This window comes from Juglans regia, chromosome 13 (genome assembly GCF_001411555.2).
Source record: "Juglans regia cultivar Chandler chromosome 13, Walnut 2.0, whole genome shotgun sequence".
NCBI classification, from domain to species: domain Eukaryota; kingdom Viridiplantae; phylum Streptophyta; class Magnoliopsida; order Fagales; family Juglandaceae; genus Juglans; species Juglans regia.
The window spans coordinates 4628242-4768666 of NC_049913.1; the positions used below are offsets into that span (position 1 = coordinate 4628242).

Below are 140425 nucleotides of genomic sequence, written 5' to 3' on the forward strand. Positions count from 1 at the left end.
GCCTCCAACATGATGAAAGGTAGTGTTCTCATGTACCTGCAGCTTGCAACTGTGGCCTTGTTGGCTTTGGCTTGCTCTCTCGCCTTTGCCTCTGACCCTAGTCCTCTTCAAGACTTCTGTGTTGCAGTCGACAAGTACGATTCTGCTGGTATGAACACAGTCTTATTACTACATTCTTTTGGGAATCATTTTAAGCATCTATACTGATTTCCTCATATGTAATTATGCTTGGAGACGATATTAACTGCATAACATGATACTTTCAATTATAATGGAAGTTCAACTGTTCCTTCGTGATAGTAACGAACTTTTTTTTCTACATGCAGTATTTGTGAATGGAAAGTTTTGCAAGGATCCAAAGGATGTCAAAGCTGAAGACTTCTTCCGCCCGGGGTTAAATGTTGCCGGAGACACCTCAGGTCTACAGGGGTCGAATGTCACTGCCGTTACTGTGAATGAATTACCAGGCCTCAACACCCTAGGCATATCCTTGGCTCGCATTGACTTTGCACCATATGGCCAGAATCCTCCACACACACATCCTCGTGGCACTGAAGTTCTATTTGTCTTGGAGGGTACTCTGTACGTTGGTTTTGTCACCTCTAACGGAGATGGAAACCGCCTCTTCACCAAAGTTCTAAATGCTGGAGATGTCTTTGTATTCCCAGTTGGTCTCGTTCACTTCCAGCTCAATATCGGAAAATCCAAAGCCATTGCCTTTGCCGGTCTCAGCAGCCAAAATCCGGGGGTTATCACCATAGCCAATGCAGTCTTCGGATCTGAGCCTCCCATCAATCCTGATGTTCTCACCAAGGCCTTCCAAGTAGACAAGAATCTGGTTGAATATCTTCAGAAACTGTTCTGAAAATAGAAATATATAAAATAATAACCACATTAATGAACCATTAATTAAGTACTTCGAATAAACTGAAATTTTCCATTTATGTTTCCTTTATTGTAATTTCATTTGAATAATTATAATGAAATAAGACGGTTCCTTACATACTCTCTCATTTCCTTAATTTCTCTATTTGAGTTGTGGCATGGTACGCTTGATGTAAAAGGAATGAGTATCGTAGTAATTTTGATCAAGAAATTAATTTACCCGTTATAGTGCATTGATCCGTTACGTTTTAATTTTGTTTGTTTTAGGAAAAACAATGGATAGAGGATATGCATTGGCAAATGCCAGTTCATCTTCAAAATTTGAAGAAATAGAAATTGAATCATCTCCATTGGAGTATTCAAATACAAGTAGTTTCAAATATGAGCTACAATATTTCTAAATGTTTCTTTATGTTTGAAGATGTACTATTCATCTTCAAAAGTAATTTTTTATTCTAAAATATCAAACTCATGGGTATTGTAGTTGCAAAATAGGTTGATGAAATAAATTAGTTGGAAAATAATAATTTAAATAAAAATTAAATTATTAATTAGCATATGGTTAGTGTAGTTACAAAATATAAAAAAAATTATAAATGTTATTATTAACAAAATAATATTATATTATTATTTTGACTAATCCAATGTGGGGTTATGACTTGAATGATTTTGAATTTATGAAAAATATGTACTTTTAGCTAAATTTTGGAAATGACTTTGATGAAGCCAATGCTAAAAGTCATCTCCAAAATAATGCTCTTACTTATTATCTATTAACCGGATTCGCTATTTGTCCTACACTTTCCTTTGAGATAATGCTATTATCATTAATTTCATCAAAGTCATCTCTAAAATTTAGTTAAAAATACATATTTTTCATAAATCTAAAATCATTCAAACCATAACTTCACATTGGATTAGTCAAAATAATAAATATAATATTAATTTTTTTCTTACACTAACCATATGTTAATTAATAATTTTATTTTTTATTTAAATTACTATTTTCCAACTAATTTTTCTTCAACTTAATTATTTAATAAACAAATTTTAGAATAAAACGTGGGGGGAAATATTAAAGTAGTTGGGTATGATATTTTAGAATAAAATATTAATTTTGAAGATGAAGAGTATATCTTTAAATATAAAAAATACTTAGAAATATTGTAGCTCATAGTTGAAGCTACTCGTATTTGACTACTCCATTTCAAATTATTTCATCTTTATTTCTTTAAATTTTAAAGACTGAACTGACATTTGGCTAAGTCCATTGCTCTTACGGCCCCGTTTGTATTCAAAGATGAATAAAGATAAGTTGAGATAATTTTAAATAAGTTGAATAAAATATTATTTTTAATATTATTATTATTTTGAGATTTAAAAAAATTGAATTATTAATTATATTTTATGTAAAAATTTGATAAAATTATAATGATAAAATAATATGAATTGAGATAAATTGTGGTAAATTTCGAATCTAAACGAGGCCTTTTATCAGTTAACCGGATTCGCTATCCGGCAAATATGGGATCCAGTTATTTGCCCTCTAGTAATTAACGTTGGCTCTGAAAAACGTATAGACCCAAGTAGCCAACCACCATTCATCTCAAAGCCCAAAGGAACGTTCTAATTAACAAGACAAAAAAAAAAACAAAATCCAGTGCAACTCTTTCCCCCGTTACGCTCTCTCTCTCTCTCTCTCTCTCTCTCTCTCTCTCTCTCTCCTCAAGCCACATTGTCGAGCTCTGCCCGAAGCGCTCTCTCTCACCCTCAGACTTCAGTGGCTCTCCCTCTCTCTCTCTCTCTCTCTAAGCCATCACTTTCTTGATGGGATTTGCTCTTCTGGCGATCGATTTTTGGGATTCTTGATCTTTAGCACTTTCTTAATTTGTCCATAGACTCGGGTCCAGTGCCAAGAAGCCGGCAGCAACTTGCTCTCTTGCAGGTGATTCTGCATCATTTATATCGAAATACAATGTTATACAACACATGACCTGGGGTTTCTCTTTAGTATGGACAAAAAATTGTTGATGGGCACTTTGCGTTGTGAGAAAACAAACAAAAGCAAACACAAAGTAAATTACTCACACTATACAAAATTAATATAATTTGATATCGTACTTGTGTCTATAAAATTATAGAGAATTTTATTATATTGAATAATCACAAAATATATTCTGAAATAAAATTTTATTGTCTAGAATCATCAGAATTTCTATATTATTCATTAAATACATATTAAAAGTAGTACATGGTGAAAATCATAATTTTTATTTTTTTGTATTATTCGTTCGAGTAAATGTTGACGCACCTTGAGTAAATTCTTTATCTGACATTCGTTTAATCAACCTGTCAAACAAACTCTCCGCTTAAACTTCGCTTGAGCTACTTAGCGCTTTCTATGATTGTAAACAATGCCAAAAAATTAGGCTGCGCTCCATAGTTCAAACCTCATTAAAAATCTATTAAAAAAATCACAACGTATCATTATTGAATTAGGTCATCAAATCAGAGCGTCACACTAACAAATCAAGCTCCACAAATCCAAGACTATATTTATCTATGTCTACATCAATGCCTGTACCTGTACGTGTGCAATGTGCATGTGTATTTTGTGTATTGACTACAGAAGTAATCCGAGGCTAATATAGATTAGGAACAAGAATCTCGTCTCCTTCTCCCTCTTGAATCTTCAAAGGAAGAATTTTCTTTATTTTTCTTAGATTGTTTTTTTTTGTTTTGTTTTGTTGTGATTTTATGTTATTAGGCAACACAAAAAGATATCCTAAAAATGTTGGGAATTATGAGCCAAACCAAACTGTTTTAGAAATTTGAGTACGGACAATTGCCTCCTCAAGACCTCACCGCTGGTGCTGTGCCACAACCATTCTTTCACTAGTCTGCAGTTACTTGACAAATCATTTTTAGTTAGCAGGAAACACTGGAGCACAAGAGCTAAAAAGAAGGTTATCGTAATGATTCAAGAAATATGAGTTAAATAGGGTTCCGGTCTTGAGAGAGAGAGAGAGAGAGAGAGAGAGAGGGGTGGTGGGGGTGCTTCAGGAGAAAGAAGAGTGACTGGAGGGGAGATGGCTTCTTGCGGGAGGATGATTTCCTCAAATCGGTTCTCCGTGTTCCGCATAAATCACTTACGTGTCAGATTTCTATTGAAGAGGGTAAAATCAAACTTCACGCCGCATCCTGTTTGAAGGTGACTCTTTCTCAATAATAAATTGTCAGAGCTCAAACATCTCTGACTCTCTTCCCAGACTTCACTCTCTCTTTTCGTTCCATTCTCTCGAAGTGTTACCCTCTCCTTCCCCCTTTCCCGTCCCTCTAAATCGAGACGATTGTGCCTTCTTGATAGGGTGATCCTCCAATTCACTTTCATGGTTTCACCTGCTCCTTGATCCATTTTCTACTTTCAGATTCTCTTGGGCTTTCGCCAGTCCAAAAGCACATTTTATTCCGTCTCCCAAAACAAACGCTATTCTGCAAATTGATTTTTGCATCAAGTTCATAAGCACCCCATAAAGGTGAGATCTCTTTATCCCCACATATACGTGCTCTGTGTATAAATATGTGTGTGTGTACATATATATATGTCTTGGCGAAGATTGTGAGATTCTATGGTTTTGAAACTCTTGCTGCTTCTGACAGGACATGTGGACTGCAAACTTCAGTTCGATTTCTTTTGGCACTGGATGCTCTGGGAAGGTTTGTCCTCCCCCCCCCCGGAAAAAAAAAATTGTAGTTGAAGAAAGGAGAGTTATAGTTTTGTATTTTTCGAAGTACAATGAAGTGGGCCTGATGCAAGCACATCGGTTATATGAGCTAATTTTAATTTTCAGAGACGAGAACAAGAAAAGAAATTGAGAATTTCTTCGCTTTTCTTTTGTCCATTTTCTTAGCTACCAAGCTGGGAAATTGTAAATTTCAGTTTTTATTTTCTGGGTTTTAGCCTTTTTATTTGGAAAAAACATAACATGGAGAGATCATGGAGTTTGAAAGTTGGGACTTAAGTGTTTTATGAGTTATGTGATCGAAATGCAGGACGGAGCAATTATTACAAAGGTTAATAAGCGAAAGGAAGGGAAGATATTTGTCAAATGTGCTGTGAATACCAAAACCCAGAAACCCGACAAGGCAGTTCGGATTGGTGTTCTTGGAGCTAGTGGTTACACTGGTTCTGAGGTATGGTGCTTCATGTCCAACCCCTTCTAAACATATTTATGCTGGTTCTTTTGATCCTCTCTGGGTCTATGTTGTGTTCGTTTTGGTGTGAGTTGGTGGATAGAAGCTATTTGAAGCTAAAACCATGATAAATTATTCATGGGGCCAACTTGCTTTTGATTTTTTTGGCTCAGATATGCTGATAATTGAATATTAACTCTAAGATTAATGCCATTGCATTAGATATATGGATTTCCTTTCTCTTTTCCCCCCCTATCTTTCTATTATTTTTCCTGAGTTATTATGGGTGGGGGTCATTGACTTTAATGGGCTAAATGTCCATGATTTTCTATTCTTGGTTGTAAACTCTAGTTAGGTACCTCTCATGTATACATTCTGTATACTTGGGCTATACCTTCTTTTCTTATGAACAAAACTTCTTGATTACCTCTCAAAAAAATATTATTTTTCCTGAGGAATTGTCATTATTATAAATGAAGTAGGCATCCATTTTGTCCAGAAATAATAAGGAAAAGGCATTGAAAGAAGACATTAATTTCTGTCAATGTAAAATTTTAAAACATAATCTGTTGTGCATACATAAATAGTTACCAAGAGGGCCTTATGAATTCCTTTAGAAAGATGTTACAAAAGTTGGAGATTTTTTTTTTTTTTTTAATTTGATAACTTTACCTTGGCGCTTGGATGTCTACATGTTGGTGACAGGTTAGACAATTTACTACTGCTAAGCCATTTCCAACTTATTTTCCCTTTAAAATGTAAAAATGTGGGTGATCATTTCTGGCAGATTGTTCGGTTGCTGGCAAACCATCCACACTTTGGCATTAGTCTGATGACTGCTGATAGAAAGGCTGGTCAATCGATTGGATCAGTGTTCCCTCATCTGGTCTCACAAGTATGACTCTTTCCATAACTGAATAAAATGTGTCTGTGGTATATTTCATTTGGTTGCACTTTTACTTCCAAGGGTGTTAGTTGAATAGGGGAGGTTCAACATAATTTGATGATGGTGCTTCTTTTATGTCTTGGTTTTCAATACTTTATTATGAAAATACAATGGTTGAATTCCTCCATGTTTTCAGGATTTGCCGGATATGGTTGCCATCAAGGATGCCGACTTTTCTGATGTTGATGCTGTGTTTTGTTGTTTGCCGCATGGGACCACTCAGGTTTTTCTTAGTCCCTTACATTGGTTGCTCCATAGGCCAGAAGTTCCGAGGCCTAATGAATGTTTCTAAAGTGGAAATTAATTTCTTAGTGTTTCTCTCCTTTTACTAATTATTTGTAGGATTATCTGTTAATCACAGGAAATCATCAAAGGCCTTCCTAAGGGTTTGAAGATTGTTGATCTTTCTGCAGTAAGCTTTGCATTACCACTATTTAAGTCTGGCATTGTTACAGTTTTGTTTTGATGCATCCCATATTAAATCCAAAACTGGCTGTTTTGCCTATGTCAAAGTTTGATGATTTGATTTCACAGGACTTCCGGCTGCGAGATATATCTGAATATGAAGAATGGTACGGTCAGGCACACAGAGCACCAGATTTGCAGGTGGGTTACTCTGTTATTCTTTGTTCTTAAAAGTGTCACTCAAACTCGGTGTCAAGAATTTATCCCAAAATTTTTTTCTTGGGGGGGGGGAGGGGCTGGGGTGCTAAAACATTGAACATACCCATCCTTGGCATTATGTACTCTCTTATTTTTCATCTAAATGAGTATTTCATCACCTGGATGCAGAAAGAAGCTGTATATGGTTTGACAGAGATTTTGAGAGAGGAGATTAAAAGTGCACGTCTAGTTGCTAATCCTGGTTGTTATCCAACATCCATTCAGCTTCCTCTTGTTCCATTGATAAAGGTTTGTGTTCACCATTCTGTGTTGTCATTGATTTCTCTCGAGATGGTTGGGTAAATTAATTTTGCATGTCTTGATTGGTTGACTACTACATCTTCAAAAGCAACTTGTGAAAGTTGTGCTTGAGATTGGTTGAATAGGAATTAAGACTTGAAAATATACATCAATAAGTTCAATAGATGCGCGCGTGTGTATATATATATATATATATATTTTTTTTTTGATAAATAAGAGAGAAATATTATTGATATGAATGAAATAGATATAGCCCTTATACACATGAAGTATACAGAAGAACACCTAAATACATTCTAAGAGTGATAAATTAAAGACAAGAAATCATGAACATTGTCCCCATTTAGTACATATATATATATATATATATATATGCTGAGATCTTTCAAAGATAACAAGGGGAGAGGAAACATATATGCTTAGAAGCTTCTCAAGAAAACAAAGGAAGAACTAAACACTTAATGTTCAAAATAGAGTTTGAATTGAATAACCTTGATACAGTTTAAAATTTAGAAAAGGCATTTGGTGATAATTAAGTTATCGATTTATTGGACTAATTAATGTTGGAACCTTAGCTGCTGTAATCATTCTATAATTCTAATATGAAATCAGTTTTCTGAGTTGAACATATTTAGGGCTTATTTGGGGAGTGAGATGAGATGAGAATTTTGTGAATAGTAGTAAGATAGTTTGTGAATAATAGTGAGATAGTTTGAGTTGAGTATTTTTTGGGTTTTGGGAAATGAGAGAGAAAAAGTTGAATAAAAAATATTATAAAGTTAAAATATTGTTAGAATATAGTTTTATAATATTATTTTTGTTTGGAGATTTGAAAAAGTTGAATTATTTTTTATTTTTTGTTTGAAAATTTTATATTTGAATTATTTTTATAAGATCTTTATTAATAAGCCCAAAGCTGCAACCCAAGCACATATGTATTATACAAGAGAGACACCTAACTAGTAGAACCAAACTTTGATAATACAGGTGCTTGAAGTACTTTAACTGCACACCGTTTGATTTTCTTTTTTCGAATTTGGAGGTGCATGGTTTGTGAGTTGCATGGTCACACTAACCTGATGCTGGCTAGGGCTCCCATTGCTAACTTCTATGCTTTACAGTTTTGATGGTTTTCTGCGTACTTTTTGGCTTGCAGGCTAATCTCATTCAATATAGAAATATTATTATCGACTCAAAATCTGGTGTGAGTGGAGCAGGTTAGGGTTTGTTCACCTTCAGAAAATTGACAATTCTTAGCTAAATGTTCTCGATGCATGCTTTCATGACATATGCTAACTAGTTTACCATGTAGGGCGCGGTGCTAAGGAGGCAAATTTGTACACTGAAATTTCTGAAGGCATTTATTCTTATGGGATGACCAGGCATCGCCATGGTAATATTTTGCACTTCAATTTTGAATATGCATATGGAGTACTATTATTATTATTTTTTTGATAAGTAATAATATTATATATATATATAAATATCAATAGGAGTAACCAAGTACACTGGTTGTATACAAGAAAACACCTAGCCCATACAAGAGAGCCCCTAATGACCCAAAAGCCCATGAGAAACCCAAAATAAACCAATACCCAAAATACAACATTGTCCTCCCCAACCCCAGCCCCAAGATTCTGTAAAAACCTCTACCCGAAAGCCCTCCCTTTAGCCTTCCCTCAACTTGAACTAGCTCCCTTAGCATCATAGTTGATTGCCCATGAAAGATTTTTTAACTCCCTGCTTTTTTTAAACTTAGATTTGGTTTCAAGCGCGTGGCTCCCTTCAATTGCAGTGAGTAGTGTTTTAAATTGATCTTCATATTCTCCATGTTCTCCATTATTCATGGATCATCGTGCCTTTGCATGTGTACTAGGACCACTTGTTTAGATGTTCATCAATTATTCTTAAAGTTCAAATAAAAAAAGAGAAATGATATTTGTAGTCATAGAGTACACAAGCGCCGCGCACTCCTTTTGAAAAAAGAGTTTCAAAAGGAGTGCGCGGTGCTTGCAGAACTTATGATTGTATCTAGCATTACTCATAAAAAATTGAATTGGAGGCATCTACTTGCCCTAAAAAAGAGAATTGGAAGGCTTTGCACCTTTTTCAAGAAGTTGAATGGAAAGATCAATTATTGATTGAAAATAATGGTATTACTGGTCTACAAATAACAATCTGAGTGTACATTGTTAAACATTAAAGAGATGTTATCTGGTTGATCTAGAAGACATTCATGATTTTCTAGGAGAAAGTGGCCTGTGTTTGACCATGATATTTAATGACAAGTTGAAGTTTTAGGGCATGATGTTCAATGACCAATCGATGACTGAGAAAATGCCCTCTTCGATCTTTTAGTTTACTGCTCAGCTATGCAAGAAGAATATCCTGATAAACTGCACCAGTATTGTTTGTCAGCATCCAGTTCTGTTACAGATATGGAAACTTCCCAATCAGAGAAAAGTCTAGTGCTTATTCCATTTTGAAGCAAATGTTTGTTGGCCGATGAAATAAGCTTTAGGTGGCCACGTAATGGGACATAATTGGTGGAACTTGTTTGTTGATTACAAGCTTCCGTTTGATGCTTTATGTTTTTGAATTGGTTTATCTTCATGTACTGTTTCTTTCTATTTGACAAAATTAGAATCAATTAATTTTTTAAAGTTCTCATGATTTTTCAAGGTCTAGAGTGAGTGCATTCTCTTTTATTAGATAAAACGAAGCAATAACCTTTATATGGCTTTCAGTTCCGGAAATTGAACAGGGACTCTCCGATGCTGCGCATTCAAAAATAACAATCAGTTTCACTCCACACCTAATGCCAATGGTAATGGTTACACCTGATTTAATTGTGTTTCTCTGTCCTTTGTAACTCTTTTTGCTCAGAAAGGAATTGTGTTAATCCTCGTGTTCTAGAACCGCGGAATGCAATCAACTATATATGTGGAAATGGCTGCTGGTGTAACAATTGAGGATTTATACCAACAATTGAAGATATCTTATCAGGTATGCCATTTGGACTATTGTTAAACTAGCTGGCTACTTGAATTTTGAAGGATCAACTATGGATATCCTGCATTTCCTTGGGCATTTTTTTGGACTGGGTTCCAACCAAGCATTTCACACAAATTTTTTTTTTTGGTTTGGGGGGGGTTTGAACTCCAGACCTCCATTTTGGAGGCTTGGGGTTATGCCAACCAGGCCACAGGCCTTTGACAAGCATTTCACACACATGGTTTGATGTATATACTGCCTATTTCTTGTCTGCTTGCTTTGGTAATCTATGGGATTCTGAAATTCATTTAATTTTTTATTGCAGGATGAAGAATTTGTTATTTTGTTGGAGAGAGGAGTTGTCCCTCACACTCATAATGTTCGAGGATCCAATTATAATTTAATAAATGTCTTTGCTGATCGAATACCGGGAAGGGCAATAATTACTTCAGTTGTATGTTTGTGTTCATCCATCTCTATGTTAAAATTACTCCTTATGTACAGTCATTGTTATCCTAGGGATGATCATTGGCTAAGCCTTTAGAACATATATGCAGATTGATAATCTTGTAAAGGGAGCATCAGGTCAAGCTTTACAGAATCTCAACATCATGTTGGGATATCCAGAAAATACCGGGCTTCTTTACCAGCCCCTGTTTCCTTGAGAACTCGTTATTTCCATATTCGGAAGAGTCCAAGCATGTAAGTCTCAATTCATGCATAAACTATTGTGTAGGCTCAATGGAAAGAGTGGATTTATTTGTAAAACCATGATGTGTGGAAGCTTTTGCACTTAAACATGGAGTTTGTAATGCAACCCACTTGTTTGAGAGGCTAACAGGTGGCATTTCATTGATTTTGTGGCAGGAAATTATGTGCGGAGCATCTCTGGGCAGTTCCTCACTGTTTCCGAGTTTTGCAGTGCATATAAGAATAATGATGAAAGATCAAAGACTATTGTTATCTCATATTAGAAATAATGTGTGTTTATTCGATGAACGAAGGAAATAATGTGCATTTTTTGGGATTAGAACACTCCTTTGAACGTAGGATGCGCCGATTTAATGCAAGGTAGTTTGCTACTTGAGGGTGAACATACTCTAATGAATGCATGAGCGTGCATGATGAGCCACATGATATTATTGTTTGGATACCAAGTCTTTTACCCTACGAGACTGATGGATGATAATCAGCACATGATAATTACCATCTGAATCATTGACTTTGCAACTCGAGCATGCATACATATACATAATTAGATCGATGATATATTGAGTAAGAAGAAAATGAGCGGATTGACAGACACAAGTGGACAATGGGGCACTTTGGAGATTGGATTCGATCAATGTTAAGGCAGAAAAAGAGAACTTCTATTTACTCCACATTGTTGACATGATAGAATTTAACTTGTAAAAGGGTCCATATCAACTTACAAGTAGGATTACTTCTTGATTACATCTTTTTATTTATAAATTTATTTGAAAACTATGGGATAATTTTGAACTGCCAATTTGAAAATATGAGATAAAAAAGTTCTCTAATTCGGATTATAATCCAATTCCAACCTACGCCAGAGGTGGGAGGGAGTCCAGGGTGGGGACGGTACTTTCCGAGTAAGGTGCAGGTGCACGTGTATTTAGCCAATGATGCCGGTACCGAATCAAGGCTCCACTCCTTAAACCCTCCGAGTCCAAAGTCCAAACGCTTTCCCTCGAACACTTGGAGATCTAAAAGGGTTTCAAGAGCTTATCCTCGCTCCCAACGCTCAAACATGGCTCTTTAGTGCGAGCCCATCACCCAAATTCCTTTAAAGCTCCCCAAAAAAGAGAAGGATTCATACTTATCACAATTCAGAAATGACAACCCCATATCCCTCTCACTTGTTGTCTGCTTCCAATCATCTCCATGCTTCCACTAAAATGCTCATCAGAAGTCACTCTCCTCGGCTTCAGGGGTTCAAGGTAACGCTTTTTTCTATAATTATCTGATGGAATGAACTTTATTCCAATTCATGCGTCGATTTTTGCATTAAAATTTACCTGGTTGTTTAAGTTTTGAAGGTTTATTTCTTCATATTTTTTCCAATGGATGCGTTTGGTTACCTGAAAAGGTGGGTTTAAGAACCGGGTTAAATAGCAAAGTAAAGTGGGTATTTGATTGTTTATTGGTCTGTGTTTTATTGGTTCTACGAGCGAGCGAGCGAGAGGGGGAAAGGGAGGTTACGTTAGAAGTGGGTACAACTCGGGTCTCCGTAAAGTAATGAGTTTAAAAACTTGCACAAGTGATATGTAATTCGAACGAGTCTGGGTTTCATTGAAGCTGAATTTGCTAGTCTTGGGTTCAACTTTCAATAAATCAGCTGCATTTGTGATGGCGTGGATAAGTATGTCCATGTTGGCTGAGGAAATAAATTTATAGAGTCCGCATCTTGCATTGATACTTCATGAAATTTGTAAGTTTTATTTTCTGCCATGTAGCTCTTTCAAAAACAGCTGAACTAGTTCAGACTGAATGCTTTAATGGGTTGAGTTGGGTTTACATTCGTTCTTGTATTATTTTATTTTATTTTAATTTTTGTAGCAGGGGTCATTGCGGAATGTTAAAGAGAAAAGCTGCAAGTTGAGTGTTAAACAATTTAGGGCATTTCAGAATACTAGGTCCTCGATATCGTGTGCAATAAATATGTCTGCAGGCCAGTCAGACGATCCTGGGAAATTAAACTTGGAACATCTTATTGACAAGGCAAGAAAATTGTGGGACGGTTGTCCTCAACCAGTCAAGAGATTCCCTTGGAACAGAGCACTGGATAATTTCATTCAACTCATCCTTGACCTCATCTTGGCAGTTGTCAAATACTTATGCGTTCCCTTACTGGCAGTTTCCTCTCTTAGTGAGATGTCATACTGTGCACATGAAAGAAAGCTTTTTCTTTTACCTGTTCCAGTTCTCATTGGGATTGCTGTTGCTGGGGTATTCCGAGAGACAGCCCTAGATATATCTCCACTTCTCAAGGTAAAATTGTTATCTAGCATCAATAGGCTCATTAGATTATCTTGCATCAGTTGGTAGAACGTGGGAATGTCCAATTGAAACATCTTCTTATGCTTATACACATGGTGAAAAATGGCACCATTTGTTGCTTATGCTGTTGTGATTAATTGGCTACATTTGTTCTGGAAAACTGCATTTTTGCCACATTTGCAGCATTTTCTGACATGAATGGAGGAAAATGTTTCTTGCGGAGTATTTGTTTTGGTTCCATCCAATAGATCGTGCATAGATTTTTGGAGACAGTCCAATGAGCTCTAGCTCAAATGGCACTTCTTCTCCCTAATAAGGTGTAGCATGAGATTAGGACTGTAATCAAGCCGAGCCGAGCCGGTCTTTCGCTTGCCGAGCTCGGCTCGACTCAAGCTCAAGATTTTTATTTATTCTTTGTTCGAACTTGACTCAGTAAGCTAAATTCCCAACTCAAGCTTGACTCGAATTGTTTATTTTTTTTATTTTTTAAATAAGATTTAATAATTAATAAATTAGATAGATAAAAAATAAAAATCTAATATTAAATTTGTACAACTAACAAGTAGAACCTCTATTGAATTATAAGATTTTAAAAATTTATAAATAAATAATATCTAACTAGTTGATATTTATCCATAATAACAATATATTATATGCCTACATAAATTAATGCATACACATAATATGATAGCATATATCTATTTCATATATGGTTCACACATACTAGTATATAAAATTATTAAATCTTATCAATTAATTATTGTACAAATTAAAAAATATAGCTATGAAGTATATTCAATATATAGACATAAGTAATTAGGTTACATATTATATATTTAATTATAAAAGTATTGTGCTTATATTATTAGCTAATACATATATATATATACATAGGTGTATGTATATATTTATTAATATATGAATGAGCTTTAATCAAATCGAGCTAATGAGAGGACTCGGACATAAACGATCAAGCCTTAACGAGCCTTAGCTGAGTCGAGTCGAGTTTTGTCGGGTATGTGTCATTTACTAATCAAGTGGGTATCTACTTTTACGGGTGAGTTTTTTTTTTTTTTTTCACGAGTCAAGTTCGATTTGAATTCAACCGGATGAGTACCGAGCGGGCTATCAAACAGACTGGTTCATTTGCAGCCCTACGAGAGATTATTGGTTTACAAACCACAAGATGCATGTGTGACTTTACATCAAAAAAAAAAAGGAAAAAAAGAAAAGACCATTGAAATCTGATTGATGACAGTGACTTCAACAAGTTCTCTCTTTCTAATTTCTACTTTTTTTTCTTTTGTTACCACCAATATAAACTTCTCATATCTTTTAATGTCATTGAAAGCCAGATACCTTATGGTGCAAAAGTTGCACAGTTTATCAGTAGCCGATTTCGGTAGGATGAGCCTCATTTTTTGCGATTTCAGACTAGAGAACTTTTTTCCAATTGGAAGTTCTGGTTGGTTGTTTTCTTGTTATAGTTAACGTTTTGTTTGATTTTCAGGATGCAGAAGTTCCCTGGCATCTGATTGCCATTGCAACTTTCTTCACATTTCTCAAATTGCTGGGACCTTATTACCCCTATTGGGGGCGAATTTTTATTCCACACTTTGCAAATGGGGGGTTATGGAGGACTCTGTGGTTTGCACTTTTGTGGTATAGAAGACCCCAAAAGGAATCAACAAAGACATTGCAGGAGAACTCTGGAAACGGAACCCACTCCGAACTAAATAAGCTTTAATTCTAGCAGACAGAATATTTGGATCAGGTAATTGTTACTTGGACAGGCAAAAATGCGAGTGGTACATTTATGGTGTTTAGGCATACCTTGCGATCTCACTTTATACAGTGGGTTCTGCTCCCCAAGTGTGCCATGTGGTAAAACCCCGATGCCCACATCTGAGAGGGGAATATATACCAGCTGGCTAAAAAGTCGATTGGTTTTATATTTGTCATAGGAATGTTGACTTGTGATGAAACTAGCTGCTTACACGAGCACATAGTTGAACTTTGAATCCTGCCGGAGTAAGGCTTCTTTACACTTGCATTTTGGGTAGCTCATTGGTATGGCAGTGTGCCATAAAATCCATTCCCCCTTCTACCTGGGTCATTTTTTTGTACTCTTTATGAAAGTTTTGTTGCTTCTGCTGCTGCTGCTCTCTCTCTCTCTCTCCAAGTTTCAGGTTCTGATGATGAAATAATTATAGACCTCACTTTTGATCTGATACAGGTGTCCTTCATCTTCATCAATGAAGATTATATGTGATAGGATTATAAAAGCCATTCATCGAGAAGATAAAAGTAGGAAGCAGCTTCTGTCAGAAGATTGGTTAAGTTGGTGCTTAGGCTGTGTTTGCTGATTGCTAGACGTGTTTGCTAAACTAACAGGGTCTCTGAGTGTGTTCCTGTATGTGTGAACGGATGCTTGCAGGAAGCTTTGTTGCTGACTATTATAAGCAAATCTCGTTTTGGGTCTGGTATAGCATCTTAAAATATATGTTGTAATGCAAACAATATAAACATACCAGATTTTCATTAATCATAATGTAGTCATTTGAAGTAGATTTTATGTATTAATTCTGAGGATATGCTATTTTTATTTTTTCCTTATTTGGCACCCACCTGAACCCATATTTGGCTAAAGCATGATGATTATAATCTATCGAGGCTGCTAAAGACACAAATGGATCCCACAAACTAATATGACATAGTGTCCGTGTGCCATTTTTTTTTTTTCATTTTCCCCCTGCAGTGCCCCTCCCCTCCTCCCCCCTTTCCCAAACCCCTCCAGACCTTCCATCCATGCAGCCCAGCGCCGCAGCAGCCCCACTCTAGAGCTTAAAGTCACTAGGCACCTCCTTGAAAAATCATGAGAACTTTAAACAATTAATTGATTCTAATTTTTTCAAATAGAAAGAAACATTAGACGAAGATAACCAATTAAAAAACATAAAGCATCAAACTGAAGCTTGTAATCAACAAACAAGTTCCACCAATTATGTCTCATTACGTGGCCACCTAAAGCTTATTTCATCGACTAACAAATATTTGCTTCAAAATCGAATAAGCCCTAGACTTTTCTCTGATTGGGGATTTTCCATATACATTCTCTTCCAGGAATTTGTTTCAGAATCAGTTAGCCTCGATTGGGAGCATTCGCATCTGGCTTGGCATAAGCATCAGTTTGCCAAAATACGAGGAAAAGTGAATAGCTCTGGCCATAAACCATTCCACATCCGATTGTGTAAAATAGGGAATGATTTTAAGTTTGCAACACTAACTCCCTAAAATTACTCAGTAACCGCAGCTCCTCAAACCCAATTTTATTAATATTTTATTAACCCTCAACAAAAACATTTTTTATTTATCTTTTGATTGGTACAAAACCATTTTATTAATCCTCAATATATTTATATGAATAAAAATAAACTAAATTGTGATTAGAAGAGCAAGTCCACTCATAAATTTTTCACCAGTAAAAACAGACAAAAATTGTTAGGGTTGAAAACATGAATGTTAGAAAATGAAAAAAGAAATCTCATTATTAAAAAATATCCGATTTTGCTACAATTAGAATTTGATAAAAAAAAAAAAATGTTACTTATGAGGCCAACCTTTTTTTTTTTTTTAAACATGCTCATTTGGAAAAATAAGATTTTTTTTAAATATTATTATTACAAAATTACATTTTTGAAAACATTACCGTTTAAAGATAAATAGTTTAAATTCTTTTTTTTTTTTTAAATCTCATTAGAGATGAATTGTGGAAAATACAATGAAGACAAATAATTGAGTAGTTAAAAAAATATGACAATAAATGAGTTAAAAAATAATAATGAAAGATTATTTTAATAGAGTAGAGAAAGAATTGAGAGTGAGATGTAGGAAGTTTGGGAATGAGTGTAGTTAAAATGAGTTTTGTTATGTACAAGCAAGTTTGCGTATCAATCTGCGTACTAATATTATTGCCTTCATATTCTAAATTCAAATTAGCATTGTTTTTAATAAAATCTATTTTCTGACCAATCATATTGAATGGGTACGCGTATTAGTGCACAGAATTGTTTACAATTAAGTTTTTTCAGTTAAAATAGGGAAAGATGGATTTTGAGTAAAATTTGGCAAAAGTTTTAGGGAGCTCAATGCTCTAACACTTCGCTTCATTAAGGAAAGAAAATGATTGACCCATCTATGTTATAGAATTGGATGCTGACAGAAACAATATGGTACAGTTTATCAACATATTCTTCTTGCATAGCTAAGCAGTAAACTAAAAGATCAAAGAGGGCATTTTCTCAGTCATTGACTGTTCATTGAACATCATACCCCAAAACATTAATCAAGACTCATTTTATCAATGAACGAAAAATAGAAAGAATTGGTACAATCAATTCTCATATGCTAGAGGGTTGAAAAATCCAACTGCAAAGCTGACGCCAGACATAATTGTGATTATTCTGTAGGCTGATTTCAATAGATAATTTATATGGAAGGAAGACAAGAGAATCATCCAAAACACATAAAACAACTCTAATGTTCAATTCAAATTGTCAAAATCCAAGAATGACAAAATCAACCCACAAGCCAGACTGTAATAGTTGAAAATCGATCATATCAAAATTTTACCAAAAATAGCAAAATCTCAATAATCACAATAAAATTAAATAAGTAATAAAAGAAGTAATCTGCTAAAAATCTGGCCCAAATCGAGTTTAGAATCATTTCCTAAACGATAAAGGAAACATTACAATAAAAGGCAAAAATAGAAAAAAAAAATAGGGATTCAGTCTTATTCAGAGGTAAAAATAGTGGATTTTGACCTCGACAATGATGCACATCGAGCATGCCTAATGACAATGACGTGCGCGCCAAAAAGAGCTTTCCGAATTGGGGTCATATGCACGATTCTGATACCCGTAGCCAAAGTTATAGCCAAAGTACATAAACGTGCCCAAAAGTGCACCAATCAAGGACAGATCACGATTTCTTGCCATCTTTGCACTGATCTGCCACCTCAAGGTATTTCAGCACAATCAACATGCAATCTAACAACTCAGCATCATCTGACTTGGATCCACTCACATCAAAAGCTCTCAGATCATGACCCAGAGAATCCAATGCTATCAGACCATGTTGCAGTTTTGTGGAAGGTTTTTTGTGCTTTATTAACTTCATAATGAAGTTTGATGGTAGTGCTAAGGGAAATAAGAGGGCCAGCGCATGCAATTCTTTTCCATTCTTGAGTAAGTACTTCGTGAGTTCTAATTCATTTTCCCCATCAGATAAAACCTCCATAGTTACTCATTTCAGTTGATGAATACACGTAAGGTTTTGAGATTCCCAATATTTCATCTTAAATGGAAGCTCGTCTGAAGGCAACAAGTTTGTCACCTGTTAAAAAAGAAACAAGATTGAGCATGAAATCGATTCGGTGAAAAAGATGGAGAAGTACTAACGATAGTCTGAGAAAGAAAATTGCTATTTTACTTACATCAATCAAGGAAAAGTACAAGGGTCCAAGAATGATGAGGTGCTTCAGATTAGTTGTTCCTTTGAGCAGGGAGGATAATGCTTAGACATGGTTTCCACCAAAGTAGTCCTACTTTCACCGTTAAGTGCTTTTGTTGTCAAATAAGAAAGCAAGCAACCGTGCTTAAGCAAAGCCTGCCAACATTTACAAGGCACATCTTAAAAAAGTTGATCCACCAAATGCCAACTAAAAGCCCCAGATAGTTTAGAGAAGGCGCTAAAATTTTGTTGAAGATATATATATATTCAGAACTTGACATAAAAAGGTTTAACTTAAAGAAAACAAAAGACGAACAATCAAGGCCGAATTTGTGACATGAAGTAATAGTTTATGCTTGTTGTTCATGGAATGATTACTGTTCATTTAACAAGATCTCTAAGGAAGGGCTCTTTAGGGTGGATAGGGGATGGTCAAGGTATAATATCCCACTTGGAATTGTCCAAGTCTTAATCAATACTTAAGTCAAGGTTAAATCTGGAGTATCGAATTTGACTTGAACAAAAGCTCAATTGATTCAATATTGGCCAAGATACTAAACCGCAGTACCACATAGTTGAACGAAAGAACGTAGAGCCCCTCCAAGACAAAGGTCAAATTCACTCAAATCAAATGGTTTAGTTGTTGGGGCAAGGTCCAAAGAAAAACATGCAATCATTGTTACCATTAAATCTAGCCTAGTATATATAGATATGTGAAAAATCCACCTGGAGCTCAAGGACAAATACAAGAGAACAAGACGAAACAAAAAAGAATACAAGAATGAGATGTGGCCGCAACAGACAGTGAAATCCTGTCTTGAAGAACATGAGATCGACCTAATCACCAAAGGGGGTAAACACTTTTTCTTGCCACCTTGTGTTCTTGATTGTGGATCCCTGAGGTCCCTCTTACTGAGATACAACGAAAACATCCTCAGATTTGCCTGTACATTATCTCATAGTCATGTTGCTGCTTTAAAGCTTTAGACACAACGTTTTTCACTTGTTCGAATCGAAAACGACCACATGGGAGAATTGTTTTCATCTTTCAAGTCCCTCAAGGTATTGGATCTTTCACACACAAGAGGGATACAAAGTCTGACCATAATCTATTGAACAGTTACAAATTCGAAGTCTCCATAACCTTTATGATATTAATATTCATCTAGAAAAACTCAATCAACTTCAGATAGTCTGGCTTGCAACATCTCATTCTTCTTGCAAATCATTGAAAATCTATGCTCCTAATCTCCAAGACTTTTGTTGGATGGGACATGCTGTGGATTTTTTTCACGGTAAGTGGGATCTTTTGAGTCATGAGTTAAAGGTCTCAATTTGTCTTCTACTATCCCCTCAATACAGGAAGAATAAAGTTCAAACCTTCCATAAGGTTCTTTCCAGAATACGAAGTGCCATATCACTCAAGCTACGTATGGATTTCGTTGAGGTACAAAGTTACACTAATTCTCTCCTTTCCCATATTGATTCTTGAAAGTTAATCAGGTTCAGAATTTTGAGCATCATATTATAATAATCTGACAATATTGAAAGACAAGATGATCGATCGGAAGATGGATGAATTGCAGCTCGAAATTGTCTTAAGCTAGGGCTATGGGGAATTGAGATGTTTTGCTTGTTTGTTTTATAGTCTTGTTCTCTTATATTTGTCATGAGCTCTTGGTGGATTTTCACAGATCTATATATATTAGACCAAATTTAATGGTAACAATGATTGCATGTGGTTTTCCTTTGGATCTTGCACCCCAACAACTTCAAAACACCATTTGAGGTGTGAGTGAATTTGACCTTTGTCTTGGGGGGCACCTGCGATTTTTTCCTTACACTAAATGGTGCACAAACTTTGATATCACCCTCATGCCAATATTGGAATCCAATTAGGTTTTTATCGAGAGTCAAATTCAGGATACTCAAGATTTAACCATGACTTTAGTATTGATTAAGTCAGACTTGGACAATTCAAGTGGGATGTTATACCTTTGGTCATCACCCCGTCCACACCCCAAGAAGCCCTTCCTCAGAGATTTTGTTAAATGAACAATCAATCATTCCATAAATTAACAAGCATGGACTATTATTCCCTATGTAAATTCAGCACATGACTTTTCAATCTTTTGTTTTCCTGTTCTGAATATACGAGTCTAAACTTTTTTGTCAACAAATTTTCTTTTCTTCTTCTCTAAACTATCTCAAAATTTTAGTTGGCATTTGGGGTGGATCAAATTTTATGCTAAGATGTGCCTTGTAAATGTTGTAGGCTTTGCTTAAGCATGGTTGCTTGTATTTCTTATTTGATAACTTAGAGTACTTAACAGTAGAATGTAGGATTGCTTTAAGTGGAAACCAGGTCCAAACATTATTCTCCTTGCTCAAAGGAACAACTAATCTGAAGCACCTCATCATACTTGGACCCTACTACTTTTCCTTGATTGACGTAAGTAAAACTACAATTTGCTTTCTCAGACTATCGTTAGTACTTCTCCATCTTTTTAATCGAATCGATTTCATGTTCAACCTTGTTTCTTTTTTAACAGGTGACAGAATTGATGCCTTCAGACAAGCTTCCATTTAAGATGAAATATCGGGAATCTCAAAACTTTACGTGTATTAATCAATTGAAACAAGTAACTATGGAGGTTTTATCTGATGGGGAAAATGAATTAGAACTCATGAAGTACTTACTCAAGAATTGAAAAGAATTGCATGCGCTTGCACTCTTATATCCCTTAGCACTGCCATCAAACTTCATTACCAATTTAATAAAGCATAAAAAACCTTCCACAAAATTGTAAGATGGTCCGATGACATTGGATTCTCTGGGTCATGATCTAAGAGCTTTTGATGCAGGAGGATCTAAGTCAGAGGATGCTGAGTTGTTAGATTGCACATTGATTGCGCTGAAATACCTTGAGGTGGCAGATCAGTGAAAAGATGGCGAGAAATCATGATCTTTCCTTGATTGGTGCAGTTTTGGGTATGTTTCTGTATTTTGGCCACAACGTTTTTCACTTGTTCGATTCGAAAACGACCACATGGGAGAATGGTTTTCATCTTTCAAGTCCCTCAAGGTATTGGATCTTTGACACATAAGAGGGATACAAAGTTTGACCATCATCTATTGTACAGTTACGAATTCGAAGTCTCCATAACCTCTATGATATTAATATTCATCTGGAAAAACACAATCAACTTTAGATAGTCTGGCTTGCAACATCTCCCTCTTCTGGCAAATCATTAAAAATATATGCTCTTAATCTCCAAGACTTTTGTTGGATGGGACATGCTGTGGATTTTTTTCACGGTAAGTACGATCTTTTGAGTCATGAGTTAAGGGTCTCAATTTGTCTTCTGATATCCCCTCAATATAGGAAGAATAAAGTTCAAACCTTCCATAAGGTTCTTTCCAGAATATGAAGTGCCATATCGCTCAAGCTACGTTTGGATTTCGTTGTGGTACAAAGTTACACTAATTCTCTCCTTTCCAATATTGATTCTTGAAAGTTAATTAGGTTCAGAATTTTGAGCATCATATTATAATAATCTGACAATATTGAAAGACAAGATGATCGATCGGAAGATGGATGAATTGCAGCTCGAAATTGTCTTACGCTGGGGCTATGGGAAATTGAGATGTTTTGCTTTTTTGTTTTATAGTCTTGTTCTCTTGTATTTGTCATGAGCTCCAGGTGGATTTTCACATATCTATATATACTAGGCTAGATTTAATGGTAACAATGATTGCATGTGGTTTTCCTTTGGACCTTGCACCCCAACAACTTCAAAACACCATTTGAGATTTGAGTGAATTTGACCTTTGTCTTGGAGGGCTCCTGCAATTCTTTCGTTCAACTATGTGGTGCACAAAGTTTGATATCACCTTCATGCCAATATTGGAATCCAATTAGGCTTTTGTTCAGAGTCAAATTCTCGATACTCCAGATTTAACCTTGACTTAAGTATTGATTAAATCAGACTTGGACAATTCAAGTGGGATATTATACCCTTGACCATCCCCCTATCCACACCCTAGGAAGCCCTTCCTTAGAGATCTTGTTAAATGAACAATCAATCATTCCATGAATTAACAAGCATAAACTATTATTCCTTGTCTAAATTCAGCACATGATTGTTCAATCTTTTGTTTTCCTTTAAAGTTAAACCTTTTATGTCAAGTTCTGAATATACCACTCTATATCTTCAACAAATTTGCTTTTCTTCTTCTCTAAACTATCTCAAAATTTTAGTTGGCATTTAGGGTGGATCAACTTTTTTGCTAAGATGTGCCTTGTAAATGTTGTAGGCTTTGCTTAAGCACGGTTGCTTGCCTTTCTTATTTGACAACTTAAAGCACTTAACAGTAGAAAGTAGGACTACTTTAAGTGGAAACCATGTCTAAGCATTATCCTCCCTGCTCAAAGGAACAACTAATCTGAAGCACCTCATCATTCTTGGACCCTTGTACTTTTCCTTGATTGATGTAAGTAAAATAGCAATTTTCTTTCTCAGACTATCGTTAGTACTTCTCCATCTTTTTCACCGAATCGATTTCATGCTCAATCTTGTTTCTTTTTTAACAGGTGACAAACTTGTTGCCTTCAGACGAGCTTCCATTTAAGATGAAATATTGGGAATCTCAAAACCTTACGTGTATTCATCAACTGAAACGAGTAACTATGGAGGTTTTATCTGATGGGGAAAATGAATTAGAACTCACGAAGTACTTACTCAAGAATGGAAAAGAATTGCATGCGCTGGCCCTCTTATTTCCCTTAGCACTACCATCAAACTTCATTATGAAGTTAATAAAGCACAAAAAACCTTCCACAAAACTGCAACATGGTCTGATAGCATTGGATTCTCTGGGTCATGATCTGAGAGCTTTTGATGTGAGTGGATCCAAGTCAGATGATGCTGAGTTGTTAGATTGCATGTTGATTGTGCTGAAATACCTTGAGGTGGCAGATCAGTGCAAAGATGGCAAGAAATCGTGATCTGTCCTTGATTGGTGCACTTTTGGGCAGGTTTATGTACTTTGGCTATAACTTTGGCTACGGGTATCAGAATCGTGCATATGACCCAAATTCGGAAAGCTCTTTTTGGTGCGCACGTCATTGTCATTAGGCATGCTCGATGTGCATTATTGTCAAGGTCAAAATCCACTATTTTTACCTCTGAATAAGACTGAATCCCTATTTTTTTTTTCTATTTTTGCCTTTTATTGTAATGTTTCCTTTATCGTTTAGGAAATGATTCTAAACTCGATTTGGGCCAGATTTTTAGCAGATTACTTCTTTTATTACTTATTTAATTTTATTGTGATTATTGAGATTTTGCTATTTTTGGTAAAATTTTGATATGATCGATTTTCAACTATTACAGTCTGGCTTGTGGGTTGATTTTGTCATTCTTGGATTTTGACAATTTGAATTGAACATTAGAGTTGTTTTATGTGTTTTGGATGATTCTCTTGTCTTCCTTCCATATAAATTATCTATTGAAATCAGCCTACAGAATAATCACAATTATGTCTGGCGTCAGCTTTGCAGTTGGATTTTTCAACCCTCTAGCATATGAGAATTGATTGTACCAATTCTTTCTATTTTTCGTTCATTGATAAAATGAGTCTTGATTAATGTTTTGGGGTATGATGTTCAATGAACAGTCAATGACTGAGAAAATGCCCTCTTTGATCTTTTAGTTTACTGCTTAGCTATGCAAGAAGAATATGTTGATAAACTGTACCATATTGTTTCTGTCAGCATCCAATTCTATAACATAGATGGGTCAATCATTTTCTTTCCTTAATGAAGCGAAGTGTTAGAGCATTGAGCTCCCTAAAACTTTTGCCAAATTTTACTCAAAATCCATCTTTCCCTATTTTAACTGAAAAAACTTAATTGTAAACGATTCTGTGCACTAATACGCGCACCCATTCAATATGATTGGTCAGAAAATAGATTTTATTGAAAACAATGCTAATTTGAATTTAGAATATGAAGGCAATAATATTAGTACGCAGATTGATACGCAAACTTGCTTGTACATAACAAAACTCATTTTAACTACACTCATTCCCAAACTTCCTACATCTCACTCTCAATTCTTTCTCTACTCTATTAAAATAATCTTTCATTATTATTTTTTAACTCATTTATTGTCATATATTTTTAACTACTCAATTATTTGTCTTCATTGTATTTTCCACAATTCATCTCTAATGAGATTTAAAAAAAAAAAAAAGAATTTAAACTATTTATCTTTAAACGGTAATGTTTTCAAAAATGTAATTTTGTAATAATAATATTTAAAAAAAATCTTATTTTTCCAAATGAGCTTGTTTAAAAAAAAAAAAAAGGTTGGCCTCATAAGTAACATTTTTTTTTTTTTTATCAAATTCTAATTGTAGCAAAATCGGATATTTTTTAATAATGAGATTTCTTTTTTCATTTTCTAACATTCATGTTTTCAACCCTAACAATTTTTGTCTGTTTTTACCGGTGAAAAATTTATGAGTGGACTTGCTCTTCTAATCACAATTTAGTTTATTTGTATTCATATAAATATATTGAGGATTAATAAAATGGTTTTGTACCAATCAAAAGATAAATAAAAAATGTTTTTGTTGAGGGTTAATAAAATATTAATAAAATTGGGTTTGAGGAGCTGCGGTTGCTGAGTAATTTTAGGGAGTTAGTGTTGCAAACTTAAAATCATTCCCTATTTTACACAATCGGATGTGGAATGGTTTATGGCCAGAGCTATTCACTTTTCCTCGTATTTTGGCAAACTGATGCTTATGCCAAGCCAGATGCGAATGCTCCCAATCGAGGCTAACTGATTCTGAAACAAATTCCTGGAAGAGAATGTATATGGAAAGTCCCCAATCAGAGAAAAGTCTAGGGCTTATTCGATTTTGAAGCAAATATTTGTTAGTCGATGAAATAAGCTTTAGGTGGCCACGTAATGAGACATAATTGGTGGAACTTGTTTGTTGATTACAAGCTTCAGTTTGATGCTTTATGTTTTTTAATTGGTTATCTTCGTCTATTGTTTCTTTCTATTTGAAAAAATTAGAATCAATTAATTGTTTAAAGTTCTCATGATTTTTCAAGGAGGTGCCTAGTGACTTTAAGCTCTAGAGTGGGGCTGCTGCGGCGCTGGGCTGCATGGATGGAAGGTCTGGAGGGGTTTGGGAAAGGGGGGAGGAGGGGAGGGGCACTGCAGGGGGAAAATGAAAAAAAAAAATGGCACACGGACACTATGTCATATTAGTTTGTGAGATCCATTTGTGTCTTTAGCAGCCTCGATAGATTATAATCATCATGCTTTAGCCAAATATGGGTTCAGGTGGGTGCCAAATAAGGAAAAAATAAAAATAGCATATCCTCAGAATTAATACATAAAATCTACTTCAAATGACTACATTATGATTAATGAAAATCTGGTATGTTTATATTGTTTGCATTACAACATATATTTTAAGATGCTATACCAGACCCAAAACGAGATTTGCTTATAATAGTCAGCAACAAAGCTTCCTGCAAGCATCCGTTCACACATACAGGAACACACTCAGAGACCCTGTTAGTTTAGCAAACACGTCTAGCAATCAGCAAACACAGCCTAAGCACCAACTTAACCAATCTTCTGACAGAAGCTGCTTCCTACTTTTATCTTCTCGATGAATGGCTTTTATAATCCTATCACATATAATCTTCATTGATGAAGATGAAGGACACCTGTATCAGATCAAAAGTGAGGTCTATAATTATTTCATCATCAGAACCTGAAACTTGGAGAGAGAGAGAGAGAGCAGCAGCAGCAGAAGCAACAAAACTTTCATAAAGAGTACAAAAAAATGACCCAGGTAGAAGGGGGAATGGATTTTATGGCACACTGCCATACCAATGAGCTACCCAAAATGCAAGTGTAAAGAAGCCTTACTCCGGCAGGATTCAAAGTTCAACTATGTGCTCGTGTAAGCAGCTAGTTTCATCACAAGTCAACATTCCTATGACAAATATAAAACCAATCGACTTTTTAGCCAGCTGGTATATATTCCCCTCTCAGATGTGGGCATCGGGGTTTTACCACATGGCACACTTGGGGAGCAGAACCCACTGTATAAAGTGAGATCGCAAGGTATGCCTAAACACCATAAATGTACCACTCGCATTTTTGCCTGTCCAAGTAACAATTACCTGATCCAAATATTCTGTCTGCTAGAATTAAAGCTTATTTAGTTCGGAGTGGGTTCCGTTTCCAGAGTTCTCCTGCAATGTCTTTGTTGATTCCTTTTGGGGTCTTCTATACCACAAAAGTGCAAACCACAGAGTCCTCCATAACCCCCCATTTGCAAAGTGTGGAATAAAAATTCGCCCCCAATAGGGGTAATAAGGTCCCAGCAATTTGAGAAATGTGAAGAAAGTTGCAATGGCAATCAGATGCCAGGGAACTTCTGCATCCTGAAAATCAAACAAAACGTTAACTATAACAAGAAAACAACCAACCAGAACTTCCAATTGGAAAAAAGTTCTCTAGTCTGAAATCGCAAAAAATGAGGCTCATCCTACCGAAATCGGCTACTGATAAACTGTTCAACTTTTGCACCATAAGGTATCTGGCTTTCAATGACATTAAAAGATATGAGAAGTTTATATTGGTGGTAACAAAAGAAAAAAAAGTAGAAATTAGACAGAGAGAACTTGTTGAAGTCACTGTCATCAATCAGATTTCAATGGTCTTTTCTTTTTTTCCTTTTTTTTTTTTGATGTAAAGTCACACATGCATCTTGTGGTTTGTAAACCAATAATCTCTCGTAGGGCTGCAAATGAACCAGTCTGTTTGATAGCCCGCTCGGTACTCATCCGGTTGAATTCAAATCGAACTTGACTCGTGAAAAAAAAAAAAAAAACTCACCCGTAAAAGTAGATACCCACTTGATTAGTAAATGACACATACCCGACAAAACTCGACTCGACTCAGCTAAGGCTCGTTAAGGCTTGATCGTTTATGTCCGAGTCCTCTCATTAGCTCGATTTGATTAAAGCTCATTCATATATTAATAAATATATACATACACCTATGTATATATATATATGTATTAGCTAATAATATAAGCACAATACTTTTATAATTAAATATATAATATGTAACCTAATTACTTATGTCTATATATTGAATATACTTCATAGCTATATTTTTTAATTTGTACAATAATTAATTGATAAGATTTAATAATTTTATATACTAGTATGTGTGAACCATATATGAAATAGATATATGCTATCATATTATGTGTATGCATTAATTTATGTAGGCATATAATATATTGTTATTATGGATAAATATCAACTAGTTAGATATTATTTATTTATAAATTTTTAAAATCTTATAATTCAATAGAGGTTCTACTTGTTAGTTGTACAAATTTAATATTAGATTTTTATTTTTTATCTATCTAATTTATTAATTATTAAATCTTATTTAAAAAATAAAAAAAATAAACAATTCGAGTCAAGCTTGAGTTGGGAATTTAGCTTACTGAGTCAAGTTCGAACAAAGAATAAATAAAAATCTTGAGCTTGAGTCGAGCCGAGCTCGGCAAGCGAAAGACCGGCTCGGCTCGGCTTGATTACAGTCCTAATCTCATGCTACACCTTATTAGGGAGAAGAAGTGCCATTTGAGCTAGAGCTCATTGGACTGTCTCCAAAAATCTATGCACGATCTATTGGATGGAACCAAAACAAATACTCCGCAAGAAACATTTTCCTCCATTCATGTCAGAAAATGCTGCAAATGTGGCAAAAATGCAGTTTTCCAGAACAAATGTAGCCAATTAATCACAACAGCATAAGCAACAAATGGTGCCATTTTTCACCATGTGTATAAGCATAAGAAGATGTTTCAATTGGACATTCCCACGTTCTACCAACTGATGCAAGATAATCTAATGAGCCTATTGATGCTAGATAACAATTTTACCTTGAGAAGTGGAGATATATCTAGGGCTGTCTCTCGGAATACCCCAGCAACAGCAATCCCAATGAGAACTGGAACAGGTAAAAGAAAAAGCTTTCTTTCATGTGCACAGTATGACATCTCACTAAGAGAGGAAACTGCCAGTAAGGGAACGCATAAGTATTTGACAACTGCCAAGATGAGGTCAAGGATGAGTTGAATGAAATTATCCAGTGCTCTGTTCCAAGGGAATCTCTTGACTGGTTGAGGACAACCGTCCCACAATTTTCTTGCCTTGTCAATAAGATGTTCCAAGTTTAATTTCCCAGGATCGTCTGACTGGCCTGCAGACATATTTATTGCACACGATATCGAGGACCTAGTATTCTGAAATGCCCTAAATTGTTTAACACTCAACTTGCAGCTTTTCTCTTTAACATTCCGCAATGACCCCTGCTACAAAAATTAAAATAAAATAAAATAATACAAGAACGAATGTAAACCCAACTCAACCCATTAAAGCATTCAGTCTGAACTAGTTCAGCTGTTTTTGAAAGAGCTACATGGCAGAAAATAAAACTTACAAATTTCATGAAGTATCAATGCAAGATGCGGACTCTATAAATTTATTTCCTCAGCCAACATGGACATACTTATCCACGCCATCACAAATGCAGCTGATTTATTGAAAGTTGAACCCAAGACTAGCAAATTCAGCTTCAATGAAACCCAGACTCGTTCGAATTACATATCACTTGTGCAAGTTTTTAAACTCATTACTTTACGGAGACCCGAGTTGTACCCACTTCTAACGTAACCTCCCTTTCCCCCTCTCGCTCGCTCGCTCGTAGAACCAATAAAACACAGACCAATAAACAATCAAATACCCACTTTACTTTGCTATTTAACCCGGTTCTTAAACCCACCTTTTCAGGTAACCAAACGCATCCATTGGAAAAAATATGAAGAAATAAACCTTCAAAACTTAAACAACCAGGTAAATTTTAATGCAAAAATCGACGCATGAATTGGAATAAAGTTCATTCCATCAGATAATTATAGAAAAAAGCGTTACCTTGAACCCCTGAAGCCGAGGAGAGTGACTTCTGATGAGCATTTTAGTGGAAGCATGGAGATGATTGGAAGCAGACAACAAGTGAGAGGGATATGGGGTTGTCATTTCTGAATTGTGATAAGTATGAATCCTTCTCTTTTTTGGGGAGCTTTAAAGGAATTTGGGTGATGGGCTCGCACTAAAGAGCCATGTTTGAGCGTTGGGAGCGAGGATAAGCTCTTGAAACCCTTTTAGATCTCCAAGTGTTCGAGGGAAAGCGTTTGGACTTTGGACTCGGAGGGTTTAAGGAGTGGAGCCTTGATTCGGTACCGGCATCATTGGCTAAATACACGTGCACCTGCACCTTACTCGGAAAGTACCGTCCCCACCCTGGACTCCCTCCCACCTCTGGCGTAGGTTGGAATTGGATTATAATCCGAATTAGAGAACTTTTTTATCTCATATTTTCAAATTGGCAGTTCAAAATTATCCCATAGTTTTCAAATAAATTTATAAATAAAAAGATGTAATCAAGAAGTAATCCTACTTGTAAGTTGATATGGACCCTTTTACAAGTTAAATTCTATCATGTCAACAATGTGGAGTAAATAGAAGTTCTCTTTTTCTGCCTTAACATTGATCGAATCCAATCTCCAAAGTGCCCCATTGTCCACTTGTGTCTGTCAATCCGCTCATTTTCTTCTTACTCAATATATCATCGATCTAATTATGTATATGTATGCATGCTCGAGTTGCAAAGTCAATGATTCAGATGGTAATTATCATGTGCTGATTATCATCCATCAGTCTCGTAGGGTAAAAGACTTGGTATCCAAACAATAATATCATGTGGCTCATCATGCACGCTCATGCATTCATTAGAGTATGTTCACCCTCAAGTAGCAAACTACCTTGCATTAAATCGGCGCATCCTACGTTCAAAGGAGTGTTCTAATCCCAAAAAATGCACATTATTTCCTTCGTTCATCGAATAAACACACATTATTTCTAATATGAGATAACAATAGTCTTTGATCTTTCATCATTATTCTTATATGCACTGCAAAACTCGGAAACAGTGAGGAACTGCCCAGAGATGCTCCGCACATAATTTCCTGCCACAAAATCAATGAAATGCCACCTGTTAGCCTCTCAAACAAGTGGGTTGCATTACAAACTCCATGTTTAAGTGCAAAAGCTTCCACACATCATGGTTTTACAAATAAATCCACTCTTTCCATTGAGCCTACACAATAGTTTATGCATGAATTGAGACTTACATGCTTGGACTCTTCCGAATATGGAAATAACGAGTTCTCAAGGAAACAGGGGCTGGTAAAGAAGCCCGGTATTTTCTGGATATCCCAACATGATGTTGAGATTCTGTAAAGCTTGACCTGATGCTCCCTTTACAAGATTATCAATCTGCATATATGTTCTAAAGGCTTAGCCAATGATCATCCCTAGGATAACAATGACTGTACATAAGGAGTAATTTTAACATAGAGATGGATGAACACAAACATACAACTGAAGTAATTATTGCCCTTCCCGGTATTCGATCAGCAAAGACATTTATTAAATTATAATTGGATCCTCGAACATTATGAGTGTGAGGGACAACTCCTCTCTCCAACAAAATAACAAATTCTTCATCCTGCAATAAAAAATTAAATGAATTTCAGAATCCCATAGATTACCAAAGCAAGCAGACAAGAAATAGGCAGTATATACATCAAACCATGTGTGTGAAATGCTTGTCAAAGGCCTGTGGCCTGGTTGGCATAACCCCAAGCCTCCAAAATGGAGGTCTGGAGTTCAAACCCCCCCCCCCCCCAAACCAAAAAAAAAAATTTGTGTGAAATGCTTGGTTGGAACCCAGTCCAAAAAAATGCCCAAGGAAATGCAGGATATCCATAGTTGATCCTTCAAAATTCAAGTAGCCAGCTAGTTTAACAATAGTCCAAATGGCATACCTGATAAGATATCTTCAATTGTTGGTATAAATCCTCAATTGTTACACCAGCAGCCATTTCCACATATATAGTTGATTGCATTCCGCGGTTCTAGAACACGAGGATTAACACAATTCCTTTCTGAGCAAAAAGAGTTACAAAGGACAGAGAAACACAATTAAATCAGGTGTAACCATTACCATTGGCATTAGGTGTGGAGTGAAACTGATTGTTATTTTTGAATGCGCAGCATCGGAGAGTCCCTGTTCAATTTCCGGAACTGAAAGCCATATAAAGGTTATTGCTTCGTTTTATCTAATAAAAGAGAATGCACTCACTCTAGACCTTGAAAAATCATGAGAACTTTAAAAAATTAATTGATTCTAATTTTGTCAAATAGAAAGAAACAGTACATGAAGATAAACCAATTCAAAAACATAAAGCATCAAACGGAAGCTTGTAATCAACAAACAAGTTCCACCAATTATGTCCCATTACGTGGCCACCTAAAGCTTATTTCATCGGCCAACAAACATTTGCTTCAAAATGGAATAAGCACTAGACTTTTCTCTGATTGGGAAGTTTCCATATCTGTAACAGAACTGGATGCTGACAAACAATACTGGTGCAGTTTATCAGGATATTCTTCTTGCATAGCTGAGCAGTAAACTAAAAGATCGAAGAGGGCATTTTCTCAGTCATCGATTGGTCATTGAACATCATGCCCTAAAACTTCAACTTGTCATTAAATATCATGGTCAAACACAGGCCACTTTCTCCTAGAAAATCATGAATGTCTTCTAGATCAACCAGATAACATCTCTTTAATGTTTAACAATGTACACTCAGATTGTTATTTGTAGACCAGTAATACCATTATTTTCAATCAATAATTGATCTTTCCATTCAACTTCTTGAAAAAGGTGCAAAGCCTTCCAATTCTCTTTTTTAGGGCAAGTAGATGCCTCCAATTCAATTTTTTATGAGTAATGCTAGATACAATCATAAGTTCTGCAAGCACCGCGCACTCCTTTTGAAACTCTTTTTTCAAAAGGAGTGCGCGGCGCTTGTGTACTCTATGACTACAAATATCATTTCTCTTTTTTTATTTGAACTTTAAGAATAATTGATGAACATCTAAACAAGTGGTCCTAGTACACATGCAAAGGCACGATGATCCATGAATAATGGAGAACATGGAGAATATGAAGATCAATTTAAAACACTACTCACTGCAATTGAAGGGAGCCACGCGCTTGAAACCAAATCTAAGTTTAAAAAAAGCAGGGAGTTAAAAAATCTTTCATGGGCAATCAACTATGATGCTAAGGGAGCTAGTTCAAGTTGAGGGAAGGCTAAAGGGAGGGCTTTCGGGTAGAGGTTTTTACAGAATCTTGGGGCTGGGGTTGGGGAGGACAATGTTGTATTTTGGGTATTGGTTTATTTTGGGTTTCTCATGGGCTTTTGGGTCATTAGGGGCTCTCTTGTATGGGCTAGGTGTTTTCTTGTATACAACCAGTGTACTTGGTTACTCCTATTGATATTTATATATATATATAATATTATTACTTATCAAAAAAATAATAATAATAGTACTCCATATGCATATTCAAAATTGAAGTGCAAAATATTACCATGGCGATGCCTGGTCATCCCATAAGAATAAATGCCTTCAGAAATTTCAGTGTACAAATTTGCCTCCTTAGCACCGCGCCCTACATGGTAAACTAGTTAGCATATGTCATGAAAGCATGCATCGAGAACATTTAGCTAAGAATTGTCAATTTTCTGAAGGTGAACAAACCCTAACCTGCTCCACTCACACCAGATTTTGAGTCGATAATAATATTTCTATATTGAATGAGATTAGCCTGCAAGCCAAAAAGTACGCAGAAAACCATCAAAACTGTAAAGCATAGAAGTTAGCAATGGGAGCCCTAGCCAGCATCAGGTTAGTGTGACCATGCAACTCACAAACCATGCACCTCCAAATTCGAAAAAAGAAAATCAAACGGTGTGCAGTTAAAGTACTTCAAGCACCTGTATTATCAAAGTTTGGTTCTACTAGTTAGGTGTCTCTCTTGTATAATACATATGTGCTTGGGTTGCAGCTTTGGGCTTATTAATAAAGATCTTATAAAAATAATTCAAATATAAAATTTTCAAACAAAAAATAAAAAATAATTTTTTTTTGATAAGTAATAAGTTATTTCATTAATAAAAGTAGGCATAGCCCAAGTACACTAGAAGTATACATGTGATTACACCTATTTAAGCACTAGGAACAGTTACAAGGAAATCATGGAAGCTGCGACCATTCCAATCAATAGCAATGGCCCACAAAAACAAAGTCTTCCAGAAAAAATTCCTAAACTCTTCCAAGGAACGTTCATGGTCCTCAAAGAGTCTCTCGTTTCTTTCATTCCAAATACACCAGAAAATACATATAGGAACCATCTTCCACACGGCTGCAATCTGTAGTGTCCCTGTGATCCCTCTCCAGCTTGCTAACAAATCAACCACCCTACCCGGCATCACCCATGCTATACCCATTCTACTAAGAAAATAAGTCCAAATATCTTGGGCAAACTCACAATGTAGTAGTAAATGGTCCACCGATTCACCACTATTTCTGCACAAACAACACCAGTTCGTAATAATAAGGCCGCGTCTTCTAAGATTCTCAATGGTCAAGATCTTCCCTAGAGCTGCCGTCCAGACAAAAAATGCAGCCTTTGTAGGTGCTTTAGTCCTCCATATATTCTTCCAAGGAAAATTGTGCCTTTGATGCATAGTAATAGAGTCATAAAAAGAGCATACTGAGAATTTCCCTTTTCTAGAATGTCGCCATTCCATCATATCTTCCATTGTGACAGCAACAGGGATGTTGTACAGCAAATTCAGAAATTCCATCAGCACCGTCACTTCCCAGTCATGTGCATCTCGAGTAAGGCTGATGTTCCACTCCTGTGAACCTTGATTAATAACCCGCAAATCTGCCACCATAGCTTCCTTTTCCCGTGCAATTCTAAAAATCATAGGATAAGCATCCTTCAAGGCCGTGTCTCTCAACCACACATCTTGCCAGAAATTAATCCTACTACCATCTCCCAAACGTAGCCGAGTATTACTAACAAAGGAGCACCAACCTTTTCGTATATACTTCCATAGCCCCACACCATACGTCCCCCTCCCTTCTTTAGAGCACCAACCCCCCCTTTCCCTACCATACTTCATATCAACCACCCCTTTCCATAAAGTTCCCCTCTCATGGTTGTAACGCCACAACCATTTACCTAATAGTGCCTTATTGAACGCCCTCACATTTCGAACCCCCAATCCACCATCTCTCAAAGGAGAGCATACCTGATCCCATCCTACTAAGTGAAACTTAAACTCCTCTCCTAGCCCACTCCACAAAAAATCACGTTGGATCTTCTCTATTCTAGAAGCAATACTAGCGGGTAGGGGAAATAAAGATAAGTAATATGTGGGGAGATTGGATAAGGTACTCTTGATGAGTGTGATTTTCCCCCCTTTAGAAAGATACAGCCTAACAATATTTTAACTTTATAATATTTTTTATTCAACTTTTTCTCTCTCATTTTCCAAAACCCAAAAAATACTCAACTCAAACTATCTCACTATTATTCACAAACTATCTTACTACTATTCACAAAATTCTCATCTCATCTCACTCCCCAAATAAGCCCTAAATATGTTCAACTCAGAAAACTGATTTCATATTAGAATTATAGAATGATTACAGCAGCTAAGGTTCCAACATTAATTAGTCCAATAAATCGATAACTTAATTATCACCAAATGCCTTTTCTAAATTTTAAACTGTATCAAGGTTATTCAATTCAAACTCTATTTTGAACATTAAGTGTTTAGTTCTTCCTTTGTTTTCTTGAGAAGCTTCTAAGCATATATGTTTCCTCTCCCCTTGTTATCTTTGAAAGATCTCAGCATATATATATATATATATATATATATATGTACTAAATGGGGACAATGTTCATGATTTCTTGTCTTTAATTTATCACTCTTAGAATGTATTTAGGTGTTCTTCTGTATACTTCATGTGTATAAGGGCTATATCTATTTCATTCATATCAATAATATTTCTCTCTTATTTATCAAAAAAAAAATATATATATATATATATATACACACGCGCGCATCTATTGAACTTATTGATGTATATTTTCAAGTCTTAATTCCTATTCAACCAATCTCAAGCACAACTTTCACAAGTTGCTTTTGAAGATGTAGTAGTCAACCAATCAAGACATGCAAAATTAATTTACCCAACCATCTCGAGAGAAATCAATGACAACACAGAATGGTGAACACAAACCTTTATCAATGGAACAAGAGGAAGCTGAATGGATGTTGGATAACAACCAGGATTAGCAACTAGACGTGCACTTTTAATCTCCTCTCTCAAAATCTCTGTCAAACCATATACAGCTTCTTTCTGCATCCAGGTGATGAAATACTCATTTAGATGAAAAATAAGAGAGTACATAATGCCAAGGATGGGTATGTTCAATGTTTTAGCACCCCAGCCCCTCCCCCCCCCCAAGAAAAAAATTTTGGGATAAATTCTTGACACCGAGTTTGAGTGACACTTTTAAGAACAAAGAATAACAGAGTAACCCACCTGCAAATCTGGTGCTCTGTGTGCCTGACCGTACCATTCTTCATATTCAGATATATCTCGCAGCCGGAAGTCCTGTGAAATCAAATCATCAAACTTTGACATAGGCAAAACAGCCAGTTTTGGATTTAATATGGGATGCATCAAAACAAAACTGTAACAATGCCAGACTTAAATAGTGGTAATGCAAAGCTTACTGCAGAAAGATCAACAATCTTCAAACCCTTAGGAAGGCCTTTGATGATTTCCTGTGATTAACAGATAATCCTACAAATAATTAGTAAAAGGAGAGAAACACTAAGAAATTAATTTCCACTTTAGAAACATTCATTAGGCCTCGGAACTTCTGGCCTATGGAGCAACCAATGTAAGGGACTAAGAAAAACCTGAGTGGTCCCATGCGGCAAACAACAAAACACAGCATCAACATCAGAAAAGTCGGCATCCTTGATGGCAACCATATCCGGCAAATCCTGAAAACATGGAGGAATTCAACCATTGTATTTTCATAATAAAGTATTGAAAACCAAGACATAAAAGAAGCACCATCATCAAATTATGTTGAACCTCCCCTATTCAACTAACACCCTTGGAAGTAAAAGTGCAACCAAATGAAATATACCACAGACACATTTTATTCAGTTATGGAAAGAGTCATACTTGTGAGACCAGATGAGGGAACACTGATCCAATCGATTGACCAGCCTTTCTATCAGCAGTCATCAGACTAATGCCAAAGTGTGGATGGTTTGCCAGCAACCGAACAATCTGCCAGAAATGATCACCCACATTTTTACATTTTAAAGGGAAAATAAGTTGGAAATGGCTTAGCAGTAGTAAATTGTCTAACCTGTCACCAACATGTAGACATCCAAGCGCCAAGGTAAAGTTATCAAATTAAAAAAAAAAAAAAAATCTCCAACTTTTGTAACATCTTTCTAAAGGAATTCATAAGGCCCTCTTGGTAACTATTTATGTATGCACAACAGATTATGTTTTAAAATTTTACATTGACAGAAATTAATGTCTTCTTTCAATGCCTTTTCCTTATTATTTCTGGACAAAATGGATGCCTACTTCATTTATAATAATGACAATTCCTCAGGAAAAATAATATTTTTTTGAGAGGTAATCAAGAAGTTTTGTTCATAAGAAAAGAAGGTATAGCCCAAGTATACAGAATGTATACATGAGAGGTACCTAACTAGAGTTTACAACCAAGAATAGAAAATCATGGACATTTAGCCCATTAAAGTCAATGACCCCCACCCATAATAACTCAGGAAAAATAATAGAAAGATAGGGGGGGAAAAGAGAAAGGAAATCCATATATCTAATGCAATGGCATTAATCTTAGAGTTAATATTCAATTATCAGCATATCTGAGCCAAAAAAATCAAAAGCAAGTTGGCCCCATGAATAATTTATCATGGTTTTAGCTTCAAATAGCTTCTATCCACCAACTCACACCAAAACGAACACAACATAGACCCAGAGAGGATCAAAAGAACCAGCATAAATATGTTTAGAAGGGGTTGGACATGAAGCACCATACCTCAGAACCAGTGTAACCACTAGCTCCAAGAACACCAATCCGAACTGCCTTGTCGGGTTTCTGGGTTTTGGTATTCACAGCACATTTGACAAATATCTTCCCTTCCTTTCGCTTATTAACCTTTGTAATAATTGCTCCGTCCTGCATTTCGATCACATAACTCATAAAACACTTAAGTCCCAACTTTCAAACTCCATGATCTCTCCATGTTATGTTTTTTCCAAATAAAAAGGCTAAAACCCAGAAAATAAAAACTGAAATTTACAATTTCCCAGCTTGGTAGCTAAGAAAATGGACAAAAGAAAAGCGAAGAAATTCTCAATTTCTTTTCTTGTTCTCGTCTCTGAAAATTAAAATTAGCTCATATAACCGATGTGCTTGCATCAGGCCCACTTCATTGTACTTCGAAAAATACAAAACTATAACTCTCCTTTCTTCAACTACAATTTTTTTTTTCCGGGGGGGGGGAGGACAAACCTTCCCAGAGCATCCAGTGCCAAAAGAAATCGAACTGAAGTTTGCAGTCCACATGTCCTGTCAGAAGCAGCAAGAGTTTCAAAACCATAGAATCTCACAATCTTCGCCAAGACATATATATATGTACACACACACATATTTATACACAGAGCACGTATATGTGGGGATAAAGAGATCTCACCTTTATGGGGTGCTTATGAACTTGATGCAAAAATCAATTTGCAGAATAGCGTTTGTTTTGGGAGACGGAATAAAATGTGCTTTTGGACTGGCGAAAGCCCAAGAGAATCTGAAAGTAGAAAATGGATCAAGGAGCAGGTGAAACCATGAAAGTGAATTGGAGGATCACCCTATCAAGAAGGCACAATCGTCTCGATTTAGAGGGACGGGAAAGGGGGAAGGAGAGGGTAACACTTCGAGAGAATGGAACGAAAAGAGAGAGTGAAGTCTGGGAAGAGAGTCAGAGATGTTTGAGCTCTGACAATTTATTATTGAGAAAGAGTCACCTTCAAACAGGATGCGGCGTGAAGTTTGATTTTGCCCTCTTCAATAGAAATCTGACACGTAAGTGATTTATGCGGAACACGGAGAACCGATTTGAGGAAATCATCCTCCCGCAAGAAGCCATCTCCCCTCCAGTCACTCTTCTTTCTCCTGAAGCACCCCCACCACCCCTCTCTCTCTCTCTCCCTCTCTCTCTCTCTCTCCTCTCAAGACCGGAACCCTATTTAACTCATATTTCTTGAATCATTACGATAACCTTCTTTTTAGCTCTTGTGCTCCAGTGTTTCCTGCTAACTAAAAATGAATTGTCAAGTAACTGCAGACTAGTGAAAGAATGGTTGTGGCACAGCACCAGCGGTGAGGTCTTGAGGAGGCAATTGTCCGTACTCAAATTTCTAAAACAGTTTGGTTTGGCTCATAATTCCCAACATTTTTAGGATATCTTTTTGTGTTGCCTAATAACATAAAATCACAACAAAACAAAAAAAAACAATCTAAGAAAAATAAAGAAAATTCTTCCTTTGAAGATTCAAGAGGGAGAAGGAGACGAGATTCTTGTTCCTAATCTATATTAGCCTCGGATTACTTCTGTAGTCAATACACAAAATACACATGCACATTGCACACGTACAGGTACAGGTACAGGTACAGGCATTGATGTAGACATAGATAAATATAATCTTGGATTTGTGGAGCTTGATTTGTTAGTGTGACGCTCTGATTTGATGACCTAATTCAATAATGATACGTTATGATTTTTTTAATAGATTTTTAATGAGGTTTGAATTATGGAGCGCTGCCTAATTTTTTGGCATTGTTTACAATCATAGAAAGCGCCAAGTAGCTCAAGCGAAGTTTAAGCGGAGAGTTTGCTTGACAGGTTGATTAAACAAATGTCAGATAGAGAATTTACTCAAGGTGCGTCAATATTTACTCGAACGAATAATACAAAAAAATAAAAATTATGATTTTCACCATGTACTACTTTTAATATGTATTTAATGAATAATATAGAAATTCTGATGATTCTAGACAATAAAATTTTATTTCAGAATATATTTTGTGATTATTCAATATAATAAAATTCTCTATAATTTTATAGACACAAGTACGATATCAAATTATATTAATTTTGTATAGTGTGAGTAATTTACTTTGTGTTTGCTTTTGTTTGTTTTCTCACAACGCAAAGTGCCCATCAACAATTTTTTGTCCATACTAAAGAGAAACCCCAGGTCATGTGTTGTATAACATTGTATTTCGATATAAATGATGCAGAATCACCTGCAATAGAGCAAGTTGCTGCCGGCTTCTTAGCACTGGACCCGAGTCTATGGACAAATTAAGAAAGTGCTAAAGATCAAGAATCCCAAAAATCGCCAGAAGAGCAAATCCCATCAAGAAAGTGATGGCTTAGAGAGAGAGAGAGGGAGAGCCACTGAAGTCTGAGGGTGAGAGAGAGCGCTTCGGGCAGAGCTCGACAATGTGGCTTGAGGAGAGAGAGAGAGAGAGAGAGAGAGCATAACGGGGGAAAGAGTTGCACTGGATTTTGTTTTTTTTTTTTTGTCTTGTTAATTAGAACGTTCCTTTGGGCTTTGAGATGAATGGTGGTTGGCTACTTGGGTCTATACGTTTTTCAGAGCCAACGTTAATTACTAGAGGGCAAATAACTGGATCCCATATTTGCCGGATAGCGAATCCCGTTAACTGATAAAAGGCCTCGTTTAGATTCGAAATTCACCACAATTTATTTTAATTCATATTATTTTATCATTATAATTTTATCAAATTTTTATATAAAATATAATTAATAATTTAATTTTTTCAAATATCAAAATAATAATAATAATATTAAAAATAATATTTTATTTAATTCATCTAAAATTATCTCAACTTATCTTTATTCATCTTTGAATACAAACGGGGCCGTAAGAGCAATGGACTTAGCCAAATGTCAGTTCAATCTTTAAAATTTAAAGAAATAAAGATGAAATAATTTGAAATGGAGTAGTCAAATACGAGTAGCTTCAACTATGAGCTACAATATTTCTAAGTATTTTTTATATTTAAAGATATACTCTTCATCTTCAAAATTAATATTTTATTCTAAAATATCAGACCCAACTACTTTAATATTTCCCCCCACGTTTTATTCTAAAATTTGTTTATTGAATAATTAAGTTGAAGAAAAAAATTAGTTGGAAAATAGTAATTTAAATAAAAAATAAAATTATTAATTAACATATGGTTAGTGTAAGAAAAAAATTAATATTATATTTATTATTTTGACTAATCCAATATGAAGTTATGGTTTGAATGATTTTAGATTTATGAAAAATATGTATTTTTAACTAAATTTTAGAGATGACTCTGATGAAATTAATGATAATAGCATTATCTCAAAGGAAAGTGTAGGACAAATAGCGAATCCGGTTAATAGATAATAAGTAAGAGCATTATTTTGGAGATGACTTTTAGCATTGGCTTCATCAAAGTCATTTCCAAAATTTAGCTAAAAGTACATATTTTTCATAAATTCAAAATCATTCAAGTCATAACCCCACGTTGGATTAGTCAAAATAATAATATAATATTATTTTGTTAATAATAACATTTATAATTTTTTTTATATTTTGTAACTACACTAACCATATGCTAATTAATAATTTAATTTTTATTTAAATTATTATTTTCCAACTAATTTATTTCATCAACCTATTTTGCAACTACAATACCCATGAGTTTGATATTTTAGAATAAAAAATTACTTTTGAAGATGAATAGTACATCTTCAAACATAAAGAAACATTTAGAAATATTGTAGCTCATATTTGAAACTACTTGTATTTGAATACTCCAATGGAGATGATTCAATTTCTATTTCTTCAAATTTTGAAGATGAACTGGCATTTGCCAATGCATATCCTCTATCCATTGTTTTTCCTAAAACAAACAAAATTAAAACGTAACGGATCAATGCACTATAACGGGTAAATTAATTTCTTGATCAAAATTACTACGATACTCATTCCTTTTACATCAAGCGTACCATGCCACAACTCAAATAGAGAAATTAAGGAAATGAGAGAGTATGTAAGGAACCGTCTTATTTCATTATAATTATTCAAATGAAATTACAATAAAGGAAACATAAATGGAAAATTTCAGTTTATTCGAAGTACTTAATTAATGGTTCATTAATGTGGTTATTATTTTATATATTTCTATTTTCAGAACAGTTTCTGAAGATATTCAACCAGATTCTTGTCTACTTGGAAGGCCTTGGTGAGAACATCAGGATTGATGGGAGGCTCAGATCCGAAGACTGCATTGGCTATGGTGATAACCCCCGGATTTTGGCTGCTGAGACCGGCAAAGGCAATGGCTTTGGATTTTCCGATATTGAGCTGGAAGTGAACGAGACCAACTGGGAATACAAAGACATCTCCAGCATTTAGAACTTTGGTGAAGAGGCGGTTTCCATCTCCGTTAGAGGTGACAAAACCAACGTACAGAGTACCCTCCAAGACAAATAGAACTTCAGTGCCACGAGGATGTGTGTGTGGAGGATTCTGGCCATATGGTGCAAAGTCAATGCGAGCCAAGGATATGCCTAGGGTGTTGAGGCCTGGTAATTCATTCACAGTAACGGCAGTGACATTCGACCCCTGTAGACCTGAGGTGTCTCCGGCAACATTTAACCCCGGGCGGAAGAAGTCTTCAGCTTTGACATCCTTTGGATCCTTGCAAAACTTTCCATTCACAAATACTGCATGTAGAAAAAAAAGTTCGTTACTATCACGAAGGAACAGTTGAACTTCCATTATAATTGAAAGTATCATGTTATGCAGTTAATATCGTCTCCAAGCATAATTACATATGAGGAAATCAGTATAGATGCTTAAAATGATTCCCAAAAGAATGTAGTAATAAGACTGTGTTCATACCAGCAGAATCGTACTTGTCGACTGCAACACAGAAGTCTTGAAGAGGACTAGGGTCGGAGGCAAAGGCGAGAGAGCAAGCCAAAGCCAACAAGGCCACAGTTGCAAGCTGCAGGTACATGAGAACACTACCTTTCATCATGTTGGAGGCTGTCTCTAACTTTTAGTAAAAATTTTGTGTAGTATTGGTCGGGTGAGGGTTGAGAGATACGTTGCATGGAAACTTGTGATCTATTTATAGAGGGAAAAGCCACTGAACCAGTCTATGTTTTTGCTTGCACGGTAAAGCTTGAGTAGTTATAATTAATCAGGCTTTTATTTTGTTGATCTTTTCTCTAACAACTGCACACATGATGTTGAAAACCGCAACCAAAATTCGACCACTTCCAAATTGATCATGGACTACTGAATGCAGTTCTAATGTGTTGTTTTGGCCAAGTCAAAATAAAATGTATTATGTACATGATGGACGCTATAGTTTTCGCTGGTGGATACTAATCATTACTTAATCGCTTCCCAACAGAACCAACAACTGCGTCCTTATTAGGAATCATTTATACAAATTTTAAATAAATACGTTTCGTACAAATTTTTTATAAAAAAAGTAAATTTTGTATTAAAAAAATAATATTATTTTTTAGTAGAACTTATTTTTTTATAAAAAATTTACATAAAATTTATCTATTTAAAATTTGTATCTAACATTATCCTATTTTAAATCAAAAAATATCTATAGTCATAATAAAGAAATATATTGTGACGGCAAAGGACGTGGATTCGGAATGATCCAGAGTACTCCAACATTGATCGGTTCATAAACTCAATTTCCCTTCTAGAATTGACAGTACGTACTAAATTCTCGCGTTGATCCTTTCCTCCCTTGACCTATCTGCAGACTGCAACATCATATCGATAAAAATAAGTTGCCAGGATTGGCAAGTGGGAAATGGTATTTTTTTTTTGTTTTTTTTTTTGTTTTTTGTTTTTTTTTTTAAGTGGGAAATGGTATTTGCCATTGTTTCTCACCTGCTCTACTTGACCATGTAGCCTCTCAGGACCTCATAACTGGCATTTTCTTAATTTTGTCCCTTTTAATTCTTAATTTAAAATAGTGAGGTGATATGAGATAATATAATTTTAGATAAATTTAATAAAATATTATTAGAATATTTTTTAAAAATTATTATTATTTTAAAATTTAAATAAATTAAATTATTTATTATATTTTAAATAAAAATTTAAAATAACGTACAAATGTACATATATAATGTCTGTCCGATAATTATAATGTACTTAAGTAGGTGGAGAAAGAAATTAGAAGGAATATAAAGTTAGGTTGTCTTGTCGACCTTTTACCAGTTTGGGGAACTTCATCAATCTATATCATAAAGACATCGCCTCGTTGTAAAAATATATTAAAATATTAAAATAATTTAATTTAATTTAAAATATAAATTCTAAAATATAAATTTCATAAATCAAATTTTATTATTTAAATAATATGAATAATATACTTTACAAACTGATTTAAAAATAGAATAACTCACGTAGAAAAATTATGTGAGTTTTTTATTTAAACATGATTTGAGTCTTTTCACATGTCAGGTGTTTTGTTAAATGACATTATTCATCCGGGTTTTGGCTTGGGAACCCATGCTTCAAAACAGGGTCGGAACCCAGACTAAGTTATCCTGGGTCAAACTCGAGCCGAAACCCAGAAGGAAATCGGTTTTTAAATTCCTAGAACCCGAGTTCCGGGTTTCACCTTTTTTTTTTTTTAATCAAAACCTACATGTTATGAATATTTTTTCATGAAAAAAAGATTGATGCAGCATTCAAACTCATTCTATTTAATTTTTTTAAATAAAATTGTTTATAAAATAATATTACATTGTTTATATGAAAACCACATATTACATTGTATGTAGCATTAAAATGATCTTATAAAATAATTACGATTTTCGCTCAACTAATGGTGCTTAATCCTATAGTTCTAATTACAAATCACATTTTGATCTCATTGCGATTCAATAGATCGAACAATAATTAGTTAGAAAATTGCAAGCATTAAGAACATAGAATAAACACTCAATCATGAAAGAGAAATATTACGTACTGTTTCCATTTGGGGACTGCAATGTAAGTTTAGATAATTTTATCTTTAAAATTTTTAAAAATTATAAAAATATCCTTCTTAAAATGATAAGTTTTCTCATTTAATAAAGAACCAACAATATCGATCAAAATAAGTTGCCAGAATTGGAGGGAAATGGTACTCGCCATTATTTCTCACCTGCACTATTTGACCATGTAGCCTCTCAGGAGCGAAATAATTGGCATTTTCTTAATTTTGTCCCTTTCAATTGTTAATAATAAATATCATGTTATGATGTTATCTTTGATAATAATTTTGATAATAATAAGAGAAAAATAATAATAAACCGAGCTAGGTTCATGATATATGTACATTTGTACGTTGAAAAGTAAAAACAAAAAGAAAAAATAATGAACATAAGTAGGTGGAGAAAGAAATTAGAATGAATATCATGTTAGGTTGTCTTGTCAACCTTTTACCAGCTTCTCGAGGAAATTTTTTGTAAAATTAGTGACCAATCCATCTGCTTCTACTACTTGTTTGAATTGTGTTTTATGAAATATGTGTTCTGCTATTCAATCCAACTTTTCATTTTAGTGTGCTATGAATTTGACATGTTTATGCTTTGTTTCACTGTCAGTGACCAACCCATCTGATTCTATTGCTTCTTTGATTTCTGTTTTGTGAAACTTATGTGTTCAGCTATTCAATCCAGTTTTCCATTTTAGTGTGCTACGAATTTGACTTGCTTATGCTTTGTTTCACTGTTAGTGACCAATCCATCTAATTCTACTGCCTGTTTGATTTGTGTTTTGTGAAATATATGCATTCTACTATTCAAGCTAGCTTGCCATTTCATTGTGCTATAAATTTGACATGCTTATGCTTTGTGTCACTATCAATGACCAACCCATCTGATTCTACTACTTCTTTGATTTCTATTTTGTGAAATTTATGCCTAATTTATTCAATCTAGCTTGTCATACCTTTCTATTACGAATTTCACATAATCAAATGGTTTATTTCACTATCAATGACCTTGCCATGTGATTCTACTGTCTTATTTGATTTTTGTTTTGTGTCATTTCTGTGTAATTTATTCAATCTAGCTTGCCATTTGATTCTATAAAAAATTTCACATGCAACTCTAATGTGCTTTGTTTCACTGTCAATTACCTTGCCATGTTGATTGTACTGCTTGTTGATTTCTGTTTTGTGTAATTGTTGTGTAATTTATTCAATTTAGCTTGCCATTTCATTCTATGTATAATTTAAGAAAAATTATGTGCTTTGTAAAATTAGTGAGATTGTTGTTGTGCTGAAAATATCTGCAAGTGCACAAAATCATAATAAGTAGTAAAGTATTTCAAAGAAACAGATGTTGAATCCACATAGATTAATTATTCTATTGAATACTGAAATTTACTAAATTAATTACTATTTAGAAAATTTAAATTTAAATAATAGATTATCTAAATTAAACTGGAGAAAAAGAGCCTTAAAATTAGGATTTTAAATATAATAAGAATAGAACTAGAGCGTTTGATTTCACCTAACGAATCTCACAATTTATTCTTCCTGATTATAGAATTCCAATTATCCCAAATTATTAATAAAATTTCCTTAACTATTCAATATTTTCTCTCGAACAATACTAAAAATATCTCCAGTTAATAACTGAATATCTTTATGTGAATTTAATTAATTGGAGATCCATTAAGTTCTTTGGATTTTTCTTAAAAATCACACTAATCACGATAAAGTATCTCTACTTCTGCTCAACTAATGGTGCTTAATCGTAGAGCTTTAATCACAAATCACATCTCGGTCTCATTACAATTCAATAGATCGAACAATAATTAGTTAAAAATTACAAGCATTAAGAACACGGAATAAACACTCAATCATGGAAATATTAAAAAATAAAATCATTTAGAATATAAATTGTGTGTTCGATGCTAGACTACAACAAAGTTCTAGAAAATAAAATTAGCTCATAATGAAATTGAAAAGAAAAAGAATAAAACTAGTGTTCTTCGTTGGAGTCGATTGATGAAGCATGCGTCTCTCGCCTCTGCCCTTCAGATCCACCTCCTTGAAAGAAACTTAAAAACTAATGTCTGGACTATTGGACTCTAAAATTCAAACTCCTCTCCAATTTCGTTCTAATGATATGCTTATATATGGTAGAAAGAAACCCTAAGGTTTTTCTGATTTTAGCCTAACGTTTAGGACTTATCTTGGCAACCGCGTACGTACTTCATGAGTTTGAATTTTGAAATTCTTATTATGACAAAGTTGTAACTCATTCTGATACCTTTCCAACCCATCAAGAATCGCATCAATAAAAAATGTGAGTAGGAAGTTACGGTCAAAATATTGAAGTATATTCAGGCTGTCCCTAGCGCATTTCGAATTTGAATTTCTTGTGGATTCTTTCAGTGATTTCTTTTCTTCTTTCTTCTTTTTCTTTTTTATTTTTTTTTCTGGAGATTTTTATTTTCAAGACCCTCCTTCCAAATATACAGTTCATCCAATCTATTCAAAATCGATTCTATTTTCAAATTTTAAAACAAAAGATATTCTCCATATTTACTCCTGAAAATTCGGAATTCTTGGCTTTACAACTTCCATCTGGATATAGAGCATTAGAACGACATATTTTAGATTTGGGCTCTTCATAAAAGCTTTAGATCACTTTCTCAAATTGCCAACACACATAAGGTTGCTTAATTCTGACTTCTAGAACTCCAGATACTCGTTGAAAATCAAAATAGGGTCTCGGCTGCAATAAACTTCTAGATAGATTCAGAATTCTCCGTTTTTTCTAAGTTTTGAACTTCAAAATAGAAAAATTGGGTTTTGGACTCTTCATAAAAGTTATATACCTATCTATTAGCTATCCAGCGAGATAAACGACACCTAAAACAGAGGTGTGTAGCTCCAGCTAGAACTCAAAAACTAAATAATGTTTTGTTTTGACTAAATCAGCCCAATTTTAACTTAATCCACTAATTAAATACCTGAAAAATACCAAGAATTCTCAAGAATTAAATTAATATAAAATAAAACTAAAATTCTAGACAAACAAGCTAAGAATCGTGCAAAGTACTTGAATCTTGAACAATTAAGCATAAGAAAATGTGTGAATTAAATTCCCACATCACTTGCCATTTGATTCTACTGCTTGTGAAATTCATGTTTTGTATAATTTCTTGGGTTTATTCAATCTAGCTTGTCATTTGGTACTATGAAGATTTTCTCATGCTTATGTGCTTAGTTTCACTGTCAGTGACCTTGCCATTTCAAAGTACTAGATCTTTGATTTATGTTTGGATAAATGTTTTGTAATTTATTCAAGTGATCTTGCCATTTGATTCTATGAATAATTTCACATGCTTTATGTGCTGAAGATCACTGTCAGTGACTTTGCCATTTCAAAACACTACTAATTTGGTTTTCTTTTTGGATAAATGTTAGGTAATTTATTCAAGCAAGCTTGCCATTTCTACTATGATTAAGTTTTTGTGAATTGTAAACTTTAGTAACTTTTTATAAACTTCAAAGTTAAAATTGAATAAGGAAACAATATTTTTCAATTTTGTGTGATATGCTTCTTTGATTTTTGTTTGGGCAAGCTGACACTTGGTTTTGCTCTCCTATTGATGTGATAGTTGGCTTCACCAGTTGTTGACTTTCTGGTTCTTGTTGTTGATTCCTTATTTGTTTTTTCTCACTGTCATTGCTTTGTTCTTTGCAGCTTTAATTGTTGATATGTAATGGTTGTCGTTGGGACTGTATGTGTAATGTAATTAGGCTATGATGATGGTTAAATTGAATATGATAAATATGTAAAATCACAACTTCTGTGAATGAGGCGAGCTAGAAATGGCAGAGTAACCCGTGTGGTCATTTTTTTTGTGAAAGTTTCACAAAGGCAATCGTTTGGCAGTCATTCGAATTGTGTTATGTGCTTACCTATGCCTGAATTAAAAATCCATTATGAGCCTCTTCTCTCAATTTTTATAATATTGTTTTGTAATTTGTGTTTTTCTGTAATTTTTGTTGTTCTGCTGTGATTTAGGCATGCTATTTAGTTTTGTTGGTTGGATTACTTTGCCATTTTTTATGTTCAGCTATTCAGTTTTGTTGGTTGGATTAGTTTCATCTCTTTGTTATTCAGTTGTGTTTAAAATTTTAGCTTGTTATTCTCAAAGTTATCCGATGACTTATCCTGTTTAACAATTTAGATAAAGGTTGTTTAGCTGATTAAACATGCTACTTTGGTATTTTATTTTTCTTCTTTAGTTTGATTTTGATTGTGTATCCCCCTCGGCTGTGATGATAACAAAGTTGAGTGGGACACGGAAAATTTAGCACATACTCTATGGGAGGGTAACCCGAATGACTAATCACTACTGGTAACTGATTGTTGCAGCCATGGAGGATGTTGTCACTTCTTATGTTTTACCACTCCTTTCTTGAGCCACTTTCTTGGATTAATTGTTTGGATATTTTTGGGGGTTCCCCAAGGGAAACCTAAGTGTAGACAACGGAAATAGGCAAAACTCCATGAAAGGGTAACTCGGATGGCCAATGAATATTGACAATTAATTGTTATAGCCATTGAAGACATTGTCAACCAATCAAAGTTTTGTGAATTATAGTAAAAATCTTTGGAATATAGTTTGTACTAAATATGGTCACTGTTTGTGTACACACTTTAAGCAAAACAAAAGATAACACTATCCAATTCTTGGGTCACGTAGCAGCACTAGGAATATCTCACGCTTAGCAAACTATCGTCAAAATGAGTACCAGTATATTATTATTGTATTAAAGCATGTCGAAGAACTATTCATACAAATAATAATGAGGGGGGCCGATTTTTCGGTTGCCAAAACTATGAAGTACTTTTCATTTATTGGTGGTCTTATTTGCTTATATGTGTTGGTAGTCTTGTTCCACATATTTCAGTACTGGTCAATTTTGTAGGTTGGGCAGCCTTATGAGTTTTTCTGTTGGTATAATCCAGAAATATTAGCATATGACCAAAAGACAATTAACTGATTAAAAATCAAACTTTAAAAAATACAAACATCAATGGATATCCAAATCAGTCGACCTCGACTAGAAATTGTTCAAGAGAGGCATAAGAGAAAACTAGAGAAAACCAGTTTCATTATAGCAATTTCAATGTCATGCTTGTTTGTTTTGACAATTTATTTTAGAAATTTCTTATTAATCTTATGGTGACATGTACTAAACTTTTGGGGTCAGTGTATGGGCAGTTTCAGCACTTGTAATTACAATATAGTTTTATTGTGGGCACATATAATGAGCTTTTGGGGTTGGTGTACGGGCAATAGTAGTACTTGTACATAGAATTGAGAAAATATTATGAATGTACACATTCTCTTTTCATTAACTATTTCAGTTATTGAGAATGAATTTACAGTTCATGAAGTGTGTAATTTATCTTAACGTGTGAAAAAAGCATATTTATCTATTTGTTTCGTTTGGGTGTGCCTAAAGCTTAAATCATTTCGATCACCATTAGATCTGGGCGAAAATCATAATCGTGCTTTTTATTTATCCGTTGCAAATAAAATACCATTCAAAAATTTGAATATTTATTATTTTTAAAACTATAATAATTCCAAAACTATTCTCATGCCCGGGATATAAAAAAAATCAGCTTCGTGTTTAAAATTTACGTACAATGTGATATTGCTTAACATAAGGATAAAGACAAAAGAGTGAGTTGTTAAAATTGTGAATGAAAGTGAGAGAAAAGAATTTTAAAAAAAAAAAAAAAAGATTATTTTAATATAATAGAGAAAGTATGGGGAATAAGATGTAGGAGTTTTTGAAATATTAGTAAAATTTAGGATAAAATTTTAGGAATTGTGGTTTTTTAGCTAAAATTTAGAAAAATTCATAAGAAATGGGATGTGAATGCACTAAGATATATGAAAAATTCTTGGGATACAGGCAATATGTTAAGGAATCAGTCAAAAAATCTTTACTGTTCACGCGAAGAGAATCACATGATTTAGAAACTTGTCAATTTCTTCCATGGTGCAATAACATTTGCTGGTTTGAAGGGATGTATGGATAGCGTTAAGTCTCTGTTCAGAGTTGAGAAGTGTAAAAGTTTTTCCAAAGCGATTTGGGCCGCTACCATTTTAGCCTGCTTTTGATCAATTTCTTCCAGCCATCTGGAAGATGAGCCCAATAAACTTAGGCATGGTAAAGACAACAAAATAACAAAAAACATAATTAAGTATTTGTGAAGTGACTGTTGCCCACCCACGCCTCTCCTCGACGAATTCAATAAGCTGTTTCTTTAGCTTAACCACCTCATGCTCCTGATTGAATGAAGGATTCAATTTGGGATAACAAAAACTGAAATTCAATTCAAGCGACTTCTGGTAATTTCAAAATATGAGATTCTAAACTATGAAGCCTTCTTTCGAGCCCTGCACTTGCTCATTATCCAACGTTGACTGGGATTTGGGTTGGGTAGCGGGTCCTTGCACCCCACCCCCGTCCGCCCCACCTCTGCATGGGCATACCTCCGTCCATTAGATGCGGATGACGGGGCAACCTATCCTGCATCTGGGCCTTCAGCGGGGGCGGGCTGGAGCCAATCCCAGCCTGCACCCCAACATTATATATAAATATATATTTATACAAATTGTATATATTATAATTTATTAGAGTCATATTCACTTCATTACATTGACTTGACCTTCTAGGCCAACTTTTATATAGGAGGTCAAGGCAGTACAACATTTATCTTTTTTTTTGGGTCTTAGAACGTTCCTTTGAGATGAATGGTGGTCGACTACTTGGGTGTATACGTTTTTCAGAGCCAATGTTAATTACTAGGGGCAAATAACCAGATCCGATATGCTCTACACTTGAGCGGATATTAGCGAATCCTAAGTAATATCTCTATCCATTGTTTTTCCTAAAACAAAAAAAAAATTAAAACATAACGGATCAATGCACTATAACAGGTAAATTAATTTCTTGATCAGAATTACTACAATACTCATTCCTTTTACATCGAGCGTACCATGCCACAACTCAAATAGAGAAATTAAGGAAATGAGACAATACGTAAGGAACTGTCTTATTTCGTTATAATTATTCAAATGAAATTACAATAAAGGAAACATATATGGAAAATTTCAGTTTATTCGAATTATTTAATTAATGGTTCATTAATGTGATTATTATTTTATATATTTCTATTTTCAGAACAGTTTTTGAAGATATTCAACCAGATTCTTGTCTACTTGGAAGGCCTTGGAGAGAACATCGGGATTGATGGGAGGCTCAGATCCGAAGACTGCATCAGCTATGGTGATAACCCCCGGATTCTGGCTGCTGAGACCGGCAAAGGCAATGGCATTGGATTTTCCGATATTGAGCTGGAAGTGAACGAGACCAACTGGGAATACAAAGACATCTCCAGCATTTAGAACTTTGGTGAAGAGACGGTTTCCATCTCCGTTAGAGGTGACAAAGCCAACGTACAAAGTACCCTCCAAGACAAATAGAACTTCAGTGCCACGAGGATGTGTGTGTGGAGGATTCTGGCCGTATGGTGCAAAGTCAATGCGAGCCAATGATATGCCTAGGGTGTTGAGGCCTGGTAATTCATTCACAGTAACGGCGGTGACATTCGACCCCTGTCGACCTGAGGTGTCTCCGGCAACATTTAACCCCGGGCGGAAGAAGTCTTCAGCTTTGACATCTTTTGGATCCTTGCAAAACTTTCCATTCACAAATACTGCATATAGAAAAAAAAGTTCGTTACTATCACGAAGGAACAGTAGAACTTCCATTATAATTGAAAGTATCATGTTATATAGTTAATATCGTTTCCAAGCATAGTTACATATGAGGAAATCGGTATAGATGCTTAAAATGATTTCCAAAAGAATGTAGTAATAAGACTCTGTTCATACCGGCAGAATCGTACTTGTCGACTGCAACGCAGAAGTCTTGAAGAGGACTAGGGTCAGAGGCAAAGGCGAGAGAGCAAGCCAAAGCCAACAAGGCCACAGTTGCAAGCTGCAGGTACATGAGAACACTACCTTTCATCATGTTGGAGGCTGTCTCTAACTTTTAGTAAAAATTTTGTGTAGTATTGATCGGGTGAGGGTTGAGAGATACGTTGCATGGAAACTTGTGATCTATTTATAGAGGGAAAAGCCACTGAACCAGTCTATGTTTTTGCTTGCACGGTAAAGCTTGAGTAGTTATAATTAATCAGGCTTTTGTTTTGTTGATCTTTTCTCTAACAACTACACACATGATGTTGAAAACCGCAACCAAAATTCGACCACTTCCAAATTGATCATGGACTACTGAATGCAGTTCTAATGTGTTGTTTTGGCCAAGTCAAAATAAAATGTATTACGTACATGATAGACGCTACTAATCATTACTAATCATTACTTAATCGCTTCATATAAATTTTTTATAAAAAAAAATAGATTTTATATTAAAAGTAGAACTTATTTTTTTTATAAAAAATTTATATAAAATTTATCTATCTAACATTACCCTATTTTAAATTAAAAAATATCTATAGTCATAATAAAAAAATATATAGTGATGGCAAAGGACGTGGATTCGGAATGATCCAAAGTACTCCAACATTGATCGGTTCATAAACTCAATATCCCTTCTAGAATTGACAGTACGTACTAAATTCTCACGTTGATCGTTTCCTCCCTTGACCTATCTGCAGACTGCAACATGATATGGATAAAAATAAGTTGCCAGGATTGGCAAGTGGGAAATGGTATTTGCCATTGTTTCTCACCTGCTCTACTTGACCATGTAGCCTCTCAGGACCTCATAACTGGCATTTTCTTAATTTTGTCCTTTTCACTTCTTAATTTAAAATATCATGTTATGATGTTATCATTGATAATAATAAGGGAAAAATAATAATAAACCGAGCTAGGTTGATGATATACGTACATTTGTACGTTGAAAAGTAAAAACAAAATGAAAAAATAATGTACATAAGTAGGTGGAGAAAGAAATTAGAATGAATATCATGTTAGGTTGTCTTGTCGACCTTTTACCTGCTTCTCGGGGAACTTCAACAATCTAGATTACAAAGACATCGCCTCCTCCTAAAAACATTTTTAAATATTTATTTGATATAATTTCATTTAAAATATAAATTATAGAAATCAAATTTTATTATTTATGTAATGTAAATAGTGTGATCTACAAACTGATTTAAAAATAGAATAACTCACTTAGAAAAATTATGTGAATTTTCTATGTATAAATTATGTATATTAGTATTACTAGTATATTATGTATTTATTAAAATAAATATGATGAGATTTTATTAGGTCATAAAACGTTATTAATATATATTTTTTATGTGTAAAGCATATGATTCAATAAATTTTCATGTTTAATATTAAAATTTTATTTATAAATTGTAATAACATTATCTTATATATAATTAGAATTTATATTTTTATATATAATATAAAAAATATTATATATAATATTAAAAAAATAATTTAAAATATATAATATAGTGAACCGGTCCGGTCTGGTTTTAAAAAGTATAGAACCGGAACCGGACCGGCCGGTTTTGGAATAACGGAAACCGGATCCGGATCGGACCGGTCCAGTCTGGTTTTCCAGTTAAATTTTACACCCCTAAAAGTAGCAGTCATTTAAGAACACAGACATCCGGCTCCCTATACGCTCTTCTTTTCCAAATTTTGAGATGCATTTTGGGGAAAACTTGCATTTCGTCCTCCCATCTGGTTCCCTACTTTAGGTTTTTTGTTTATGCGTGCTAAAGTAGTTCCCGATCTATGGAAAACTAATGTACATCCTTAAACACATTTTTAATTATTTTCGCTTATCCCTCTCTCTTCCCCTCCCGCGTTCACCATGTCTCGCACCCTATTTGCTATCGGCTCTCTCTCACACTCATCCATCGACGACAACCCCTTTGACATTTTTCATGATAGCTAAGTCATTTCATTCTCACACAAACTCACACACACAATCTATGTCTCTCATGCCGTCAACTCTAAGAGAAATGCTCACTCGATTTCGTTTGTAGCTCTACCATTTTGGGTTTCTATAACTCCATTGTCGAATCTTAAGGTAGATCTCGAAAACCCTAGGCAAAACAGGAATATGGTTCCGTGTATGCTTCTCTAGGGTATCTAGAATGACAATTTTTTAACGGGTTTAGGGAGATTTTTTGTAAAATCAGTGACCAACCCATTTGATTCTACTGCTTCTTTGATTTCTGTTTTGTGAAATTTACGCCCAATTTATTCAATCTAGCTTGTCATACCTTTCTATTACAAATTTCACATAATCAAATGGTTTATTTCACTATCAATGACCTTGCCATGTGATTCTACTGCCTTCTTTGATTTATGTTATTATGTCATTTCTGTGTAATTTATTCAATTTAGCTTGCCATTTGATTCTATGAAAAATTTCACATGCAACTCTAATGTGCTTTGTTTCACTGTCAGTTACCTTGCCATGTTGATTGTACTGCTTGTTGATTTTCGTTTTGGGTAATTGTTATGTAATTTATTCAATTTAGCTTGCCATTTCACTCTATGTATAATTTAAGAAAATTATGTGCTTTGTAAAATCAGTGAGCTTGTTGTTGTGCTGAAAGTATCTGCAAGTGCACAGAATCATAATAAGTAGTAAAGTAAAGTGTTTTAAATAAACGGATGTCGAACCCACATAGATTAATAATGCTATTGAGTACTGAAATTTACTAAATTAATTAATATTTAGAAAATCAAAATTTAAATAATAGATTATCTAAATTAAACTGAAGAAAAAGAGCATTAAAATTAAGATTTTAAATATAATAAGAATAGAACTAGAGCGTTTGATTTCACCTAATGAATCTCACACGATTTATTCTTCCTTGTTATAGAATTCCAATTATCCCAAGTTATTAATAAAAATTCATTAATTATTCAATATTTTATCTCGAACAATACTAAAAATATCTTCAGTTAATAACTAAATATCTCTATGTGAATTTAATTAATTGGAGATCCATTAAGTTCTTTGAATTTTTCTTAAAAAGCACACTAATCGCGATAAAGTATTTCTGCTTCCGCTCAACTAATAGTGCTTAATCGTAGAGCTCTAATCACAAATCACATCTCGGTCTCATTGCGATTCAATAGATCGAACAATAATTAGCTAAAACTTGCAAGCATTAAGAACACGGAATAAATACTCAATTATGGAAATATTGAAAATAAAATCATTTAGAATATAAATTGTGTGTTTGATGCTAAACTACATCAAAGTTCTAGAAAATAAAATTAGCTCATAATGAAATTGAAAAGAAAAAGAATAAAACTTGTGTTCTTCGTTAGAGTTGATTGATGAAGCATGCGGCCCACGCCTCTGCCCTTCAGATCCACCTCCTTGAAAGAAACTTAAAAAATAATGTCTGGACTATTGGACACTAAAACTCAAACTCCTCCTCTCCAATTTCGTGCTAATAATATGCTTATATATGGTAGAAAGAAACCTTAAGGTTTTTCTGATTTTTGCCAAACGTTTTGGACTTATCTTGGCAGCCGCGTACGTGCTCCATGAGTTTGAATTTTGAAATTCTTATTATGACAAAGTTGTAGGTCTTTCTGATACATTTCCAACCCATCAAGAATCGCATCAATAAAAAATGTGAATAGGAAGTTACGGTCAAAATATTAAAGTATCTTCAGGCTGTCCCTAGCACATTTTGAATTTGAATTTCATGTGGATTCTTTCAGTGATTTCTTTTCTTCTTTCTTCTTTTTATTTTTATTTTTTTTCTGGAGATTTTTATTTCAAAACCCTCCTTCCATATATACAGTCCATCCAATCTATTCAAAATCGATTCTATTTTCAAATTTTAAAACAAAAGATATTCTCCATATTTACTCCTGAAAATTCAGAATTCTTGGCTTTACAACTTCCATCTGGATTTAGAGCATTAGAATGACATATTTTAGATTTGGGCTCTTCATAAAAGTTTTAGATCACTTTCTCAAATTTCCAACACACATGAGGTTGCGTAATTCTGACTTCTAGAACTCCAGATACTCGTTGAAAACCAAAATAGGGTCTCGGCTGCAATAAACTTCTAGATAGATTCAGAATTCTCCGTTTTTTCTAAGTTTTGAACTTCAAAATGGAAAAACTGGGTTTTGGACTCTTCATAAAAGTTCTATACCTATCTATTAGCTATCCAGCGAGATAAACGACAGCTAAAACAGAGGTGTGTAGCTCCAGCTAGAACTCAAAAACTAAATAATGTTTTGTTTTTACTAAATCAGCCCAATTTCAACTTAATCCACTAATTAAACACCTGAAAAATACCAAGAATTCTCAAGAATTAAATTAATATAAAATAAAACTAAAATTCTAGACAAACAAGCTAAGAATCATGCAAAGTACTTGAATCTTGAACAATTAAGCATAAGAAAATGTGTGAATTAAATTCCCACATCACTTGCCATTTGATTCTACTGCTTGTGAAATTCATGTTTTGTATAATTTCTTGGGTTTATTCAATCTAGCTTGTCATTTGGTACAATGAAGATTTTCTCATGCTTATGTGCTTAGTTTCACTGTCAGTGACCTTGCCATTTCAAAGTACTAGATCTTTGATTTCTGTTTGGATAAATGTTTTGTAATTTATTCAAGTGATCTTGCCATTTGATTCTATGAATAATTTCACATGCTTTATGTGCTGAAGATCACTGTCAGTGACTTTGCCATTTCAAAACACTACTAATTTGGTTTTCTTTTTGGATAAATGTTAGGTAATTTATTCAAGCGAGCTTGCCATTTCTACTATGATTAAGTTTTTGTGAATTGTAAACTTTAGTAACTTTTTATAAATTTCAAAGTTAAAATTGAATAAGGAAACAATATTTTTCAATTTTGTGTGATATGCTTCTTTGATTTTTGTTTGGGCAAGCTGACACTTGGTTTTGCTCTCCTATTGATGTGATAGTTGGCTTCACCAGTTGTTGACTTTCTGGTTTTTGTTGTTGATTCCTTATTTGTTTTTTCTCACTGTCATTGCTTTGTTCTTTGCAGCTTTAATTGTTGATATGTAAAGGTTGTCGTTGGGGTTGTATGTGTAATGTAATTATGCTGTGACGATGGTTAAATTGAATATGATAAATGTATAAAATCGCAACTTCTGTGAATGAGGCAAGCTTGAAATGGCAGAGTAACCCGTGTGGTCATTTTTTTTGTGAAAGTTTCACAAAGGCAACCGTTTTGCAGTCATTTGAATTGTGTTATTTGCTTACCTATGCCTGAATTAAAAATCCATTATGAGCCTCTTCTCTCAATTTTTATAATATTGTTTTGTAATTTGTGTTTTTCTGTAATTTTTATTGTTCTGCTGTGATTTAGGCATGCTATTTAGTTTTATTGGTTGGATTACTTTGCCATTTTTTATGTTCTGCTATCAGTTATATTGGTTGGATTAGTTTCATCTCTTTGTTGTTCAGTTGTGTTTAAAATTTTAGCTTGTTATTCTCAAAGTTATCCTATTACTTATCATGTATAACAATTTAGATAAAGGTTGTTTAGCTGATTAGACATGCTACTTCGGTATTTTTTTCTTCTTTAGTTTGATTTTGATTGTGTGTCCCCCTCGACTGTAATGATAACAAAGTTAAGTAGGGATACAGAAAATTTAGCACATACTCTATGGGAGGGTTACCCGAACGACTAATCACTACTGGTAACTGATTGTTGCAGCCATGGAGGATATTGTCACTTCCTATGTTTTACCACTCCTTTCTTGAGCCACTTTCTTGGGTTAATTGTTTGGGTATTTTTCGGGGTTCGGCAAGTGAAACTTAAGTGTAGACAACGGATACGGGCAAAACTCCATGACAGGGAAACTCGGATGGCCAATGAATATTGACAATCAATTGTTATAGCCATTGAGGACATTGTTGGCCAATCAAAGTTTTGTGAATTATAATAAAAATCTTTGGATTATAGTTTGTACTAATTATGCTCACTGTTTGTGTACACACTTTAAGCAAAACAAAAGATAACACTACTCAATGCCTGGGTCACGTAGCGGCACTAGCAATATCTCACGCTCAGCAAACTATTGTCAAAATGAGTATCCAGTATGTTATTGTTGTATTAAAGCATGTCGAAGAACTATTCATACCAACAATAATGAGGGGGGCCAATTTTTCGGTTGCCAAAACTATGAAGTACTTTTCATTTGTTGGTGGTCTTATTGTTGATAGTCTTGTTCCACATATTTCATTACTGGTCAATTTTACAGTTTGGGCAACCTAATGGGTTTTTCTGTTGGTATGATCCAGAAATATTAGCATATGACCAAAAGACAATTAACTGATTAAAAATCGAACTTCAAAAGAAACAAACATCAATGGATATCCAAACCAGTCAACATCGACTAGAAATTGTTTAAGAGAGGCGTAAGAGAAAACTAGAGAAAATCAGTTTCATTATAGCAATTTCGATGTCATGCTTATTTGTTTTGACAATCTATTTTAGAAATTTCTGATTAATCTTATGGTTACATGTACTAAACTTTTGGGGTCGGTGTATCGGCAGTTTCAGCACTTGTAATTATAATATAGTTTTATTGTGGGCACATATAATGAACTTTTAGGGGTTGGTGTATGGGAAATAGTAGTACTTGTACATATAATTGAGAAAATATTATGAATGTACACATTCTCTTTTCATTAACTATTTCAGTTATTGAGAATGAATTTACAGTTTATGAAGTGTGTAATTTATCTTAACGTGTGAAAAAAGCATATTTATCTATTTGTTTCGTTCGGGTGTGCCTAAAGCTTAAATCATATCGATCACCATTAGATCTGGGCGAAAATCATAATCGTGCTTTTTATTTTTCCATTGCAAATAAAATACCATTGGAAAAGACGAATATTTATTATTTTTAAAACTATAATAATTTCAAAACTAATCTCATACCCAAAAAAAAAAAATCAGCTTCGTGTTTAAAATTTACGTACAAGGTGATATTGCTTAACATGAGGATAAAAACAAAATAGTGAGTAGTTAAAATTGTGAATGAAAGTGAGAGAAAAAAATTTTAAAAAAATAAAAGAAAAAAATTATTTTAATATAATAGAGAAAATATAGGAAATAAGACGTAGGAGTTTTTGAAAGATTAGTAAAATTTAGGATAAAATTTTAGGAATAGTATTGTTTAGCTAGAATTTAGAAAAATTCGTAAGAAATGGGATGTGAATGCTTTGAGATATATGAAAAATTCTTGGGATACAGGCAATATGTTAAGGAATCAGTCAAAAAATCTTTACTATTCACGTGAAGAGAATCACATGATTTAGAAACTTGTCAATTTCTTCCATGGTGCAATTTCCTCCACAGGCAGCTACCATTTTAGCCTGCTTTCGATCAATTTCTTCCAGCCATCTGGAAGATGAGCCCAACAAACTTAGGCATAGTAAAGACAACAAAATGACAAAAAACATAATTAAGTAGTTGTGAAGTGACAATTGCCCACCCACGCCTCTCCTCGACGAATTCATTAAGCTGCTTCTTTAGCTTAACCACCTGCTGCTCCTGATTGAATGAAGGATTCAATTTGGGATAACAAAAACTGAAATTCAATTCAAGCGACTTCTGGTAATTTCAAAATATGAGATTCTAAACTATGAAGCCCTCTTTCAAGCCCTGCACTTGCTCATTATCCAAAATTGACTGGGATTAGGGTTGGGCAATGGGGCCTCACACCCCACCCCTGTCCGCCCCACCGCTGCATGGGCATACCTCCGTCCGTTAGATGCGGGTGACGGGGCAACTTATCCTGCATCTAGGCCTCCAGCGGGGGCAGGCTAGAGCCAATCCCGGCCTGCACCCCAACATTATATATAAATATATATTTATACAAATTGTATATATTATAATTTATTAGAGTCGTATTCACTTCATTACATTGTCTTGACCTTCTAGGTCAATTTTTATATAGGAGGTCAAGGCAGTACAACATTTACCTTCTTTTTTTTTTGGGTCTTAGAACGTTCCTTTGAGATGAATGGTGGTCGACTACTTGGGTGTATACGTTTTTCAGAGCCAATGTTAATTACTAGGGGCAAATAACCGGATCCGATTTGCCCTACACTTGAGCGAATAGCGAATCCTAAGTAATATCTCTATCCATTTTTTTTCCTAAAACAAATAAAATTAAAATGTAACGGATCAATGCACTATAACGGGTAAATTAATTTCTTGATCAGAATTACTACAATACTCATTCCTTTTACATCAAGCGTACGATGCCACAACTCGAATAGAGAAATTAAGGAAATGAGAGAGTACGTAAGGAACCGTCTTATTTCATTATAATTATTCAAATGAAATTACAATAAAGGAAACATAAATGGAAAATTTCAGTTTATTCGAATTATTTAATTAATGGTTCATTAATGTGGTTATTATTTTATATATTTCTATTTTCAGAACAGTTTCTGAAGATATTCAACCAGATTCTTGTCTACTTGGAAGGCCTTGGTGAGAACATCGGGATTGATGGGAGGCTCAGATCCGAAGACTGCATCAGCTATGGTGATAACCCCCGGATTTTGGCTGCTGAGACCGGCAAAGGCAATGGCATTGGATTTTCCGATATTGAGCTGGAAGTGAACGAGACCAACTGGGAATACAAAGACATCTCCAGCATTTAGAACTTTGGTGAAGAGACGGTTTCCATCTCCGTTAGAGGTGACAAAGCCAACGTACAAAGTACCCTCCAAGACAAATAGAACTTCAGTGCCACGAGGATGTGTGTGTGGAGGATTCTGGCCGTATGGTGCAAAGTCAATGCGAGCCAATGATATGCCTAGGGTGTTGAGGCCTGGTAATTCGTTCACAGTAACGGCAGTGACATTCGACCCCTGTCGACCTGAGGTGTCTCCGGCAACATTTAACCCCGGGCGGAAGAAGTCTTCAGCTTTGACATCTTTTGGATCCTTGCAAAACTTTCCATTCACAAATACTGCATGTAGAAAAAAAAGTTCATTACTATCACGAAGGAACAGTAGAACTTCCCTCATAATTGAAAGTATCATGTTATGCAGTTAATATCGTTTCCAAGCATAATTACAGATGAGGAAATCAGTAAAGATGCTTAAAATGATTCCCAAAAGAAGGTAGTAATAAGACTCTGTTCATACCAGCAGAATCGTACTTGTCGACTGCAACACAGAAGTCTTGAAGAGGACTAGGGTCAGAGGCAAAGGCGAGAGAGCAAGCCAAAGCCAACACGGCCACAGTTGCAAGCTGCGGGTACATGAGAACACTACCTTTCATCATGTTGGAGGCTGTCTCTAACTTTTAGTAAAAATTTTGTGTAGTATTGGTCGGGTGAGGGTTGGGAGATACGTTGCAAGGAAACTTGTGATCTATTTATAGAGGGAAAAGCCACTGAACCAGTCTTATGTTTTTGCTTGCACGGTAAGATTGGACTTGGAAAGTCTAGCTTGAGTAGTTTTAATTAATTAATCAGGCTTTTATTTTGTTGATCTTTTCTCTAACCACTAGACACATGATGTTGAAAACCGCAACTGCGTATTTGTTCGATCTCTTCCACGAAAATAAATTTATTACAAATAAAAAAGAAATATATAGTGATGGCAAAGGAGTACGTGGATTCGGAATGAGCCTACCAGCTAGGTAGTTGGGATGATCAAAACTACTCCAACATTGATCGGTTCATAAACAGATAAACTCAATTTTCCTTCTAGAATTGACAGTACGTACTAAATTCTCGCGTTGATCGTTTCCTCCCTTGACCTATCTGCAGACTGCAACATCATATCGATCAAAATAAGTTGCCAGGATTGGCAAGTGGGAAATGGTAGTTACCATTTTTTCTCACCTGCACTACTTGACCATTTAGCCTCTCAGGAGCTCATAACTGCCATTTTCTTAATTTTATCCTTGGGGAGAGAGTTTATTAATCCAGCGAAATTATGGTGTTTGTTTATATTGTCCGTCTAAGATGATGTCTGCATCATGATGATGACTTTAGAGGCTAGGAAAAAAATTAGAGAAAATGAAAGGGAGAAAGTGAGGCTAGCTAGCTGCTCCTCTTTTTCTTTCTTTTTTACGTTTCCACGTGCAATTATCTAGCTCGGTTTATTGTTATTTTTCCCTTTAGAGATCGACCATTAACGTCTAATTTGTTTCTGCTAACGTTGTCCGTCAGATATTTATCCAAAAATAAGAGGTGGAGAAAGAAATTAGAATTAATATGATATATGTTAGGACGTTGTGTTGTCGACCTTTCAATTTACCTGCTCGATCATAAAACATGACATCTGTTGCATTAGAAAGCTGTACAAGACATTATTACATTTGAGCCAGCTTTTACATAAGCCCAATTTTGATCGATTTGAGTCTTTTAAAGCATTTGCAGGCTTGAAGTGTAACTATGTCATTCTAACGTTGATATCCTTTAAATTATTGTAAAATATAACTCGAACAACAATAAAGAATAATTGAGATTCTGACTAAACAAACAAATAATGAAAATGGTAAAACCATATACAGATTTTCATTGTACCATAACTACATGGGAATATTTACCATCTAAAAAGAATAAATATACAATACAAAATTACTCATCCAAAACAAAATTATAGAGTAGAAAATAGTTAGCAAAGAGCTAACCACAGATCCCTTAGGACCCACAAGTTTGCTTATCGATCTAGAGCAGAAAAAAATGCAGCTTGGGATGCCCTTCCTGGAGTTCGACATTTCTCATCTGCTGAGTTTATTGGTGATGATTGTGGCATGAGTTCCGTTAATCGGATTCTTTCATTGGTAAGTCTGTTCTGTAGAAAGAAAAGATATAATGATCAGATGTTTTCACTGGTTCCTGCTCATGCACCAATAGGCTAAGGATGATGAGATACATGTGTATATGTGTGTAAACGGAATGTAAATATTCTGCTTACCTTATACTTCAAATCTTGCAATTCTCTTTCGAGTGCAGTAAATCTATTCTTGAGTTGCTCCAGGGCATCTTCAGCATCGGAGGGACTTACATTGGATACTGGTTTTGTTATTCCAACTGCCTGAAAGTTTAGTCCAATTAAAAAAGAATTTCCAGTAAAGCATGTTGTATTGGCAAATCACTTTACACATACCTTTAGAACACTAGTACATAAACCCAATAACCTCTGTGCTAACTGAACCTTCTCCTCCTCGGTTTCCTGTTGCAAATTCAGTTTTCTGTTTAGCCTTCAACTCTATTTACTGGTATAGCATACCCACATCTCTAGTTACTAGTCTAGCTACTGGTGCGCGTGTTTGTGTTGGTTGCTGCGTTATGTTTACAAACCTTCAGTTTGATATTCAACCGATGTTCCTCATCAAAATCAATATAGGGATTTTTCCCAATGGAAGCACGGAAGCAAGCTAGCTCTTCCTTGACACGTGAAAGAATAACCTCGGTTCGCCGCAGCTTACTGCTGAGTTCTTCATTCTGAGTTTTCAGCATGTTGTTTTCATCCTGTAACATTATTGGACTCCGATGACAAAATTGATTTGGAGATAGAGATGGATGTCCAAAACCATGTGGTTCCACAAAATGGTCAATAAAACTGAAATCAAAGTAATTAGATTGACAGGCCTTGATTTTTGCATGATGATGAATGCGCTGCTGGAGGTTTTGCTGACCAGATAGCTTCTTTACTTCCCCTTCAAGCTCCATCACCTTTTGCTTACGATGTAGATTCTCTATCTACATAGATAAAGTAAGGCAAAAAACCAGAAGAAATTAAAATCCGCACTAAACAATGGCCATTTTGTTTACAAAATAGAGACTATTTCTACCTTCAACATTTCATTCTCAGTTTTGTGTAACTGATCTTGGCGCCATAGTTTTTCCAATGCGATTTGGGCACCTACCATTTCAGCCTGCTTTCGATCAATTTCCTCCAGCCATCTGGAATACGAGCTCAACAAACTTAGGCATGGTAAAGACAACAAAATAACAAAAAACATAATTAAGTAGTTGTGAAGTGACAGTTGCCCACCCTCGCCTCTCCTCGACGAATTCATTAAGCTGCTTCTTTAGCTTAACCACCTCCTGCTCCTGATTGAAAGAAGAATTCAATTTGGGATAACAAAAACTCACAAAAACTGAAATTCAATTCAAGCGACTTTTAGTAATTTCAAAGTTGAGAGTACCTTCTCTTGAGATTCTAAACTATGAAGTCGAGCCTTCTCAGTTATCTTCTGCACTTGCTCATTATCCAACATTGACTGAGATTACAGAATTGGAAGGGTGAGATTAGCATATTTTGAAACTTGAGAAAAAAATTTATCCAGAAGTGATCTGATACTATTGCAACATCACGGACTTAGTAACATCAAATCTACAATTGGGATTGCATAAAGAGGGCAGTGAAATGATAATATTTGATGCTATATATTTTCTGGGATGCAGAATATAATGAAAGACAACTTATGAGAAATGATTCACAAATTTACCGCATAATTGGTCATATCCAATTTAACTCCCAGTAGGTCTCTAATTACATCATGGGTCATGCTCTCAGCAGCAGCTAATCTAGCATTCAATGCGAATATCTGCATTGTCCAGTACAGAAAGTGACTACCATGGGGACATAATGTATGGCCACAAAAGAAGAAAGCAATCTCAAATTTCCGTAGAACTCATAGAATCTAGATTGGGACGGCAAAGGTTACCTCTTTCTGTCGGCTTACTGCCAAAAATTCAAGCTCTTCAATATGAAGCTTTGCAGCAGTAAGCTCCTCATCTTTCTCAGATTTTATTTGATGTGCCAAGCCCAATCCAATGCATTTAAAAGGGGAACCAGAACCCCTAGACTTTGTGGCATACTTCTCTGACTTGTTTGATAAAGAATTCATGAGCTGGGCAGAATGTCCTTCAGGCCTGACTTGTTCAGCCATGGCTTCCAATGCCTTGAACTGTTAATGAATTTCATAGTTTACATCATTGTGAGGTGATTTTAAAAGAAATAACGAACTTGTCCTACGAAACCACATCTATTTGCATCAGAAAAGACATTCATTCTATAAATGCCATGCAACCTCTTTACTGCAGAACAATGAAATAAATCTTATGATTTCTTGCATACCTTTTGCTTATAGTCACTAGCCTGTGCTTCAGCATGCAAATTTAGCTCAGAGAGATGAACTTTTAGTTGGGTAATCTGTTAGATAATGACAAGAGCATAAGTTTCTAATGCTAAATCCCCTTCAAAACAATTGGCTATAAAATTGGTTTAGAAAACTTGGTTTAACTATGGAGGCTCAGAATGAAGTTATAAATAATTGTACTGAAGATGCAACAGAAGACGTCACCTCTGCATCCTTTTCTACTATGTCCCTCTCAAGAATTTGCATATGCTCAAGGGCTTCTTGAAGGTTTTTCTCTTTCTCATCTAAATGCCTATAGTTTAAGCAACAATTCAGCAACCATGCATAACCTAAAAATATCTACACAGTCCAAGTGAATATTTAGAATGATTTCACCTTTTCATGTCTGAATCAGCATTTTTAACATTTTGCATCTGATCTTTTACAGCATGAAGCTCTGATTCCAGCTCTTCTCTTTGCAACCTTTGGCGTTCGGCTTCTCCTTTAAGAATGTTGACCTAGACAGCCGTTATAAGTGAGGCATAATAGAAAAAAGTAATAGCTCATCAAAAGATCATAATAGTTTACACGACTTTCTTGTCTCTTTCTTTAATTCTAGTTGGCTGTTACCCTTGTATACTCCCTGTTTTCTTTAATAATAAAATCTTTCATGACTTATAAAAAATGACCTTTTTATAACTAAACTTACCTTGTTTTCCAATACATTTATTGTACGTTCTAGCTCTTCAACAGATCTCTCTAATAGCTTCACTTCTGTCTCTTTGTCTTCAGCATAGACCTTTCTTGATTCAGCCACCTGATGTTGAGGTAACAAATTAATATTAGGGAACCAAAAAAAAAAAGTGATTCACCAAGTAGAGGTTAGAATGTACCTGTTGAGCTTCCATGGCAATTGTTTCATTTTTGTCAGCAAGTGTCTTTACCCTCTCAAACTTTTCTTTCCAACTATTAACTTCAATCTGGAGAAGATCCCTCTCACTAGCAAGTTCATTCATATTGCTCCCAAGGGATTCGATCGAATTATTCATTAGCCCAAGAGCATTACTCATCTCTGTAAGCTCCATTTCCAAGCTCTCAATTATCTTTTTCTTCTCTGTCAATTCCTCCTCTAAAATACTTTGTGCTGCCAAGGCATCTTCAATACAAGCACCCAGCTCCAGATTTTCTACGGAAAGCATTTCTAGAGACTCGCGTTCTTTTGAGAGATCCAACTCATGCACAGAAATTATGTCAATTTTATCCCGCAACTGATCTTCAAGCATTTGGATTTTAGCAAGCGCCAGATCAAGCTCACCTGTTTTTACTGCAAGCTCATCCTCTAATGCCTCTACAGAAACCACCATTTCCTCAATCTCTTCTTTTTGATCTTTTGTATTAGATGCAGATTCTTGCAACAAGCTCAGATCAAATAAAAGTCCTCTCAAAACATCTTCCTTTCTTAATAGCTCAGCCTGCAGATTCAAATTTTCTGATACTAGCTCTTTAGCATGGCACTCCAAGCGGTCAAACTCTTCCATAAACTTACATGTCCTCTCTATGTTTTCAGATATCTCTTGTGACATTTTATCCACAACTGAAGAGCCTTTTCCATCCAGTACATTAAGTAATCTGCTACCCATGATGTCAAGAGCTTCCACTGTATCAATGCATTTCATGATGTTCAAGCTCGAAATGGAGAAGCTTTCATGCATAGTATTCTTGTGGGAGCAAATTTCATTTCTTAAGAAAGCATTTTGTTCCTCCAAGGATTTTACATTGTTGACATAACTTTGACAGTCCTGTGTTCTCGAACATAACTCCTTGAGAATGACAGATTGAGAATGTTGGAGCTCATTCATTTCAGCGTTTTTCATTTCCAGCTCAGTCTTTAGACTGACAATACCAGGCTCCAACGAGATTATTTCATTTTGCAGCCTCTGATTTTCCTCATGAAAGACACCTATGCGGCTCAAAGATGATTCAAACTCGGAATTTTTCCCCTCTAAGTCTTTAAGTACTTGCCTCTTTTGAGCATTTAACTTCATTATCTCACCTTTCAATGACTCATTCTCATCTGCCAAACAGCTCATTCGGCTTAACTCTGCATTTTTCATGTCCAACTCATTTTGTAGTTCGCACAAAAAAGTTTCCATCTTGCAAATATTCTTCTGCAGATCTTTGTTTCTTTCATCAAGGGCAGACATTTGACTCAGAGAAACTTCTAATGCTCTTTCCTTTGTCTTGAAATCATGCAGTAGATTTTCATAGTCCGCTTCATGTGCTTGAACCTGGTTCAACAGCCTCACCTTTGTTTCGTTGACATCAACAAGTTCAACTTTCAATCTACTATTCAAAAAAGTAACATCCTTTAGCGACTGAATGCCTTGGTCAGTCACTTCCTCCATCTGTGAAATTCTTGAATTACTGACATTCAGCTTTGACAATAGATCCTTTCTTTCCAATGTTGCCTCTTGAATTTGTTTTTCTAGAAGAGAAACCTGGGATTCCTGGTCCTGTAGCAGTTTTGTTTTCAACTCTGCATCGACCTTGGAAAAAATTATTTCTTTCTTCAAATTCTCCAGGACTGAACAACACTTGATATGCTCTTTTTCTGCATCAGCTTTCTGCAAAGCCATCTCTTCTAGTTCTGAAACCAAGATAAGTGACTCAAAGTCTTTAGAGAACCAACCTACCATGAAAAGATCAGCTTGAGATTCAAGAACCATCTCTTTATATTTCAGTATTTTCTCCTGATCCAGAAGGCATGCCAAAACGTTATTGTTACTCAAGTCCAACTCCTTCATTAAAATTGAAAGCTGTGATCCCATATCATTAGACCTTTGCAGCATCAACTCCTCTTGGAGCTGCAGGTCTGATATTTGTTTCTCAAAAGTGGATACCTTGACTCTAAGCTCCCCAGTTTCTTCTTCTTTCCTTGAGATTTTATCAAAACTGTTCTTGATGTCGGCCAGGAGTTTCCCTTTGAGGATTCTACACATCTCAAGCTCTCTTATTGACTTAAAATTGCGTTCCCTCAAATCAGCTATAGCAGAGTTTGATTCACACAGACCGTGTTGAAGCAAACCATTCTCTGTATTCAGCCCTGTGACTGTTTCCAACAAAATTCCCATATGACACAGGTGTAGCACTGACACAGCACTGTCCTTCACAATTATTTGAGACCAGACACCCTCAAGCCATGAATGCACCAACTTTGTGGAGTTTACCAGCAGAGACTTCATGCAGCGGAGGTCACAGCCTAAAGACATTAAGTTTTTGCTTAGTGTAGTCTGGAATTCTGTGATGGCACATTCAATCTCTGAAACCAGATCCCTTGTTTCCGTCAAATGTGAGCCAAGCTGCTTTTCAAGATCTTCAAATTGTTGATTCTTCAGATCATTGATGTTCTGCAAGCTCTGAACCTCATCAGTTAATAGACTCCGGTCATTGATTAATCCGACTTCGGTTTCCTTACGCCTTTCTATATCAAGCTTTAATTTTTCATTTGCTATCACCAGTTTATTGATCATAATATCTGCATCTTTCATAGTATTTTGGGCCTCTTGAAATTTGGCCATGATACAAGAAGCCTCTGCGGCTTTCTGGGCTGCAACCATCTTTGCACCACCGACCTCAAGTTCAAGCAACTGTAACAGGATGTCAGCAAAAAGTATTTGAGTGATGAAAAAAAGACTAATTAACAGATTCTAAATGCATAGTCCAAAAACGTGAAGTTTAAGAGAGAGATACAGATGGACAGGGACAAAGCACAAAACAGGGAACAATATAAATTCAGATTATCACCGTTCATTATCAATATCAACAAGAGAAAATATAAATAGCACTTTACTGTGCATAACAGCCGCTGCACACTAAGTGTATTGGGTGAAAAAAAAAAAAAAAACCACAGCACGGGTGTGCTGCGGCTATGGGCTGATGCCCAGAAGAACTCTATCAACAAAGGTACATTTTCCTCGTTGGAGCCTCCCAACCCCACCCAGACATACAAAAGACAAAAGGCAAAAGAACATTACAAAGTCGGTATTCTCCATAGTAAGTTGGCCCCTAGATGAAGACTAACAGAGCACAGATTAGAGGAGAGTTTTTTGAGACAATAAATGACAAAAATCATGAAGAATTACCTCTTTAGTCTGACACCATTGAGAGCCAGCTTCTTCCACAGTTTGTTCAAACACACTTAGCCTATTACCAAAAGCTTCCGTCTTGAGTATATATTGTTTTTCAAAGTTACTCATAGCTGCTTCCATGGCCAGTACCTGAGTTGTAAGACATTTCATGCTTTCCTGACTGCATTTCTCAGACACCTGCATTTGTTTTTTCTCGTCATGCAGCTTCACCATCTCAGCTTGCACCTCCTTCAGGCTTTCAAGGGCCGATTGTATCTCCTTTTTCAGAAGTATGATGGTAACATCTTTATTACCCATATCCCTACCAATTCTTCTAGACTCCAGATTTTTTTCATCATAGGAAGGGCAGCACACACTCTTCCCAACTCTAGAATATTCAGATGTATCCAGTGTCAGGTCTTCAACACAATTTAAGTCTCTGTCACTGACTTTATTTGTTTCAGCATCTGTCTGCAACAATTCCAGATTAGCAATTATTTATATAAACGTCCTCAAGAGACCAGAACTACCACATAGATGTGAATTAACTTCAAAGTTAAAGCTGCCTACCAGAAAGCAAGAAGCTTACCGGTCCTTCACCTTCACCATCTCCATCAAAAGACGTACATACTTCTTGTGAATCTTTCCTTGCAGGACTTCCACAATGCTCCCCATACGAGCTCATGCATGACTTGAGTGTGGATACACCTGATTGTAGCTCAGCTAGTTTCTCCTTTGTCATCAAAATATCAATCTCTTCAATAGTTTTTAGCTTTTGCTCCATACCACAAGAACGCTCCTGCTCTTCAGAGATTTTTTCTCTAAGCTTACCACAGGTTCCCTCCAAATCTTTTACTTCCCCTCTCAGAGACTGTATCTTCTTATCTGCTTCTTCAATCATCTCAGCTTGATCATTAAGAAGAGCATCTTTCCTCAAGTTCATCTCTACTGATTCACCAAGCTGGAAATCCTTGTGCTTTAATGCATCACGATAACTATTATTCATTTCTGATAATCTATTGACAATCACAAAAGCAACTGTTGCACAACCAGATACTTTTCCAATCTGATCTTCTGCCCATTTATTTCTGTCCTCCAGCTTTGCTACTGTAGATGTCTTTGTAGTCAACTCTGACATCAATTGGAGGATTTCTTTCTCCTTTTCACTGCACTCCTGCTGGTGTGCTTCAGTGATTACCATTGCTGCTCCTCTCAAAGACTTCAGCATGCACTCCACATCACTTCTTTTATTGTTTGCATCCTCTAAACAACTCCTCAGTTCTTCAATCATTAATTCCTTTTCAGAGATTATTTTAATCATCTTGCCAACTTGGTCAGATATCCAAATCCTTCTATGCGGAAAGGAACTTGATATAAGTTCGAGCTGATCAGACGCATTGATGAGTGTGTCGTGCCCATCAGCAAGAATTTCTTCAATCTCACAAGTCAATAGATCCCATTCTTCAGATAATATTAACAGTTCCCTATCTTTCTCTTCTAGCTTTTGATTCAAGCTTTTGTTATCATCAGTTATGATGTACAGTTTTTCCTGAACCTCTTTCAATTCAGTCTCCAGAAGTGTTCCAGCCGTTTTCATCTCCATTTCTTTCAAATGACTATCTTGGACTTGGTGCTGAAGTATCCCAAGTTCTTCCTGCATACAGACAATCACTTCAGCAGTTTCAGCTTCAGCCTGCCTGCGAACTTCATCCATTTCTTCTTCATTTGACACCTGATGTGCACGGTCACCTCGGTACCAATTATTCAGTCTCTTGGCCTTTTCAAGAGAGGCTTGCATCCTCTTCAAGTTTGCTTCTAAGGGGGAATTGTCACGCTCTGTACGGGTTGAAGGTGAGTGAAATTGCAACTCTTTAAAAGCAAGCTGATCCTTCAAAGCCATGATTTCAGGCTCCTGTTTGCTCAAAAGCTGCTGATAATGACTGTTAGTATTCCTCAGTTCCTCCATCTCATTGATCGACAGAATTTGCTGTGATTCAAGAGCTTCAATGATGGACTTTGCCTCTTCCAATTCGCATTTTGCATCTTCATATTTTTTACTTGTTAGTAAAAGTTTTTCCTTCGCCACCTGAAGATCTCTATCATAGCATATTGCCGTTTCCTCCATCTCACGACAAGTTGACCTCTCTTCTTTGATAATGATCTTTAATATATCCAGTTCCAACTGCAAATTGACCATTTCCTCTGCGTGTTTTATCAGCAGAGATTCATGCTTACCTTCTAGGTTCTCACTCTGGACTACCTTGAGCACCTCATCTTCTACAGCTGGACCATTTATTGAATCCTGAAACAAAATTTCATACACTCAATATTTGGAAGACACATTAGCACAATACCTAATCTTCTTGTAAGTTGGCATGACCCAAAGTGCAGGCATATCTATTACAAAGTAATCCTTAAGAAATAACCTTCTCATAATCTCTCTACTCCTGGATTTTCTTTTATTTTTTTCCATAAAGTTAATGCAGCTAAGTTAAAAGACAAGCTAAGAAACATAAGTACCTTTATGGTCTTATTGACGCCATCGTGCTCATAGGGTTCATATCTGATATTCTCTAACATGGTGTGTAGGTCATCTAATTCCCTGCAGAATATGGGAAGAAAAATTTGCATGGAAGATTAAAGAAGTTACTGCAAGCTTAGAGGCTCCAATCGGAAAATACAATGCTAAACAGACTTGAAAATGGATGAAAAATGAACTTGTATAGGAGGATCAAACTTTCTTACCTTCTGAGTTTTGCATTATCTTCTAAGCAAGATTTTAATTGGTCCCTGCATTTCTCTAATTCTCCAAGAGTATTTTTAAACTGAAACCAATGAAGAGGAATTGTGAAATAGATTAGTATGTAGTAAAGAGGAAACGTGTTACATATAGAGACAGAAAGTGCGACCTCCGGCTGGAAATCATTTTTTTTATGCACATAGTTTCCTTTATTAATGAAAACTGACTATGAAGACCAGAAAGAAAAAACAAATGAAGGACATTTTTCACTCGGAATTAACTTTTTTTTTCTAACAAGAATGAGGTAAACCACTTTGTAATGAAAGTAACCAACCTCGGGTTGCATATTAGAATTAAGATCATTATGCTGCTTAGAGCTCCCATCAATAAATTGAAGCAACTGCAAACAGAGGTCTTTTAGTTGATACAGGCTCCAAACATTCCCAACCGGAAGGAAAAAAAAAAAAAAACTCGATAGATACTATTAAACACCTGATCCCGCAGTGCAGATACTTCAGACAAGAGTATCTCTCTCTCCCCTTCTTCATAGAACTCTTGAAACCTAAAAATTTGATGAGAAAAAAGTAATAGAAAAGGTAAAGTGCTAATTACAATAACTTCTTATCCAAAAAATAAAAAACTTTTTTATAAGAAACTTCTCATCCAAAAATGAAAACACAACAACACCACCTAGAATAATGATGGTAATAATGATGATTGCAGCAATAACTACCTTCTAAGTTGATCTAAAAGCCTTATATTCTCCAAAGCAAAGCGAGTTACTTCAGGATTTCTATCAACTTTAGCTTGAAGCAACTGAATCTCCTCGGAGAGTGCTCTGTTCTCTTCCAGTAGATAAGCATCTGCAGGTACAGAACCTCCAAGAAGTGATTCCATTCTCTGAATTTTGTCTTCCCTAAACCTGAGCATCATTTTACTACATCTGGTATCTTCCTCTCTTTGACGAACCTGAGATGTAATTGGTGGTAGCCGTTAGAGCACTTTTGGAAGTGAAACAAACTCCAAAAGGAAAAAAAGGGTCCAAAAAAGAACAATACCAGGCGGTTCAACTGTTCTACTTCAGCCTCAAGTTGCTTAATAGAAGTTTCAGCCATCTGCTCCCTTCTCAAGGAACCAGCAAGTGTTGTCTCCAAAGATTTCAACTGATTCATTGTCAATCAGTTGCATGTTACGATCAGTAAAATAAGGAAAACCAAATGCATGGTAAGGTTCAGATTGACACATCACACTTGAAATAACAAATGCAATGAAAAATAAAAACATAAAAGAATCAAAGATTTACTTTCTATCCATGATGCCTACACATGGGGTACATATAGAGAGCATACTATATCTTGTACTTCATATCAAACTGTCACCATCCACCTTAAGTTTTTTATTATCCTTGTCATAGGCCAAAAACTTTTTGGTCACATATGTACAATGTCAACACTCAACAAAGACTAGTCAGTGTGGTGATTCCCGTGTCCAAATTCATATGTTACACGGCCAATGAAGACATATCACATGAACATAAAACAACTTCAACACAAGATACTCCAATCAAATTCTCAATGTCCTCGTCAAGTTTTGCTTTGCACAAAGCGGTCCCATACCACATGACATTACCAGAGAGGTACACTAGCCACATCCATGTGATCCCCTATAAATAATGGTCACTATTGAGTCTCCCACGTGCCCTGGTATACCCCAATTTAATCTAGAAAGCAACCAATGTGAACATTAAGATATACCAATATAATGACTTCACAATTCAATCCAATCCAATTGGGTATCCAAATAACAATAACAATAATAATGATAGTGAAAATAGGGAATACAATTTAAAAATAAATAAAAATAAAAAAAGGAGTCGGGGTACAAAGGCAAACAAGGACAAAATATAACATTATCCAACCATCGCATATCAATCCTTCTAACTTTTATATGTACAAGTTCCATATCATTTACTAAGTTTTATATGCCAGAAGAAGCAAATACCTGTTTGGTAGATAATCTAACAATGCCCTTGGATGCATACTCAGGCAAATCATCAATCTCCATATTCACATCGTGAATGTCATCAATCTCCATATTCACATCATGAATGTTTTCCATACAGGCATTTTCTTGTGCTGTTGTTGTATCTTCAATAGTTGTCAAACCAAATGACAAAGATCTGGAGACATTCTGACGTTTAAGAATAGAAAGCTCCTCCTGTGCCAAAATTACTACATGATTTCAAACACAAATCATTTGACACATGAGAACTTACAATGAAACAGAAAATTCAATATCACCTTTAGAAGTCGTATCTGGTGTTGTAGTGCAATAACATCTCCTGTAGAATCTTCATTCACAACAGCCTGTACCATGCAGAGGAAAAATAATCAGTCAAGAAATAGATGGATGTCTTTGAGAAATTCCGCCATATAGGACTGATAACAGAAGTTTACATTATTCTGAATAAGTTTTGCTCGTTGGGCAAACTTAAGAGTGTTCAGTGTTTCAGATGCACAGCTGCAAGAAAAATAAAAGAAAAGGTTCATAGCATTGATAATCAACTGTACGAGTTGAAACAAAAGAAAATCAGTTAAAACCATGTGAACTAACCAGATAGAAGGGCTGACATTCGCAATTATCATTGTCTTCGAGTTCCCACCGAGTGAATCCTGCGTTATGTTTTTTTCCATGTCTAGCATTATCGTTGAGGAATATAAAACTAAAGAAGGAAAAGAAAAAGGAGTTGCAAATAACCTGAAGAAGAAAAGTTAGCCTTGAATCTCTGTAAGGAATATGTCTCAACTTCCCATGTGCAACATCCACTAGAACCATTATTACATGACTGCAAAATGCAAATGCATATCCACGTGGAATTTATAAGGTAGGGCTAAATCAGAACAACAATGACAGGCATTGGAGCATTATGGTAATTGTAGTAGTACCCCAGAGTAGACAATGACTTATTAATGTTAGCAGCTTCCTTCAAACGCTCACCCTCAGCACCTGAAGTTTTCTGCCTATTATTGTTGGTAACTAGATTAGCAAGGGGAACATAAAAGAGTTCGAACATATGCCAAATTGTATGTAGTTGAACATGTCGGTTATGATGATTTACCTCTCTGAACCCGCAAGATCAACTAGGTTTAGTCTTGCAAACCGTAGGTTAGTTGCTGAATCTTTTTCCCATCTACTCTCAATTACGCATGTAAATACACTGTGCGACCGACTACTCTCTCTATTCATATTTGTCGCTGCAACTCTCCGATTTGAAGAACCCTATGTGCAAGAAGCCACAAATTACCATGTTTAAGAAAGCACAACACTAAAGCAAGATTGTGGATGTATGCTCCTGTATGCATGCTTGCACACACAGACGCACCCACCCACCACACACCAACAGCACAAAAATTAGCTGCCTCAAACTGAATATTTTAGTTCAAATATGAGTAACCTGAGTTAGAAGCCTTAGAATTTCGCTAACAGTCTGTACTTCAAATTCAGAGAGATTTTCAACATAGACACCCTTCTTAACATCCTCCCGGAGCTATTAAAATACGAAAAACAAAACAAATATTAAAAATGGCACGATGGAAATTGCATAAATGTACACCAAATGTCCTACACTTGGAAAATAAATAGGCTTACCATCAAATTAGCAGATGAGGGATCAAGGAGGTCTGTAATTTGTTCGTTGTATATCTCTAAAAAAGAACACTTGCAGGTGTACTTTAGCTTTTCATCTTTTCGAATTTCCTCTTCCTATCATAGAAAATGATTGAGAAGGATATGCTCACCACAGTATACATGCTTAAACATATGCTAAAAGGTGAAGTAACGAAAAGTGCTAAATTTACCGCCTGGATCCTTGCAAATAAGAATTCAAAAATACGTGGAGTCATTCCACGATGTGGACTGGGCTTGATTTCTAAATCATCAATCTCGCCAAGCATTGTATATGTCTTCCCACTTCCAGTCTGCATGACCAAACTTGCTCAATTCTAACAGCTTTTTTTCTTATAAGCTCAATTCTAACAGATTTTTGAACTTCAAAAGAAGAAAGTGATCCTATGCTTTAGTAGTTTGAAACTAAAAGAAGTTGTATCTTGTTGGCCTAACTTGTTATGGTTAAGCCAAAACAATCACTCTGTTATGAGAAATTTACAGAATACTGAATGTATGTCCCTACATTCATTATGTTCTTCGATTGCAAAAATTGGTTAGACAAGGCAAACTTTTCCTGAATTCTTTCATTAAAAGAAAAGAATGGCTAAGGAAGCTATGGCATTCAGGATTTAAGGCAGATCGCCTTTGTGTATTTTCACAAATCATAAAACTGAAGCAGCTAGAGCAAGTGTAAATTTAGGCACTCCTGGAGTTGACTAATATACATTGGGCTTGTGTAAGTGAGTTACAGGCTACTGTTAGAAATATTAGAGAGCACTAAATTAAGAAGATCAAGCAAGCGAAACGGTAGATATTCAAATCAGTTTGGGATAAAATTTTGGGGCAAATCATTAACACTTAATTACCATGAGAACAAATCCAACACCCATGTTGGTTGATATGAGTGATTTTTACTAAACAATTAATCAAGTAAGCAAATCTCCATCTTAATTGAACAACTCTGGAAGGGATCGAATTCTAACCTACTGGATTCATAGTGCTGCTACCAATCATATATACAAGTTAAATGTCACACGATGTTAGCGGACATCCTATATTTTGGATAATACCTGACCATAGGCGAACATACAGCTATTGTACCCCGACAGGCAATTCTCAACCATCGGTAGACCAACCATCCTAAAAAGTGTTTCCTGCAAAGCCGAGAATAGACAATACAAAACAAATGCATTGAAAACATATATCATTGAAAACATATAAAATATGAGAAAGAAAACATAAATCATTGATCATCTGTCATCTCTGATCAGACCTGTTCCACTGTTTCACATGCGACATGGTCAAATGTAAATCGAGTTTCTGGTTGCCCAATCCAAGCAATGGTTTGAGCACTTTCTTGCTTCAAGCACCTGTTGTAACCGTGTGTACTCTTTTCCATGCTATTGAGAGGACGGACTCGTATAAGAACCTAAAAGACATCAAATCCCACTTAGCATAACTTCCAAACTATAAATTAAAGATTTCAAATTCAACAGACCGAATTGACAGTTCCCCTAAATTATAATCAGAAAATAAGAAAACTCTCACGACTTCAGTAATAAGAAATCCACTGCCTATTTTCTTAATCATTCAAAACAATATGTCCCAAATTTGGGGAACAATGAAAGCTAAATTTGTGATCCAAATGAGGCTTACCTGTACACTGTGTTCCATCCAGAATGAAGGGTCTTCCTTTAGATCAAAGTGAGGCACTTCCATAGTATTAACAGCAGTAGCTGGACTACAAGAAATTGGTAACCCTTTATACAATGCAGCAAAGTTTCCAGTGCGAGTACTGGTATGTCCATCAACCCTACTCCGAATCCCAGAACTCGGAGGCTTACTAACACTCTTAGACGGTGTGCTCTGAGTTGAATTGCTCTCAGAATAACTAGAAGCACCCCTTCCCACCACCCGAGCTGGCCGAGGAGTCATACTAACCAAACCCCCATTTACAGTTCCAGCCACTCCTTTCACTTGGCCCGAATAATTACTTCCATCATCACGGGAATCACCGGTAATCAAACCGGGTTCGTGCTTTTGAGCCCACGCGAATCGATTTTTGGCGGAAAACCCAGCGCCATGCTTGTCCGGAGTGCGTAGAGGCAATGTAGGATCCGAACTTTTGCCTTTGGCCTTAGTTGGAGTCCTCTCAACCTTACTCCTAAACCCCACTTCCTGTTCCTGCCTAGCCATTGGAATCGGCTCTTGGATTGTGTTTAGGGGAGGCCTCGACGAGTCGATTCCGGTTTGAAACACCAAAGAATCCTTGGGGTTTTCGGACACATTCTCAATCTCCTCGTTCTTACCGGAATTCCGGCGCAGGAATTTGAAGTCTCTCAACATCCTAACAAGAAAACGGGAATGCATGTAAAATCATGGGACAGAAATAACGGAATGTGAATGTGAAATGAAAAGCTAGGAAGAGTAGATGTGGACTGTGTGAGGGTGTGCGTACCTGAAAGAAGAAATTGAAAACAGAATCCCAAGATGTCGAATCCGTTGATTTCCTGAAATTTTACTTTGCTAGAAATGGTGGCGATTATGCAGCTGGTTTTCTTTCCAGGGTTTTGGTAAAAACCTAGTAGCAGATGTCGATTCAAGAATACATCTTCGTGATCTCTCTCTCCACTCTCTCTCTCTCTCTCTCTCTCTGAAGTTTCGAAGGTTCTTGGGTGTTTTTTTTTTTTTTTTTCCTTTATGGGCGAGTGGAACAGAGGGGGGGAATTCTCAACGGACGGCTGAGATGTGATCTGGATTTGAAAATGAAGGTAGAGAAACATATCGCCGCGGCATTGAGTTTTGAATTGCAAGGGCTTTTTAGTCAAAAAGAAGATTTTCAGGGCATAATAATGAATCAAATTTGAAATTTCAACGGCTAACTCTGAGCGTGACTTTGGGCTGTGGACCTATAAATCTTTTTCTTTTTTATTTTTATTCATTTATATCCTTATCATTGCTCAATGTATTAATGGTCGGAAGAGTCTGGGATGGGATCAGATGCTTCCGAGACTAGGCCGACTCTGGTCTGAAGTTACCGTTAGAACAATAATAGTAATGACTTAATGTTAACCTTCGCGTAATTATTTTAAAAATTAATAAAATTTATTATTAAAAAATTAATTTTTTTATATAAATTTTATATCTATTTATTTTTTAAAAAAATTATATAATATTTATATATTTTACGACCGTAAATATCAATCTTCAATAACAAAAGAGAAGACAAAATAAAGGGAGAAAAAAATAAAGAGTGGGAGTGTGAGGAAAAAAAAAAAATTGTGCATTGATGAACATGCTAATCCAAATTTGGGTTGGTAATGTAGTGAAAATGAAAATGCATTTATAGGTAAAATACTTAACTAGAATCTTAAACAAAAAAAAAAAAAACTCTAGCCCATTATATAAAAAAAATTTAAGGTCCTATTTGGATGTTAAGCTAAGTTTAGATGAGTTGAATTCTTTATAAATAGTAATTAGTTGAAATGTTGGAGTGAGTTTTATGAGATCCATATAAGATGAGTTTAAATGTGTTTGAATGTTAAGATGAGAGTTTAAATATATTTATGGGAAATTGAAAAAGGTTGTAGGTCTTACGTATAAAGAGGTTTTGAGTTGAGATGGCTTTAGACCCCGTTTGGATTCAGAAAGTATTTCAACTCATTTCATTATTACAATTTTTTCAAATTTTCACACAAAATATAATAAACAATTCAATTTTTTCAAATCTCAAAACAATAATAATATTAAAAAATAATATTTTAACAATATTTTATTCAACTTTTATCTTTCATCTGAAACTATCTCATCTCATTCCTGAATCCAAACCAATCTTTAGTGATTTAAAAATTAGATATTTAAATGTTAGACTCAAATTAAAATTGAACTGAACTCAGTTGAAAAGTTCACAACTTCAAATTTATAATTTTAAAGTGTTCGTATAAAATGTATATTTTTTTTCTCACCAATTCTGCTACAGGTACTTCCCACACGTGTCATCACCTTTATATTATTATTTAAAGGAAAAAAAAAAACTCGATTTCGGAAACCCATCTCATCTAAGCGCCAAACTCATCCCCGTTTTGCATCTCAAAACTTTTCTTCATCATCTTCAATCCTTGGCCATCTAAGCAACGGTCATCAACCATCTCGTCTTCGTGTCGTTGAACCCGCGCTGCTGTGCCGTTAAACCCCCATCCACGCCAGTGGTTTATTTCTAAAAGAGAGTGTCGTGCCCTAGGTATGAGCATTCTCTGTTTTATGCATTTTTTTTTTTATATCTTTAGCCACCCATCAGTAGAGTTTTACCTTTCTGTAACAAAAAGTAGTTTCTTTGTTTTAGCATAAATATTATCTGCAAATTATAAGATTAACTGAAACATACGGTGTCATGGGCAGGAGTTAAAATATGGTTGTTTTAATTCCAATGGAGCTTGATGTTTATATTGGAGTCTAGAAATTGAAGAGCCAAAGTCTTCATATGTCAGTATGTGGGGTTTAGAAATTAAAAAGCCAAAGTCTTTGAAACTTTTTGTGCATGTCAAATTGCAGATGAATAGGGCATGCGAATAAGAAGATAAGATCAAGAAGATGAGAATAACCTATGACTCCTTTTGTATTTCGTCTTCTTGCACGTCGGTGGGGCAGCTTGTTTGAGCGGCAGCTTTTGGCCACCCATCTTACCTCCCTAGGGGAATCATCTTCGTAGCAAGCTTGGGAAGCTTGGAGGTGTGTTCCGTGCGAGGTGAAGATTGGGGTTCGTAGTAGTCTTCCATGAGTGTTTCAGTGCGAGTTTAATCTTGGAGGTAAAGATTGTCTCGTCGTCATGGGGTGGAGTTTGCTTTCAAAAGTAATACTGACTTGGAAATGCACCTTTTAACTAAGGGTGTAAACACACGGTTTAACTAATGCTGATTTAGAATTTCGGATATGCAGAGTGTCCCTCTCTCGAGTGAAAGTAGCTTTTTTATTTTCTCATTTTAACCCCCTCAAATTTAGATAAAGTCTACAAAAAGGTCTTTAAAATATAATATAATAAAGAAGCCTAGATCACATGATTGCTAGTGACAAATTCGAATAAAAAGGTTGAAGATTTCTAGATAGGTTAGATGAGTAAGAAGTTAGAGCAGTGATACAGCGACAGCCCCTCTACCATTCATTTACCATTTATGAATAAAATAATACTTTTATATAATTTAAATACATCAAATCAAAATTAAAATCAAAATATATATGTTAAAAAATATTATTTTATTATAAGATCGTAGAAAAATAGTAAAGTAGTTGTCATTTTATCATTTCTCAAGAAATTATACCAGATATGTTAGATGAGTAATGATTTATACAATATATATTAGATGAGTAATGATTTGCATAAAATCCGAAGCAGGTTTTTTAAAATAAAACGAAATCTCATTTAAAAAAAAAAGTATGGATCCACCTCTCACTTCTCAAGCAAGTGAATTCGAACACCCATCCATAGAAGAAACCTCATCTAATCTACCACTGAGGGTGGTGATTTAGTGGTCCATGAATTTGTTAGTAGACATTAAGATCTCATTTGGTTTCACAAATATTTTTATGACCCGTCTCATCTTATCTAATCATTACAACTTTTTTAAATTTTCACACAATCATTAGCAGCAACATTGAATTTCTGTTAGATTTAATGCTACTAGTAGACGAAATAGGAGATTGAGAAGTTTTGAAAGTTCAAGAGTCTACTTTGATGCAATTATTAGTTTCGGAAGCACATTATGAATTGAGTGAAAGTTCCAGGGGACAAAGTGTAATTAACTCATAAAATAAACAATTAAAATTTTTTAAATCACAAAACAAAAAATAATATTAAAAAAATATTCTAACAATATTTTATTCAACTTTCAACTTTTATCTCAACTCATCTTATTTCATCTCATCTTATATGCGAAAACAAATGAGGCAGTCTTGGGGTTGAATCTCGCAACAGGAAGTGTTCAGGATTATTAGTGACCTATTGGCTCATGGATAATTGATGCTTCGTGGGGCTAGGGTCAGGCTATTACTCAAGTCCCACTTGTAGGGAGCACATGCGATTCTTGCCATCTAGGCCCCTCCCGTCTGGCTCTCCAGCGGATTAGGTGCTACTATGGTCACATCCTGATAGAGAAACCATCTTTAGTTGTCCCCTCCAACCATTTTTACAAGGAAAACAAAAAAAACTCATCTAATCTAAAAATTTTAGGAGATATCCATTCTTTAGAGAGAAATATTTTAGTTTTTTTTTTAAAAAAAAAAAAACTCTTGTAAAGTAAAATCACACACTGATGTAGCTTGATATGAAATATTAGATTGTAAAACTATTTTTATTATAAAATAAATTTAACGTATATACGAATTTATGTTAATTTATGAATTTACTTTTGTAAAACTTATTTGTGATTATAGTATTTCTCTTCCCTAAAACATCAAATTATAAGTTATTGGATGCAGTTGTGACGTTGTTGTGAAGGGATCAACAATTTAACAGCTTTGCTGTTTTCCCATAATTGAGGATAAGTTATAGTTTGCAAAATTAAAGATAAAGTCAAGGGCCATCCCGTGTCTTGTGAACATGAAGAATATGCCATATCTCTGACTCCACCCGGATAACTATATGCTGCGTATTTTCACGAAGTTGGATAATAATCCGATATCCCATATATATTTTCTTGTTTGGCAAGATAGGGACGGAACTTGAGGGTGTGCAAGGCTGTAAGCAGCATACTTTGGGGATAAACGTCTCTTCGAGATACCCAATGGCCAAATTTAGGGTCTGAACCATTCACTTTCTTTCTTCACCTTAAAAATCTATATTTTCATATAGAATTGTGCTACACATAAGCCCACACTCTACACAGCCACTTAAATATATATCGGACTATCTACATTAATTGAGTTCCTTACCCAAACCTTTCATGTTACGAGAAATTACACGAGAGAGAGAGGGGCGTAGGTGCCAAGATCACCCTCCTAAAATGTTTTTTTACGCGCAGTAACCTGATGTACTATAAATAGCTGCGATAGAAATGGATAAAGAGGAGTGACGCGGAGAAGAGACAGATCTAAGAACATCATACCACGATCCTGTCTTTTTTTCTTGTTTTTTTTTTCTTCTTCAAGTAATGGTGATTCAGAGGCTGGAGATGTGCATGGAACTTATTAGAATGGCCATTGATTTCGTGATGGTTGTAGCCGAAGCAGTTGGCATAGTCATCCACCAGAACGGTACCGCCCTCCCCCCACGCCCACCGCCAACACCCTACCCTGTTTATGGAAATCCCATTCCTTTTTTGGGCCTCCTTCCATAGTTCTTTTATCGCTTGCTTCTTCTTGATCTCTTTTTCAGGCACCCTTTTGTATAGTTTCAGCTCTGCTCCCGCTTCTTCTTCTTCGTGTGTCCAATGTGTAGTTACAGGCTGAATTGATGTTTCATAGAGATACCCATTTTCTTCTTATTCTTCTTCTTCTTTTTTTTTTTAGAGGTGTGAATTTGGTGTGGACTTGAGTTGTGTGATTCACACATTTTAGTTCCTGAGTAGCCTTCTTGCTGTAACATCGGAAGTGTAATATTAATGCTCTTTAATTAGATTGCTTTCATGTGTTCTTCATTCACATTACTATTCGGCATGATACCTTAGCAAGTGATTGCATTATCCCTTTTCCCTTGAATGTCATGTAATGACACTAAAATGGCATAATTCTCGCTAAAACTCCAGGGAAAACAGATGAAGTCATTTTCAGCAAGATTTCAAAATGGCCGTTAAAAGACAGACATTGTGAGTATTTATTTACTATTGAAAAATTCTATACACCATACTATCATTTCATTTTTATCCTATTAAATAAAATATGAAACATTTATCGTCATTAAATAATTATTTATTATATATTTTTTTATCATCTAATAGTAACGAATGTCTCTGTCATGCACTATTTACTATTTAGTTGGCATATTTTGCGTAGTTTTGTGATAGGTGTGATCGGTTTTTTTTTTTTTTCCCCCTGTTATTTGTATTTTTTTTTACGTGTATGGACTTGATTGGTCGTGACACGAGAATACTTTTTATAATTCTATGCATGAATTAATTTGTAAATAGGATGCATCTCATGAACCTAGACATCTTAAAATAAATAGAAAAAAAATGTTACAATTATAAAGAGATTACATAAAAATAATTTTATAAATTAATTAATGTGATTTCATATGATCTATAAAATATATTTTATAATTTAAAAAATTATATCAAATTATTTTAATTTATAAAATTATTTTTATAAAATCACTTCATAACTAATGATCTGGCGGTAAAAGTTAAAACCTACCCCAAAATGCTATATATATACAGAGATTCCCTTATGAGCGAAAGGACGTGAAGAATTGACATGTACCAAACCTTAATCAGTTTTGTCCATTAATTGGTGGGTTTATCCATTATTGAAGATTTTAGCTTGAAAATCCCATTGGCAGTCCACGTGCCAAATAATACACCAATCAATCGTTTTCATTCATTCATCAACGTCTTATTTATTTATTTTCTGATCATGAGCAAACTAATTATAATAGTTAATTATTTTGAATTGTTAGAATAATTATGCAAATTACACCACACTGAGAGTGCTCTGCCAACTTGTAATTAATAGAATCTTTTATAAATTATAGATCATTTGTTAAATGTACTTCAAATAATATTATCTCGAGAAGGATTATAAATATCACAAATAGGTTCTGTAATATGAAGCAAATTACTCATTCAGGCTTATTCCATCATATTTATTTACAGCATTACATGAGTCTCATCGATCTCTCAGATCGATGAACGGCATGATCATGTTTCCCAAGTCTCTACGCATGCATATATATATATATATATATATGCATTATATATTACTTACAACAAGAAGCTGAATATTACTGGTAGGGAATGATATGACTAGCTAGCTACCTCCACCCAGTTTACATTTATATCCTGAAATGATAAATTTGGATGTTTTCAACATTGAGTTTCTGGAAGTTACTGCGCTTTCTGTTTGTAATAAACTTTCCCCAGCTGTATGCCCTATACTTGGCAGGGTTTTGCTCATTTGTTAGCTCCTCCAAAGGCTTAACCATGGTGTAGTGTGCCGGGTTGAAGAAAAATGGAATGGAGAACCTTTCCCTCTCTGAGTTCACTATTGCCCTGTGCTCCACGCTCTCATATTCATCATTGCTCCAAACCTGAATCATTTCCGTTAATTCTTAGAGCGAAACTGGCAAAAAAAAAAAAGGACCTCCAAAGGCATGCCACAATTCACATTTATGGATAGTGATCTTGATTGGACCAGTACTTAATAGGATACTTCCAGTTTTGCAGTTTAGACTTCAAGCATGCAACTTGGTTATCCAAGGTGCTCCAAATTGTAATCACCATAGAATTCTTTCGTCGTATAAGCAAGAATATAACAATGAAAACAATGATCTTCTATGGAGATCTGAAAATGATATACCTGGATAATGTCACCAACGTTGATGATATAAGCATTTGGGGTGGGTTTGACCCGAACCCACTCTCCATCTATTTTGCGCTTCACTTCCAATCCTCCAACATCATCTTGAGCAAGGATGGTTAAGGCACCGCCATCCTTGTGTCGACCAACACCAAGGGCTAATTCAGGGGCAGGGCAGGGTGGATAGTGATTGAGTCGGATAAAGCTGGTTTGGTCTTTGAAGAAGCCACGGAAGCTATCTGCCGGCAGGCCTAGGCTCTGGGCCACAAGTTCCATTAATTTGTAAGCTAGTTTTACCATCTCTTGAGCATATTCTTGGCATGCCTCCCTGCTCATTGCTCGAGGGAGTCCCTCCATCAGATCACAGTAATCACAAAACAAACACTGCCGTTTTTCACATAAAATCATTTTTTTTTCCATTTTCCATTAGTTTGCATGTATTAGCAATCTCTATTTCCCCATTTCTCCAAACCGATAAAAAATATATGTCATCAATAAAATATCATATTTCTACTATTCTATTATCCCAATATTTTCTGAACGTGGTATAACATATCCTAAATTACACTTCTAATACCAAGAAGCTGGCGTTTTGTACTACCTCTATGTGCTTGCTATGATCAAGGAACCATTCAAACTGGTAAAGCGCAGATAGAATCAAGAACACTACATAATACTAGGGAAAGGCTTAATTTATAATTATGCAGTTCGGCACGTTAGTCAAGCATCATAATCGGATTATCGTCATGTAAGTGTTTCTCTAAGTCAAAATTTTCAATCTGCAGTAGTTATTATTAGTAGGATTTTAAGGTCAAATTTATAAACGACTTCAGGAGAATGTGGACGGGTGTTAATTAACTTTACCTTATCTCAGGCGGGTATTCAGGCCACTGATTAATCCACTCTGTCACCTCCTTGTCATCAGGCTCATGGGAAGCCGGGATGAAGGTGGGTTCCTCTATAGTAAAATCAAAAACCTCCTTCCAGTCCCTTACGTTCTTGGTGTGCTCAGTTTCGTAGTAACCCAAGACCTCCTTCTCATGCCTTCTGACCTTCCTCTTGTCCTCTAAACTCTGTGCAAAGAACTTCCTCGCTGCAGCCTCAATCCTCTGGCGCTTCTCCAAGGCCACCCCGTGGTTGATCACCTGGAAGAACCCCCATTCCTTGCATGCTTTGCGTATCTCGCTAACAAGGCCTTCAACGACAGAAACATTGCCGGATGAGAGTATAGGAGAAAGATCGATCAACGGGATGCCTTCGGCTTCGGTGAATACGATTCTGGGTCTGTGTTCTGGGTCTTGGAAGAAAGCTGGATCAACCTCTCCCATAGTTGGTGATTTTTGTTCGTGCAAAGACGTGGTTAATTTTCTTTGTTCTTTCTTATCCAGTACCTATAGTGTTGCTGGAATGGTGGGTTTTATGGACGGAGATTGAGTTTGATGTGCAATGAACTTGGACGGGTTTTCGGATCGTGTATGAGGAGATGATTTCCTGGGAAACTTTGTTTTGTATACGTGCTGTTCTTTAAGGTCGCACGTGTGACGTTTGCGCTTGCCTAAGTTTGACACCTCGGATATTTATTTGGTAGCACTCCAAAAAGCAGTAGTTTTTATCTTTTTCTTTTAAATTCTTAGAAGGCACATTTTCCGAAGTTTAAGATTTAGTTTTAAAGATGAGATGAGATAGATTTAAATGAAAGGTAAAATTTGAAAAAAATATTATTTTTTAATATTATTATTATTTTGAGATTTGAAAAAGTTGAATTGAAATTTAAAAAAATTAAATTATTTATTATATTTTGTATAAAAATTTTAAAAAATTATAATAATGAGATAAAATATTTTTTGAATCTAAACAGTACCTAATACTTTTATATAACAAAGCCCTCTCATTGTTTAAACATAAATAAAAAATTGTGTTTTGACAAAAGTTTCTATTCATCTTATTATGTTTAATAATATTGGGACTAATTATTAAAAAAAAATTAAGAGTTATAGTAGGATAACGATGTATATAATATATGTTGTGGGAAATGATTGGCATTAATGATGTGCTGAATACTATGTACAACATATTGACAAAGTGGTAGTGACAACGAGGCTGGTTTTTCATTTTTGTTGGCCGACATACTTTGGTGGGAGACCGACGCAAATGATGACGACTGCAACAAATTAAAATGGAACTCATTGTCTTAATCAGATCGGCAAGAACGGTACAAGACAAAGGTAAAAAAAGAAAAAAAAAATAGTTGTTGCATTTGACGATCGGCGTGACGATTGACGATTGGCGTGACGTGCTTGGATGTTGGGTTGGAGATGGATCTCAATACGGCACTGCGTGCAATGAGGCATGCGTTTTGGGTCACCACCGCCCAATTTGGATGGCCACACTGATCGCCGAAGTTTTCCATGACTTTGTAACTATCATGGTGCTGTTTTCTTTACTATTCTTTCATAAATATTGCCAACAAATTTAACTTACAAACTTCTCATTTCTGGTCTCACGTGCTCAAATTATCGAAAAATTTCATTTGCAAAATTAATTTAGAGTAATATTTTTATGTTTGGATATAAAAATACTCTCAATCCATCTCATCATTACAAATTTTTAAAATTTTCATATAAAATATAATAAACAATTCAACTTTTTTAAATTCGAAAATAATAATAAAATTAAAAAATAATATTCTAACAATATTTTATTCATCTCATATCAAACCATCTCATCTCACTATCCAAATAAACCCTTGTTACTATTGTGTCAATAGTGCGGAGAATGTAACCTTGACCCCGAAAGACGTAGAACTACTTGCTCCAAATCCATGATGAAAGAGAGTATCTTTTGTGTGGGAGGTTGGGCAAGACTACTTCATGTTCATAATTTCAATTACTATTCTCTCAGCCTAGTTTCCACAGGGTTAATTTGTGGAACTAAAATCAACCACTTTCAAGGCATAAATGTACTAATGGGCCTACAGTCAGTTTGTCCGACCCTTTTAACTGGCAACGCTGGCCCAGAATTCACGATCTGACTATGGACATTTTTCTGAAACCAATTACTCATGAAATGGGTCCTCCGAACAGTCTGTTCATATTGGGCTCCGTTTTGGACTTTAGGCCGAGATTTGTTGCAACTCTCTCTCTCTCTCTCTTTCTCTCTCCATCCATAACAGTCGTCCATCCATGACAGTCGTCCTATTACTTCTCTCCTTCTCAATCATGGTGGCAACCATGCATGATATCACGGTGCACTTACTTTACCTGATCCACCACCACACGCGCTATTGAAAAATCATAACCTACATACCTACGTTTTGGTTCTAATTCCAAAACTTCATCATGCAGAATGTCGTAATTAATTCTTACTCAGATGGAAAAACATGAGGGAAAACAAGTGCTTATCTCTTCGTCCACGCACATCAACCATAGTCCATATACGTACGAGTGGGTTCAAGTACAATTGTGGATTCTAAGTTTAATCGTGCACAATGTGCGATGCATGGTGAGTTACATAAATATATAAGCTAAAAGCAACCTGCATTTTATTTCATTAAAATCATATGTATGATGGTACAATAAGTCAAACAATGGAAACTAATTAATTTCATCATCATTGGAAAAATCAAATGGTTATATATTCATCTAATTAATTGTCGTCCCACCAGAACTGTTGTTGAAGGTAGTTAATCACGTTCTTGTCCACTTGGAAGGCCTTGCATGGTGAGAACATCAGCATTGATGGGAGGATTAGATCCAAAGACTGCATTGGCTATGGTGATAACCCTAGGATTATGATTGCTGAGACAGGCAAAGCCAACGACATTGGTATTTACCACGTTTAACTGGAAGTGGATGAGACCAATTAGGAAGACAAAGACGTCTCCCTTGTTCAAAACTGGTGAAGAGGCGGTTACCGTCTACGTTGGATGTAACAAAGCCAACGTGCAAAGTTCCCTCTACGACAACTAGAATCTCAGTGCCACAAGGGTGGGTGTGAGGAGGATTTAGGCCATATGGAGCAAAATCGATGCGAGCCAAGGATATCCCTAGAGTGTTGAGGCTTGAAATTTCATCCACAATTACAGGAGTGACCTTTGAGCTGAGTGGATTCGTGGTGTTTACAGGCATGTGTAGTCCCGAGAAGAATAAATCATTGGCAATGACAAGTTTTGAGTCCCTGCAGAACTCTCCATTCACAAACACTACTGTAGAAAAAGAAGTTTGTTAAATGTTATTACCCCAACAGGTTTACGTTTAGATAGTGAAACTGTTTCATCTCATCATTATAGTTTTCTCAAATTTTCACACAAAATATAATAAACAATTCAACTTTTTCAAATATCAAAACAATAATAATATTAAAAAATAATATTACAATAATATTTTATTCAACTTTTAACTTTCATCTAAAATTATCTCATATCATTTCACTATCCAAACCGCAACATACTTCTCATAATATCGGTAGAAGTTAAACATGTGATGACAAAAGTAAAAGAACCCCGATGCTAATTCAAGCTATTCTCAAAATAGAGATAACTATGTGTACTTACAAGTAGCACTGAAATCGTACTTGATTGCAACACAAAAGTCTTGAAGAGGACTAGGATCATAGGCAGAGGCAGAGAAAGCCAAAGCCAAAGCCAACATGGCCACAGTTACAAGATACTTGGGAATGCTTTTCATTATCTTTGAGTCTATCAATGTTCAAGCATTATGTACACTGCATGCACGCCATGCAGACCACAAGGCATGGCCACCACCCAAAAGCATTACTGCCAAAGTTCCTCATATATTGCATGTAGACCATGCATCACAGAATGCACAACCACCACCTCATGCAGATACTGCCACTGCTACACAACAGCACTCCACGACAACCTTTAGAAGAGTTTCAGTCTGTAGTGCATCATCGACCAATCATCCATTGTAGTTTTCTCCTTTATTTTCTGTACATTTGTTATAGAGTATATTCTCTTTTTATACCTTTTGTACAAGTATATATTGAGAGGCAGTGCCTCATTGTAAATTCGAGATGATAAATACAACGGAAATATTCCCACAAAATTCTTAGTATGGTATCAGAGCATAACAAGGACTAATCGTCCAAATATGTTTGATTCGTCTAGCACACTCTCTTATTCCTCTCCCTTCTTTCTTCCTTCTCTTCCCTTACCCAGCTTTTCTCACATACTTTCTATCAAACTAAACCCAGAACATTATCTGTTATGGAAAGTCCAACTCGTCCCTTACCTTCATGGGCAGAGATTGTACAACCATGTTGATGGGTCTTGCATAGCCCCACCTACTCAACTTCCTGATTCCTCACCAAATCTAGAATACGACACTTGGGTCCAACAAAATCAATTGGTTATGTCAGCTCTCATCTCCTCCCTATTAGAGCCTCTTATTGCCCAAGTAGTTGGTTGTGCCACTACTAGAGAGGTTTGGTTATCACTTGAGTCATCCTATGCTTCCTCCTTCCAAGCTTGTATTGTACAAACCTAGCTCCAATTGCTTCCCTTAACAAAGGCACGACTCCATCTCACTATACTATCATCGTGCCAAGACTCTAGATGATACAATGTCTACTGCAGGCAGACCACTTCCCTCAAGTGAGTTTGTGCCCTACCTGATTACGACCCCTTGGTTTCATCGGTTACTACATGCCTAGACCCCATCTTAACTGATTCACTGTTGGGACACCTTCTAGCCCATGAAGCCCGACTACAACATTATACAACAAGCACTACCATTTTCTCAGAACCTTCAGCAAATTTCTCAGCTTGAAGTCCACCATTTGCTCGAGGTCGTGGACGTCAAAACTTTGGTCGAGGAGGTCGAGGGGGTCATTTCAACAACTGTGGCCGTGGACCATTAGCTTTCTCAGGTATATCTCCAACTGGTTCCTTTATCTCTTCAACTGATTCTTGCCCCGTGTGTCAAGTGTGCAACATAACTGGTCACACTACAATTACATGCATATATCGTTTCAATCAATCCTACACCACAGTTGCCCCTGCCTTAGTTCATTACACTACCTTTTCCTATGCCACGGACAATGCCTAGTATCCTGACATTGCGGCAACCAACCATATAACCAGCGAGATAGCCACCTTAATCTCCACTCAGATGAATATCAAGGATCCAATCCCCTACGTGTTGGTGATGGGTCTATTGTTCATATCACACAAACTGGTTCAACCCTTTTTCCCTAAACTTCATCCCCATTTCTTTTAACAAAAATGTTATGTGTCCCTTCCTTCAACAAAAACCTCATTCATGTTAAGCAATTTTGCACAGACAGCAATGTTTACTTTGAGTTTTTCTCTGATCATTTTTATGTTATGGATTGCAACACATAGACACTTCTACTCCAAGGGACAACAAGTAATGGCCTTTACACCTTCTCCTACCTGTCTCCTCAAGCTCATTCCATTACACTGCACTCCATTTCTCTATGGCATTCATGCTTGGGACATCCCTTACTCAAGATTGTTCGTCAAGTTCTTCTTTGGCATATTTGATGAAATGTCTTCTATGCACTTTTGTAATGCATGTGCAATGGCTAAACACCATCGCATACCAGCACCCAGTAGGAAAACAAAATCTGTTGAACCATTTCAGTTTGTTTTTAGTGATCTATGGGGGCCATCACCACATGTATTTGAGGATGGTTTCAAATCTTATATGTCTTTTGTAGATGACTACTCAAGATACACTTGGTTGTTTCCTCTTCAAAATAAATCCTAAGCTTTGTCCACTTTTGTCAAATTTAAAGCCTATGTTGAGTAGTAATTTCAAACTAAAATAAAACTAATCCAAACCGATTGGGGAGGGGAGTTCAGGTCATTCACTGAGCTACTTTCCACCTCTACCTAAAACAGCATCGTTGAGAGGAAACATAGACATATTGTCGATTCAGGACTAGCCTTACTTGCACATGCCTCGGTCCCATTACACTTTTGGTCATATTCTTTTTCAGCATGTAGTACGCCTAATCAACATAATCCCCTCCTCTTCTCTTAATTTCTCATCACCATTTCCCACTCTTCACAAAAAGGAGCCTGATTTCAAGCAAATGCATGTGTTTTAGTCGGCCTGTTAGCCCCTTACACAGCCCTACAATTAACATAAATTTGACTTTCGTGCCATGTAATGTGTCTACTTCGGTATTAGCCCAGCCCACCGTAGCTCAATTGCTATCACATTGCTTCAAAACGAGTCTACATTTCTAAAGATATTAGACATGATGAGGCTTCCTTCCCATTTGAACAAATTGCCAAAACTCAACCAGAGCCCACAACTGAGCCCACCAATGCCTTCCTTTATTTATTTCCACTCCCAGTCACACCCAACCAGCCCAATCAATATTAGGCCTAGTTCCTACACCTCCTTCTTCCTCATGTCTCCCTAATAATTCACAAACACCTGATGCTCATGAACCGTCTTTGCCACAATCAAGGTCCATAGTTACACGTTCACAAACTGCATCCTCCAGCCTATGTCAATATATTGAAGGCACCATCCAATGGCCACCATTGCCTTAGGCTCATCTTTCAACCTCCTCATCTATCCCCATACCCGAAACCCCCTCGTGTTATACTGTTGTAGAAAAGTTTCCAGATTGGCGAGAGGCTATGTCAAATGAATTCAATACTCTCCTAGCCAACGAAACTTGGACACTGGTCCCTGCCTCCGAAGCTCAAAACATAGTGTCCTGCAAGTGAGTTTTCAGAACAAAGAAATGTGCAAATGACACCATTGAAAGAAGAAAAGCCCACATCGTGGCAAAGGGTTTTCTGTAGCAATCTGGCATCGACTATGATCAAACTTTCAGTCCTGTGGTGAAAGCTACAACTATACAGCTTGTGCTAGCTCTTGCCGTGACAAATGGTTGGATGGTTCAAAAATATGATGTTCAAAACGCATTTCTCCATGGACCTCTATCGGAAACAGTTTTTATGGCACAACCTCAAGGCTTCACTCATCCACAATATCTCACACATGTATGTAAACTTCGAAAGGCAATTTATGGCTTGAAGCAATCACCAAGGGCATGGTATTCTCGCCTCAGCCAAAAGCTTGTGGAACTTGGGTTCACCATCTCACTTGCGGACTCTTCATTATTTATTAGAATTAATGGTGCCTCTGCTCTTTATGTCTTAGTTTACGTTGATGACTTGCTTGTCACTGGTTCTAACATGAGTTATATAACAACTTTTCTTCATGACTTAAGCTTAAATTTTCGAATTACCAGTCTCGGCAAGCTCAACTTATTTCTCGGTATTGAAGCAACCTACAACATTGATGGAATTCTCCTCACTTAGAGCAAATACATTGTTGAATTGCTTTATAGGACAAACATGAAACTTGCCAAACCAGTCAAAACACCAATGGAAACCTCCAAAAAATTGAGCATGCACTTGGGTCACATGTTTGGAGATCCATCTCTCTACCAAAGCACTGTAGGATCTCTTCAATACCTGTCGTTCACAAGGCCAGACTTGGCTTTTGCAGTGAGTAAAGTTTGCCAATACATGCATGCTCCACGGGTCCCTCACTGGAAAACAGTAAAATGGGTATTATGGTATCTCAAACATACTTCTAATCTTGGTTTGTAGTTCTCTAAATCATCATTGATGAACATCACAACCTTTTTGGATGGCGACTAGGCTGGTTGTCTAGACGACATAAAATCTGCAAGTGCCTACTGCTTGTTCTCAGGATCAAACTTGATCTCTTGGTCATCCAAAAAGCAAGCCACCATCGCAAGGTCATTACTGAGGCAGAGTTTAAATCAGTGGCAAATGCCATTGCTGAAGTGATATGGGTAAAAAATCTGTGCAAAGGCCTTGGCATTAACCTCACTGCTACCCCAATTCTCTACTGTAATAATCTAGGAGCAACCTATCTATCTTCCAACCCTGTTTTTCATGCAAGAACGAAACACGTGGAAATAGATTTCCACTTTGTGCGTAATCGGGTGCTTAATAAGTCACTCACAATGGCTTTTATCTCAGGAAGAGACCAACTCGCAGATGTTCTAACAAAGCCACTGTTAGCAACAAGGTTCCAATTACTTTGTTCTAGTCTACGCCTACGTTCACTACAGCTTGACTTGAGGGGGCCTGTTCAAGCATTATGTACACTGCATGCACGCCATGCAGGCCACAAGGCATGGCCACCACCCAAAAGCAATACTGCCAAAGTTCCTCACGTACTGCATGGAGACCATGCAACATATAATGCACAGCCACCACCTCATACGGATACTGCCACTGCTACACGACAACACTACATGACAACCTCTAGAAGAATTTCAGTCTGCAGTGCATCATCGACCAATCATCTATTGTAGTTTTTCTCCTTTATTTTTTGTAAATCTGTTATAGAGTATATTCCCTTTTTATACCTTTTGTACAAGTATATATTGAGAGGCAGTGCCTCATTGTAAATTTGAGATGATAAATACAAAGGAAATATTCCCACAGAATTCTTAGCAATCAGTATTCTGTGTATTCTTGCATGCTTTGGGTGCATGAGGGGTGAGGGGAGTTACTGACTCGGTCTCTGTCTTAACTAGAAGGTAAGACTAATTGGTACTGATTCTTGATCAGCTTTTAATAAATTTGTATATTTTTAAAGGGGAGAACCTTTCTGTAACCACTACAGCTCGCAGATATTGAAAATACCATCCAAATTCGACTCCTTCAATTAATGTAATTTTGCTTCGGTCAATCCAAAAACAAACATCTTAAGTTTACGTGGATGGTAGATTATTATATAGTTTGAATTAAATGGTTCATGATCAAGGACCCTTACGTGTGAATTGACTGTGTCCGCAATATTGATCTTTCGGTAGATATAATATGTGGATGTTGATCAGTAGGTAGTGATCAGGAATATCATAACTATGCGGCCTTTCTTCACACGCAAATTAATTATGCTAATCTGCACCGCGATTGATCGTGATCGATCTAGATGATCATGCATGTTAATTGGGAAATCGATTTATACATTTCAAGTAATTATAAATTTCAGTACTATATCTGATCATGATCTAGAGTTCTACTATTTACGTACGTACGAGTCAGTGCATTAAAAAAGTAATTAACCAATTGCTGCGAGGCTTGATCTTATATATAGTTATAAAAAAACATAAAATAAAATAAAGTATCAATTATAATATTATTTTTATTTAAGTTGATGTTTTCTTTCATTTATTAATGAAAAACTCCAGTTCAATGTATAATTATTCACCAACTTGACCTCAATTAAAAAATAAAAAGAAAAGGACTAGCTTGTTCCGAACGGATTAGTCGATGTTGGACTGTTTTATATCTTATTACCATTGTGATGCATGCAGACAAACTTGGCAATAATATTAACAACTCCTAATTAAAAAAACAGCTAGAAGTACTGAAAAAGAATACCCAAATGCTCGTATACGTATGTTAGAAGAAAATTATCATATAAAGGTCTCTCCCAATCATTCTAATAATTAATTAATTAACTTCATTCTCTTCAACTGATCAGCAAAAAATAAAAAAATAAAAAATTCATTCTCTTCTATATGATCAACACATGATTTTCTCTCAAAATTAATCTCTCTTTCTTTGCAATGATCCAAACGCCAATATTTTGCTGAAATATTAATCGATCCTGATCTTCTATATGTCAAAGCAAAGCATCATAAACAAATATATATATATATATATATATATATATATATATGCCAATTGCCAGCGTCCTCCCGATCGAGAAGGCTGGCCGCTGAACAAAAAAAAGCAAACACCATAGGCATACCAGCAGTAGCACATGTCCATGATTTGCACCACTTTTATTATATAGTTTCATCTTAATAACATGTACATGATTTATTTTGCTGTCGCAGAGGTAAACCGACGAAAGGAGCGAGCTGGCGCACTTTAATTTGGAAGTCCGGAAATTATATATAAAGATTGCGGAAACATAATTTTATTTCAATATAATAATTTCAATATTGACGTTACAAATCACTTAATAATCAATCAGTACTACACCATCTAATGGTTTATTGCTGGTAATATTACAAATATATATATCTTGAAATCTATGATTTTAGTTTAGGCAATTATAACTGCTTCTGAATATGGTTAACTACGTTCTTGTCCACTTGGAAGGCCTTGGTGAGAACATCAGCATTGATGGGAGGATTGGATTTAAAGACTGCATTGGCTATGGTGATGACCCCAGGATTCTGGCTGCTGAGACCAGCAAAGGCAACGGCCTTGGTCTTTCCCAGGTTCAACTGGAAGTGAATGAGACCAATTGGAAACACAAAGACGTCTCCCTTATTTAGAACTTTGGTAAAGAGTTGGTTACCGTCTGCATTATTGGATGTGACAAAGCCAACATGTAGAGTACCCTCTATGACTACAAGAAACTCAGTGCCGCGAGGGTGGGTGTGGGGAGGATTTAAGCCATATGGTGCAAAGTCGATGCGAGCTAAGGATATGCCCAAAGTGTTGAGGCCTGGCAATTGTTCCACTGTCACAGCAGTGACATTCGACCCTACTTTATTTGTGGTGTTTCCGGCAATGTTCAACCCCTTACGGAAGAAATCATTAGCGGTGACAAGCTTTGGATCCTTGCAAAACTTTCCATTCACAAATACTGCAGAAAGAAAAGGTACTTTGTTATCATCGCTAAACACATCATGTTACACAGAATTAAAATGGAATCCAAGCATATTACATGTGTGTGTGTGTATATATATATGTATTCAGATTCCAAATTACAAGAGCTAGAAAACCAGTAACTCCTGAGTATAGCAATAATAATGCGTACGTACCAGCAGAAGCAGGATTGTTGATAGCAACACAAAAGTCCTGCAGGGGACTGGGGTCATAGGCAGAGGCGAAGGAACAAGCGAAAGCCAACAGGGCCACAATTACAAGGGTGTACTTAGGAGCAACCTTCGAGTACTTCATCATATTTCAGGCTATGATCTATCTCTGCGTTTTAGTAGTGATCTGTGTAAATTAATATTGCTTGGGAGCTGGGAATGAGAAATGTTGGATGGTCACATCTCTATTTATAGAGAGGAATTAACTGAACTGGTCCATAGTTTTTCCATAAACGTGTAAGACTTGTCAACTCTTTAATCTGAGTTTATCGATTATTATTATTTTATTAATGCCAATGGGGGAAACATTCTTTAACCACTACCGCACACATACATTGAATTAAATGCAACCAAATTCGACCCCTTCGTGACATAATGGAACGGACGGTGCATGCATGCTGCTCATTATTCTAGCTATAAGTTTTAAATAGATAAATTTTATGCAAATTTTTTATAAAAAAAATAATCTCATTAATAAAAAATAATTTATTTTTATAATTTTTTAAGATAAAATCCATTTTTTTACAACGAATTGCGTAGAATTTATCTACTTAAAATTTATAAAAATAATTTATCTTCCGCAAATGAGTAGCTTTACATTGACCCAGCTAGCTGAGCTGATGGTCGCGAAGTCTCAAACTGACCCTAGCATGTGTAAAATCTTCAACTTATACGTACGTACGTACGTGGTTAATTTTGAAAAATACTTTAAATATTATATAAGATCGCATCGTTTTGTATGTGATTGTGCCATTTGTCAGCTTGTATATATAATACTAGTCCACACACGCGCACACAGAGATATATACCCCTAGCTGCTTTTTGTGATATAAAATTAATTAACAAGTGAATGCGATAACAATGTGAGTTTCCATGGTCTAAATCATGCATGTGCGTCCACATACGCGTTTAATTAAATATTCTGCCTTTCTCACCTCAATATATATATATAGATATATATTATGATTGTAAGTAAGAATGAGGTAGCCTTTCTCACCTAGCTAGCTCAATATTCTTCCATCATTATTGATTTGAATACGATAACATTAATGTGAAGACTACGTATACGTGCTTGGTCTAAATGTGCGTCCTATATACATTACTTGCGGGGGAAAAAAATCACTTTCGATCTGTTCACCTCTCTAATCATATTTCTCAAGTTCATTAACCTACGTCGCATTAATAGATATACTCTAACATGATGAGTACTACGTACTCTGGTTCATTAATTAAACTCATAAAACAGATATCAGCTTAGACAGTCTAATTATCAGTACCAAAGTTTAATTTCCTCGTGAAGTTATCTTTAATTTCATCCGTCGTTGAAGCAAATTATAAGTACGTGATGAATAAAAAATAAATGAATAATGCAGTACGGCAGCGTGCTAGCTCCTCATGATCAGATCAGTACGTGTGGCCGGCGGGCTTTCTTTTAAAATTTCAATCCCAGCAGCCTAATTTGATATTGCTGCAAAAGTGAAGGGAAGAAATTAAAGGTTCAAGGCATCGAAATGCAGGCACTTCTGGAAGGAAAGAAAAAGGATACGTACATGATGATGTTGGCGGACTTCCTCCAACTGGCTTCCCTTATTTTCTCAAAATTTTGTGAATAATAATAAAATAATTTAAGTTAAGAAGTTTAATAGGTTTTAAAAAATGAGAGAAAAATTAAAGTTTAATAAAAATATTATAAAGTTAAAAAAAAATTTTGAATATAATTTTTATTTTGGAGTTTGAAAAATTGTATTGATTTTTTTATTTTGTTTTAGAGTTGGTAAAAATTGTAATGATTAGGATATACGTAATGATTAGGTAAAAAAGTTAAAAGCCTCGTTTGGTTACGCAATTCAGATGAGATAAGATATTTTGTTGAAAGTTGAATAAAATATTGTTAGAATATAATTTTTATTTTGAGATTTGAAAAAATTTAATTGTTTATTATATTTTTTGTGAGAGTTTGAAAAAATTGTAAACTTTTAATGATGAAATGAGATGAGATGATTTTCTGTATCCAAATCAGGCCAAAAGATTTGAAATTGAAAATTATTTTATATTTTAGTGATGTTTGAAAATGAGATCCTGAAAAGTAAACGTACCCTTACTCACATTTTGGGTTGGGGATAATGTCGTTCTTCTGGTTTCTCTTCCTCCGATAAATGATCTAGCGGCCGGGTTCGCCATCGGATTGGGTTCTGAATAAAGTTAACGGGTTTCAGCAAATCTTGGTGCTTTCACATGGAGAATATAAAGAACAATTTAAAGCACTACTCACTGCGATTGAGGCGAGCCACATGCTTGAAACCAAATCAAATTTTAAGAAAAATAGGGAGTTAAAACATCTTTCATGAACAATCAATTATGATGCTAAGAGAGGTAGCTCAAGTCGAGGGAAGACTAAATGGATGACATTGTGAAGACATTCTCGTAGTGGGATTTTTGGGTAGAGGATTAGTTTTACGGGAAACAATGGGCTGGGGTTGGGGAGATGTGCTATATTCCAATTCGGGCTTGGTGTATTTTGGGTAGGTTTCATGAGCTTTTTGGATCATTAGGGGCTTTCTAGTATGGATTAGATATTTTCTTGTATACGTCCAGTGTACTTAATTACTCCTATTGATATATATATATAATATTTTTATTTATAAAAAAAATATTTTGAAACGAAATCTTGAAAGTTATTTTATATTTTATATTTTCAGGATTTCCAATCTCTATCTCATTTACTAAACGTACCCTTACTCACATTTTTACATAAGCAATTTTCACGCGCTATATATCGAGAAAACACACATGCACACAGATATATATATATATATATATATATATATATATATAAAAGCTAAAGCAACCGTTTTATTTTATTTAATTATCACGTTACAATAACGTAGCAAACATATAAACCATCACATTGATCTTATGATTTTTTATTATTATCATCTTTGATCACACTAATTAGTTAACATACAATTGATTTTTCTTTGAAATGATTGACTTCAAAGGTACTTAAAACATGTGGCATCTTTATATTGGTGTGATTGTTGAAGACAAAAGTACCATAGATATATATGAATGGCCGTAGCATTATTCTTACATTTTTTATTTTCATACCGTACGTCTATTAATGCTTCAATGTACGTACGTATAGTTAATATTGCGTATATTTCTCTAGCTAATTGTCTGGCCAGGACTGTTTTTGAAGGAAGTTGACCACGTCCTTTTCCAGTTGGAAGGCTTTGGCGAGAACATCAGGATTGATGAGAGGGTAGGATCCAAAGACAGCATTTGCTACGGTGATAACTCCAGGATTCTGACTGCTTAGACCGGTAAAAGCAATCGCATTGGTCTTTCCCACATTAAATTGGAAGTGAGTGAGACCAATTGGAAACACAAAGACGTCTCCTGGATTTAGAACTTTGGCGAAAAGGCGATTATCATCGGCATTAGACGTGACAAAACCAACATAAAGACCACCCTCTGCGACTGCTAGAATCTCAGTGGCACGAGGGTGTGTGGGGAGGATTCAAACCATATGGAGCAAAGTCAATACGAGCTAAAGATATTCCCAGTGTGTTGAGGCCTGGTATTTGGTTTACTGTCGCAAGAGTGACATTTGAGCCGAGTGGATTCGTGGTGTTTCCAGGAATGTGTAGTCCCGAGAAGAAGAAATCATTGACCGTGGCAAGCCTTGGATCCTTGCAGAACTTTCCATTCGTAGCTACTGAAGAAATTAAGAAGATCAGTTCCTAAATATAATTGATTGTTATAAAAATTAGAAGGGGCCATGCATGCACGCAGTTTCATAATACATATATAATGGATGAAAAAATATTTGTACATACAAAAAACAGGAATGGAACTCTTGATTGCAACGCAAAAATCTTGAAGAGGACTGGGGTCATAGGCAGAGGCGAGGTGGGAGAAAGTGGCCAAAGCCAACATCATGAGGGCCACGGTTACAGGAAGGCCGTACTTCACATGAACACCTTTCATGATCATGAACTTTGAGCTGGTTCTCTCTATCTTTTGGTATTCTGTGGGTTCTGATTATTAATGCTTGGTGTAGGGGTGAGATATGCCCGTATGGGGACCTGTCTATTTATACACGGGAGTGATGATGATCATCACTAGTACTCAACCCTTTAGGTTTTATCATGTGTTTCCTTAGCCGGAAATTAAAAGAGTGCGTTAATTGTGGGTACTGATCGATCGACCACTACGTACTGCTGGCACATGATCATATATTGAAAATATTAATGGACCACTCAATTAATGGTTATTAAGTGCATGCAGTTCTACTAATGTTGCTTTTGTCAATGCAAAATAATAATCTTTACATTACATTGAGAATGCATATATATATATATATAATAGATCATTTGGAATTGAAAAGGCCTAGCTAGCTAAGCTTGCTGAAGCACCATATAATATTTGTGAGATATATATATATAATGCGCGCAGTGCCCTCATCAAGTGGTGGCTTTAAGCATTCATGATCTATATATATATATATATATATGTTCAGCAGTGAAAAATATAATTATTACTTGACGCGCTTCATACAAATATTATTGCAAGCTGATCAACATAATTTGATCTTATCTCACTTGAATAAATCCTTTTTTTATTATAGATATATATATATATATATATATATATATATATATATATATATATATAGTGGGTTAATTAGTGAGTACCTAGCTTATTACCGCTTCATCTGATCCCACAAGTTAATGGAATTAGTCGTGAACCTGGATAATGATCATGCGTACGTACATTCGGATCGAGGAATAACTTTTAAATTTATATATTAAGTTCTAAATGCTAGCTCCATGTTAGCATAGCTAGCTAGCATGTGACAATATTATTCAATAATGACTTATAAAATAATCTAAATCTTGTATTTTGATCTCTAAAAATATCTCGGTTGATCGAGCGATCGAGTACTGACATGCTTTTAGGTAATGAGATGATATGAAAAATTGTGAGAATTTTATGAATATTAGTGAAATGGTTTGAATTAATATGTTTTATTGAATTTTAAAAAAGAGTAATTCTACATACAATCGTAAAGTAATATATAGCCGGGAAAGAAATTTTGAGAATTTCATCTCATCTATGTTGCCAAACAAGGTCTTAATCTTCATTCCCGTACATTGTCTCCTTTCATATATTGTGCTTGACTAAAGAAAGAGATCAACATCTATATATATATATATATATATATATATATATATATATATATATATATAGTGCAACCAAGAGTTATATATAGTAGGCTCGTTTAATTTCTTTTAAAATTCAACAAAATTTGTGAATGCATGCATGCATGCATTGGGTACAAAACTGATAATGCTTAAGTAGAGGAAATAGAAATACGTGCACGTTAGAAAAACTAAAAAGGTACTAACTTTGCATAAATCTGTAATAATTGGATAATTAAATATATTATATATATAATCTACTAATTCTAATTTTATATCTAATTTAATTAATATGTATTATTTTTGTAATGAGTTTAAATTAATGGTACATATATATAAGATAAATAAAATATATAAGATAATTAAGCAACCATTTTTATTTCATTATAATAATTTGTTCCATGACGGCTTAGTACATGATAGGAAACATTAATAATTTTATCCGTACCGTCAGTGGTTCATTAATATGGATATTACATATATTAATTCTCCAATTAATTATTAATTGTTGTCCCGCCAGAACTGTTTCTGAAAATAGTTGACCACATTCTTGTCCACTTGAAAGGCCTTGGCGAGAACATCTGGATTGATGGGAGGCTTTGATCCAAACACTGTGTTGGCTATGGTGATGACTTCCGAGTTTTGGCTGCTCAGCCTCGCAAAGGCAATCGCATTCCTTTTTCCCACATTCAATTGGAAGTGAATGAGACCAATTGGAAAAACAAAGACGTCTCCCGTATTTAGAACTTTGGTGAAGAGATGGTTATTATCTGCATTTGACGTGACAAAACCAATGTACAGAGTACCCTCCAGGACTACGAGAATTTTAGTGCCACGAGAGTGTGTGTGGGGATGATTCATGCCATATGCGGCAAAGTCAATCCGGGCCAAGGATATGCCTAGGGTGTTGAGGCCAGCTAATTCCTCCACAGTCACAGGAGTGAGCTTTGACCCGAGTGGGTTTAAGGTGTTTCCAAGCATGTTTAGCCCTAAGCGGAAGAAATCATTGGCATTGACGAGCTTTGGATCCTTGCAGAACTTTCCATTGACAAATACTCCAAGAAGGAAAAAGTAGAGTGTTATTTTCACATATAGGGGGGTACACTTCATATATAATAATGGTTGATAATATGTGATCACGTGAAGAAACATTCCAGTTGATTCAAATGATTAAAAAGGAACACCATGATCATGTTAATAATAAAAATGATGCGTGCATACCAGCGGAAGCTGAACTGTTGAGTGCAACACAGAAGTCTTGCAGAGGAGCAGGGTCATAGGCAGAGGCAAGGGAGAAACCCAAAGCCAACAGGGTCACAGTTACAAGGCACTTGGGAAAACCTTTTATCATCATATTTTGAGGCTATGATGTATTCCTTTCAGTGTTCTATATGCTCTTGATCAAGTGAGAGAGGTGCGAAATGTTGCAAGGCAAACATGTCTATTTATGGAGAGGAGTACTCACAGAAATGGTCTATGTTAATTTTCACTTTGCAAAGTCATGATATGAATATTTCAATAATTAATTGATATCGATGAACCATTCTCTCTAACCACTACCGAAAGCTTGCACGTACATATTGAGAAAGCAACCATTTTCTAGCCCCATATTAATGAACTTCACAGTGATATTTGAAATCAAAATGTGGCTGAACGGACCTTGTAACGTCTAATTGGCTTTTGTATGAGCAATTTGATCACCCTCATGTCCTCATGATCAGTGAAATCCTTGTCACTGAAATTTTCAGCAGTGAAATCAAGTGGCTGCATATGCAATGCTTATAATTATATGCAATTCTTGATGATCATTATAAGTACTTGAGTACTTTCATTGGATTAGTTAAAAATTAAATCCAATTAATATTTAGCTATTAAAGAGTAAAATATGCTCACATTAGATTAATCAAATTTCAAATATTTAAAATTTAGCTATAGTGACTTTCAAAAGTTTTTTCAAATTTGAAGGTTATTGTACATGCATCAAATACATATTTTATTAATTATTTCTCTCTCCATTTCTTTCTATCACATATTTTATCATAATTAATATATTAATTTGACTTAGTGATATATTAATTTAATAAGAACATTATTATTAATTAACATATAATAAGTAGAATAGTAAAATATGATAAAATTAAATAAATTAATAATTAAATAAATTAATAATTAAAAAAATTAAATATTTTTGAAATTATTAGTTATTCATTACCATATAATGAATAAATGTATAATCTAATGTGGAGATTTAATGTGAATAACCAAAACCAAATTCATCTTATATTATTTTATTATTATATAATGAAAAATAACTATTCCAATGTGGAGATTTATATGAATGAAATAGTCAAAAGTCAAATTTCTTTTACATTTATCATCAAAATTGTCCTTTAACTTTGACTAATCCAATGAGAGTGCTCTTGTAACCCTTTCGAAATGTTAAATTAATTGATGATGATATATATTCTCAGTTAGTCTCATTGTGCTATTATATATATACTAAGTGGTACTTAATTATTAGTATATTTTTCATCGTTAGTTAGATTTAGTGGTTTGGTTGAACTAACCTGCATCCAATTAGGCCTGAATTAATTTCTATTTCTTCTTTAATTGAGATATTAATGTGCAGGTAGCTAGCTAGCTAACTAGTACTTTTCAAAGGAGTACTACGTAGTATTGTTGGTGTATATACATAAATATATATATATATATACATACACACACATACTAGGACGGTAGCAACATGCAAAGCACGTTTGCCTAGTTGGGTCAAACAGTTGTTTTATAAAAATAATATATTTTTATAAAAAATTGATTAATGAATAATTTAATGCATAGGAAAAAAAAAACAAATATTAGCAAATATTTTTGGATAATGATAACTTAGTGAAGTATAATAATTACATGTTTGATAGATTAGAAACCAAAAATGTTAGTTCAAAATATACCATAATTTAATACAAGTTTGGCAAATTGATCATACACAACTGTTAAATGGCGCAAAACATATCTCATATCTATGACCCACCCAGAATGACTTGTTGGCCTAATCAAATCCATAGTTTTACCCTATATATGCGTGCTGAATATAATTTTTTTATGACTAAGATGCAATAAGTAAGTTAGTAACAATACAATGCAAATCTGCTGAACGGAAATATTCTATTGAAAAAAGAGTATATTCTCATTGTCCTAGCTCTGGGATTTCAATCAACACATCCTTCAATTGTTAGTACCTTAGCATGAGATCATAAGAGTTAAGATCCTTTTAAGTTATATGATTGTGGATAATTTCTATCAATACAGATTACAGATTGAGACATTGATAATGCCTAAAAACAAAAATTGTTAATCACCAATTTCTACTATTGCTTGATCTTACTAAATACAACTACATCCAATCTACTAGTACAACTGTTGATAAACCTTATTCTAGGCAGCTATAACTAAAGAAAGAGGTTTAAATTCATATAGAAGAATTTATCAATTCATTTCCAAATTACTCAAAGATTATTATCATTAAAATATAAACAACAGCCGCAAAACCAGCAAAAGTTATACAGAATATACGAAAAAAAATGGCTCATGAACATAGTTTGAACTATCTCATTCGAATCTAACATAATAAGGATAAGGCAGTAGCAATCTTTGCTATCAAAGTAGCTCATACAGATTTCTCAACCACATAATTACTCTGTAAATCCTTATTGTCCACCAGAAAAATTTTCTCGACGTTAACTAGATTTGGCCTAGGATCTAGAACAGTCATCTTAGCTTTCTTTCGAAGAACTGGTCATTTGAAAACTCTTCATTACTTTCAAATCTCGATGCTTTGAAGGAGCAAAACTGTGCATGAAAACAAAAAAGATTGAGCATGCAGTAATAAAGAAAAAGAAGCAATTACCATTACAAGTTCAACAAAAGCAATACGAATGGAATGCTTGTAGTCTCCTAGTAGTCTCACGTGATAAACCTGCATTTAAAAAAAAAAAAACAGGTTATCCCCCCATTAGTGCATTTCTTGAAAATGCTAATCCAACCATCCAGGCGCATCAACAAGAAATAAAATTTTAGAATTATATTAGAGAGATGATCACAGACCTCTCCACAGACTAATTCAAAAAAGAGTTTGACATCGGCCTGAGAAACCTGTGCAAACCATATAAACTCATATAAACTCATTAACTCATTAATATAAACTCATTAATCCAAACAGTATAAATCCATTTAGTGATGTTTCATTGATTCCAACTCATTAATCCAAATAGCATTAATCGGTTTACTCGTTTTAAAAAAACTACACATGAGAGCCCAACAATAGAAAATCCACGAAAATAAAAATCAGAAACTCATTAATCCAAATAGTATAAATCAGTAAACCCATTTTAAAAAACAGCAAATGAGAGCCCAATAATAGAAAAGACAAATGGAACCAAGAAACAGAATCAATAACAAAATATACAAACCCAACAAAATATATAAAACAAAGATACCTATAATTTTTAAAATAAAAAACAGCAACTTATATCAATGAAACAAAAAAAATAATCATAAAATAAAAAAGTAAAAACCATCTTTTTTTCCAAGAAGTTGCAAATCCAAACCAAGAAATCAAATAAATAATAAAATATAAAAATCCAACAAAATATATAAAAGAAAGATACCAACTATTCTTAAAATGAAAAACACAACAACTTCTATTAATGCAAAAATAAAAAATAAAAAGCATCTATTTTTTTTCATACCGAAAAAAATATCTACCATAACATAAAGTAGGACTCAATAGATCAAGACACATCCAACATCATAATAATAAAAAAGACAAACCAAACCATGAAACCCAATTGATTAATGTAAAAAAAATGAGTAAATCAGACAAATGCAAACCTCGAAGCAGCATAAACTTCAAGCCAAACAAAGTAAATTCTCTACAAAAACCAAACCAACAACTTTAAAAACAAAAAAGACCACAAATTTAAAATTCAAACCATAGAAAGTTGCTAAGGAAATCAAAGAGCTAGAGAAACGCCAAAAGACCACGAATTTAAAAACAAAACAGAACAACTTCTATTAATGGAAGGGGAAAAAAAAGTAAAAGCCATCTACCGCAACGTGCTAAAAATAAAAAAACTGATCGAAAGGCATCCATTGTTTTTTAAAAAATACATATCAGCGAAGATGAAGTAAGCATGCACTATCTCTTTTTCACTCCAATAATCTCTCTCTTTGTTATAAAAAAAGTCTCTTTCAATCACTAATTTCCCTTAATTAATGCAATTATTTTTATAATTATTTTAGTGGTTAATGTTTTTTTTTATCTTCTTTTAACTGTCCAAGCTCTAGATATTTCTTTCAAGAGCTGATCTCTAGCATCCATTATTTCCATTACATGATAGCATCCATTTTTACTCTTAAAAGCTGTCTTTTTTCACTTACTTTCTCCCTTATACTTTCTGATCTACCATTAAGAGTATACATTTTGAAGATACTTTTCTTTTTTTTTTTAATCTTTATTTTGCAGCAAATTGATCGAGTACGTAATTACTCTAAATATCGAAGATCTAGAATATTATATATATATATATATATATAGACAGTACTCATAAAAAAAATTAGGAGTTTAAAGCAAAGCATGCAGCTTTAAACGGAACGTTTTATTATATGATCAGGCTTATATAAATTATCATGATCATGTGACCTAGTACGGCCAGCTAGTTAAATTAATTAGAACCGGTGGAACATGTCAAAATCAAACCAAAAAAGACGTACACAATCCTTGGTAAAACAAGATCATATAAAGCCATTTTCAAGGCTCTAACGCCTAATTACCAGCTGCATGCATGCACATTGCCACTGACGATTCATGTGATAACCAAAACCAGATTAATCTTGTCAAGTCATGAATACAAATATTGCAGGACTCCATCCATGGCCAATGATGATCAGTAGTACTACTATTAATAATGCATCCAACATCCGATCTAGCATCTTAATTATAAGATGAAGTGTGGGTACGTACGTACGTAGGTTAATTAACAGATCAGATCCACCCATGCACTCATTTTTTTACCTAGCTAGCTAGCTTGATTCGTACGAGATTTATTTATAATTTGATATGTTATTGCATGCAAGTTCTTACGTACGTACGTACGTGCATGTATTATAATTGAATTGGGACAGTCTTGAGTATTTTCAATCATATATTTGTGCAGTTGTTGGTTTATCTTTCCAGATTTGACAATCCAATATTTCTATATATTATATATATAATTGGAGAAGATCGATCTTAATATATATATATATATATATACACACACACACATACTTGCATTCTAATTTGCAAGTAGTTTTACATATGATCATGATCATGATGCCTTCGCGTGAACAGTAAAGATTTTTTGCTCTTCTATCATGACCGATTCCTTAATATACTGCCCAAGAATATTTCGTATACCTGCAGGCTGCAGCTTAGGACGACTGCTTCTTGTTTTTTGTTTTTTGTTTTCCCCCTTAAAAAGACAGTAACCGGCCTGTTAGAAAATTGGGCTTATGTAAAAGCTGGCTCAAATGTAATAATGTCTTTTACCGCTTTCTAATGCAACAGATGTCATGTTTATGATCATCTAGCTAGATTGTTGAAGTTTCCCCGAGCAGGTAAAAGGTCGACAACACAACCTAACAAATATTATATCAAATTAATTCTAATTTATTTCTCCACATCTTAGTTTTGGATAAATATCGGACCGACAACGTTAGCGAAAACAAATTATATAGACGTTAATGGTCGATCTCTAAAGGGAAAAAGAACAATAAACCGAGCTAGCCTCTAAAGTCATCATGATGCAGACATCATCTTAGACGTACAATATAAACAAACAACAAATTTTGGCTGAATTAATAAACTATATATCCCCAAGGACAAAATTAAGAAAATGCCAGTCATGAGCTCCTGAGAGGCTAGTGCATGCTACATGGTCGAGTGCTGCATGGTGAGAAAAAATGGCAAGTACCGTTCCCACTTGCCAGTCCTGGCAACTTATTTTGATCGATATGATGTTGCAGATAGTAAAGGGAGGAAAGGATCAACGCGAGAAGGTACTGCATGTCAATTCTAGAACGGAAATTGAGTTTATGAACCGATCAATGTTGGAGTACTTTGGATCATTCCGAATCCACGTCCTTTGCCATCACTATATATTTCTTTTTATTTGTAATAAGCTTATTTTCGTGGAAGAGGTCGAATAAATACGCAGTTGCGGTTTTCAACATCATGTGTGTAGTGGTTAGAGAAAGATCAACAAAATAAAAGCCTGATTAATTATAAGTACTGCTCAAGCTAGACTTTACAAGTCTAATCTCACCGTGCAAGCAAAAACATAAGACTGGTTCAGTAGCTTTTCCCTCTATAAATAGATCACATGTTTCCATGCAACGTATCTCTCAACCCTCACCCGACCAATACTAGACAAAATTTTTACTAAAACTTAAGAGACAGCCTCCAACATCATGAAAGGTAGTGTTCTCATGTACCTGCAGCTTGCAACTGTGGCCGTATTGGCTTTGGCTTGCTCTATCGCCTTTGCCTCTGACCCTAGTCCTCTTCAGGACTTCTGTGTTGCATTCGACAAGAACGATTCTGCTGGTATGAACAGAGTCTTATTACTACCTTCTTTTGGGAATCATTTAAAGCATCTTTATTGATTTCCTCATCTGTAATTATGCTTGGAGACGATATTAACTGCATAACATGATATTTCAATTATGATGGAAGTTCTACTGTTCCTTTGTGATAGTAACGGACTTTTTTCTGCATACAGTATTTGTGAATGGGAAGTTCTGCAAGGATCCAAAGGATGTTAAAGCCGAAGACTTCTTCCTCTCAGGGCTAAATGTTGCCGGAGACACCTCAGGTCAACTGGGGTCAAAAGTCACCCCCGTTGCCGTGAATGAATTAGTAGGCCTCAACACCCTAGGTATATCCTTGGCTCGCATTGACTTTGCACCATACGGCCTGAATCCTCCACACACACATCCTCGTGCCAGTGAAGTTCTATTTGTCTTGGAGGGTACTCTGTACGTTGGCTTTGTCACCTCTAACGGAGATGATGGAAACCGCCTTTTCACCAAAGTTCTAAATGCTGGAGATGTCTTTGTATTCCCAGTCGGTCTCATTCACTTCCAGTTCAATACCGAAAAATCCAATGCCATTGCCTTTGCCGGTCTCAGCAGCCAGAATCCAGGAGTTATCACCATAGCCAATGCAACCTTCGGATCTGAGCCTCCCATCAATCCCGATGTTCTCACCAAAGCCTTCCAATTAGACAAGAATCTGGTTGAATATCTTCAGAAACTATTCTGAAAATAAAAATATATTAAATTATAACCACATGAATGAACCATTAACTAAACAATTCGAATAAACTGAAGTTTCCTATATATGTTTCCTTTGTTGTAATGTTATTTGAATAATTATAATGAAATAAGACGGTTCCTTACGTACTCTCTCCTTACCTTAATTTCTCTGCTTGAGTTCATGTAGTAATTCTGAGGGAATTATAAAATTACAGTATGTTTGTAGTAAATAATTACTTGTTCTTGTGGATCTTGCTAACTATACGTATATATATGTGTGTGTGAGTTGATCTACTACGTACAATCAATTTTTTGTATTTTTTGTGCACTTCATTGATGTGATTGATCAAAATAGTTATTTTATATTAAAAAAAATGATTCAAAAAATCACATTAATAGAGTACGCAAGAATGACTGCACATAAAATTTTTGATAACCGGTTATCATAACCGCTCCAAATAAATAAATAAACTATGGAACCAAGGGTGTTCGTTAAACTACGAGTCGGTGGCCCTTCTCGTGGCTAACGTGAACAACTCCAATGTGTTGGAATTCTACTGCAATTACCTAAGAACAATGTAGAAAGAAAGGGTCGAAGCAAGTTAGCAAGAAAAGGTTTATTCAGAAACAGTAGAATTGCACATTAAATGCATGCACAGATCCGTTACATGAATTTGGTTTGTTTTAGTTTGGCTCTTGTATTAGACAAATTTGTTATCATCGAGTGTTTCAAAAACAAGGGTTGGGGGAAAAGTATATATGTCAGCAGCTACAAAAGAAAAAATAAAAAAAATGAAGAGGGTAGTCGTCTGAAGAATCCTCTAACCAATCTGCAGCCATATCTGCAAGATTAAGCAGTTGGTCCACATATTTCTACAGAACAAATTATAAGGCCTTAGAAACATTAATCCATTTTCCTCTAGCTAAACCTGCCCAGTAAGTTTTGAATGGTTAGAGAGTTTCTGAACTAGAGATATATATATTTATTTATTTATTTATTTTTGGAATATAAATAATTAACTGTTAAAGCGAAGTTAAGGAGACGTTTGGATTCGCAAGTCATCTCAGCTCATCTCAACTCATCTCACTATTATTCATTACTATTCAACAACTTTAACTCACAAATCTTATTACTATTTACAACTCATCTTATTACTATTCACAATCTATCTCAAGTCATCTCAAGTCATCTTCGAATCCAAACGTCTCCTAAATTCGATGAAAACACTCGACTAGAAATCAAAGAGATGCAATTTTCAGCTGACTAGATGACAACAATTATTTTCTAGAGAGCTATTATTTATCACAAACAAGATTCAATAAGATAGTTTATCATTGGGCTCTTTTTTCTGTATTTTTTTTTTTTTGTACTAAAAAAAAAAATAAAGAAAACGTTCCGGATAACATATGTTTTCATCTGTAAGGACAATGCTACTCGGCCGCCCAGCTTTTACTGTTGGATTGACTGCTAGTTTTAACATTTTTTAAACATTTAAAAATATATATATATTTATATATATACAAATTCATTAGTGGAGACTTCTTTAAATATTTAAAAATAAAATATAAAATATACTACCGGTCAAACCTAGCTAGGAGGCAAATCCAAGGTGCCAACTAGCATTTTCCGCTCTCTTTCTATCTCCATCCATCTCCAAAAATTAGGTAGAACAGGCAGTGGCCTAATTTTGATGTACAATGTGTAACTAAAAAAACATGGCAAAAAAACAAATAAATTGAACAAAATTCACTTTTTACATGACATGCACAACCAGCATTGAGTTGCCGGCAGCTCACATAAATTCTACATCTTCATGTCGTTCCAGGACAATGGTGGCAAGAGCAAGTCTATACGATGAGGATCTTAGATTCCTAACCAAGACATAGATCTCCTTCCTCCGCTTTGTGGACATGTTCTTCCACTGCTCCTCTCTAAGATGAGCAAGTAAGACTGCCTCGCATAAAGCCTCTGCTGCTGGCTTCTTGCTGCACACAAATTGGACCGGATATTGTTATTACGAAAACATAATACAATGGAAGACAATTACAAGTACACAGTTGTATATTTTGTAGAAAAAGATGCATATACTAACCTCCCTCGAACAAATCCAGTTGTCACAAAGCCGATTGGCCACCGGTGAACTTCCCTTGAAACATCTTCTGGTATGTGGAGTTCCCACTTAGCAGAAGATTGCTCTTTGAAATATGATCTGACAGCAGATTGAGGCATTTGAAGTCCTCCCTTGTCATTCTCCTGCCTGCACAAAACAAAAGTTAAAATACTTTCAAAATAATAATTATGACTGGAACCATACCGGGCAAAATATTATTCGTTTACACATACCGGGTGTATATACACTAAGCGAAGAAAACTTGTCATTAACAAATCATATAAACAAAGTTTGCATTACGGAGATGAGCATTCTGATGGCACAAAGGCATAACTCACCATATCTTTACAACTTTTCAGACAAAATCTTGCCTTAATAATTAGCCAGGCATACGCATTTCATCAAATTGCTCTCCAACCCATGAAGCCTCAAATGTACAAAGGGAGACATAGTCACATGAAAAATTGTTTGAGAACTCTCGCAAAAATTTATCCTTGATTCTCGCATGTCAGAACTTCACTATTTTCTAATTCAAACAATCAAGACAAATTTGAAATTTAAATGACACCTTATTATGGGAATAACTTATTAAACTAAAAAAGAGAAGTTTCAAGAATTAACTACCTTGAAATAAACAATGATACATCCGTAAGTTGAGGTGCACACACAACTGCTCCCTCTTCAAAAACACCTTCCTTGTAAGCATGGAGAAGAACTCTAACAAAACATAGTTTACGATCATAACTAGATTGGGTAACTCCCTTTAGGCTAAGGCCAAACATGCTTTCATCCTTCATTAACTTAAAAATGCTCGTCTTGTGGTCCGGTAGTTGAGGAAATAGAAGCAAATGATCACCTTGGATTTCTCTCAAGAAATCAGTCAGCACAGAGCACGTCCTTGCTACCATTCCATCAAATGAATTGCTATGATGAACAAATACCGAGCTAGCAGACTTTCCAGAATTAGAGATGGCCAATGAATTCCCATCAATGATATCTTCCTCATTATAAGTAACCCTATTTCCAACTCTTCTGAGTCCTTTGTTGAAAGCAAGCCGAATGGTGTCCCATGGGGGTGGAATGGGAACTTTCCAAGGTCTGACATCAGGAGGACAACGTTCTGCTTTTTTAGTAGACGCAACATTTTCCGTTGCCATAAAACATGAGTATGCATTGCAATCAGGAAAATCCAAAGGAAAAAATGGCAACCCCATCTGCAAGAGAAAGAAGATTACTATCAATGATTTATAACCCGGTACTGAACACTATAGTTGAAAGGTTCAAGAAGACTTACTTCACATGCAATCCAGTGCTTCTCTCTCAAACCTATTGCATGAGCCCCCTTGGAGACAAGAGGAGCCCAAAAGGCCTTGACCCAACTCATGGGGAGCACAATGGACCATCTAAAAGAAAATAAAATAAACACATAAGAGGTATTAAATATAGAAAAAAAAAAAAACAGTAGTTAAAATATTTCAAGCACATCAAAAAAATATTTTTTAATCATGTTAGCATGCATTAAACAAATGATACGAATAACAATAAATAACCTTGCATTCAATCTGCTAGTCATAATGCTTTTCGTCATGTAAAAAATTAATGATGGATACAATATCTTTATATTCATAAAATAAGTTGTCACCAGTGAAAGGCTGAGTACATGCTGAATCTGCTGATGAAAAGGCCAATCACAGAAACTAAGGATCTTAAATTTTAATTGCTTTTCATATTGGCCTTTTCCACATTTTAAGTATGGGCACACCAAAATTTTTAATTAAAACAGAACTTTCATAGATAACTGATCATTTTACACTGATGATGCACACAGACCTATTCCATACTTGTAAGTTAACATCCGCAGTTATGCACATATTTTTTTTTTATAAGTGAAGAGAGATTACACACTTATAGAACTAGATATAGGGCCAAAATGGAGCAGACATAAGCTTGGAAAGCAAAATCACATATGAAACGAGTGACACAAAGACGGAGACTTTACTAGGAAAAAGGAATTACCCGATAAACAAACCCTTCTGGTCATTATTTTTCAAAAGCATAATAGGACAGGATCTTGAGCACTGCACCTTGGTTGGAGTGTTCAACATTCCAGAATTTGGAGCATCAAGGCAAAAGTTTTCCATCCGCAACCTATGTTTTTCCATGCACAATATACTCTCTTCCACAGGGGGACTTACTCCACTGCTACTCTCCCATAAATCATTATTATGAATAATGTCATTTTCTTCAGGTTTTGACCAAAATGATAAGAGCAACTCCCCGTTCTTGTCTACTATTCTTGCTGATGCAGCAAGCTCTTTAGCTTCAGCTTCTGGTACACTGGACATACCAGTAGAAAGTGATTTAGGAACATCTGCAGTTCTTGTCTCAGACACTATGCGAGGATCCCAGACTCTAAGTGACAAAATTGCACGAGTACAAAAATCATCCTCATTTTCGGGTACAGAAGACTTTTTAAATTGAGAGTCTCTGTTAGACTCTGCAGCCGAATGTTTCTCCAATTGCCAAGATTTTTCTGAAAAACTGTACAGCAAATCATCCCCATGAGCCATCTCAAACTTCTTAACTTAATGCAAAATGTTTCTATCTTTGAATTACTCACCAAGTAACAGGATGTAATATCTTTTGAAGGAGCTGAAATGCCTTTAATCCTGATACTTCTAATTTTGCAAGTTGACCTTCGAGTGAAATACAATTGATCAAGCAGCCCCTCTCATCCATCTGAAGATTGAACAAATGAAACAAAAATAATATCAATATTACAGGAGTATGTGACCTAACACTAGCCGGTTCTCTATTTGACTATCTATGAATCTGGACAGTTGGAAAATCAACTGCTGGAAGACATAAACATCTTGGTGTGACATAGTACAACAAAGTATGATCTTGTTTGAGCATCTTATGACAAATATTCTGCATGATGACAGAAAAATTTAAATATCAACAGGAATGTGTTCTTGACTGTAATGTAAGGAGCCCTCAAAACACATCATTCACTCACAGGTTAGATGTCTAGAGTACTTCAATCACATCCCAGAGTAACAAGATATATGTAACATGTATACATATATCTTGATATAGCACTGGTACGCATTATAAACCTGTTTATCAGGAGCTATGAACTTGGTATAATGTAGAGGACTTCCCAAGTGACACCTTATTGGAGGTTGGGAACTTCAGCCCACAGAGTTTCGGTAGGCTTGGATTTCAAAAATATTGCAAATATGATACTCTTATAACAAAATTTAGAATGTGTACCTCCTTTTGGCAAGCTAATTTTAGAGCATCAAGTCCTTCACTCACAGCAGAAACATGTATCCACACCCAAATTTGGCGAGAGGAAGAACAATGCCCACTACTCTCTGACCTATTGCCTCCATCACTATTATGATTCATAGCATCACTCTCCTGGCAAACAGATCGCCACATATAGGTCACAGGAGCAATTGACTGAGAAACAGGTGCTCCAACATGACAAAGCTGCAAAGAAAAAGGAGTTCATATATGTTATTCCTCAAGTAATACTTATTCATAAGAGAGCGGTTCAAGAGATTACCTACCATCGCACTTCCATATATGGAGCCAGAAATAACAGCGTGAGAAATAGCTTCCGGAAGAGCTGAAGGGGAAGGCACCATCACCATTTTTAGAATGGACATTAAAGAATCCTAGAAGCATACGCCAAAGATTAGATTATGAATCTCGCAACAGAATATAATTGCCCTGCAGTTTTATTGGGCTCATGGTGTTTGAATGACTCTGATGAGAACTGATCAAAGATGTTGTTTCCTCAATCAAAGAGGTCTATTTTAAACTAACAATTTGAATAGAATGAGGAAATAAAATCTCAACTATAAAATAAAAACTAAAAATTAAATGGAATTAATGTTTACCCCAGGACCCTCCAATTGGACAGCAACATGATAGCTTGCGTCGTGTACAAGGACCCCTTGTTTAAACCACTTCAAGACTGCCCTAGAACCTCTTCCTCTACATGATAATACAATTTAAATCTAAGTGAGCTAGTAAAAGTTAAACACATATTGTCCCTCGTATACAGAAGAGAATTAAAAGAAGCTTAAAACACATACACAAACTGATTTAAAAAAAAAAAAAAACATGTGCGGGCACACATTTTTGTCAATCCATCCGATTCAAGCTCCTCCAGAAAAATTTGATAAACCAAGGAAAAAATTTACATGAAAGTATGAAGTCTCCCAAAATGATAACAGAACAAATTCATGGACTATGAAATATCTCAAAGTCAATTAAACAGAACAAATAATAATAATGCATTACCCGCCCTGCAGACCCAAAGGAAGGTAAAAACCCCAGAGCTTTGACATTATGAACCGCTTCGTATGCCAGACATGTGTTCTCAACCTCTTCGTACCGTCTCCGGAAGTACAAAAACCTGTTTCTGGATTCATTCGGAGCTCCACTCTCCGACGAATGTGCCGAGGGACCTTCTTCTTATTATCTTTCTCCAAAGCACTATCCTTATTAACTTCTCCTCCTCCCTTCTGCCTCCTTCTGCATCTCTTCCTCGCAACTTGATTGTTGAATGAAGTCGTTCTCCGTCTCTTATTCCTCCTAGACCCAAAATTATTATTCAATTGATCCGCTACTATTGAGTGAAGAGCCTCAAGCTCAGGACCTCGAGACTCTGTAAATTTCTTGACGTTGATTTTGCGTGGAATTAGAGCCGATTGAGAGGGTTTGCTTCCTTCAAATGCCATCATCATTCACTAAAACTTAACTTGCCGAAATTCCGAATCCGAAAGGCCTTCATTTCAGAATCAAAAAATCAGAACGTGGTCAAACTGATAAGATTTAGGCGCAAAAGGCAACAACAACAACAAAAAGGCAATCTTTTTCAAACAACCGAATAAACCAAACCAAGCTGTTACTTTCTCCTTCTCTATTCGCCACAAAAGAAAATTAGGGTTTTTCAAAAAATCCCTCTGTGTTTCCTTTTCCAAATCATTTTATAATTGGCGAAAAAATAATGAGACTGCAAACGGTCTGGGTTAGGGTGCGGCCCAAATAATTCGGGGGCTTGAGCTCACCACATTTTAAGCTAAACACGTCCTGTTAAGCTAAACGGATTAGAGTTTTAAGCCCTAACACAACTCATTTAGATATCAGTGACACGACATGATCGGTTTTGACTCGTTTAGCAATTAATTAGAAATTTATCAACGTGACACAACTCACTTCAATCCATTTCATGAAAGATAAAATCTATATTGGATTTCAATTGAATGGGCCAGGCTTAATATATAAATACAAGTTTACTTATCAAAAAAATATATAAATACAAGTAACAATATTGGTTCGATTTGGTCCAGATGAATCAGTCTTCTGGTTGTGAATTGGCACCGACACCAAGAACAGAGCACCATAATATCATATGTTTTAAGCTTTACGTGAGTAAAATAATCATAGAAAATAAAAAAATGCACAAAAAGCCTGTGCTTCAGAATCAAAGCTGCGCATTATATTGCAGGGTTCAACAACTTACCCTTGGGCCTTGGCAGAGAGGGGCAACCGGCAGAGCAAGGAGACGTAGCGACGGCAGACAGAGAGAGAGACGGAGAGAGAGAGAGATAGGCAGACGACGGAGAGAGAGGGCGACCGACGACAGACAAAGACTTGAGAGGGAGAGAGGGAGACCGTGAGAGACAGTGAGAAGCCGGAAATAGGGAGGCCGTGAGAGGTGGGAGTGGGGGCGGCGACACGGCGTGAGAGTGAGATTTGAGAGAGAAGGAGACCGAGAGAGATGGTGAGTGAGAACTGAGAAGCGGGACAGGGATACTGATGCCTCGTTTCACATCTGCTGTCTAACTCATTTAATTATTTTAAATTCTCACATTAAATTAAATAAATAATTTAATTTTTTAAAATATTAAAATAAATATAAATTATAATTTTTTTAATTTTAATCTCAATTCTTCTCAATTTATCTCATTTTAAAATGAGATGGAGGGAGAGCGACTTTAATAAATATGTTACAATTGTAAGATTTTTTAATGTTAAAAATGAGATAATCGTAATTTTGAGTTAAAATTAAAATGAATTTTGATTTTAAATTAAACGGGTTGTTTTTTTTATTAAGCGGTTCTTAATGGATAACTTATTAGAGTATTGGTAATGGATTAACCAAATATTAATGTAAGTCTAAATTTTAGCTAGATGTGAGAAAAAGTTTTCACATTAGACTAGCCAAAAGTCTAAAATTTAAAACTTGAGCTACAGTAAATCTTAAATCCTCTCCAAACATGACTAGTTACTATTCACAATGAAAATCAATATTTTATTATTTCATCACTTCTCTCTCTTTGAATGGTAAAACATGCAAGGTATGCACATTATTTATTCTACTGATTGCAAATATTGATAGAGTAGATACATTATTTTTACAAAGCATGAAGATTTAAGAAATATATAAATTGTATTTATAAAAAAAAATTAAAAAAAATATATAATATTATATTATTATTTTAACTTTAAGATAGCTAGTCTAATGTAGACTCATTTAGTCAAAAATGAATACTATAGTCAAAAGTTAAGATTATAGCTAAATTTTAGACTAGCCATTACCAATGCTCTTAGGACTCGAACATATTGTATATTTACATCAAATCTAAATGTTCAAGTTGGATTCAATATCACATGTTACCTTACACCTTTATAAATTTCACAATATCTCTAAATAAAATTTTAAAAAAATATTTTTTAGAATATCAAAATATAAAGAATAATGCTAATATGTCATTTTATTTTGACCGCTCATCTATTTTATTTTTTTATTTTTTTTACTTACTAATTAAGAAAATAATTATTAATGTATTGATTTTTTTAAAAATATTTAAAGATGTTAAAAAATTAGAAAAGAAAAAAGAAAAAAATAAAAAAGAAGAGTTTTACCTAAACAGCACGCCCAGCGATCACTGCTGGGCAGTAGCCGAGCATCGCTCAAATATAAAAGGGTTAATTACACTTTATCCCTCCGAACTTTCACTCAATTTACAATGTGTCTCCGAAACTAATAATTGCATCAAACTGTATCCTTAAACTTTCAAAACTTCACAGTCCCCCTTTCTGTCTATCAGAAACGTTAAATCTAACGGAAATTCATTGCACGTGCTGCGCAGGTGCATAACATTCACTACAAAGATATTATTTTTATCTAATTTATTATTATTAATCATATAAAATATAAAATAATATATGCTATCAATTAATAATAAATTATAAATCATTAAATAATTTTTTTATTTAATCATTAAATAAATCATTATAAATTATTTTTATATATGTTTAATGAATATCAAATAATTTCATTGTGTACATAGATTATTCATACTTACTTGCAACTTAGGTATAAATAATTTTATATATGGTTAATGATTAATGATTAATGATTAATGATTAATGATTAATTATTAATCAATAGTATATATTATTTTATATTTTATATGGTCAGTGATAATAAATTATATGAAAATTACATCTTTGTAGATAATTTTCGTTAAATTTGACGCTGCTAGTAGACGAAATGGGGGGATTGGAAATATTTAAAAATTCGAGGGTCCACTTTAACACAATTATTAGTTTCAAAAGTACATTATAAATTAAGTGAAAATTCAAGAGATAAAATGTAATTAAACCAATATAAAATGGGAAGATTAGAGGGAGATGAGTATTTGTTTTAATATATTTGTGCAATTTGATATTAGAGTTTCGTTTGTTTTTACAGATGATATGAGATGTAATGAGTTGAGATCAAAATTAAAAATTAAATAATATATTGTTAGAATATATTATTTTTATTTTAATATTTAAAAAAATTAGATTATTTATTTTATTTGTTAACAAGTGGGATGAAAAAGTTAATTCACATCCCACTTCTTTTAAAGTTTTGTTGTCAGATTTGCACGGAAAATACAAGATCTTGATTATTTCTCCACCTAAAACAGAGACTCAGGTTACGTTTAGATGTTGAATTGAGTTAAATTGAATTGAGATGATAAAATATTATTAAAATATTATTTTTTAATATTATTATTATTTTAAGATTTAAAAAAGTTAAATTATTTATTATATTTTATATTGAGATTTAAAAAAATTATAATAATGAATTGAGATGAGTTGAAAGATATTTAGAGCAAGTATTTGATTGATCATTCTATTCTTCAAATTTTAACTAATATGTAGCTTTTTCACCTTTAGCTAATCATTCAAAACTTGAAGTCTATATTGTATTAGTCATCACACTCTCTATAATAATAAAATATTATTATTTTTTATTATTTATATTTTTTTAATTAAATTTTATTTTATTTTCATAATCTTCAATAACCTCTAACAAATTATATTTATTTTTATTTTCACAATCTAACAATCTATAATATAATAATCTCATATGTATATTGATGGTAAAATTTCAAATGAATAAAAATCTCATATTTATAATATAATAATCTCAAAAAATATTTTTAGACTTGTTATAGTTCTTTTCATATTTGAAAAGAAAAATAGATTTACTGTAACTTATAATTTAAATGAAAATAATTTAACTAATTTAATGTAGAGTAAATATAGATGATATTTATTAAATTTAAAGATAAAAAAATATTTAACTAATCCAATATTAATGTTCTTAATAACCAAACGAAGCCCAGCGGCTGAAGAGTTTTCCCGGAACGGATAGATTGCCCAGAACATTCCATGGACAGTTGGACTTGTACTGTTGAAGACATATGCTCTCTATTTGAGAAGAACGGGACGGTCCTACACGTCAAGGTTCTATAACCTTAAAATTTACTAATTTTAAAAATAAAACATAATCCAAGAAGATAAATTATATTTATAATTATAGAGTATGTAAATATCACATATTATTATTTTAAAAAAGTGAATAAATATGAAATTCATATGAAAAATTAAATTTTTATTAATAAATTTTATTATTTTTCAAAATGAGTGTGTGGCTCTTATACAATTCATAATTGTATCAAGCATTGTTTATCCAAAAATTTGTAATTAGATACTAGGCTTCCACAATTGTTCATTTGGATCAAAAAATTTTGTTCAATCCGATCTAAATTTTATTCGGGTTGATAATTAGATTACCCACCCACTCATATTTAGGGTCAGGTATGAGTACATGAGGAGATACCGGATTTAAAACTTGATACCCAAAACTATATTTTATTTTTTAACCTGGTACAATGCAGTACTACCTGGGTTTGTATCTAGATTTCACTTAGGTAATCAAATTTAAAAATTGAAAAAATAAAGCATATTTTTTTTTTTTGTAAAACTTGATTGACGTGGCTACGTGAATTCGGATTCTTTTAGGTATCAACTCAAGGTTATGACGAGAGTTGACCCGGGCAGATATTTGGACCGCACTACAAGCTTGAGTCGTTCAAGTATGGTCAGGTAGCGGTGAAAATCGATGGGATCGGCGCAATTTTGGTACCAAACCGACATCGCACCGACGTTGTTGGGTGATACTCATAATTGGTCGATTGGGAGAGAGAAAGCTGATAGTCTTGGTCTCGACGTGCATCGGTGTGGTTCTTTAGTCTGTCGTCGACGTCTCTGCGACAGAGGAGAGAAGCCACATCGTCTGCCATAAGTCTAAGAAGAATAACAAAAAAGAAAACAGATGAGTGAGGAAGAAGAAGACATGAAATAAGAAGAAAATGATGGGTGTTTATTAATCTCATTAAGTCAATTGACGTTGTTCTATTATTTTTTTTCCTGTTTTCAAGCCCTAAAACGACTTCGTTTAACTCATTTAAGTGAAATGATGTCATTTTTGTATAGGTATAAAATAAAAAAATAAAGAAAAAATAAGAAAAAGGAAAACCTATGTCGGCCGGTTCAGCGGTTTATCCTTGGTTCAAATCAGTGCCAAATCGGTTGATATTGGTTTTGATAAAATATTGCCACCGCCTACTGGTTCCCTTTTTCAGCGGCTAGTCTGAGTCGGTGTCGATCGATTTTGCCAGTTTTTGTACAGCCCTATGGTCAGGTACCCAAATTCTTACCGGGATGAATGGTTTCGTCCTGCAGGCACCAACGCGACAACATTTTCTCGTTTATTTTTATAATTATTCTCATCTCATCTCATCTAATCATTCAAATAAATTTGGATAGTGAGACGATAATTTTTAGTTTTAGATGAAAGTTTAAAATATTATTTTTTAATATTATTATTATTTTAAAATTTGAAAAAGTTGAATTGAGATTTAAAAAAATTAAATTGTTTATTATATTTTGTATGAAAATTTAAAAAAATTGTAATGATAAGATGAGAATTTTATATATCATCCCACTTGTCAAACAATTCAAGTAATATGTTTGGCAAGTGAGATGAGACATAAAATTCTCTTCTCATCTCATCTTATCATCATAACTTTTTTAAATTCTCACATAAAATATAATAAACAATTTAATTTTTTCCAATCTCAATTCAACTTTTTCAAATACTAAAACAATAATAATATTACAAAATAATATTTTAAACTTTCATCCAAAACTAAAAATTTTCATCTCACTATTCCAAAATATCCAATGAGTAAAACATACTTTTCAGTCTTCTGCAACCAAATACACGAAAAAAATCCCAAATATAAATCTTATATTTTGATGATTTTGTTGGTACAATCACATCAACAAAAATGGTGAACGAATAAAGAACGTCACAGATTCTGTTTCTCCGAGTCTGCAACGATACAAAGTCCCAGTCAGATGGGGGAATAACTTCGGTAGGCAGATGGTGTAAAAATGGAAGAAGATTTCTATACACCCTAATTTCTACATTTTTTATACAGTTGCAATAAGAGAGACTAAAAGCTACTTTCCACATTCTCAGGAAGAACAAATGAATTATACATAGACATGGCAAAGCCACCAATGTGATCTAGCCAAGCTTTAAATAACCAAACAAATGATTCTGTATCCTCACTTGAAATAAGGCCTGCACCCAACAGGATTGACTGTCCATGATGGTTTACACCCACAAACGGTGCAAATGGCATTCCATACCTATTTGTCAGGTATGTGGTATCAAATGTTACCACATCTCCAAAGTAGTTGTAGGCCCCTCTACTACGGGCATCCGCCCAAAACACACTTTTCAGTCTATCATCATCGTCCAATTCCATAAGGCTGAAAAAGCCATCATTCTTGTATTGCATCCTTCTAAAATACTCAAACAACGCTTGAGCACCACCTTTACCAAGACACAGGTGTCGTGCCTTGTCAATGTAGTTACGACAATCTTTTTCTCCAAATGGTACGTTCTCAAACCCACCCGCCTCAATGACAAGAGCATGAAAACTCTTATTAATCCGTATGCTAGCCTCATCATTTGTATCCAACACTCTCCTAACAGACTCATTAACTTCTCTGTTGCATCTGAAGAACCTGGATTTTTTTGGACTGAGCACATGATTGTGTGTGTTCAATACGGATGTGACACACAACTTCTCATCCTTTAACATGACATTCATCCTTGCCTTGCAGTCTGTTTTGCTTGTTGGCCGAGGCTTGGAGACGTTTGAAGCCCTATTTCGTGCCTTGTCACCCCGAGCACATCTCACAGTGACATATTTCACAGTCCCATCCTTCTCTCTTTTACTCCTTTGTGTCATTACCGGAAAACCACATTGCTTTCCGTAATGTTTATAGTAATTCATTAACTCATCCTCCGACTCAAAGCGCATTCCTGGCTTTGGCTCCTCAATGATATCACCCCCCTCAGTGCCAGCCTCCTTGGTATCAACCGTATTATCCAAAGAGGCAGTAGATTGCGCCTCAACTTCTATCGAGTCTAATGTGGCCTCACTAATTTCTTCAACAGAGTCACTTTGTTGCACTTTATTTTCCTGTAAAATAGAAGAAAAAAGTATTATATGTTAAAATATGTTATGGATAATGTAAAATACAGTGAATGTGGAGAATCCAAGACATCACCTCACTGCCACATGGAAATGGGGTGGTAGAAGTTGGAGGAAAAAATGTTGGTAAAGCCGAACAAGAGCTAGTAGCGACACTAGCGTTGGTTTGTACACTAGAACTGACAGCTACACTAGAGCTGACGCTACTTGCTGAGCTAGACATGGGAGCGGAAGTAGAGATCCATGGGTATTGCTATAGTTTAAAAAAAAAAAATGTAAACATAAATAGTTAGCCCAATATTCAAGTCTAGCATTAACTACAATAAATACATATACGAAAAAATGATCACCTGGTTGCTCCATTGATATGGGTACGCAGTTGGAGGAGGTCCCATCATTGGTATGACAGAACTATACAAGGCAGCAGTACTTGACGCGAGAGCGGAACTACTCAAGGTAGCAGTACTTGACGTGGCAACTGAGGTAGTGTTCCATGGGTGTTGCTGCATTTTTCCATAAAAAAATTAAAGATAAATAATTAGACGAAATATTCAAGTTCTGAAAATTAAAGACGAATAATTAGACGAAATATTCAAAGACATTATCACCTAGTTGCTCCATTGATATGGGTACGCAGTTGGAGGAGGTCCCATCATTGGTATGGCGGCACTTGACGTGGCAGCGACAGTAGAGCTCCATGGGTCTTGCTGCAGTTCTCCCAAAAATAATTAAAAATAAATAATTAGACCAAATATTCAAGTTCATAACATAAACTTGACATGTAATTTGGATGCAGTGGTCTTGATATGTCCTAACATATAGCAACATAATGTTAATCAACCGTATTACCAATGACTACACATAAATTAAACACACGCCAACTGTTGAAAGAGGTTTACAATACCTGCGTTGATGGATTTGTGATAGGAGCTGTTATGCGGGATGCATCTTCTTTTTCTTTCTCCATTTACCTCAACAATGAAACCAAGTGGATCTTACTTTTTACGTAAATACTGCAGCAACATATATACACAATCAAGTTGGGCATTTTTAAAAAACCAGTCAAGCTTACATGTATAGATACTATGGATTTTTTTTATGACAAATGATACCATTGGTCAACAGATATTATTGATCATCCCATTATGTTTAAATAATAATCATTCCATTATGTTTAAAGAACAGACAATGATAATGTCAAATGTCAAATACTTCAAATGTACTAAAAATTTCATGAATGAAAATGTCTACATGTAAGATACTACACAAAGGATACTACACAAAGCACACTAACTTTATCAAAAAAAAAAATTCCAGTTTTTGAAAAACAATGCACACGGGTTTGGATTCACTAAAAACAATGGATGTACTAAAAATTTCATGAATAGAAATATCTAGATGTAAGATACTATACAAAGCACACTAACTTTATCAAAAAAAAAATTCAATTATTAATGTTCATATTAAAATATTTAACATTTATTTCATTGCATGTATTGTTGCAGTTGTTTTTACTCCCGGCCTTTATTTCTTATTAGCAACAATGCAGGCTAAATTGAAGCAAATTGCTAGTTCTTGGTGTTAAGTATGGGTGGTAATTGAACTAGCTAGTAAACCCGAGGCATAAGTTCTGCTCCCATTTCCTTTTATAATAGACTGTAGAAAAACTTCATTAAAAGAAAGGACAAGCTTCAAGATCAAGCATATGCCAGTTCAAGCTCAAGTATGAAGTTAAAAAAAAAATTTCCAGCTTTTGAAAAACAATGCACACGGGTTTGGATTCACTAAAAACAATGGATGTACTAAAAATTTCATGAATAGAAATATCTAGATGTAAAATACTATACAAAGCACACTAACTTTATCAAAAAAAAAAAATTCCAGCTTTTGAAAAACAATGCACACGGGTTTGGATTCACTAAAAACAATGGATGTACTAAAAATTTCATGAATGAAAATATCTAGATGTAAGATACTACACAAAGCATACTAACTTTATCAAAAAAAATTCACTAACTACACGCGGGTTTGGATTCACTAAAAACAATATACTAATTTCCAGTTTTTGAAAAATAAAGCACACTAAAATTTCCCAGTATTATTCCCTTCGACGAGTTTGGATTCACCCACACGGGTCGTCTGGAGCTCAACGTCTCCAATAAAAGAGATTTCACAGCAAGATGAAAAAAAATAAAAAACTGGAAATCTTACTTTGACGGTGAAATCTCGGCTTCTCTACTTTTTTTCTCAGTTCCTCCCGTTTGTTCTCTTCGTAAATCAACTTCTCTACCTTCGTTTCAGCTCTCCCGCTTGTCCTCTTGGAAAATGGCTTCTGTTTCTTCTTCGTTTTACTCTCGTGCTTGTTCTGTCCTGCTTTTGCCTTTTTTTTTTAATTTAATTTAATTGCTGACGTGGCAAAATGCCACGTCAGTGGAGTCCGCGCGCAGGCACGGACTTGTGCCTGCCTGTAGCAGGACTCCTCTATTTGAGAAGAACGGGACGGTCCTACACGTCAAGGTTCTATAACCTTAAAATTTACTAATTTTAAAAAATAAAACATAATCCAAGAAGATAAATTATATTTATAATTATAGAGTATACAAATGTCACATATTATTATTTTAAAAAAGTGAGCAAATATAAAATTCACATAAAAAAATTAAATTTTTAATAATAAATTTTATTATTTTTAAAAATAAGTGTGTGGCGCGCTTATACAATCTATAATTGTATCAAGCATTATTTATCCAAAAATTTGTAATTGGATACTAGGCTTCCACAATTGTTCATTCGGATCAAATTTTTTTTTCCAACCCGATCTAAATTTTATTCGGGCTGATAATTAGATTATCCACCCGCTCATATTTAGGGTCAAGTATGGGTACATGAGGAGATACTTGATTTAAAACTTGATACCCAAAACTATATTTTATTTTTTAACCTGGTACAATCTAGTACTACCTCGGGTTTTATCTCTAGGTAATCAAATTTAAAAATTGAAAAAAAAAAGCATATTTTTTTTGGTAAAACTTGACTGACGTGGCTACGTGAATTCTAGTTTCAAAAGTTCGGATTCTTTTAGGTATCAACTCAAGGTTATGAGTATTTGAACCGCATTACAAGCTTGAGTCCAAGTTCAAGTATGGTCAGGTAGTGGTGAAAATCGATGGAATCGGCGCAGTTTTGGTGCCAAACCAACGTTGTACCGACGTTGTTAGATGATACTCAAAACTGGTCGATTGGGGGAGAGAAAGCTGATAGTCTTGATCTCGACGTGCATCGATGTGGTTCTTTAGTCTGTCGTCGGCATCTCTACGACAGAGGAGAAAAGCCGCATCGTCTGTCATGAGTCTAAGAAGAAAAGTAGCAGAGAAGAAAACATAAGAGTGAGGAAGATGAAGATGTGAAAGAAGAATAAAATGAGGGCTGTTTATTAATCCCATTAAGTCAAATGGCGTCGTTCCATTATTTTTTTCCTATTTCTAAACCCTAAAACGACGTCGTTTCACTCAAATGTCATTTTTGTATAGGTATATATATATATATATATTTATATAAAAGGAAAACCTATGTCAGCTGGTTCGTTTATCCTTGGTTCAAACTAGTGCCGAATCGGTTGATATTGATTTTGATAAAATATTGTCACCGCCTACCGATTCCCTACTGGTTCCCTTTTTTAGCGGCTGGTCTGAGTCGATGTCGATCGGTTTTGCCAGTTTTTGTACAGCCCTATGGTCAGGTACCCAAATTCTTACTGGGGTGAATGGTTTCGTCCTGCAGGCACCAACGCAGCAACATTTTCTCGTTTATTTTTACAATTATTCTCATCTCATCTCATCTAATCATTCAAATAAATTTGGATAGTGAGACAATAATTTTTTATTTTAGATGAAAGTTTAAAATATTATTTTTTAATATTATTATTATTTTGAAATTTGAAAAAATTGAATTAAGATTTGAAAAAATTAAATTGTTTATTATATTTTGTATGAAAATTTGAAAAAATTGTAATAATAAGATGATAATTTTGTATCTCATCCTACTTGTCAAACAATTCAAGTAATATGTTTGGCAAGTGAGATGAGACATAAAATTTTATTCTCATCTCATCTCATCATCATAATTTTTTTAAATTCTCACATAAAATATAATAAATAATTCAATTTTTTCCAATCTCAATTCAATTTTTTCAAATACTAAAACAATAATAATATTACAAAATAATATTTTACTCTTTCATCCAAAACTAAAAATTCTCATCTCACTATTCAAGCATATCTTGAAAACATACTTTTCAGTCTTCTGCAACCAAATACACGAAAAAAATCCCAAATATAAATCTTATATTTTGATGATTTTGTTGGTACAATCACATCAACAAAAATGGTGAACGAATAAAGAACGTCACAGATTTTGTTTCTCCGAGTCTGCAACGATACAAAGTCCCAGTCAGATGGGAATAACTCCGGTAGGCAGATGGTGAAAAAATGGAAGAAGATTTCTATACACTCTAATTTTCTACATTTTTTATACAGTTGCAATAAGAGAGACTAAAAGCTACTTTCCACATTCTCAGGAAGAACAAATGAATTATACATAGCCATGGCAAAGCCACCAGTGTGATCTAGCCAATCTTGGAAAGGATCTCAATACTTTCAGCTTCATCAACACCAACACGATAACCATACACTCACAAATATGGATAGAGAAGATGTATCAATTAACATTCTATATATGTTGTGGAATACTCATCTTCTCATGAACCTCACGAACAAGATTCCGCAGCTCGGGGAAAACTGATATGAGTATTAGTTCTAGTATCGAATGTGCAAGGTACTTCACACAGATAGAAGACTGCAATTTACAACAAACCATATTCAAATTCTTGGCGATGAACAAAAAGTATAAAACAAAGATTAAAAAAATTATAGAAAGAACCGGTATCGAGAAGGGATCAGAGCTGCTTAACCTGAGTGAAATAATAAATGTCCCCCGCACAACGCCTGTACCGCGTAGGACCAATCAAACTGACTAAAGCTGTTGGAGCTCCATCTGAAGAAAAAAAAAAAAGTGGAGGCTATTGTCAACTCATTACTTCCTTGTCAAGCTTGCTAAGAGTAGTTTGCCTATTTCCTAATATCTAGAACTTTTTTTATGATTGTAGGTCCTTCAACATGATATCAGAGCCTGTTGGGATCCCCAGGGAAGTCTCTTCCTTGTAACATGTACACTGCCCACATTTCTCCTAGTAGCTTGATTAACATAAATGGTCCTCTTCCAAGAAATCACGTAGATAGAACAAACCACACAAGAGAAAAAGTCACAAGTCCCATGAATCTATGAATGCTCATGTACGATGTGATACATACATATAACTCCCATATTCTCGGTTATTGTCAATTTTTAGTCCTATATTTCTTTTAGTGATGTCTGGATATTCCTCCCTCAATTGCTTGAAAAATGAAATATGATATTACAAAAAAAGACTAACTTCTAAACTATAACAATGACCTCATAATTTGAGATCTTAAATTCTACAAATCTCAGGTGTTAAAAACCTACTTGTGCTAAGAGGCCTATAGTAAAATCCTAGGGACTAACAACAAACAATAGCTTAAAGAAGACAAAACGCATTGTGCATTCAAATATTTTCCCATGGAGTATGGACATATCCCAAAAGATCTCATTCATTACTTGGTCCCATTCACGTAGAAATAGTCTGAAAAAACAATATACAGTCACACATTTAGATTCTCAAGCCTGAGACAAGCAGTCAGCTTTCACAGCACCAAATATCGAATGGCTGTTAAGAAGTCTGGAATTTTTTTTTTTTTCTTTTTGACAAGTAAAATGGAGACAGAAACAAGTGCAAAACATAAACGGGAAAAAATAAGAATCATAGCCTGAAAAAATAAGGAAACTATCTCAAAATAAATCGACCACAAGTCCCATGATAAAGGTAACATGTCACAACTGAATGACTTCAAAAGAACACCAATCAAATGCTTAAAAGAGAGCGTTACCCACCAAATAACATTTTCTTGACATTGCTTGCTCTGCGAGTGGCCTCAAACTGTTGTTCAAAAGACAACAAGGTAGAGGCTTTACTGCCACCAAATTGATTTGTAGCTTGAAAAGGCTTTTTATTAGCTTCAGAATCATTGTCATTACTCTGAGCGTTCCCTACTCTTCGGAAGAATGTGCCATCAGGCCAGAGAACCTAAAAGAAAACATAAAAAGATTTGCATATGGCTTTTCATATTTATCTGCTGTGTCCATCCAATTGCAACTGTTTTTCTATAACAAATAAATTTTTTGATAAGTTACAATAACTTAAAGAATTAATTACTGCAATCGAGGCAAGCCACTCGCTTGAAACCAAATCAAGTTTCAAGAAAAGCAGAAAGTTACAGCGTCTTTTTTTGACAATCAATTACGATGCTAAGGGTGGAAGCTCAACTAGAGGGAAGTCTAAAGGGAGGGCATTGTGAAGACGGGAAACAAGGGGTTGGGGTCAGGCTTGGTGTATTTTGGGTTGTTTTTCACGGACGTTTTGGGTTATTAAGGGTTTTCTATTATGGGTAAGGTGTTCTTTTGTATACATCAGTATACTTGGTTACTCCTTTTGATATATATATATATATATATATATATAATATTTTTACTTATAAAAAAAAAAAAAGTTACAATAACAAATGATTTTATCGAGGCACAGAAAACTTTAAGATCATAATGTGAAGAAGGAGTGCATGTAATCACTTGTTCTCTCATCTCTGCGTAGCTAAAAAGTAATCTAATTTCAGCTTTAAAAAAAGCCTCGTATGTGGTTAATTGCACATTATATTTAAAAAGAAAAAGGGATAAATGATGAAAAGAGAAAAATATCTGACGGAATTATATACTTCAATCACCTTAAGAAAAAAGTCCTAAAAGTTATATTCTAATAATCCAAAAAAAAATCAACGTGTTCTGCATGCATGAAATGGTCAAGACATTCTACCTCTTCAAATGTCAAGGATCAGCATACTTATCACTTTTTAAACCATTAGTTCTATTGACCAATCTACATTCTACAGCATTCAATTTGTGTACAAACTTTCAGTTTTAAATGTTTTAATCTGCAGATTTAAAGTCTAGACTGGGAAGTTGATAAAATAAAAAACTTTAGCATAATTTTGAGTCTCAGAGATGCCATCAATTGTAATGTCGCAATTCTGATGCCACTCCATTTACTTTCCATAACCTAACCTTTCCAAACATACCACTGTGTTTCCTTCAGTGTACCCATGTGGATACTTGACTGCAGGCCTCATGTTCTATGCTGATTCAGAGTATCAGATGACTACAGATATAGATCCCTATAACATCAGTATTAGCATCCCAGAATCACGATTATAGTCATATATACTATATGTATGAAAAAGGTTCAGATTATTTTTTTGATAATTAAAAAAAAAAGGTTCAGATTATTCCTTGAAGAATCTCTAGATATGATTGTCCATTGAGCAAGTTTCGATAATTCATTGGCAGATGGTGATGTATAACTAAATGATATACATGCAGGAAATGATGTTATATGCATTAAATATCTGGAGCAACAGACCTTAGAGATCAAAACCAGGTCATGCACCCATCATTTTACCAGATAAGCTTATCATTAGTATTGCCGGGGGGAGGTTGAGGTTGAAAAACAAACATGTAATATGTTTACATTCTATGTGATTTCAGTCGTTGATTTCTTTAAATTTTCACATGGCAAGAGACTTCCAAAGTATGAAGCTTTTGCTATGAAACAAGACAGAAACATGTCAGTGTGTAACAAGCATAAACCCGCCAAATAAACAGAAAGTAGACAAAAGGCACCCAAAAAAGAGAAAAAAATTAATCCAAAATTGAGAACAATGAAGGCGAATGAACCTGAAGAGCCAAGAGAATGAAAAGTAAACATCAGGCTCTTACAGTCTCATGTAATGCATGGCATGCTTTATTTGCACATGCAGCTCCAAATGCTGAGTTCATAAACATCTATACAGAAAAATGATGACATTTATTTTTGGTTCAATCCTTACATCTTGAACCCACTGAATCCCTTGAGCAATAATGTCATCTCTCCGCAGCCAATGAATCTGCCTCAAGAGCCAGTCATCAATTGCATCTTGCATTATTAACTGTAAAACTTGTTTCGATATCCAAAAGACCTGTCTTCTGCATTGCCCATAGGAAGTTTTATGGATCATTAAGTTATGGTAATCAAACAAATGATAGCATTATGGCGTGTTATAATCTTTAATACAATTACATCAGTCTAAAAGACCAACTTTGGATGAAGGGCTAAATGATAGACATAAGAACCCTTAAAAGTTATAGATGAGTTTTTACAAACAGGAAGTATAACAACAAAATGGTCATGCTTGGGAGCAAGATGAATGATTTTTTAGGAGATAATGATAAAAGAAATACCCACACCAGCCAATTGTTTCTAAAATAATACAAAATATGTAATAAAGGATCAGTTGAAAGTATTTATCAGGTAAAAAAGTTGAAATTATAAACTGAAGGGGAAAAAAATCACATCCTCTGGCAAGAAAATAGCAGGGGTGAAAATCATGCATGAGCTTGACTCCATGGTAATACGACTGAGTTAAAAATAAAATTGTCATTAAGGCATAATATTGCTCACCTCAGCCAGCCTCTTCTCTTGAGCTGAAATATATTGTCAACTAGATTCAACAGAGGAACACTTAAATTTGTCGGAGTCCACTGCAACAAAATCCGACCATAAAAAAACCGTAGAGTTTTAAATGCAAAAACAAGTACATGCGAAAACTAGTTGGGTACAGGAACTTAAGATACATAATACACGATACACAAGGTATCTTTTTTCTGATTAGTAAAAATTTATTAATATCAATAGGCGTAGCCAAGTACATTGGATGAGGATACACAAGGTATCTTGACAGTCAGATGCGACATGTGAATGAAAAAGGAAATGAACTCAGCTAAAGTCATGATACCTCATGTGGCATTCCAACTGGGTCCTCCAAATGATCCAAGATTAATGGGAGACTTGCTGCTGGAAATCCACCCTGGCGTGTTCCAGATTTTGCGGCTAAATCATGTCTCTTCTCAGAACTGAAGTTTAAAGGCTCTTTGGCATGTTCGATTGTCTGAGGTGGAAAACTTTTTGAGTTCAGTTCATTGTCAGAATGCCACCCATTGGCGTTTGCACGATTAACTTCCTCTTGACCGTCATTTTCATCCTCGTGCCCTTCATAATTATCATGAGAGCTATTCGAGGTTCCCACAGTATTATGACTTGATACATGTCTATTTATCACATTTGCATTCCCAGACAAGTTCTGGACAAATGTTGAAGAAGAGGCTTCGTTAGAGGGTGATGGAACAACAACTTTAGGCCTTAAGCCATCTGAAACCCCTTTGAACTGGCGTACAATGTCATCCACCGCATCATCCACATTAACTGTTTAAGTTGTAAAAATTAAAAACTAAAAGAAGTATGTAGAAAGATAATGATAAGCAAAGGAAAAATGGTCATAGCATCCAAATAGATCAGGATCAACATGTAGTTAATTTATAATACAAACAATTATCATCACAAACAACTACAGAAACCATCCATTTCGGGTTAAAGAAATATTGAAGGTAAGGTATTATGTTTTTTTCCCCTAATGAAATATCTACTAAGAAAATAAAATGAGAATCTGATGTTCACACAAGGGCTCCCCCTCGAACAAGTGAACAGAAAGTGAAAGAAAAGCACAAATTTGCACAGCTAATCAGCCTCTCTCACTGATAGATGGTTCATACAATCCAGGATAATGTATCTAAAATTTATCTGAAACTACACGAAGAGATAGCAAAATTCCTTTTTCTTTTGACAAGTAAAAAATTAGATAAAAAATTCTCATTTCCAGAAAAGCAAGAACCAAAAGCACATAAAGTTTTTTTTTTATGCCAAAAGCAAATAACGAGCTAGACTGAAAAAAATAAAATAAATAACCACAAGTAACAGCCAATTTTACAAATAGAAGGAAAACATCCATGGATATATGGCAAGTAATAAATGGGGAGTGAAAGGCGTAGAGTAGCACATCGGAACATAAATCATTATTATCCTGCCTACTATATCATTTTTAAGACCTGAGTCTTAAGTCTTTCTGCATCTCATGGATGCTATTAATCTTAAGGACTTGAGCTGTTTGGTTGGCAAGGGCCATTCTTGTATACAACATATATCTTTGGGTTCTGCCATTCCCTTTAATTTTGGTAATGACAAGTGTACTAGCAAGACAACCACTGACAGCAATTTTTTAATGACAATGACTACTTATATTTTACCACTTGATAAAACTCGAATCCAATTTCCCAGAGTGATAACTAAGATATCCATCAGCAGTCAATCAACTTGCACGGCACCCAAGCCGTATAACAATCCAACAAGCAATTCAGAAACGTAACAGATAATACCATCAGCATACATTTGCATGCCACCACATAAAAATGATTACAACCTAGACAAAGGAACAGCCAGGGTGAAGCAAAAACCAAGAAGAAAAACCACGTACCTGCCAGGGTTCTCATCACTGAGGAAGCTTTTCCGAAAGCGTAATTCTTCATAAAAGAATGTGTTTTTAAAAGGTTTAGATATCAGCAGGTTATTCAAATATGTGTGCCCACAAAAATGCATGTAACAAATCTCAAGAAGATGCACACCTTTGAGGAAACACTCAAAAAATCCCACACTTCATGCTGTTCAGCAACATTAGCAATTGACAAGAGATCCTGGGAAAGACTGCAGAATCAGGCAACAGAATCATGTACAAGAGAGCAGTAAAACAAAACAACAAAGAAGGGGCTACATATTACTTGCAGATATTTATCAAGCTGAACGCATCGCTGATGAACAAAAGTATCATCTGTGTTTGATGAGAATATCCTTTTAGGAGGCAAATGCAACATATAATTAGGGATGTCTTTAAGATGTCGATGCAATCGCTCGAAATTCCTGTATCTGCAGACCATAAAAATACTAAGTCACGAGAACGATTAAACCCAAAGGAAAATCCAGACATGGATGGAGGGAAAATCCAGATACGGATGGAGCGATAATAACTTGAAACTAATAAAACAATGTAGTAACAACATTAAAATTAGAAAAGATGAAAATGCAACCTTCTTTTGACAAAACAAGTCTTATTTTCTGCATCTGTCACCCCAATTGTATAAACTGCAAAAGATTTTGACCCAAGTTTCTCAAAATATGCTCCCATAACCTGTAGAGACAGAACCGGACAACACAAGTTAGACTAGAGTAAGCATTTATATATATATATATATATCAACTAATGCAATATTATTAAAATACGCAAGGGGGCAACCCTAGTACTTAAGAAGTATAAGGAAACGTCCAATAGAGTAAGCATTTACATCACAAAGACAGGAAATCATCTCAATTTACATAGTCGATCTCCTGATGATTGTCCTGGCAGCTCATATTATAAAGTTGTACATCACGTGGTGTTTACAGGAAAAGAATGCTCACCTGGCACTTGAGCTTGGGAACTTGTTGTGCCTTGCTGTGAAGCACCATATCCGAAGCACTCCTACCACTATGCCTGCCAAAATTGGGGCCGTAGAACTCTGAAATAATGAGCCCTTTACATTCTCCAGTTAATTTTGATTCTGTATCAGGTTGGGCTATCAAAGCAGAAGTGCTATTTGATCTCTTAAGCCGATGTTTATTAGCATCAGTTGCAAGAATACTAGTATGCTCTAATTTATCAACAAGATTCCCTCCCTCAAAATACAATTCCCTGTTGGGCTCTTGAGAGAAGTCTTCCCCAGTTTTTCTCTCATCACTTACTAGATCATCAAAATGCAGTCCTTGCCTTACCTTCTCTATTGCTATCTCATTTGTTGCTAGAGGCATTTTGTGTCTGTTGACTAACATTTCCTTTCCCAGATCTTTACTAAATATGGCACCATTTATTCCAGAAGCCTTTACTAGAGGATCTTGAAAACCTGATTTAATATCCTTCTGCTCTTTCTTTTTATAATTTCTTCCTTTTGTCCACATGTTCTCAAGATTTTCAGGTAAAAGAACTTCAGTTATTCTCTGGGTCGCAGCCTCCAGCATTCCTGCCCAATCAGCAGACTGGTAATTCATAGGATTTTCTGTGTTATATTTAAAAAATGTTTCCATTTGATTGTCAATTCTAGTCAAAGTCATATCAGACCCTTGATTAGAGGATGAATATTCCCACAAGGTAGAATCATCATCACGTAAACCCCCTGCTGTGAGAGGATGAATGTGAGTATGAGTTGCTGCATTGATTGACTGATAACTACCTTCCCAAATAAGGCTGTCATCTTTAGCAGCAAGTAAAAGGTATTCGATCAATTCATTGATGTAGCTGATACATACGCACACACAAATGTATATAAGCATAAATCAGATGCCAAGGAATTTAATATATATTCTACATAACCACTGAAAATTCTATGATAACGAATAATCCCTGCATTTCTAAAGAAAAAGGCTGAAAGCACCATGACGTATGTAATATTACAAATTGGTTTACAGAACAGAGATTAAAAAAAATGCTTAAAAACAACAAATTGCTCCTCTTTTTTTTTTTTTTGGGGCTCTTTGAATACTACTGACTGTAAAATATTGAATGAATCATTCAAGAAACTTACCCAGGGGTTGCAAAATTCATAACTGGTTGCATAACCAAGCAAGTTATAAGTTCCCGAGCAATAGATCGAATCAAAGGAGAATGAACTTCTCGTGGTCTTAGTACCACAGCTAGCACTCCACCTATTAGCTGTTGAAGAACCTGCAACAAGATATAAAGCATCAAGTGGATTCAAAAGATAAAATCGAAGAATAAAATGTTTTTCCATCAGAACTCTCCACTCACACCTTGTACTCACTCTCAGGAGATATCAATGCAGGATGAAGCTCCTTAGAAGCCCTTAGATGGTGTTTCAATCTCTCGTCTCTCTCCTCAGAAGACAGTGTTGCCATAACTTCAACACCTATAGCAGCTTGGTTTCTTCTGAAGAGGTCCAAGTGATCCCCTATTAAGTCAACTATATCCCTGAAACATTAGATTCATTTAATTCTAAAATTCAAGCATCCAGCTCTTTTGTCCCCTGAAAAGTTTCTTAATGACTCAGATTCTTTTGTTGTACCAGAAAAGGAAAGCAAGAAGAAAAAATACCTTGTATTCATTAAAAAAATACCTTGTCAGCAAGTCAACAAGGTTTAACTCTTTAACCCTTCCAGAGATTTCACCCAGAGCATCCATGATTATGGCATGTATATGGTCTGGGAACTCCCTGTCTGGAGTAATTTCTGAATACCACATATCCACTACAAAATCTTTTAATATTTTATCAATAAAACCATTCATTGCAGCCTCGACAATAGGAGAATCAATTTTCCTTTTCCATTTTGGCGGGGCAGGCGTAGAATAAAGGCGTGAATCATTTGCTGACAACTGTTTCTTCTCCAAATGAGATAAGTATGATCGTAGATGAACTGATCGAACTTTCCAATGGAAATCTACCTCATTAAGAAGAATGCGTAGTGCATAAACAAACAGAATTGATATGGGTACATTCATCCAAATTGACTTACTTGTATCTGCGTGGAAAAAGACAGTTGATAACCGACAACAGACACTACATCAGCGGCAGAAAAAATATAAGTTATATGTGACCAAGCAAAAAAATAACTAAATAATTGTTCCCTTCCAATTTGCACGAATATATCAAAAACCAAACAGAGGATTAGATACTAATTCTTGATTCCAGTCATAAAGTAGTAAAATAAATTTAAAATGGGATGAAAATTACATGTTTCCACATCGGTTGAAAGTTCCTGCATAAAGCTTGCAGTATTTGATACACGGAAAAGCAAGATCAATAACAAAGAATTCTAAAACATTGTAAAATAAAGGCACGATAGTGTTTAGCTTAGCATTATACGTAGCCAGAAGCAATACGCAAATCGCGGTAAAGCCAAATTCACGCACTTACGCGTTAAGAAGTAGGAAACTGCGAAGATACACAGGGCCCACCAGACCGTTCGAAATTTAGCCTCCTCAATTAGATCCTGAATGGTCTCCATCGGCTTCATCCTATCAAAACTCTAGAAAATTCTAAAAATCCGAGTCGCGCAAAACTAAAGATTTGAAATCGCGGGAATTGAAGAATCCCAAACCGGCTGCATCAAATTCAATCAGGGACGCCCCCCGGTAGGGTTTTGGTGGGTGAATTTCTTAGGTCCTCGAGAGCAACGGCAAATTGAATTTCTGAACAATGGAGAGAAGGGGTTTCAATGGGTGGGTCGTTCCCTTCGGTCGTCTTACTTTCTTCCTCAGTTGATCTATGGAGAGTGGGAGGGGTACAGTACAAACGGCTTTTTTGCCAGCTCAGCGTGCAGAGAAATTGTTGTATTTTGTGACGGAGCTTTATTACACAACCTCCACCACACTTCACACTCCACATTTTTTTAAATTTTTTAAATTTTTAATATTTTTTTTAAATTTTTTTTTGAGTTTATTCTTTTTAAATTATTTCAAATTTTTTATTCATTATTCATATAATAAATATTTAATAAAAAAAAATAATAAAAATTAAAAATAATGTGGAGTGTGGAAGTTGTGTGAATAGTAAGAGGTTGAGTAGATTTTTTGTTTGTGACGATCATGAATGATATCATTCCATATTTTCTTATATCTGTTTAACGATATCTAAAACATCATTTTAAATGGAAAATTTTATATGCAACGCTATCATTTTATTTTTATTTAAATAATACAAAAGCCACCGACGGGAGCTCGGGAGCTGGTTAGAGCTCTCAATAGTGTATTTTATGTGATTTTTTTTATTTTATATATATATATATTTTAATACTTTTAAATA

General features: G+C 35.0%; 15 protein-coding genes and 2 pseudogenes across 22 annotated transcripts in view; 4 read left to right on the forward strand and 13 right to left on the reverse strand.

Moving 5' to 3' along the window:
• Positions 1-1001, forward strand: part of LOC109010248 (germin-like protein subfamily 1 member 13) — a 1059-nt gene extending 58 nt beyond the window's left edge. The window contains exons 1-2 of the mRNA XM_018991021.2: positions 1-148; positions 327-1001. The exon at positions 1-148 is cut by the window's left edge and continues 58 nt beyond it. Coding sequence (XP_018846566.1) covers positions 10-148; positions 327-865 — 678 coding nt within the window. The 5' untranslated portion in view covers positions 1-9 and the 3' untranslated portion in view covers positions 866-1001. The remainder of the gene's footprint in view (positions 149-326) is intronic.
• Positions 1002-3753: 2752 nt separating this feature from the next.
• On the forward strand, positions 3754-11094 carry LOC109010250 (probable N-acetyl-gamma-glutamyl-phosphate reductase, chloroplastic). Its single transcript, XM_018991023.2, has 15 exons — positions 3754-4421; positions 4546-4602; positions 4939-5079; positions 5867-5974; positions 6162-6248; positions 6387-6437; positions 6560-6631; positions 6818-6937; positions 8106-8166; positions 8262-8342; positions 9697-9776; positions 9866-9955; positions 10269-10397; positions 10501-10645; positions 10811-11094. Exons 2-14 carry the CDS (start codon positions 4549-4551, stop codon positions 10606-10608), a joined length of 1182 nt encoding a protein of 393 aa, XP_018846568.1. The 5' UTR covers positions 3754-4421; positions 4546-4548; the 3' UTR covers positions 10609-10645; positions 10811-11094.
• Positions 11095-11606: 512 nt separating this feature from the next.
• Positions 11607-15558, forward strand: LOC109010251. 2 transcript variants are annotated; one of them, XM_018991025.2, is made up of 4 exons: positions 11607-11904; positions 12524-12955; positions 14475-14738; positions 15201-15558. In XM_018991025.2, exons 1-3 carry the CDS (start codon positions 11800-11802, stop codon positions 14709-14711), a joined length of 774 nt encoding a protein of 257 aa, XP_018846570.1. In that variant the 5' UTR covers positions 11607-11799; the 3' UTR covers positions 14712-14738; positions 15201-15558. The 2 variants fall into 2 exon arrangements, with proteins under 2 accessions (XP_018846570.1, XP_018846571.1); XM_018991026.1 differs by having other exon boundaries at positions 11609-11904; positions 12527-12955.
• Positions 15559-25877: 10319 nt separating this feature from the next.
• LOC118344144 lies at positions 25878-29830 on the reverse strand. 2 transcript variants are annotated; one of them, XM_035683924.1, is made up of 4 exons: positions 29533-29830; positions 28482-28913; positions 26698-26961; positions 25878-26235 (listed from the first exon to the last, which is right to left on the reverse strand). In XM_035683924.1, the coding sequence occupies exons 1-3, from the start codon at positions 29635-29637 to the stop codon at positions 26725-26727; spliced, it is 774 nt and encodes a 257-aa protein (XP_035539817.1). In that variant the 5' UTR covers positions 29638-29830; the 3' UTR covers positions 25878-26235; positions 26698-26724. The 2 variants fall into 2 exon arrangements, with proteins under 2 accessions (XP_035539817.1, XP_035539818.1); XM_035683925.1 differs by having other exon boundaries at positions 28482-28910; positions 29533-29828.
• Positions 29831-30342: 512 nt separating this feature from the next.
• Positions 30343-39168, reverse strand: LOC118344270 (probable N-acetyl-gamma-glutamyl-phosphate reductase, chloroplastic). Its single transcript, XM_035684548.1, has 15 exons — positions 38346-39168; positions 38165-38221; positions 37688-37828; positions 36793-36900; positions 36519-36605; positions 36330-36380; positions 36136-36207; positions 35830-35949; positions 33277-33337; positions 33101-33181; positions 31667-31746; positions 31488-31577; positions 31040-31168; positions 30792-30936; positions 30343-30626 (listed from the first exon to the last, which is right to left on the reverse strand). The coding sequence occupies exons 2-14, from the start codon at positions 38216-38218 to the stop codon at positions 30829-30831; spliced, it is 1182 nt and encodes a 393-aa protein (XP_035540441.1). The 5' UTR covers positions 38219-38221; positions 38346-39168; the 3' UTR covers positions 30343-30626; positions 30792-30828.
• Positions 39169-41762: 2594 nt separating this feature from the next.
• On the reverse strand, positions 41763-42821 carry LOC118344147 (germin-like protein subfamily 1 member 13). Its single transcript, XM_035683938.1, has 2 exons — positions 42616-42821; positions 41763-42437 (listed from the first exon to the last, which is right to left on the reverse strand). The coding sequence occupies exons 1-2, from the start codon at positions 42752-42754 to the stop codon at positions 41899-41901; spliced, it is 678 nt and encodes a 225-aa protein (XP_035539831.1). The 5' UTR covers positions 42755-42821; the 3' UTR covers positions 41763-41898.
• An 8887-nt stretch (positions 42822-51708) lies between these two features.
• Positions 51709-52895, reverse strand: LOC109010243 (germin-like protein subfamily 1 member 13). Its single transcript, XM_018991017.2, has 2 exons — positions 52690-52895; positions 51709-52511 (listed from the first exon to the last, which is right to left on the reverse strand). The coding sequence occupies exons 1-2, from the start codon at positions 52826-52828 to the stop codon at positions 51973-51975; spliced, it is 678 nt and encodes a 225-aa protein (XP_018846562.2). The 5' UTR covers positions 52829-52895; the 3' UTR covers positions 51709-51972.
• Positions 52896-61013: 8118 nt separating this feature from the next.
• LOC109010224 (germin-like protein subfamily 1 member 13) lies at positions 61014-62189 on the reverse strand. The gene is made up of 2 exons (XM_018990987.2): positions 61984-62189; positions 61014-61805 (listed from the first exon to the last, which is right to left on the reverse strand). Exons 1-2 carry the CDS (start codon positions 62120-62122, stop codon positions 61267-61269), a joined length of 678 nt encoding a protein of 225 aa, XP_018846532.2. The 5' UTR covers positions 62123-62189; the 3' UTR covers positions 61014-61266.
• A 1110-nt stretch (positions 62190-63299) lies between these two features.
• On the reverse strand, positions 63300-79123 carry LOC109010237 (kinesin-like protein KIN-12D). Of its 3 annotated transcripts, none has more exons than XM_035684839.1 (37): positions 78933-79123; positions 78131-78821; positions 77748-77903; positions 77545-77628; positions 76666-76785; positions 76457-76570; positions 76263-76355; positions 75927-76087; positions 75754-75828; positions 75566-75653; positions 75422-75480; positions 75265-75328; positions 75109-75174; positions 74810-75025; positions 73867-73971; positions 73542-73777; positions 73301-73370; positions 73143-73208; positions 72814-72893; positions 72589-72670; positions 70658-72370; positions 70084-70539; positions 66835-69588; positions 66651-66758; positions 66338-66459; positions 66167-66254; positions 65941-66015; positions 65528-65770; positions 65309-65407; positions 65006-65080; positions 64852-64910; positions 64649-64760; positions 64446-64556; positions 64155-64325; positions 63961-64026; positions 63769-63888; positions 63300-63645 (listed from the first exon to the last, which is right to left on the reverse strand). In XM_035684839.1, exons 2-37 carry the CDS (start codon positions 78818-78820, stop codon positions 63511-63513), a joined length of 9132 nt encoding a protein of 3043 aa, XP_035540732.1. In that variant the 5' UTR covers position 78821; positions 78933-79123; the 3' UTR covers positions 63300-63510. The 3 variants fall into 3 exon arrangements, with proteins under 3 accessions (XP_035540732.1, XP_035540731.1, XP_035540733.1); XM_035684838.1 differs by having other exon boundaries at positions 70084-70535; positions 70639-72370; XM_035684840.1 differs by having other exon boundaries at positions 63547-63640; positions 70084-70535; positions 70639-72370.
• A 6093-nt stretch (positions 79124-85216) lies between these two features.
• Positions 85217-87450, reverse strand: LOC109010238 (probable 2-oxoglutarate-dependent dioxygenase At5g05600). Its single transcript, XM_018991011.2, has 3 exons — positions 86843-87450; positions 85979-86306; positions 85217-85709 (listed from the first exon to the last, which is right to left on the reverse strand). The coding sequence occupies exons 1-3, from the start codon at positions 87304-87306 to the stop codon at positions 85455-85457; spliced, it is 1047 nt and encodes a 348-aa protein (XP_018846556.1). The 5' UTR covers positions 87307-87450; the 3' UTR covers positions 85217-85454.
• A 2173-nt stretch (positions 87451-89623) lies between these two features.
• Positions 89624-90663, reverse strand: LOC109010244 (annotated as a pseudogene).
• Positions 90664-96928: 6265 nt separating this feature from the next.
• Positions 96929-98028, reverse strand: LOC109010241 (germin-like protein subfamily 1 member 14). The gene is made up of 2 exons (XM_018991015.2): positions 97814-98028; positions 96929-97635 (listed from the first exon to the last, which is right to left on the reverse strand). The coding sequence occupies exons 1-2, from the start codon at positions 97953-97955 to the stop codon at positions 97094-97096; spliced, it is 684 nt and encodes a 227-aa protein (XP_018846560.1). The 5' UTR covers positions 97956-98028; the 3' UTR covers positions 96929-97093.
• A 3008-nt stretch (positions 98029-101036) lies between these two features.
• On the reverse strand, positions 101037-101857 carry LOC109010240 (annotated as a pseudogene).
• Positions 101858-103572: 1715 nt separating this feature from the next.
• On the reverse strand, positions 103573-104903 carry LOC109010245 (germin-like protein subfamily 1 member 14). 2 transcript variants are annotated; one of them, XM_018991019.1, is made up of 3 exons: positions 104884-104903; positions 104293-104390; positions 103573-104126 (listed from the first exon to the last, which is right to left on the reverse strand). In XM_018991019.1, exons 1-3 carry the CDS (start codon positions 104901-104903, stop codon positions 103573-103575), a joined length of 672 nt encoding a protein of 223 aa, XP_018846564.1. The 2 variants fall into 2 exon arrangements, with proteins under 2 accessions (XP_018846564.1, XP_018846563.2); XM_018991018.2 differs by lacking the exon at positions 104884-104903 and having other exon boundaries at positions 104293-104425.
• A 5603-nt stretch (positions 104904-110506) lies between these two features.
• On the forward strand, positions 110507-111567 carry LOC109010242 (germin-like protein subfamily 1 member 13). Its single transcript, XM_018991016.2, has 2 exons — positions 110507-110713; positions 110889-111567. The coding sequence occupies exons 1-2, from the start codon at positions 110578-110580 to the stop codon at positions 111428-111430; spliced, it is 678 nt and encodes a 225-aa protein (XP_018846561.2). The 5' UTR covers positions 110507-110577; the 3' UTR covers positions 111431-111567.
• A 1464-nt stretch (positions 111568-113031) lies between these two features.
• LOC109010236 (ribonucleases P/MRP protein subunit POP1) lies at positions 113032-119377 on the reverse strand. Its single transcript, XM_018991008.2, has 11 exons — positions 119077-119377; positions 117852-118338; positions 117446-117542; positions 117113-117220; positions 116811-117032; positions 116155-116273; positions 115551-116075; positions 114829-114937; positions 114159-114748; positions 113517-113681; positions 113032-113409 (listed from the first exon to the last, which is right to left on the reverse strand). Exons 2-11 carry the CDS (start codon positions 118295-118297, stop codon positions 113217-113219), a joined length of 2574 nt encoding a protein of 857 aa, XP_018846553.2. The 5' UTR covers positions 118298-118338; positions 119077-119377; the 3' UTR covers positions 113032-113216.
• A 10418-nt stretch (positions 119378-129795) lies between these two features.
• LOC109010235 lies at positions 129796-139940 on the reverse strand. Of its 3 annotated transcripts, XM_035684584.1 has the most exons (16): positions 139538-139939; positions 138740-139142; positions 138417-138594; positions 138191-138330; positions 137840-137904; positions 137034-137629; positions 136664-136764; positions 136358-136502; positions 136205-136273; positions 136057-136102; positions 134485-134951; positions 134151-134230; positions 133540-133675; positions 131498-131690; positions 130440-130522; positions 129796-130324 (listed from the first exon to the last, which is right to left on the reverse strand). In XM_035684584.1, exons 1-16 carry the CDS (start codon positions 139635-139637, stop codon positions 130199-130201), a joined length of 2928 nt encoding a protein of 975 aa, XP_035540477.1. In that variant the 5' UTR covers positions 139638-139939; the 3' UTR covers positions 129796-130198. The 3 variants fall into 3 exon arrangements, with proteins under 3 accessions (XP_035540477.1, XP_018846548.1, XP_018846552.1); XM_018991003.2 differs by having other exon boundaries at positions 137034-137904; positions 139538-139940; XM_018991007.2 differs by lacking the exon at positions 139538-139939 and having other exon boundaries at positions 137034-137904; positions 138718-138829.
• Positions 139941-140425: the final 485 nt, after the last annotated feature.

Bases quoted from the DNA above. Each gene is read 5' to 3' on its own strand.
- LOC109010250 (XM_018991023.2), top strand. From the start codon at position 4,549: ATGTGGACTGCAAACTTCAGTTCGATTTCTTTTGGCACTGGATGCTCT. The intron at 5,975-6,161 runs GTATGACTCTTT...CCATGTTTTCAG, and splicing joins TCCCTCATCTGGTCTCACAA to GATTTGCCGGATATGGTTGC. The intron at 6,632-6,817 runs GTGGGTTACTCT...ACCTGGATGCAG, and splicing joins ACAGAGCACCAGATTTGCAG to AAAGAAGCTGTATATGGTTT.
- LOC109010251 (XM_018991025.2), top strand. From the start codon at position 11,800: ATGACAACCCCATATCCCTCTCACTTGTTGTCTGCTTCCAATCATCTC. The intron at 11,905-12,523 runs GTAACGCTTTTT...TAATTTTTGTAG, and splicing joins CTCGGCTTCAGGGGTTCAAG to CAGGGGTCATTGCGGAATGT. The intron at 12,956-14,474 runs GTAAAATTGTTA...TTTGATTTTCAG, and splicing joins ATATATCTCCACTTCTCAAG to GATGCAGAAGTTCCCTGGCA.
- LOC118344144 (XM_035683924.1), bottom strand. From the start codon at position 29,637: ATGACAACCCCATATCCCTCTCACTTGTTGTCTGCTTCCAATCATCTC. The intron at 28,914-29,532 runs GTAACGCTTTTT...TAATTTTTGTAG, and splicing joins CTCGGCTTCAGGGGTTCAAG to CAGGGGTCATTGCGGAATGT. The intron at 26,962-28,481 runs GTAAAATTGTTA...TTTGATTTTCAG, and splicing joins ATATATCTCCACTTCTCAAG to GATGCAGAAGTTCCCTGGCA.
- LOC118344270 (XM_035684548.1), bottom strand. From the start codon at position 38,218: ATGTGGACTGCAAACTTCAGTTCGATTTCTTTTGGCACTGGATGCTCT. The intron at 36,901-37,687 runs GTATGGTGCTTC...CATTTCTGGCAG, and splicing joins GTGGTTACACTGGTTCTGAG to ATTGTTCGGTTGCTGGCAAA. The intron at 31,169-31,487 runs GTATGCCATTTG...TTTTTATTGCAG, and splicing joins AATTGAAGATATCTTATCAG to GATGAAGAATTTGTTATTTT.
- LOC118344147 (XM_035683938.1), bottom strand. From the start codon at position 42,754: ATGATGAAAGGTAGTGTTCTCATGTACCTGCAGCTTGCAACTGTGGCC. The intron at 42,438-42,615 runs GTATGAACACAG...TTCTACATGCAG, and splicing joins CGACAAGTACGATTCTGCTG to TATTTGTGAATGGAAAGTTT.
- LOC109010243 (XM_018991017.2), bottom strand. From the start codon at position 52,828: ATGATGAAAGGTAGTGTTCTCATGTACCTGCAGCTTGCAACTGTGGCC. The intron at 52,512-52,689 runs GTATGAACAGAG...TTCTATATGCAG, and splicing joins CGACAAGTACGATTCTGCCG to TATTTGTGAATGGAAAGTTT.
- LOC109010224 (XM_018990987.2), bottom strand. From the start codon at position 62,122: ATGATGAAAGGTAGTGTTCTCATGTACCCGCAGCTTGCAACTGTGGCC. The intron at 61,806-61,983 runs GTATGAACAGAG...TTCTACATGCAG, and splicing joins CGACAAGTACGATTCTGCTG to TATTTGTGAATGGAAAGTTT.
- LOC109010237 (XM_035684838.1), bottom strand. From the start codon at position 78,820: ATGTTGAGAGACTTCAAATTCCTGCGCCGGAATTCCGGTAAGAACGAG. The intron at 75,654-75,753 runs GTACTACTACAA...TGCATTTTGCAG, and splicing joins AAGTCATTGTCTACTCTGGG to TCATGTAATAATGGTTCTAG. The intron at 64,326-64,445 runs GCCTGTCAATCT...ATAATGTTACAG, and splicing joins ATCATCATGCAAAAATCAAG to GATGAAAACAACATGCTGAA.
- LOC109010238 (XM_018991011.2), bottom strand. From the start codon at position 87,306: ATGGGAGAGGTTGATCCAGCTTTCTTCCAAGACCCAGAACACAGACCC. The intron at 86,307-86,842 runs GTAAAGTTAATT...AGCAATGAGCAG, and splicing joins GAATACCCGCCTGAGATAAG to GGAGGCATGCCAAGAATATG. The intron at 85,710-85,978 runs GTATATCATTTT...GAAATGATTCAG, and splicing joins ACGTTGGTGACATTATCCAG to GTTTGGAGCAATGATGAATA.
- LOC109010241 (XM_018991015.2), bottom strand. From the start codon at position 97,955: ATGATGAAGTACTCGAAGGTTGCTCCTAAGTACACCCTTGTAATTGTG. The intron at 97,636-97,813 runs GTACGTACGCAT...TTCTTTCTGCAG, and splicing joins CAACAATCCTGCTTCTGCTG to TATTTGTGAATGGAAAGTTT.
- LOC109010245 (XM_018991018.2), bottom strand. From the start codon at position 104,425: ATGATGATAAAAGGTTTTCCCAAGTGCCTTGTAACTGTGACCCTGTTG. The intron at 104,127-104,292 runs GTATGCACGCAT...TCCTTCTTGGAG, and splicing joins CAACAGTTCAGCTTCCGCTG to TATTTGTCAATGGAAAGTTC.
- LOC109010242 (XM_018991016.2), top strand. From the start codon at position 110,578: ATGAAAGGTAGTGTTCTCATGTACCTGCAGCTTGCAACTGTGGCCGTA. The intron at 110,714-110,888 runs GTATGAACAGAG...TTCTGCATACAG, and splicing joins CGACAAGAACGATTCTGCTG to TATTTGTGAATGGGAAGTTC.
- LOC109010236 (XM_018991008.2), bottom strand. From the start codon at position 118,297: ATGATGATGGCATTTGAAGGAAGCAAACCCTCTCAATCGGCTCTAATT. The intron at 116,274-116,810 runs GTACACATTCTA...TTCAATCTTCAG, and splicing joins AATTAGCTTGCCAAAAGGAG to ATGGATGAGAGGGGCTGCTT. The intron at 114,938-115,550 runs GTAATTCCTTTT...ATTTTCTTTTAG, and splicing joins CAGAAGGGTTTGTTTATCGG to ATGGTCCATTGTGCTCCCCA.
- LOC109010235 (XM_018991003.2), bottom strand. From the start codon at position 139,637: ATGAAGCCGATGGAGACCATTCAGGATCTAATTGAGGAGGCTAAATTT. The intron at 137,905-138,190 runs GTAAGTTTCTTG...CGTATGTATCAG, and splicing joins ATGAATTTTGCAACCCCTGG to CTACATCAATGAATTGATCG. The intron at 133,676-134,150 runs GTGAGCAATATT...TGGGCAATGCAG, and splicing joins AAGAGAAGAGGCTGGCTGAG to AAGACAGGTCTTTTGGATAT.